Below are 144,179 nucleotides of genomic sequence, written 5' to 3'. Positions count from 1 at the left end.
AGTTTTCTCTAAATAAACCAATAGAAGCATGTGCAGTATTCCCTGTGTATTTTAGCCAGTCTTTGCATTCCCTGCCCGTGTGTTTTGGACACAGCATCGGTCACTAATGATTATAAAGTTCCATAGTCATCAGCCCTGTTGCATTGGATTGAATTAAATACAACCCCAAAAATTGCAACATTTAAAATCAAGTTTAGCACTTGTTTTTAAACAGTTAGTTCATTCAACATTTGATTGGATTTCACAATATACAGTTGTGCTCAAAAGTTCACCAACCCTGGCAGAATTCTTTATTATTTTTTTTACCTTTTTTAAAGAATATGAAAGATAGATTTTTTAATTTTTTCACTCATAGTTATTGGTTGTGTGAAGCAATTTCTATTGAAAATGTGGAGTTTGCTCTTTTTAAATCATTTTGAAAGAGGAATGGGCCACATTACCATTAGATTAGATACAGAAGCTCCTCCACAACTACCACAAAAGACTCCAAGCTGTCATCGATGTTTAGGGGAAGAAAAAACAAAAAAAACTGGGGTATGTAAACTTTGGATCAGGGTCATTTTGGTACTTTCTCTTTCATTATGATTTAAAAAGGGAAAAATGGCTTCACTATGAGTGAAAAATATCTTTCATATTCTTTGAACAATGGTCAAAAATTCTGCCAGGGAATGTAAACTTTTGAGCACAGCTGTATCTAGGCTACAAAGCAGCAAACCCAGGCACTTAATATGATATTAAGCCCTGACCTGGTGGTTGAAATACGTGGGCTTGGCCATCTAAATTGGCCCCAGGTCTTAAACAGAATTGTAGGCCCCCACCCCCCCTCAGCGCAAACCCTAACCCTGCTACACCTACATGTATCCCTCTGGGCCAGGTGGGGCAGGCCGACTCCAGAGCTCAGCACAATCATCGCATACAGTCAGTCATGCCGCAAAGTGAAGTGATTGACATGAAAACGAATCAGCTTTATTTTTTAATTCTTTATTCTGATGGGCCCTTGATAGGCCCCTGGGCTCCAGCCCCTGCTAGCCCATTGGATAAGGTGGCTCTGCCTTTAAGTACTTCCTGGTGCTGGTCGTATTTGTTTGGCGTGCTATGGGTTTGCCGCTTTTGTGCAGTTGAATCCCTTTCGCAAGAGCACCTAGACAAACTTTTCGAATCCATTTGGACGCCTCATACTGCTGTTTCTATTTCAGAGGCTGCTGTTTTACATCCACACAAACACCCCGGGACTCCCACAGTATTGCCTCTTATACCACAATGGGACAGCAAAACATTTTATATTAAGTTTAGAACTTTTAACAATTAATTTGGACATTTGATTGGATTTCACAAATGAGATTTTGGCATTTTGCTTTTAAAGCAATACTAAGTAACGTGTTTACCTTAATACATCCTTTCTGTAGTCTCTCTGGGGGTAATACAAGTGTTGATGGGATGATTGGAGGGTCTTTCATCTCCCCCTGGTGTTTCAAGCCAGAAAACCGCAATTGCAACTTGACTGCCACCGGACCGGAGCCACCAATACACACTAATAGAATCACGAAGAGGAAGCTAACAGGCTAACGGGCAAAGCTAACTGCGGGCTAGCGATACTTTAAACAGTATTTACAGCCAAGTTTGAGTGGACATTTCCATTGTGTAATTGGATCTCCCTTCGCTTTTTTGTCAGCGTACTATTTACTCTCACGGACAATTAACTATTGCAACTTTCTACAACGCCTGCAGTTGCTCTTATGGCCTCTAGGGGCAAGAGTGTCTTAGTACTGCTTTAATGTCAACTTGTATTCACCTTGGGACCCCTGCCCAGGGCCCCCGGAGGGATCCCGTCCCCCCTTTGGGACCCCTTGCCTTATGGGATGGCTCTGTTGTCTGTCCCATCAACATTTTAACGTTTTTTTCCGGACAATGAGCCACATTATCATCTTGTGTGATGATGGATCCGCCAACACCAACAACAAAACTTCTCTCTAGTCAAAGCTCTATAATTAAAGGCATTGTACATTCATGCATCGTTCCGAGGGCATTTGTGTTCTCCTGCCACGGGGAGAGAGTGAGTTTTGTGCCCACACAGTAATGAAGTCCAGCCTCAGACTTGGCCGCGCCCGCTGCCTCTGTACTGTACGTGTCCATGTGTTTATAAACAGGCATGTCTAAGGGCCGCTCAGTGTTAGTGGATGTGACGGGGCCCTCATGGTTTGTTTTAGACTCAACCCCCGATGCCAACGCCGCAAATACTCCGCCTAAACATGTGTGTGTGAGACGGGATATTACGGGCTGCTCCAGCGGATGCCCAGTCTCTGCCAAATGTCAAACTTCGCCCGGCCATTTCTCCGCGACAACTGTTGGAATACTGAAATGTAACGCAAAGTGAGTCGGTCGGTTTGGACGTGAGGAAAGAAAGACCTACACGCAGCTCTTTACGGGGACAACTTGATGCTAATTGTGCACTTTATGAAGTAATTTGTTGCGTTTTTTGAATAGACACTTTTGGAAATGCGTGGCCACCATGTTACTCTGGAAAGGTAATTTGTCTACATTGAGTTGCCTGGTTTCAACATGGGCTTGGGCCAGGATTATTCGGGACCAAACCATAATTTAAACAAGTATTTGTAAGAGCAAGACTGCATGATACATACAAAACGGACCATGAACTGAAAGAAAGAAAGAACTCAAGAACTCAAGAAAGAAAGAAAGAAAGAAAGAACTCAAGAAAGAACTCAAGAAAGAACTCAAGAAAGAAAGAAAGAAAGAAAGAAAGAAAGGTGATCAGGAGAAGGCTCTGCCGAAATGTTATCTTTAATTAATAAATATTGGACATCGGCTTCTTGAGTGAGCCACGATGCCACTCTTTTGAGTTTTGAAGATTTCCTCGACATCTACACCTCCTGACATAGTTTTTGGTGTGCGTTCCTTCTCTTTCTTTATACACACAAAATGGATGCCACATTTGAAGAACTTCTTGATGTGCTCTTGCTTTATTTTGCCTTTAAGCTGCATTATAAGGTTGTTTCCTCATCAAAAAGCTCGCTCATCAACCACACCCATTTGAGACCTACAAATGTCTTCTTCTGAGACAATGAAGAGGCACCAAGAGCCCCCACACCTGCAGCACAGAGGAGGCGTCACAAGAGGAGGTGAAAGACTGTTGTGGAGTGGAGGGAAGGAGGAGGTGGGGAAGCTGACCAGTGCAGGACACCACGCTCTGAAACAGGGACAAACCTTGGAGGGAGTGCACCATTTCAGAGGATCAGAGGAGACAGAGGGCAGTCAGCCAGGTTTCTCCCGAGTGCTACAGTTTCCCCGACCTTCATCCGCAGCAGCTCAGGACTGAAGCCTGAACACTATTTCAGTCATTGAGTCATTGTGCATTATTTCCTCACACAGCATTCTCTTTTTTAAACATCAGCTGTAGGGCCCTAATACTGTAACACACACACTTTGAAATGGTAAACTACCTTCAACACCTGCAACCACTGTCACTCATACTCCAATGTGTGAGTGGACTTAAGTGGACAGTGGACTTCTCAGAATCCAGTGTTATGAATACACGACTAGAGAGTAAGCACTCATCATGGGTCTTCCAGTGTGAACTTTGCATCTTCTCTACGTATAGGTGGTGTGCTCTTGTCAAGGTCAATGGGCAGGTTTAAATGAGTCTAAAAACGTTGGTTAGTTGGTTGTGAAGGTTATTTAATGTTGCTTTGTCAAATGGTAAATGGTCTCCACTTATATAGTGCTTTTCCACTCAAAGGGCTTTACAGTAAGGAACCAGTCACCCATTCACACTCTCATTTATACACCAATGTACGCAGACACTGGAGGCAAGGCAGGTGAAGTGTCTTGCCCAAGGACAAAACGACAGTGTGCACCTGCGGGATTCGAACCACCAACCCTTCTGGTCACACGATGACCCGCTCTACTCTCTGAGCCACCATCGCTCAAAACGTTTTGTTCCCTCTTCATGGACTCATCTGGTTGTTCAGAAAGGCCTCCTCCATGTTTTTAAAGACTTGTCGACAGTGGCGCAGATCGGAGAGTGGGTCGTTTCATGAAGGTTGGGGGTTTGAAACCCAGCATTCTGAAGACACTGTTGTTTAAGTTTAAGTGTAAGTTTAAGTTTAATGGTTTTGTATAGCCCAATATCACAACAGAAGTCGCCTCACAGGGCTGCACCAAACATTAAGGCAATAAAACAGAGCAATAAATATGACAATTTAAAGTTCAGGTGAATCCAGGCAAATATAATGTCCAATAGGAGGTAGCGACGAGCGGCGTGGGCGTCCCCCATCCTTAGGCTCTCCAGTACATCAAGGAAAAACTCAAAAACCCGGCAGGAGAAAAGAGAGACCTTGGGGAGAACCACAGAAGGAGAGATCCACTCCCATGGACGGACAGTAGGGTGCATCAAAAAAAATTTTTTTTGAATTTTGATATGGCTGGGTGCCAAAAGTGTTCCAATGTATGTTTTAACAACACATGCAAAATATTTTTCCAATACATCAAGGTTTAGGGGTGCCAACTCACATGTGTTTCTGTGGATAAAGGGGCAATGGTGCTAACCGGTCACCATACAGCTCTGAGGTAATTTATAAGGTATTTATAAGTTTGTGTTGGGTATGTGTACTCTTATTACATATAATTACCATATCTGCAGTTGTTTCTTTGTATATTAAAATTCTTTTAGTGAAATGTAGTCATATTTAGAGGTATTTCGTGCTCACTACATCTAGGTTAGCTTGCTAGCAACAGTTAGCTGGATAAGTTAAGTTACGCTAAGTTCCCTTTATTAATGTCTGTAGAGAAATTTGTTCTCTTCATTTGACCCATCCTCCACTTTTAGTGGTAGGGAAAAACAGAGTACCCGAAGGAAACCTGTGCAAACATGGGAATAACATGCAACCTCCACACAGTCCCTTGGTGGGAATCGAACCCGGACATAAATATGTAAGCAAAGCTATCACGCTTATCATCAACAGTAATTTAGAGAAAATATCATTTTCAGAGTATTGAAGTCTCAAATTTATTGAGTGTAGCATTGTAGCTGTTCAATTCACATTAATTTATTTGTGAGTGCAGTTACTCTGATAGTGATGTTGTTGTAGGTTCTCATTGTTATGATGAATTTGACTTTGTAGAGCTTAGATTTGAGGCTCATGCATGCATAATACATCATAGTGATATTAGGTATGCTAAGATACCCAATCCTATATTGTCCTTGTATCATTTTCATTCTCAGACACTCTACAACACAACAAACGGGCGGCACGGTAGTACAGCGATTAGTGTTTGTGCTTCACAGCTAGAAGGTCTTGGGTTCGATTCCCACCCGGATGGGGCCTTTCTGTGTGGAGTTTGCATGTTCTCCCTCTCCGTGTCTGCATAGGTTTCCTCCGGTATACCCCGGTTTCCCCTACCACTAAAAACATGTATTGTAGGTGAATCCTTCAGCCAAGTGATTCTGACCATCAGCCTGGCTCCACATGGCGGCACTGCCGTTGCCCACTGCTCCTTACGGGCTGTCCCAAACAAACAAAGCCCCAGGATCCAGCGAAGATGCTGCCCTCACCAAGTGGTCCAAGCCAGACTAGCAGTCACAGCCTGGTCTTTGTTCTGGGCCCGAGCATCACCAGTAAGGACGGCATCATCACTGGCTGTCAGATCTTGTGATGCATGCTTGCCAAGCGGAGGGTGTTCGTTTTGGGAACCTCAAAATCAGGACCTTCAGCGTGCTCTGGGCAGCTGAGTGTGAAGTGGCCGTGATGAGGATCAGCACCTCCAAATCCGAGGCCATGAAAAAGGTACTTCAGCAGTGATGTGGTCGCTGTATCGGACTGTTGTGGTGAAGAGGGAGCTGAGCTCTCCATTTACCGATCGATCTAGGTTCCCACTCTCACCTACGGTCATGAGATCTGGGTAATGACCGAAGGGACAAGATCGCGGATGCAGGCGGCCCAATTGAGTTTCGCAGGGTGGGAGTCATATTGGGAGGAGGCCCAGTACACGCTCGAGGGACTATGTCTCTGAGCTGGCCTGGTGTCACCTTGGGGTCCCCCCAGAAAAGCTGGAAGAGGTCTGTGTGGATCGGGGAGTCTGGGCATCTCTTCTCTGTCTTTTGACTCCACGGCCCGGCTCTGGATAAAGTGGAAGAAAATGGATGGATGGATTTTCCACTAGGGTTTGTCCTTTTAAGTGTCTCACAATTCAATGGGCGAGGAAAGCCCTTCTCTATGGTCCTTATTTATTTATGGTTTATTTGGTAGGGACAGTGCAAGTTAATGAACAAGCCACACTGGATTGTAGCCTTAGGCTAATTTTCATCCGTCGTCCCCCATGCGCACTCTCAAACACACTCTCATACATCCTGGCCTATTGTACATGTTTTTAGTGGTAGGGGAAACCGGAGTGCAAACTCCACACAGAAAGGCCCCGTCCTTGGTGGGAATCGAACCCGGACCTTCTAGCTGTGAAGCACAAGCACTAACCGCTGTGCTACCGTGCCGCTTATGGAGCTGACATTGCTGTAGTACCACCCTCTGGTGACCAGGGGTGGTAAACAGGATTCTGTTTGGGACTTCAGACCTCCCTAGAACAGCTTAAAAGCCTAGCAAAGATTTATATTTTTTCTATAACTCTCTATGACCCATGAGACAACGCTGGGTGACATATTTTAAGGAACAGGCTTCAGAGAAGCATCCATGTAAGCTTCACATATGACTCAGGACCAAAACTATGAGTGGGGCTGAATGAAACACCAGCTATATCCACTTATATCTATGGTAACAATAAAGTCACTTAGATGACAAAGAAAAATGTGAAGCATCATCCATTCCAATATGGCGCCCAAAACATTTTGTTTTGGATCTAACGTGTCTGTCCGTGATTTCCATTAGGTGTTTGGACCAGAATTACACAACATATAAAACAGATTTTAAACAAACTTGATACAGGCTAGCCAACCCAGAAACACTAAAATGTTGGTGTGGATCCAACCCACAAGGAAGGCTCACAGGCCATGCGAGGATGTCCCATTGCCCTCCATTCATTTGTCTATAAGCTGTTGTAAATGAAGAATCTAGAAAAGTCAATTCTAAGAAATTCCCAAAGTTTCCCAAAGGACAGACACACTAATGTTGCTTGAGTTACCCTATAGAACATGTTTCTGTGTAAAATGTAACCTTATTTTACCTTTCTGGGTCAACTTTTTGGAAAATAGACTAAAAATTGCCCATTTTTCGATATTTTACAGAAGTTCACGTGCTAGTTGGTACCCCTAAATCTCAATGGATTTCCACAAAACTTTGCAAAAGTCATTTGTATATGAATAGGAACAAAATGCAATGCCAGCCAAATTGATATTTTGGAATTAAAATTTCACCATGTAAATTTGATGCACCCTAACGGACAGGCTATAGAGACCCAGGGCCGAAGGATCCCTCAGCAGACGTGCCAAGATTGCAGACCGTCCAGTCCTCAGATTCCAGAATGCAGGGTTCCTCCGTTCACCCAGGTTCCTCCGTTTACCTTGGGCAAAACACTTCACCCGCCTTGCCTTCAGTGTCTTCATACATTGGTGTATGAATGAGAGTGTGAATGGGTTCCTTGCTGTAAAGCGCTTTGAGTGCCTAATGTAGGTGGAAAAGTGCTATATAAGTTGAGACCATTTGACAAAGTCTCTGGACCTGTTCTAGTTATTCAAGCATTAAATGACCTTCACAACCAACGAACCATCGTTTTTAGACTCATTTAAACCTGCCCATTGACCTTGACCAGAGGCCACCCATGTTGAGTGCTTAGTCTAGTCGTGTATTCATAACACTGGGTTATGAGAAGCCCACTGAGACCCACATTTCTAAAACTAACAAGGCACGGCAATTTTATTTGTAGAGCACAATTTATAAACAAGGCAATTCAAAGTGCCTCACGGTGGCATAAAATTACAATCAACATAAAAGTTAATTAATCACAGTAACAAACGTGCAGTTAGGAAGACGAACAGCGATAATTTGTTTGAGCGGAATTCTGGTATTAAAAAGCTCTTATGTGCAGTATTCACTCGGGTTTTAGATCATAAAATCACCAACTGGAATAAACCGTGATGATCTGGGGTCGCTGCAGTTGGTCCGGTCCAGGTTCAGCAACACTATGAGCTCAAAGAATGAGATCAGCTGAATGACCAGGTTATTCCATCAATGGATTTGTTCTTCCCTGATGGACTGCACATAGAGTCCAAATCTTAACCCCATTGAGAATCGTTGTGCTGGAGAAGGCTTTGCACAGTGGTCAAACTCTCCCATCATCAATACAAGATGTTGGTGAAAAATGAATGCAACACTGGATCGTCTGACATTGCAGAAGCGTATTCAGCAGTGTAAATTTTGACAACATATTTTATTTTAGTTTTAGTCCATCCATCCATCCATCCATTTTCTTCCGCTTTATCCGGGGCCGGGTCGCGGGGGCAGCAGTCTCAGCAGAGATGCCCAAACTTCCCGATCCACACACACCTCCTCCAGCTGTTCTGGGGGGACCCCGAGGCGACACCAGGCCAGCTCGGAGACATAGTCCCACCACCGTGTCCTGGGCCTTCCACGAGGCCTTGTCCCACTAGGACATGCCTGGAACACCTCCCGCGGGAGGCGACCAGGAGGCATCCGGAACAGATGCCCGAGCCACCTCAGCTGGCTCCTTTCGACGTGAAGGAGCAGCGACTCTACTCCGAGCTCCTCCCGGGTAACTGAGCTCCTCACCCGATCTCGGAGGGTGCGCCCAGCCACCCTGCGAAGGAAACTCATTTCGGCCGCTTGTATTCGCGATCTTGTCCTTTCGGTCATGACCCAAATCTCATGACCATAGGTGAGGGTGGGAACGTAGATCGATCGGTAAATCGAGAGCTTTGCCCTCCGACTCAGCTCCCTCTTCACCACGACAGACCGATACAGCGACCGCATCACTGCTGACGCCGCACCGATCCGTCTATCGATCTCACGCTCCATCCGTCCCTCACTCGTGAACAAGACCCCGAGATACTTGAACTCCTCCACTTGAGGCAAGGACTCCCCACCGACCTGAAGAGGGGAAGCCACCTTTTTCCGGTGGAGAACCATGGCCTCGGATTTGGAGGTGCTGATCCTCATCCCGGCCGCTACACACTCGGCTGCAAACCGCCCCAGTGCGTGCTGAAGGTCCTGGTTCGTTGAAGCCATCAGAACAACATCGTCCGCAAACAGCAGAGATGAGACTCTGAGGCTCCCAAACCGGACGCCCTCCGGCCCCTGGCTGCGCCGAGAAATTCTGTCCATAAAAGTAATGAACAGAACCGGTGACAAAGGGCAGCCCTGGCGGAGACCAACACGCACCGGGAACAGGTCTGACTTACTGCCGGCAATGCGAACCAAGCTCCTGCTGCTCATACAGGGAACGGACAGCCCTTAGCAGAGGGCCCCGGACCCCATACTCCCGGAGAACCCCCCACAGGGCACCACGAGGGACGCGGTCGAACGCTTTCTCCAGATCCACAAAACACATGTGGACTGGTTGGGCGAACTCCCACGAACCCTCGAGTACCCGATGAAGGGTATAGAGCTGGTCCAGTGTGCCACGACCAGGACGAAAACCGCATTGTTCCTCCTGGATCCGAGGTTCAACTATCGGCCGGATCCTCCTCTCCAGCACCCCGGAATAGACCTTACCGGGGAGGCTAAGGAGGGTGATTCCTCTGTAATTGGAACACACCCTCCGATCCCCCTTTTTAAAGAGAGGGACCACCACCCCGGTCTGCCAATCCAGGGGCACTGTCCCCGACCGCCACGCGATGTTGCAGAGATGTGTCAGCCAAGACAGTCCTACAACATCCAGAGACTTAAGGTACTCAGGGCGAATCTCATCCACCCCCGGAGCCTTGCCACCAAGGAGCTTTCTCACCACCTTGGTGACTTCAGCCCCGGTGATGGGCGAGCCCACCTCCGAGTCCCCAGCCTCTGCTTCCTCATTGGAAGACGTGACGGTGGGATTGAGGAGGTCCTCGAAGTACTCCTTCCACCGCCCGACGACATCCCCAGTCGAGGTCAGCAGCCCCCCACCCGCACTGTAAACAGTGTTGGTGAAGCACTGCTTCCCCCTCCTGAGGCGCCGGATGGTTTGCCAGAATCTCTTCGAGGCCGACCGATAGTCTTCCTCCATGGCCTCCCCGAACTCCTCCCAGACACGAGTTTTTGCCTCTGCGACCGCACGAGCCGCAGCACGCTTGGCCTGCCGGTACCTCTCAGCTGCCTCAGGAGTCCCACAAGCCAACAAGGCCAGGTAGGACTCCTTCTTCAGCTTGACGGCATCCCTTACTTCCGGGCGCCACCACCGGGTTCGGGGATTGCCGCCGCGACAGGCACCAGAGACCTTACGGCCACAACTACGAGCAGCCGCATCGACAATGGAGGAGGAGAACAGAGTCCACTCTGACTCCATGTCCCCCGCCTCCCCCGGAATCTGGGTGAAGCTCTTCCGGAGGTGGGAGTTGAAGACCCCACTGACAGAGGGATCCACCAGACGTTCCCAGCAGACCCTCACAACACGTTTGGGCCTGCCAGGTCTGACCGGCTTCCTCCCCTGCCAGCGGATCCAGCTCACCACCAGGTGAGTTAGTTTTAGTCTAAAATGTAATTTAATTTTAGTCGAGATTTAGTCCAAAAAATCTTTTCAATTTTAGTCTACCTTTAGTCGACTAAAATTGCATGTCAATTTAGTCGACTAAATTTAAGACGAATTTAGTCGACTTTGCATTTGTAATATTCATTATAATCATATTTATTCAAGGTCCTCGACTTCATGGAGCTGCTCCACATGAACAAAGCTCAGACCTGTTCATTTGGCAGTGAATTTAAATGATTTGGGGCTCTTTCAGACGGTCAATAGAAGTTTGGATGATTTTAGTCTCTCCTTTTCATTTTTATTTAGTCTTATTTTAGTTGACTACAATATCTGGACATTTTAGTCATAGTTTTAGTCTCATGAGAAACTTTTAATTTAGTTTTAGTCCAATTTTAGTCGTCAAAAATATCACTTTGACTAAAATTAAGACTAAACTAAATATTTTAGTCGACGAAATTAACACTGGTATTCAGTCAATCAATCACTGGTTTTGTACAGCCCAATATCACAGCAGTCGCCTCACAGGGCTGCACCGAACATTCAGGCAATAAAACAGAGCAGTAAATAAGACAATGTAAAGTTCCGGTGAATTAAGTATCTAAGCAAACAAAATGTCCAAATAAGCATCGGCCCCTGTGCTTAGATTCTCCAGCCCAGGGGGAGAAAAGAGAAACCTCGGGGAGAACCACAGAAGGAAAGATCCACTCCCATGGACAGACAGGCTATAGACCCAGGGCCGATGGGAGTCCCTGAGCAGACGGGCCAGGATCGCAGAACCTCCAGTCCTTGTTGTCCTATTAGGCAGGGTTCCTCCATTCAGCCGGGTTCCTCCGTTCGATCTAGACAGGCACTCCCGACGGGGAGTGGGACAGGAGTCACCATGTGATATTATAGAAATATTGTATCATAATAAGAGAAAGTGTGCAGTAAGAAGAACAAGAGGATAGCACTCATGTACTGTACTTCCCACAGCAGTGTTCCTCCTAAGGCAGTTTTACTCCAGGCTGTGGGTTTGAGCTTTACCTAACTGTCCTGATCATGATCTAATTCTCAGAGGTACGTTTTGAGCCTAGCCTTAAATGTAGGGACTGTTTCTGCTTCTTTAACATGAGCTGGGAGTTTATTCCATAAAACTGGAGCTTGGTAGCTGAACGCTTTACCTCCTACAGTGATTTTGGAGACTCAAGGAATGTGGCCCTGAGTTTTGAGAGTGCTCTGGTTGGCTGATATGGAACGATAGCGTCTTGGCGATATTGATTATAGTCGTAATGATACCGTAATCTGTGTACAGTGTATGTGTGCAGTGGCAACTTTTTTACTTTTTCAGGAAGAGCGTCGTAAGCCACACATACAATGATTTGGACAACCCCTTTGCTCATTAGTAGAAATGAGTAGAAGAAGTCGCCAATGAACATCTTATACTTATTGTGTTTGTCCTTTTCTCACGTACCAATGATGAAGATTTAATGGCTCACGTGGCACCGTGTCCAAGCGTCAAACTGGTTCTTCCCCGACGAGCGGTGCCAGCGCAGCTCTGCTCCGCTCACTCCCACTGTCCAAACTTCTCCCACTTGTCGTCATTAAACTCCTATACGTCTCCTGCTCGTTTCCTGGGGCCACGCTAATCCCACGCTACATTCATCTCGTCCTAATTCTTTTGATGAAAATAGCCTTCGCTTTGCGGTCTTCTGCCAGTAACGGTGCGGTTAATGCTTGTGGTGAAGAGAAACAAAAACAGGCCTAATTGATAATGAGAGGCAGATTGTCCCGGGCCGGTCTGCTCCCCGCACCTCTGTCTTTGAGCCTCGGTTCATTTGAGAACTGTTGCCAAGTTGTGAGCGAGGCACACAGGTCTGCAGGATTTATTGGAGATTGAAAAGATGTAAAAGTCTTAATCTGATGGTTCTAATAACTTAACGACTTAATGTGAGGCCTGGAAATGAGGATGGACTGCGTCGAAGTGAACAGAAATCCAACAAAAACAGACTCGGGGATTTGGCTCAAAACAACGCTGGACATTGTTACCTTTGAATAATAGCTTCAAAATCATAGTGAGGTCAAGCAAAGGATCTGCAAATGCGCCACAAAGGATTTGAGGTTTGTGCTCGAGGTAATGCGATGTGAACTTGCCATAATGTTACTGTTCTGTAGGTTTCTGCTGACAGTGGCAGCACTACAAGAGCGGGCCTTTGTAAATCCTAAAGTCTTGTTCCATCATGCCAAGTCCTACCAGTGTTGGTATATGTCCTATATTATTGATTACAGCTTTAAAAATGGTATATGTTTGTATTACATATCACTGTTTCAGAATGTGGCTGAGTTACACTACTTTGAGTTACTTTTAAGTTACTTTTGGCAAAATATAAACTGTATAGTAATAAAGCTATTGAGCAAAAGTGCAGTCAGAGATTTCCTTTCCCCCATTCTCTCATGTTTTGCTTTGACAACATGACTACAGACTGCAGATCTTATACACCAACCTCCAGCATTTTATTTGGAGGGAGTTTGGTGGGGGTTTTTTTTCCGTTCATACATTTAAATGCACTTGTAACGTAATGTAATGACTAATATATTCCCGTATTTTGTTTAAGTAATATGTTATATTCCTTAGTTACTGAAACAAAGTAATATATTTTTGTAACACTGGGTCCTACTGACTGAAGGACCGCTTCATCCACTCTTATGAAGCTGAACTCTCACTCTCCCTCCCTATACTGCCCCCTATTGTGTATATTTTTTGACATGGCTCTGCACATGAGGAGTCCATTTGCAAAAACAGATTACAGGTGCTCGTCATATAATTAGAATATCATGAAAAAGAGGAGGAGCTCAGGGCTGCAGAGAACGTTCATGTTTTTAAGAGCAGCTCAAGACCCACCTTTTTAGCTTAGCCTTTAACTGACTTATCTATGCATTTAATCCTAATATGTAAAATGTATATATATATGGGAGGTTGTCCCAGGCGCATTGTTTTAAATGTTGTAATCTGTAAAGCACTTTGTGATACCTTTCGGTATGAAAAGTGCTTTATAAATAAAGTTTGATTGATTGATTGAAAAAGTTTCTGTTATTCAACTTAAAGGCAAGGCAAGGCACACTTTATTTATGCCGCGCATTTCGTACACAAGGCAACTCAATGCGCCTTATACAGGGAATATACAGGGAATATACCGAGTTTAAAAATGTTAAAATTATGAATTTTCCTCCCCCGTGTTCCAGCAATGTCCTAATGTGTAGAATGAGCTCTGACCTGTTCACCACAACTGCCTCTAAAATCCTGCACTGTCACTGAAAAAGTTGTTAATTCGGTCCGAACTGCCGTCATGCACGAGCTTAATATAGATCCTGCTGTTACACGTATGACCTGAGGTGGCAGTAGTGAGTTGTAAATGGCTAACTTGCATAGCCCCTTTAAATTGTGAAACTAATATATGATAGACTCATGACATGCAAAGTGACATATGTCAAGCCTTTATTTGATATAATTTTGATGATTATGACTTTTCATAATTAAAAAAAAGAAAATCTAATTTTATGAGATTTTTAAGTTGGGTTTTTTACAAGCTGAGCCATAATAATCAAAATCATAACAAATAAACGCTATACATATGTCACTTTGCATGTAGTGAGTCTATATCATATTAGTTTCACAGTTTAAGTTGAATAACAGAAGTAAATGCACTTTGTCATGATATTATATGACGAGCACCTGTGTATATATTCATATTTTTTTGGGTCAAAAACAAGTGACTTTATATTTTGATGACCCTGCAAAAGATCTGGCAATGAAACACACATATTTCAAAGCACACAAGTTTTTTCAATGGCACTTGGTTTTGACCTCTTCATATGTTGTTTACTCTTGCTTGTTTGCACCAAAAGTTTATAGTAAATAAAGCATTTTCTATTCTGTGTGTGTGCATAAGAAGTAATGGGAAGTGGATCCAGATTACAATCATTATCATAAAAAGGTTAAAGGGGCTAGATGCAAGTTTGTGATTTTATACTCACTACTGCCACCTCAGGTCATACGTGTAACTGCAGCTTCTATATTAAGCTCGTGCATGACGGCAATTCGGACCCGAAGTAACACCGAGTGACAGTGCAGGATTTTAGAGGCAGTTGTGGTGAACAGGTCTGAGCTCATTCTACACATTAGGACAAGGCTGGAACATGTAGGGGGAGGAAAATACTTAACTTTAACATTTTTAAACTCCGCATAGTCCCTTTAAAGGTTCAAAGAGTTTTATTTATTTTTTCTCTTGAACTAAAAACGATAAAAGTTAAAGTCTTGGTAATGTGACTTTTTGATTGCATTGCATTGGTCACACGGTGCAGCCAATCAGGATCAAATACAGCAGAAATATTCACTCATTCCACTTCAGATTGGATAATAATCTTAATAGAATAATGTGAATACAAACATTGAATTGTTTTCTTTAAAATTCAATCATGTTTTCGTAATACATTTTACGCCGAGTGAACTCTCTGTGACATGACCAAACTGTAGCATTGTTTGAAAAGTGAACAACAGTGAGATTGTTTGTGATTTTTCTTGAGGTTGAGAAGTGCTGACACATAAATTGCTGTTGTTTACATGGTCGGGGGAAGCAGCAATTATCCAAAGGGATCTCGGTGTTTTTCGGAGACTTTGCAGCGGGACTCACAAACGTCCACGCGCATTTTCTCTATTTTGACCTTGATCGTTTTGAACACAATTTTTTTTCATTTTTTTTTCATCAAAGCTTGGCTGCAGTTTGGGGGAGATTATTTTTAGATTGCCCCGATAAATGATGGGTTTCGTGTATCTGGATGTGGTCTGGGGGAAGGAGACTGACGGAGATTGAGGAGATGAAAAAAATTGGCAGGACTTTTGAAACAACTGTTGAGCGCTAACAGTTAGCTTGTCAATTTTATTTGCCTCTTCACGTGACGGCCGCGCGAGCCTTTTTAGCCCATGCCAACTCTGGATAGAAGCAGCAGCCTGGCCCGCTTAGCACTCTTATTATCATCGCCCCACGCTGTAATTCACATGTCAATCAAACCGCTGATGGGGGCGGGACAAACGCTGAACGCTTGCAGCAGCTCTGTTTATCTCTGTGGTGGGACGGGAGAGGGATATGATGGGTTATGCAGGTCTCCGTTCACTGAAGAAGAAGGCAATAGGTCAGTCTGCTGGCTTGGCTTTGGATCGACTTCTCATATCTCGGAGGACAATGGAAGTAGAGCGTGAAAAATAAGGAAACTATAGGGTTTGAAGACACTTTTTCTTACTTTTCCTCCCATACACCACTGACCGAACAACAAAGCAAACATGAAACTTAGGTACCGGCAGTCATGTTGATCTGAGCAAGAAGAAGGCTTTGACCAGATACGGGACCAAAAGAAGTTGGTGAAGATGCCCAAACTCTAAAACTCAAGAGGAACATCATGGAAAACTGCAACATATACTACAATGTTTGCACTTTTTAATGTGTTATTTTTCCTTTTATTTAAAGACTATTTATATTCCCCCTCAAGGCATTAAAGCCGTACTAAGTAACTCATGTCCCTAGAGGCCATAAGCGCAACTGCAGGTGTCGTAGCAAGTTGCTAGGGAGAGAGGGATATTGTACATCCAATTACACAATGGAGATCATTTTTTTCACTTAAACTTGGCTGTAAATACTGTTTAAGTGGCGCTAGCCCGCAATTAGCTTTGCCCGTTAGCCTGTTAGCTTCTTCTTCGTGATTCCATTAGTGTGCATTGGTGACACTGACCCGGAGGCAGGAAAGTTGCGAATGTGGTTTTCTGGCCAGAGACACCAGGGGGAGATGAAAGACCCCAATCATCCCATCAACACTTGTATTACCCCCAGAGGGACGAAAAGGATGTATTAAGGTAAACACGCTACTTATTACTAATTTTAATTTATACATGAACACATATGGATTGATGTTATTTAGATTATTTTAAATAGCCGCCTATTGCTTTGATAGCTTCACGATGTCGTCACCTGAAATCAGAGCTTATTTTGATCCCCGTTTGGGGAAACACATTCCTGCCTTTCTCTAATTCAGGGCAAAGGATCCGTGAACTATTTTGGAGGATCCGGAAAGGATTGAAGATGATATAATGACGTTTAATGAGAGTGTTACGTGCGGCACGGAAGGTCCCGGGTTCAGTCCCCGGCCGGAGGGGGCCTTTCTGTGTGCAGTTTGCATGTTCTCCCCATGTCTGTGTGGGTTTCCCCTGCCCCTTAAAGCATCTACAATAGACCAGAATGAAAAAAGCGTGATACAAGTGTAAGCCATTATTATTTATTACAACTGTTTTGGCCTGTTCCCCCGAATCCACCACATCAGTCCAAAAGCTTTCCTGAAACTACTCATTTATAAATTAAGCACTGCCAGAGATGGTTCATTTCACTGGGCTGTTGAAAACCATTTCAGATGACTGCCTTACGAAGCTCAATGAGAAAATACCGAGCATAAATGGCAATTAAATGCAATTTAGAATAATTTAAAGGGGGGGTATTATGCAAAATCGACTTATTCAAGCTTTACATCATGTTATTATGTCATTCCCTCATTTAAAACATGCCTGAAGTGTTGCCTTGGCACATTCACGTATTTTTGAGTAATCTGTAAAAACTCTGATGGCGGCCATTTTAGGGATAGGTTTGCCTGAGTCCTCCTAGGAACGCCCCCACCTCCTGGAGACGCCTCCGAGCTTTCGTCACCAGCCGAGTAACCAACCACTGCTCCTCAGCAGAACCCCCTCCCCACTGATGCCACAGACAGCGTGTGGAGGGGGCGTGTCGGAAAGGCTCAGAGGTTCTTAAAGAGACAGAGGCCTATTTCAAGACATTCACTACAGCCATTTTGAGAGAGCAATTTTATACAAGGCAGTTATTCTAATTTACTGCATTTACAGACCAACAGAAGGTTTGGTCATCATTGTAGTGTGATATAGACTGGTGCTATGTATATATATATAATAATACATAATACCCCCTCTTTAAAATCTAAAACATATTGTGATTTATTTCACACTTTTGTTTGTTTCCTACATCATCCCACATGTTCATTCAGAGCTTAACGCCTTCAATGAGAATCACACAATGCTGAAAAGGAAAAAAGCCAAAACATAAAAGTGTTTCCAAACTTTTCACCTTTAACATATTTCTATACATCTTTAAACATATTCATGCTGTATTTTCTTTTTTACTGTGTGTGTAATTTAAACACTTGCTTGCTATGGGTGACAGGTATATAACACATTAACTGTAGATTGTACGATAAATAATAAATCTTGTCTCCTCAAAGAGTCAGTATTTCATGATTTCAAAGTGTCTGTTTTGGTCCATATGCAAACACAGAAATCTTTGACATATAAGCGGTTTGGACAAAACTGTGAAAATAATAAATCTTGCCTCCGCTGCTGAAACAATCCCCGTTTTTGACATTTCGGGTCATTCGTCTTTTCCTTAATCACATCCGCGCTTCCCTCGCATGGACACTGCCACTTTCTCTGTCCCACCAGCGGCTGAACTGTAATTTAAAGGCTGGCGAAGCGGGAAAGACAACATGCTATTTCAATCAGAGCCTGGTTTTGAGCCTCACGGAGAAAGCTGCCAAAGTCTAGCTCTAAATCCCTCCAGCCAAACTGCGGTCGCATCGGTGAAGAACTAATGCCGTGTGGTTAAAGTTCTATCGGGGCCACGAGAAATGATTTATTAGTGGCTCCTCACTTTATTACAGATAATGAGGATAAGTCTGTGTTAGTATATAAATCCACTGCGGGCCAGCGCCTCTTTAGGACATTAGTTTGTCCGTTAACAATGGATGTGATTATAGATCCACATAAGGGTTTATTGTGTGTGAGGTACTGGTTTAGACGATCATTTGAAGCTTTTGCTGTCTGAGGAGTCATTGTTCCATTTATCTCCGAGACTTTTTCAATAAAACTCAACACGTTTATCTAGATGTTCTGTCTCATACGGTTATGGACTTAAAAGGACTATAGGGAGTTTAAAAATGTTAAAATTATGTATTTTCCTCCCCCTTCATGTTCCAGTAATGTCCTAATGTGTAGAATGAGCCCAGACCTGTTCACCACGACTGCCTCTAAAATCCTGCACTGTCACTGTCGGGTCCGAATTACCGTCATGCACGAGCTTAACCCTCGTGTTGCCTTCGCGGGTCTTTTTGACCCGCTGTCATGTTCCGGGCATTTGGATGCAAGGTGACACAAGGGGGCGCCCTTCCAACCTTCTCAGTGTAAATGTGAGTTGACTTTCTTCAGAGTGAGACTTTAGGTCAGACACCATGAGTGACAGTAACATGACGCTAAATACAGTGAGCTCTTTGTTTCCAGTAAAAGGCTGAGGCCTCATTGCTCTTCAGTCACAGACTGAGAAGTGAAGAAGGAAGTCATGGAGCTTCTGCTTTAGACACAACTTCAGACTTCTGCTGCATGTAAGTGTCATATCGTATTCTGAAACTCAAATATGTAGTAAATATGTATATATGATATGGAAAATTATTATTACAAAAAGAAAAATTAAATTTTTCAAATTATTTGAAATGTATCTAATAATTTTTTATTTTTTTTAATTTACTCTCATTCTAAAAAAAACAAATCCAGGGCATTTGTATCTGCTGTAGGTCATGTTTGTCCCAGTTACTCTGAGTCGTGGTGCAGCAGGACTGATGTGGACAGATGTTACAGAAGAAGCTCATGAGGTTTATTTCTTCAACAGTTACTATAGTAACTATTTTCTCCAAAGTAAAAGTAGATCTACCACAGTCCTGTCCACATCTGTCATGGTCCACCAGGACCCACCATGACTCAGAGGAACTGGGACAAACATGACTATACAGCAGATACAAATGGTTAGGGTTTGTTTGGGTTTTCTTTTTTAGAATGAGAGTAAATAAAATAAAAAACTATTTTTTATATTAGATACAGGATTTTCAAATATTTTTCTTTTTCTAATTAAAAAATATTTTCCATATATTATGTCTCTACTATAGATTTGAGTTTCAGAATATGATCAATAAATCAAACTTTATTTATAAAGCGCTTCGCATACCGAAAGGTATCACAAAGTGCTTTACAGATTACAACATTTGATATGATATAAATCTCACATACAGCAGAAGTCTGAAGTTGTGTCTAAAGCAAAAGCTCCATGACTTCCTTCTTCACTTCTCAGTCTGTGACTGAAGAGCAATGAGGCCTCAGCCTTTTACTGGAAACAAAGAGCTCACTGTATTTAGCGTCATGTTACTGTCACTCATGGTGTCTGACCTAAAGTCTAACTCTGAAGAAAGTCAACTCACATTTACACTGAGAAGGTTGGAAGGGCGCCCCCTTGTGTCACCTTGCATCCAAATGCCCGGAACATGACAGCGGGTCAAAAAGACCCGCGAAGGCGACACGAGGGTTAATATAGAAGGTGTAGTTACACATATGGCCTGAGGTGGCAGTAGTGAGTATAAAATGGCCAACTTGCATCCAGCCCCTTTAAGCCTGCAATCTAATGTCAGTATTGTGACTCACAGATGAAATACAGAGAACATGAGCCTTGAGTCATGGAGATTCTGCTTTAGACAGAACTTAATGTGCTGTAAATTCTAAAACTTAAGTAAGTAGGTGATGAATTAAACATGAAATGGAAATAATTAACACTTAAAAATCAAAATAACAAAATTGATGCAGATAAAGGTTGAAAAAAATGTCCATATATATCATCTGATGTAGGGTCATGTGTGTCCCAGTTCCTCTGAGTCATGGTGGGTCATGGTGGACCATGACAGATGTGGACAGGACTGTGATAGATCTACTTTTACTGTGCAGTCAACAGTTACTAAAGTAACTGGTGTCAAAGAAATGAACCTCATGAGCTTCTGTAACATGGGCCTGTCCACATCTGTTCTGCTGCACCATGACTCAGAGGAAGTCGGACACACATGACCCTACGTCAGATAATATATGGATATTTGTTCAATCTTTATTTGGCTCAATCATCCATCCATCCATTTTCTTCCACTTGTCCGTTTCCGGGTGGTAAATCACATTGCACCAGCCCCTTATGGCTCCTCCTGCAGGTGGTGGGTCCATAGAAGAACGGCCTCATGGTTCTAACCGGGCCTGTTGGTCTCTCATAAGGGGCTTCTGAACCACTCTTTGTTACCTAGGACCTGTTTGCCCTGGGAGACCCTACCAGCGGCACAAAGCCCCCGACAGCAGAGCCCCCAGGATCATTCGGGTGCTCAAACCCCTCCACCACGTTAAGGTGGCGGCTCCAGGAGGGGTGCCTCAGAATTTACAGCACATAAAGTTCTGTCTAAAGCAGAATCTCCATGACTTCCTTCTTCATTAGTCGGTCTGTGACTGACTGAAGCAGTGAGGCCTCAGCCTTTTTACTGAATTTAACGGCCAGAATGTATTTAGCGTCATGTTGCTGTCACTCATGGTTTCTGACAGAAGTCTGACTCTGTAAAAAGCCCGAACCATAAACAGCAGGTCCTATAACGGCTCAGGTATTTTAGGGGCTACTGTTTAGAGTAAAGTGTAAGGTTTCATTGAGCACCTTTAATTGTTCTAATGACGGAACTGTTACTCAATAAAATTTTGTCAATTTGTGTCTGCAATTTTTTTGAGCAACCTTAACCTTAACTTTGTAGTCACATCAGTCAAAATACCTTTTTTTTAATTGGAGAAATAATTTGAATGACACGTTTAAACCTCTTTACCCCCACCTGAACCGAGCACATTTTCTCCAGTTTGGCTTTACCCAAATCTAAGAGCTTCCTGAAAAAAGCATCAAAACAGCAATGAAAACGCAACCAAAAAGTGACAAAACATGACGGAAATGTAATGGAAAAAGCAATGAAAAAGCCACAAAGACGCAACAGAAGAGCGTCCAAAACGTGCCGGGAAAGCAACACTAACACAATAAATAAAGCCACAAAAAAGTACCGAAAATGTGACGAACATGCAGAAAAAGAGTGACAAAAGAGAGACAACAAAGCAGCAAATAAGGACCAAAAACCTACAACAAAAACGCTTCAAAAATGTGACAAAACGTGCCTGGAAAAGCAACTATGACACACACAAAAAAAAGGGCAACATCAATTCAAACCGTTCACATTTCAGATTTATTAATAAGATTACAAATCAAAACGTTTATCCGACCCAAATGCAGTTATTCCCAAAAGGCCTGTTGTCATCACAGTCTCATTTATTCTCAGTTATTTCTGGATAAAAGTCTGTAAAAATGAGTGAATTGCTGACAATGCTTATCCTGTGCAAATGCCCATAAACGCCAACGTCCCCAAATCATTCTAATCCCGTGTGAATAGGGCTTCTGTCTGTGATATGAATGACAACTTGTTACTTGTACTTGAGTAACGTGACTCTTTCTTGAATCATATTTTGGCTCGTCCCGTCTCTGAACACAGTAGTGTGCACGTTGACTACTGCTTGAACTGGACTGAGGTGACGTCGCTGGATCTGGAAGTGATTGACCGTGATGCTATTGGCCATAATCCACCTCAAAACGCTGTGTCTTTAGCTGTCTTTGACTATCTCTGGTGCGTGTGGCTAAACGTGTGTAAGTCTAACCCGGGCCCGTCCCGTAATGATGAGGTAATCCCCCAGAGTCTAACCTTCACGTACTTAACAGACATCCATCCATTAGCGGGACCCTTTCATCATCCGTGCCTCCTCCACCTCTCTCCTCTTTACCTGGGACAGACCTCACCTCCGCCAGCCCCTCATCACATCCAGGTGTGACCCTCGTCTGATGGGACGTCCCGCCGCAGCTCCATAGAGCGGAGTTATTACGGCAGAGTGCAGCCAAGGCTCAGATCTCAGAAACAGCCACATCTCAGATGGACACGTAAATATGGATCGAGATCTGGTAACAATATCAGTCCGTCTTCAATGGGATTATTGCAATTACTCCGTTTTATCTTCAAAGTACAGCACAAAAGATCAACCGACTTCAATTTATCTATTATGTTGCATCAGCTGTTTTAAAGGCTGTTTCCATAGACTAGAGCTTCCTTAATAATGGGACGGCGAAGGCTTATCTGAATGATATTTGAATTACAAGGAGGGGAGAAAAGAGTGTTTGTTCCAATGTAAGACTAAATTCAGAAAGAACTAGTGGTATAACTATAAGGATAATGGCTCTTGTATTGTGCTTTACAAACATGACGAGCTTCTCAAAGCGCTACACTGTTGTCCAGGCGTAGGCAACGTCAGGCCCAGGGCCCAAATCCGGCCCTCCAGCGCAGAAATTCTGGTCCCCAAGATGATTTTGAGAAATATCATTATGCAAATAATCAATCAAATACCTTCTAAAGTACTCAGGAAATACGGTCTGTATTTTTATTTATTTCCTGGCAGAACATCCCACTAGGTGTAGGCTCTCAGTTGTACAGGAGTTGTCCATCTTAGATGCAGATTCTAGGTTGTCGATCTAAGGTTGTTTGTCCACAGGCTTTCTTGTACTCTTATGCAATGGTGAAGCACTTTGAATTGCCTTTTCCTCTACAAATAAACTTGCCTTGCCCGGTTGAGAGTAGTTGTTAGTAGAGGGGAGTGGCTTAGCCAGACTAACCCCGCCCAGTGGTCTTTATCAAAGCCTTTTGGATGAGAGGCGAAACATCCTACACTTCAACTACAGAGTACAGAAGATAACATGACTCAAGAATCTTCATCGAAGATCCCATAATGTAAAACATTGGCATTTGCAGTAAATGGTTCTTTACTTTGGGTTACAATGGTGAGGTCTTGGTATTTTGGGCGGTACTGAAAACCGGCTCTCCATGACGCAAACTCACCTACCCCTGCTGTTGTCATTATTCCTTTACTTCATACTTGCCCTGGGGTAGACTGCGCCATCAGCCCAACTAAACGCTCACTTGCACACTATGTTCATACAGGCAAGGTGGGTGAATTGTTTAGTTTTGTTTAGTGTAGTATAATTATTTATTTGAACAGGGGCAGTGTACAATATACATTAACCTCAAAAGGGAGAGATGCATTGTACCAGGTTATAGCACTTGTGCTAATTTCCACCTGTAGTCCCTGGGCAGACTGATGTCAACAGACAAAGTCATAAAAATATTAATACAGAATAATACATTTCCGTAAAACAGCATTAAATTCAACACATTGTCTTGCACAAGGACACAACAACAGTTTGCACCTATGAGCCATGATTTGAAATGCCATCCTTCATGAGACGACCTGCTCGGCCATCCCAGGACCCAGGACATATTTCCTGTGAGACTTCAGTGCTAACCACCGCCAAAGAATGGGTCAAATGCAAGACGGCAATAACGGTGCAACCTCCTTTCACTTAAAACAGTTTTATTAGAAACAAACCAAGGAACCGTTCTTCTTTGATTGCACAACTTCCCGACTATTTGCAGAGTGTTTCTTCAGAGCTGATGTAATAAGTGACTTTCTCTTGTGAGATCAATACAGTTCTATCTTATCTGAACTATTATTTAACCTCTTAACTCCCGCCCGAACCGAGAGCATTTTCTCCAGTTCAGCTTTACCCAAATCCTGTAGGCCAGTGTAACACCTCATTTGAAAGCTAAGACCTACACAACTAAATTGATCTTTTTCCTCACATTATCAGATTTTTTTTCATCACTTTTTTTGTTGGGCAGTCATCTCACTTTTGTCAAATGTTCGTGACTTTTTTGTCACTTTTTTTTGTCCATTTTTTTGTCACTTTTTCGTCAAATTATTTGCATATTTTTGTCAAATTATTATCACTTTTTTGTCCATTTTTTCTCAATTTTTCGTCAAATTTGTATCACTTTTTTGTCAAATTCTTGTCCATTTTTGTCACTTTTTCACATTTTCATCCCTGTTTTCGTCTCAGTTTTGTTGCTATTTTCACACCTTTTTTCCAGAAGCTTTTAGATTGGGGTAAAGCTGGAGAAAAAGTGCTCAGTTCAGGTGGGAGTTAAGGGGTTAATAGATTTTCAACACACCAACTGATGACTAAAACCATTTTGCTCTGCGTATTTTTTGAAGTACTACTACTGGAGTCCTCAAATTCATCTTGGGGGTTAGAGATTATACAGGGGAGGGCCGGCTAAACGTTGCCCACCTCATGCTCAAAAGGAGGGGGCATGTCGCTGCTGTTCTTCAGGTCTATTGTCTTTTCACCAAGTCTCCTGACGGACAGCCAGCCCCGGTGTCAGCTCATTCCTCTCCTGTGTGGTCACATGAACTCACATCACGTGTTATTTTACCCTCGACGTATAAATGAACCAAAGTGTGATCACATTCAGCGTGTTTTTTGAAGAAAGGGATTTGTTTCAGAAACAGCTTTAATCAGGACGGCTTTTTGGTAAGTTTGGCGTAATGCGATATTTCTGTCTTACACGGGCCTCCGAACACATCTGCTTCTCCGTGAAATTATAACGTTGAGCCAAGATGAGACGGGGAGACATGCGGAAGGACAGTGTGGGCCGGTCCTGACAGGAAGCCTCACCCGTCACTCTCGTCTCTGCTCCGTGTGATCAGCAGTGGATGGGTGGGCAGTGGATCCGGACAGTGACGAGTTCTGGTGATGTGTGTGAAATCGCTTTGATGCAACTTCGCTCTCCACATATGACACACTCGCTCGTTTTTTTTTTCTCTTCCTTCTGGATCCCTGGCTGAAACCACTAAGTGTTCTCTCACTCACACAGTGATTATGGTGGGTCCGCTCCAGCACATGTCAGTGACGTTATGATGAAGCGCGGCACTCGGGCTAAACTTTTCTGGGTCAGAGCAAATCTGCGGTCAGCGTGCAAAGCGCTGTGTGCAAACATGGGCCTGGAGGTGGGCAACGCTGGATATCATCTGCAAGATAATACGTAAATAAAGACCAACAACGTTACATAAACAAGTCAATAAAAAGCTGCAGAAACACTAATACATAACGTAATACACAGTGAGATTGTTGCACTTGTATTTGAATGTCGTGTCCCCACATATTTCAACATTATTATCATAAATGCTCTAATATAGGCCGGGGCCTTTATTTACTCAAGGGCATCTAGGACCAGGCCTTTATTGGAACCAGGCCACAATTAGAGACAGGCCTTTATTTCTATTTGAGCAAAACGGACGATCAGGAAAATGAAGAAAAAACAGATTTGTGTCCATTTTCACCTAAAATATTAGGTTAATTTATTAATAAACATTGCAAACCCTCTCCCAGCGGCTGGAACATTGACGCCTTTTATTTTGAATCGACAACAGGAAGTGTTTCGTTGCTGTTAACGGAGCATTGACATCAATGTCACTGCAGGTTTCTGTTTCGTTTTTACCGCGGACCGGATTATTTGTTGTTATCTTGTGTAAAAGGCGAGTTTAGACGGAGCGTTTGTGTTTGTGATCGATCATGAGACTGACCCGAGAGAAGACGAGACGCTCGCGCTGATGGGAGGAGTTATTTTGAGGCGTGGGATTGACCTGCACACGGAGCAGCTGGACGTGCTTTGAAGACGCGATGGTGACTTTATTAAAACCCTGGAGGGTCACACAACTCTCCCCCTGTTTCTACAAATAGTCACAGGAGGTCTGAAAAGTGGCTAAATCTGTGTCACAGTTACGCTCGGATCAGCTCCTCCGCAGCGTTCCCCATCGGCCCGGGTTCCCGTTTGTTACTTCCTGCACGTGAGTTTTCGTTTACACGAGTATGAGACAAATTCCTAATATAGGGAATATTTCTACCGCTATAGTTTCTACTAAAAGCCCCGGCCTGTTTTAGAGACCGGCTTTAATTTGCCTCCGCCAGCCGCGAACCCGAGACCCGGCCGCTAATGGAATAGAGGCCAGTATTAGAGAATTTACGGTATTTTGGTATATTTTACCAAACAATGTAATTAATATGTTGTGTTTTTTTGTCTTTTGCGGTGCTTTTACGAACAATTTTGAAATAATTAATAACTAATAGAATGGCTTTAAAACTTTTGCAGCAGTTTATTGTACACAATGCTCTTTTTTTATTTTATTTTAGTCGCGACTGTTCATGTTAAAGGGACTAGATCAGGGGTGTCAAACATACGGCCCGATGATTTAATCCGGCCCCTGCCCCGTAGAGCATAAATTCCAGAGTATGTAAAAAAAAAAGTAAGTCTCTAGCCCATGTGCGGAGTTATGGATTTTTAAAGAATAACCAGAATGCTCAGTCTAGATACTTGGAGGGGCATAAAAAAAAAGGAAAGAGTTCCACACGTGTCCATTAGGGGGCACTGACATAATAGGAGCTCAGGATAGGAACAACACATTAAAGCCACATGGTGGGACAGTCTGCCCCAGGGCACCTGTGGCTTCAATAACAGCTTACCACCACCGAGTGTGGAGTGAATGAATAATGACTATTTGTAGTACTTTGAGGAACTTGTGACACAGGCTTGTAAAGTGCAATACAAGTATAAGCCGTTGTTATTAATGAAGCTTAATGAATTCTCTATTATATGTGGCCCGCCACCCGAATGAGTTTGACACCCCTGGACTAGATGCAAGTTGGCCAGTTTTATACTCACTACTGCCACCTTAGGTCTTACGCGTAACTGCAGCTTCTATATTAAGCTGCACCTTTTTGAGTGACAGTGCAGGATTTTAGAGGCAGTTGTGGTGAACAGGTCTGGGCTCATTCTACACATTAGGACATGGCTGGAACATGTAGGGGGAGGAAAATAATACATTTTAACATTATTAAACTCAGTATAGTCTCTTTTATTCATGATACACATGCATGCAAACACGCCACGTCAGATTGTAGCCAGGGGCTAATTTGCATCCCCAAGTCACACCCTCAAACACACTCTCATTCATCCTGGTTTATTGATTTTTAGTGATGGTGCCTGGAGGAAGACACAGACAGAACATGCAGACTCAGACCCCTAATGGGACCATTCAAGTTATCAATAGAGCTTAGTTTATAAGTTAAGGGAAAATGTTAAGGCTTGAGTACAATCATCAAAATATTTACAATTAATGAGAAAATATCATTTAAATTTGTAGATTTGTCTCAAATAATAATGTAATCTTATAAAATAACCTACAGAAGTGGTTCTGATACGTGACCCGGTGTTGCTTCTCTGCAGGGCTGTAGACTTCACTTCACATTTTGAGTCCTTGTTTAGACTCTGCTGTCAGCTCCAAATCTAGTTTCGCCCTTGTTTACACCCTCCAGTCAAAAGTTTGTACCACTGTCCAATTGCATTATCATGTAAAATGTAATTTTACTCTTTATACACTGTAGGAAAGATGAGGAAAGTGTTGTCTAATACTTATGATAAATGCACACAGTTTCTGCCAAATTAGTTGCACAGACTTTGAAAAGCATGTCCCCGGATGGCCACAGAAAAGCAGCTCTATGTCTCTATGTGTTCGTGAGCGTCTGAATTTCTTGCGGCATGGGGACTGGGTCATTTGTCACTTGCGGTTTCGAAGCCTGTTTTTTAAATCGGTGACAAATGCATGAGGTGAGGAGAGCTGTTGGCAGGCGAACGGGTGAAGTCATGCTGATTTCCGCACACTTCTCCGTGCCCCCCCTCCCTCTCTCTGGAGCAGTTTATAGCTCCTGTTGTTGGGACGTTTGTTCAGAAACCACAGAAAAACTCCAGTGTTCGAGTTTGATTACAGACGGAGCTCAATGGTGGTTTGTTTGCTGTTTAGATGCTTCACTGCACCACAGGGCGAGACACACACGAGGATGACAAAGTGAAATCAGTTTACATTATTGCAATACACATCGTCCCGCATTTTCCACATGGGGAAATGGGTCAAGAGCAGTGACCACAGTGACCCGCCATGGCACATATCTCAGCTGCAAGTTTCATTATCAGGAGCGCCAAGCTGGAGGACCAATATATTGTGCATGTTTTGATTTCACAGGGGAAACCGGAGCACCCAAAAGGAAACCCACCCACCCAGACACTGAGAAAGTTCACACAGCCTCGGTGCCACTTTTCTAAATCTTGTTGAAATCATGTTTCACAGTGGGTACCAAAGTGGGCTCCTGGGGGTCCTCAGAGGCTTTGCATCATAAGTTTAAGTTTAAGTTTAATGGTTTTGTATAGCCCAATATCGCAACAGAAGTCGCCTCACAGCTGCACCAAACATTAAGGCAATAAAACAGAGCAATAAATATGACAATTAAAAGTTCAGGTGAATCCAGGCAAATATAATGTCCAATAGGAGGCAGCGACGAGCGGCGTGGGCGTCCCCCGTCCTTAGACTCTCCAGCGCGGCAAGGAAAAACTCATAAAACCTGGCAGGAGAAAATAGAAACCTTGGGGAGAACCACAGAAGGAGAGATCCACTCCCATGGACGGACAGGCTATAGAGACCCAGGGCCGAAGGATCCCTCAGCAGACGGGCCAAGATCACAGACCGTCCAGTCCTCAGATTCCAGAATGTAGGGTTCCTCCGTTCAGCCAGGTTCCATCATACAGGGGGCCCTCATCTTTTTTATTGCTTATTTATTTATATGTTTGTTTGATGGGGACAGAACAAGCATTGTTACAAATAACCGATGCCATATCAATAGGCCGTATAGCTAACAGCTAATTCACAGTCCTGGTCCCTAAGACATAAAAAGACATAATACATTTACATAGATCAATTCCAATAATACAAATTACAAAAGGTTTGCAATAAAATATTATAAACTTAGGGTCCGACCGATATGGATTTTTGGAGGGGGTTGGCATGGCCGATAGCCGATATATAAGCCGATACTTTAAGTAATTTAATTTGTATTTATTATATTCAAATTCATATCTTTTATTTGTCAAACCATATGAATTATTTTAAATTATATTTCTCTCATCCTTGATTGTGGGGCAGGGGGAGGGGAAAAGGGGTGGGAGGGTGGGTTGGGAGTTCAGCTTCCCGATGGCCTTGTGTATGAAACTGTTCTTCAGTCAACTGGAACTGGCCCGTAGATTCCTCAGTCTCCTCCCTGAAGGCATTACCTTGAAGAGACTGTGTGACGGGTGTGAAGGGTCCCTGGCGATTTTGACGGCTTTGCGGATGAGACGGGTCGAATACATGTCCTTAATAGAGGGGAGGAGGGGGTCCACAGATCTTCTTCACTGCTGCGCTGAGAGGCTCCTTCGGCAGTGATGGAGCTGGTCAGGATGCTCTCTATAGTCCCTCTGTAGAAGTTGCACAAAACGGAGGCTGGGACACTGGCTCTTCTCAGCTTGCGGAGAAAGTAGAGACGCTGATTACTTTTCTTGACCAGTGATGTAGTGTGCACGGTCCAGGAGAGCTTCTCTGTGATGTGCACACCCAGGAACTTCCCACTGCAGCACTGTTGATTGTTAGAGGAGCATGCTGGACCCGCGCTCTTCGAAACTCCACAACAACCTCTTCTGGCTTCTCCACATTTAGAGAGAGATTGTTCTGTGTGCACCACACGGCCAGTCTGTTCACCTCACTCCTGTAGTTTGACTCGTCTCTGTTGCTGATGAAGCCCACCACTGTGTCATCTGCAAACTTGATGAAGAGGTTTGAGTCCTACTTTGGAGTGCAGTCATGGGTCAGCAGAGTGAACAGGAGGGGGCTCAGCACACAGCCTTGGGGAGGCCCCGTGTTCAGTGTGATGGTTCTGGAGGACTTGCCGCCGCCCCATACAGCCTGTGTTAACAATTAACGGTTTAAATCATAAAAATATAGCTAATAGAGGTTGACTGGTGTGGTTTTTTCTGTGGCTTAAGCCGATTTTTTTGGCTAATATTGTATTGTATTGATGTGACATATGCATTTACAAAAATAAGATGAGTTTTGGCATTTATTTTTGTTTTGTTTTACTTTGAATCAGTGTTAATCCAACTGTAATTGTTCTTTTAATGATTTTAATGTGACAAAAACATGGCATATTCTCATCAATGGCGGTAATACATACTGTTGCTGGAGAATATTTGGAGAATGCGTAACTGGTGTATCGTATTGAATCGTGAGGTCTCTGGTTGATACTGTAGCCTTGATTAGCCCACGCCTGATGAGAGACAACAAAGTTACTCAAGTTTTCAAATACCGTGTCATTTTCCTCCCAACAGTGGTGGCCAATTGCTTGTATCCTTTCCCAGTCAGAAACCCAGCGAACGGTGCATTGAGTTTCAGACTTTGAGCCGTAAACTGTGCGGACGTACAGTTTAATCTGCCGTTAATCAGCTCCTCGGAAAACTCACTCAAGCGTCGGGCACCTCAGATTGCTTTCCCTAGTCATCACCGACCAAACCACCCCCCACCTGCCTCCGTACACATGCCCCTCTAAGCTCCCCTTTGGGCCAAACACGGGGTCCCCCTTTCCCCACTGTTGTGTGAGAAGCCCCCCGGATTAAATCGACGTTTTTTGTTTATGATTTTGGCTATTACGGCTCGCGCTAACGTGTGTGCGTGTGTGGGCAGCCCCTCGGATCAAACGCAGCGTAAGACGAGCTCATAAACAGCCTTTCAGGACCACTTAGGGTTTGGGGGGGGAGACGTGGAGGAGCGGGCCGCGCTGTGAGGGAGAGAGTGCAGAAATCAGCTGCTCTGTTTATGTACCTTTCAGTGGTGATTACCGGCCCAATCTGTCTGTTTAACCGAGTACAGTACGGCGCGCTGTGACTCACTGTGATGTATGCAACTGTATGAAGGAGCTCTCTGGCTCTGAAAGAGATGTGCCATTTTGTGCTCATGGCCTTTGCGAACACCACAGATCGCAGACATGCCAACACATCATATAGGTAAGATGGATGAAGTATCTTGCCCAGGGGCACAATAACAGAAGGCTGTATCTTCTCTGTCACAAAGTACGGCAGTTAAAAAAGGATAGCATTCACACACTGCCTGAACCAAAGATCTAGTGTATATTTTCACCAATATCTTGCGTTGATGATGAGAGAGAGTGACCACTGTGCAAAGCTTTCTCCAGCACATCCCAAAGATACTCATTGGGGTAAAGGACTGGACTCTGTGGCGGCCAATCCATGTTTGAAAGTGATGACTAGACCTAGACCAACTACAGCAACCCAGTAAGTGGCCTTATTTTAATCCTAGTCCTTTTAGTTTGGACTTGTTTTATTGTGAGCTTGATCAACTTTTTCCTAATCTTACTCACTATTGTGTTGGACCATTTGGCCATATCGCCTGTGCTCTGCCCGATCCCGTCAGATCTCGGAAGCTATGCAGGAAGGGCCTGGTATATATAAAAAGCATCTTTGAGTGTCCAAAGTGCTATACAAATCCAATGCATCATTATCACAACCAGAAAAATGTTGATTCTGTGCCATTTTATGTACAATAGGAAATAAGATGGCTGACACGTCTCTGCAACATCGCGTGGCGGTCGGGGACAGTGCCCCTGGATTGGCAGACCGGGGTGGTGGTCCCTCTCTTTAAGAAGGGGGATTGGTGGGTGTGCTCCAATTACAGAGGGATCACAGTCATCAGCCTCCCCGGTAAGGTCTACTCCAGGGTGCTGGAGAGGAGGATCTGGCCGATGAGGATCAGCACCTCCAAATCCGAGGCCATGGTTCTCCACCGGAAAAAGGTGGCATCCCCTTTTCAGGTCGGTGGGGAGTCCTTGCTTCAAGTGGAGGCGTTCAAGTATCTCGGGGTCTTGTTCACGAGTGAGGGACGGATGGAGCGTGAGATCGACAGACGGATCGGTCGGTCGCTGTATTGGACTGTTGTGGTGAAGAGGGAGCTGAGTCGGGGCAAAGCTCTCGATTTACCGATCGATCTACGTTCCCACCCTCACCTATGGTCATGAGATTTGGGTAATGACCGAAAGAACAAGATCGCGAATACAAGCGGCCGAAATGAGCTTCCTTTGCAGGGTGGAGGTGTAGAGTCACTGCTCCTTCACGTGGAAAGGAGCAGCTGAGGTGGCTCGGGAATCTATTTCGGATGCCTCCTGGTCGCCTCCCTCAGGAGGTGTTCCAGGCATGTCCTATTGGGACAAGGCCTCGTGGAAGGCCCAGGACACGGTGGTGGGACTATGTCTCCGAGCTGGCCTGGTGGCACCTCGGGGTCCCTCCAGAACAGCTGGAGGAGGTGTGTGTGGATCGGGAAGTCTGGGCATCTCTGCTGCCCCCGCAACCCGGCCCCGGATAAAGCGGAAGAAAGTGGATGGATGGAGGAAATAATAAGAAGGATAAGATGAGAAACACTTGATACCCCTTTGTTGAAACGTGCTATAGGGCTACAAACATAATGTAATTGATTATTTATACATCTTCTGATCAGAAAGGTAAAAGTTCATATTTGTACTATTTAGATTTGTACATACTAATATAGTATAAATAAGATACCACTTATCCCAAACATAGGCCTACTGTATAGTTTTCTGAATGCAGGTTAAGTGTGCGCTACATGGTTTTGCTGTTACAGTTTGCAGTGAACAAATTCAATCTGCACAGCAAGTCTTTATTCCGGAGAGTGGAGGAGGCAGGGACCACCGCAGACCCGTGTGTCACTTTGGCACCGCTCTGTGTCTCCGCTTTGTCCCGCGCGTGTGCGTGAGCGCGCGGGCAGACACTGGCGGCCTCCACCGGGCCCTGTGCGAGAGCGGAGCGTATTTACACTGTGTTTTATTATGAATAGACCACATTATACAGTGGAAAGATGTTAAATGCATTACAGCCGTCTCCTGATTCAGTCGTTTTAATGCCACGCAGCATAAATATGAAGCTTGTAAAGACAGGAAAGTCTAAGTGAACGTGTAAACAGTTCTTGTCGTTGCGCATTTGGCTCAATCTGATAAAAATCAATGCGGAGTGTTCCCACTTTAGAAGCTGCAGTGTCTCCCGGTGACCACCAGAGAGCGCCAGAACCGAGCAACAGGAAAACGTCGAAACAACACCATCTTTTGAAATTGTCAAAGAAAGACTCACGTTTTGCAGTCAAATTGTAAGAGTGAAGTTAAAGCAAAGCGCTTGTTTGATTTATTTATTTCTGTATATGTAGTAGTGACGCAGAGGAGACTCAAAGCTGCTGCATCACATTTGTGCGCCGAGTTAATCCTTCCACCGGTGTTGTGCGTAATTGTGCTTCCACGTCCAGCAGTGCATCCACTAAACTTGGCTATGGCACAGATAGGCCTCTACATGCATGGGCTAAGGTGGCACTTCTGAATAGGGTACTTTAAATAGGCCAATATGGTATGTAAAAAGCAACCTAAAGTGTTTTTTTAGCTTAAAGGTGCATATGTAACTTTTTATGTGGAAAAAAAAATCTTAATATTTGTGCATATTTGACCTTTAAGCAGGGGCGGACTGGGACTGAAAAACAGCCCTGGACTCTGACCAGCCTGGCCCAAATTAGCGTGAATGCGACACTTCCACAAATACATATTTTAACCTCTTACCGCCCGCCTAAACCAAATGCATTCTGTCCTCTTTTGAAAGCTAAGACCCACAAAACTGACCTTTTTCCTCGCGCTGTTGCTGTGTTGTGTCACCTTTTGTATGTTTTTTTTTTCTTTGTTTTTTTTCATTTTTGTTGAATTTTTGTCACACTTTTGTTGCATTTTTGTTGAATTTTTAATTATTTTTTCTATCATTTTTTGTTGTGTTTTTTTTGTCCGTGTTTTTCTCTTTTTCTCGCTATTTTGATGCTTTTCTTTTTAGCTTTTAGATTTGGGTAAAGCTCGGTTGAGGCGGGACCGGTGGCCCTAGAGCCAGTGGCCCTTCTGTGCTCTTCCAGAATGGACATATGGCCAGTCCGCCCCTGCCTTTAAGTGACTCAGTGGCTGTACGGGTGCAGCATAGCACATTTGCTTTTCCTCACAGTGGCCTCAATGATGCTCCAGAATCAATTGTTTGTGGGTTTCTGGCCAGTTTCTGGTATGAGCCCGGAAAAAAACATTTGATCTTGGAGCGTCCTAAATGCCACTGTGAGGAAAAGCAAATGTGCTATGTTGCACCCGTACAGCCACTGAGTCACTTAAAGGTCAAATATGCACAAATATTACGATGTTTTTTTTTTTTCACTTAAAAAGTTGCATCGTGCACCTTTAAGCCTGAAGACCTACCTTAACAGTAAAAGAAAATAGGTGACATTTTAGTAGGCCGAAGACGATGAGCCTTCAGGTTCATCATAGGTTTGTTGAAATTATGCTGTTACATTGTAGCCTATAGGCAAGGCAAGGCAAGGCAAGGCAAGGCAGTTTATTTGTAGAGCACAATTCATATACAAGGCAATTCAAAGTGCTTCACAGTTGCATAAATACAAGAAAACAAATAGAATCAATAAAAACATCAACATAAAATTAATCAATGAGAGTAAAACATTTGCAGCACTTTCCAAATGTGGAGAATCATTACACGTTTATCCATTACCGTTTAACCCCTTGTTTGAATTACTAATCATTATTTACATGTTTAAAAAAAAAAGGCTCCTCAATGTATTTTGTTGGATTACAAGAGAAACGCGTGTCCCAGAGCCTGCAGAAGACGCATTACTCCGCAGAGCGAAGGGGGTGCCAAACTCGCCCATACACCGGAAGCGCTAGATAAAGCCGAGGTTGCAGAAGTGCGTCACACAGAGACCAGCGGCTCAGAATAGACGGGAGACTGCGGCTCCAGCTCCAAAACAATCACCGACACCGGCGCGTGAAGACCAGACGAAGCGCGTGCCCTGAAGAAGCGCGTCCGCAGACATGGTGAAGATCGCTTTTAACGCTGCCCTGGCGCAGAAGGGGCTGGGGAAAGAGGTCCCAGCAGCCGCGCTGAAGGTAAGCTAACGAGGGGGTCTCTGCTCGGCTGCTATAGGCCTCTACTGACGCCGATGCCCCCGCGCACACTTTGCACAATTCTCACGACGTTTTTGCGGGCATTGGGGGGTTTCTGCGCCTTTCTGCTGTGCGAGCTGCGCATTTGTTTTTATTTGCATCATGTCGCGTGTCGTTGCACCTGCTGATGCGGCAGACAGCACAGCACAGTGAGGGACCGCCCATTTTAACAGCTGTCAGGCCAAACATCCATCTGGATTAGAGTCAGACGCTGAGTCAAATCCGAGGATGGCAAACGTGCATGGACATAAGGCTCATGTCTATCTGGCATTATCATTACTACCCATGCACAAAGCTTTTTTTTTGTATTTGATCCACCATCTTGGCTAAAACGTCAACATTAACTATAGTTTTATTGGTCAAAAATACTAATAAGCATTAAGGCTGGGCGATATGGGCCTACGTGTTGCTGAGTCAAGAACTTGGACACCACTTTTATACAGGGGCGGACTGGCCATATGTCCATTCTGGAAGAGCACAGAAGGGCCACTGGCTCTAGGGCCACCGGTCCCGCCTCAACCGAGCTTTACCCAAATTTAAAAGCGAAAAAGAAAAGCATCAAAATAGCGAGAAAAAGAGGATGAAAAGTCAACAAAAACATGACAAAAACACGGACAAAAAAAACAACAACGACAAAAACGTGAGAAAAACACAACAAAAAATGATAGAAAAAAATCACTAAAAAAACAACAAAAATGTGGCGACGCGACGTAAAGTTTCCATCACTTTTGTAGGTCTTAGCTTTCAAATGAGGCGCTACATTGTTGCTCTCCAGTCAAGCTTTTAGATTTGGGTAAAGCCCAGTATAAAAAAATGTGAATCTAAAAGGAATTCCGTGGAGTATGGTGTACCACAAGGTTCAATTTTGGGACCATTATTATTTATTATTTATATTAATGATTTTGCTTCTGTTTCTACGACCACCTTTCCCGTTCTTTTTGCTGATGATACCAATAAAAAAATAATTTAAAAAAGCCGAACTGGGGAAAATGCACTGGTTAAGGCGGGTGGTAAGAGGTTAAAATATGTATTTGTGGAAGTGCACAATTACGCTAATTTGGGCCAGGCTGGTCAGAGTCCAGGGCTGTTTTTCGCCCCTGGTTTTATTGGTCAAAAATACTAATAGCATTAAGGCTGGGCGATATGGGCCTACGTGTTGCTGAGTCAAGAACTTGGACACCACTTTTATACAAACCTCAGCACAAACAATAACAAATGCTTTCCTCCATTTTCATTTAACACACACAAATCTTCCATTTTCTCGTCCAAACCTCTAAAGCTAGGTTCTGTTTCTGCCAAAGAAATGTCTGTAAACCTGACGATTATAAAGTCCCATGATCATTATTGAGATTGCGAGTTTGTCCATCCGTAATAACCGATGCATCTTTACTGAAGGGGGGGCTGGGCTCGCCTCACCTCAGACCTGACTCTTAAGTTTTCTGGAAGCGGGACATGGTCTACTGCAGTGGCTCCCAAAGTGGCGGTCGGGACCCCTCAGGGCAGGGGCGGACTGGCCATATGTCCATTCTGGAAGAGCACAGAAGGGCCACCAGTCCCGCCTCAACCGAGCTTTACCCAAATCTAAAAGCTAAAAAGAAAAGCATCAAAATAGCGAGAATAAGAGGACAAAAATGTGCTGGCAAAGCAACAAAAATGTGATGAAAACACAACATAAAATGATAGAAAAAATCATTTAAAAAAACACAAATATATGACAAAAATGACGTGACAAAAAGTTACCATCACTTTTGTAGGTCTTAGCATTGTTGATCTCCAGTCGAGAAGCTTTTAGATTTGGGTAAAGCCCAGTATAAAAAATGTGAATCTAAAAGGAATTCCGTGGAGTATGGTGCACCACAAGGTTCAATTTTGGGACCATTATTATTCATTATTTATATTAATGATTTTGCTTCTGTTTCTACGACCACCTTTCCCGTTCTTTTTGCTGATGATACCAATGAAAAAAAAGTCGACTTGGGGAAAATGCACTCGGTTAAGGCGGGAGGTTAGAGGTTAAAATATGTATTTGTGGAAGTGCACATTTACGCTAACTTGGGCCAGGCGGGTCAGAGTCCAGGGCTGTTTTTCAGTCCCAGTCCGCCCCTGCCTCAGGGCGTCGCAAGGCCTTGGAGTGGGGTCCCCAGATTACTTCAAGATGAAACGAAAATAAAAATGCTACTGTTTTTAGCATATGTTTGAGTGTAAAACAGCCTTAAATGAGTGAAATCCATTCAATTATTCAAAATAAACAGTTTAAATACATATAAACTTGATGTTTTTCTGGCCATTAAGTAGCATAAGAGGCAATATCTTAGTACAATGGGGGTTCTGAGATGTTCACCTGTCACTTTTTGGGGGCCCATGGTCTACTGTACATCACCAGCTCGTCTCCATTGGGGTTTTGTTTTGCTTTGACATTAGGTAATCAAATGTGAGGTAAAACAATAGCCTGTGTTCAGCTGGCAATGAGACGGGACGTATTTCCTTTTACGGAACGACATGAAAATCAATTTAAAAGTGCAAACCGATATATTATGTAAACATTAGTGGGTAACTTTTAATGAGTATATTGGCTGCAGCTCAAAGTATATAGCCACAATATTCATCTACTCGGGGCCCAAAAATCTTGTGGCATTTTATCTTGCAAGATCTTGCGGTACGAGATCTTGGCTTATTTGCTGTATTAGTATCGCTGCAGCATCAAAGCGAGGGTTTTTCGTTCTAACCACAGGTGTTACTGGAGTTCAACCTTTTGAATTACAAAATAACAACAACAAAGTGTGTGCATAGCAACTCAAATGGTTTGTCAAGGTCACAGTAGCAGAAAAAAAAAACCTTTACAACCTGAAGAAGCATTTCCCACAGTATTTGTTCATGATGTTATTTTTTTAAAGCATAGATATATGTTTTCAGTTGTGCAAATATCTGGGCTTTGCTGTCTGTTTGCTGTACTTTAATCTTAATAAAATCCACAGTTCATATTTTGAATGAATAATGTGAACCATGTCAATGCATAGTTGCGCTGCATTGACATAAGCACTTGCAATTTAGAGATATATTACCGGAAATATTATGAACGGATGTGGCTATAACTGTTATCAGCGACTAAACCACATGTGCAATAATAAGACACATTTGCGTGTTCATTTTTTAGATGTAAATACTAGATATAGATGTGTTGTGTTGAGCAATGTAACTAAAATAAAAGGAATTGGATGTTTCAGTGTACACTCATCAAGGCAAAAAGATGGTTTCGATTTGGAGTTTGGAAAAAAAAGTTGCATTAATTTATTACTCTGAAACATAAGTGGCCTGGGAAAGAGAGTGGCTCATGGCTCATTGGTCCAGTACAGTGGCAACACAAAATGATGCTTCTTTGTTTGTCACAACCTGTACACAAGCTGTGTGTAGTTATGTAGTTAAATTCTTTTTAGGTAGGACTTAGTTGTGGATCGGGGCAGCTGCTCATAGTTACATGTACAGTACAGCGTCACCGCACAACACCATCGTTCCAAGTGCGCAGAAACACAAGTCATCTCCTCCTCTGCCTTTCCTCCTACTCCCTATTCATAAGTTTCACAGAGTCCTTATACCTGTTGTGCTCGCTCAGAAATGTCCTGTAGCTTCTTCCGGAATGAAACTCCAAGTGTGGGATGTGCGTAGAGCCCGATATGATCCTGCGGGCCCGGCTGGTGTCTAATAAGGAAGTGAAATATGAAACATCACCAATAGCGAGCACACTAAGTATATTTTTATGTTGAACTAACTGCAGCTTTGTTCAAACATAAGTATCCTGTGTGTTCCAGGATGACCCGGAGCTGGCTGGGGCTGCGATGCTCAGAGAGGGCTCCACCGGCCGCTGTCTGCTCACTCTGCTGGGCATCGCCTTCATCCTGAGCGGCCTCATTGTGGGAGGGGCCTGTCTCTACCGCTACTTCACCCCCAAGGTCAGTGTCACCCACGTGCAGCACATGTGTGATCCTAATCTGGCCATTTTTATATATATATGAAAACGAAAGGGACACTGGAAGAGGGAAAGCTCCATAGCTACAGATTGGTTACAGCACTTCTTCGTAAACCACATCCAAGAAAGTGAAATGGTAAACATCACAAAAATGTTCACCGCAGCTGCCTCCGAAATCCTGCACTGTCACTCAAAAGGTTTTTACTTCGAGTCCGAATTGCCATCATGCACGGGCTTAAAGGGATATTTCAGGATTTTTGACATAGGGCCTCATTTCCTAGTTATCCAGAGTGTTGCTGATTTCTGGAGATATTGTACAGTTTGAAGAGTTTCGTGACGCTAAGCTAATGCTAGGCTAGTGCATTTCTACGGTATCAGCTAGCCTGCATTAAAAACAGTGTGACCCGCTCCACAGAGCACCTGAGGCAAATCACTTCTAACACCAGACTAACCATATAAATGTCTGTGTTGGTAGAATATTTTTTGTAATATAACTGACCTGCATTACATGAATGATCGCATTTTGAGGGACTATTTTCTAGCAGATCACTCCGCCGCTGCGCAGCTTATACAACCACGAAGCTGATGCTGCTCAAATATAAGTTATTTTAAATGCAAAATGGTCAAAATTACTCTATGGACACTCTGAGGAGCGGGTCAGACTGTTTTTAATGCAGGCTAGCTGATACCATAGAAATGCACTAGCCTTACATTAGCCTAGCTCTACAAAACTCTTCAAATATAAGAACTCTACAATATCTCCAGAAATCAGCAACACTCTGGATAACTATAGGAAATGAGGCCCTATGTCAAAAATCCTGAAATATCCCTTTAATATAGAAGGTGCAGTTACACATATGGCCTGAGGTGGCAGCAGTGAGTATAAAATGGCCAACTGGCATCTAGCCCATTTAAACAGGAGAAAATGCATCAGGGAAATCTGAAGAGTGATTGTGTTTGGGAAGCAGTTTTAGTTCGACAGGCCTTTATTGTCTATATACAGTTAATAATGACGCTTGAAGAGGCTGCTACACACATAACCCTGCTCTGTCCTCAGAGTCGTGAGCGCTTCAACGATCCGCAGAATGTCTCTCCCTCTTTCTTTCACCCTGAACTGTTCTGTCTGATAAAGCCCACAGACCTAAGAATCTGTTTTTAATAAACCTAAATGGCACAGTCTGAATCTTCAGGCCTCAGCAGATATTTTTACATTTATTTTTAGCTGTTTCACTTTCCTTCTGGTATGTTCAAGCGTTGGTGGGAAGTGGAACTTTGCTGACAGTGGTTTTCGCCTCTGTGGAAGAGCAAAGCGCTTGTTTGGATTGTGCTGGCTAAGCACATAAAGCCTGGGATTATTGTCCACTCTGTACAATAAAGAATCAAAGTCTTGAATCCGAAAAATGTTGCATTCTTGTGGACAAGCACAAACTCTGCTCCGTTTATTCTTGGTTAAGGGCAACAGAAAACGATTTACAACGTCCTTATCACCTTACTATGTCCACCCATTTGTATTGTAATATTTCAGTGTGAGGACATTTTATCAAGAAGGCTCATTTGCAATATCAAGCTTTTTTTAAATGTATTATAATAAGAAATGCACATTATTTGATGTCACCCTTGCTGTTAAAGTCCAAAGCTATTCTCCCGATATGCTAAACATAGATGAGTCAGTAAGCCACTCGACTTCTTCTAATTTAAGGCATTTGTGGATTAAACCAGAGCTAAAATAGTCTCTGCTCAGACACTGCCATTTTTAGTTGATTCTGTTTCCCCGGAACTTGACTTCCTTTTAATATGTAGTTACTTTTATTTTAGGCCTAATAAATGAATACAGTAACTTATTTTTTCCAAGCTTAGTTGGCTCCAGTGAATTACAGTATGTGCTTGTGCATGTATGTTCATGATAGCACCCTCTGGTGGACAGTATGGCCAATTTCATGTACAAAAAGTGAATGATCCGTGCATCTCCTGACATAATATACATTTCCCTGACTGCAACGTCAACAACCAAGTGAGAAAAAGCATAAACATGGATTAAAAAAAATATATATATAAAGTGGTTGTTTTACATTTTAGGAACTACTTAACCCACAAAGTTTTACTTCCTTTTTGTGAGTGTATATTTGATGCAAATGTAAAAATGGACGTGTGAACATAGTTTTCCATGACTTGCATATCCCGTCCACTTGCTATTTCAAAGAGCAACACAATGTAAGAGCACTTGACAAAAACACATGGCACAAACAAACCTACTGGTAGTTATTTTAATAATTATTTCCTCGTCTTGATCCATGTTCTGTCTGGCGTCGTCCACAGCGTCTGTATCACGGCTCGATGCAGTTCAACGATGGCTCATTCGGGGGCGAAGCGCAGCCGTACTACCTGCCTCAGGTGGAGGAGAAAATGGAGATCTCAGACAACATGGCCGTCATCAGTGTCCCTCCTCCGCGCTTCAGACCCGGAGACCCCGCCTACATCCTGCACGACTTCAACAGGGTCAGGCTCACCACAGACCAATGTCCAGGGATTGTTTTGTCAGCGTGGATTTAGGCTAATGAATGATACTTTATGTAATGGAGATAAAAGGATAAACTTGTTGGGTGCCTGCTGGACCAACATTTCATTAGCCTCATAGCTCACTTGCATGAGTCATATTTTAATATCTCTGGAAAAACATAGAAAATGCTTCTGATACCTTTTTATGAAGACAATTTAGACGGAAGGGGTGCTCCTGATAATCTGAGGACGTAAACTCAACCTCTCCGTTATCAGGCCCTGCTACTTTATGACCTCAGATTTAAAAAGGAGGGGAAAGAGATAGTAAGAAAAGTTAGTTTCAATTATGATTTTGAGTAAAAGGCTTGACTTTGAGAGTATTATTGCTGTATTTTGAATATTACACCATACTAAATACTGAATAATCCATGTTAAATTGCTTAGTTTGTTAAGATTTTGGCAGGATCTTTGAGGTAGGGGGTACTCGGAGTATAAATTAATGCCTCAAGCGGGACATGGGACAAAAAAGGTTGGGAACCATTGACCTAAAGCAGTGGTGTCCAAACTATGGTCCGGGGGCCAATTTTGATCCTCAGACTTTAGTGTTTGGAGAAAAAAAAGGGAAAAAAATCTGGCCCCAAAAATATTTTCACATTACTCTCACCGTTATTGTTATGTTTCCAAAGTGTTGTTCTATTATAATCTCATAGTGTGACCTCAATCATTTGGATGTTAAGTTTAAAAATATACAATTGTTGTCGGCCCCTGCACAGATCACCGGGAACGACAGGTGAACCCCGTGGACTGTGGGCTGTAAAACTCTCTGATATTATGCCTCACATTTACACCTCATTATCTCTCTGATTGTGTGCGAGCAGAAGCTGACCGCGTACCTGGACCTGACCCTGCGCACCTGTTTCGTGATCCCCCTGAACACGTCTGTGGTGCTGCCTCCCCACGACCTCATCGACCTCTTCTCCCAGCTCATGGTGAGACGTCTCTCCACAGCTCATAGCCCCCACACATGAACATGCGCTCACAGAATAGAATAGAATAGAATAGAATAGAATAGAATAGAATAGAATAGAATAGAAAGAGTGGCATTTATCTGTTACCATTAAAGTGATCTGTTGGCTCTCCATGATTCACTCTAAGTCATCAAATGCAATGTAGGCCATTCATTACAGGGGTAGGCAACGTCAGCATAGAAGCTCTGGCCCTCAGGATTTTGTTAATGATTCTGAAGATGATATCATTACACAAATCAGACGTCAAGTGCCTGTTTGAATACTCTAAAAATGTGTAAAATCTTTCAAAATTTCTCAGCAAAACACCCAATTATGTCCATGTATAGGGCTGGGTACCGTTCAATATCTGAACGATGCTTTATCCGATATCTATGCTAAAATATGTGTCGTCTAGAACCAGAAAACAGAACAATAATGTGTGGAAGATCTGCACATTTACAATTGCTGGGTTGCAGGTTCTAGAAATTGATGATGTCAATGGACCCAAGGGGGGCAGGAGACAGTTTTTCCTATTCACAGCACTGCACTTTCACAAGTCATAGCTAAAAAGAAAATATATGAATTTAAAAAATGATCATGAACCAAAAGTTTCCTCAAAAACGAAATCCTTTTTCCTCTATAGAACAGTATAGGACTTTAGAACGCTGTGATGTCACCTGGTCGGGTTCATCTCCAATGACGGGAAATGTGTGAAACTCGGGAAATAATTTTGGGGGAAATGTGGCTAAAAATAAGGAAAAAATTGTGTTAAAATTGTTTTGAGGGAGAAAAAAAAAGGGGGGCAAAAATAGGGAATCAATTGGGGGAAAATTAGTAAGAAGGAAAAAGCAATTGTGAAAACAAGAAAAAAAAAAAATAAGATTGAAAAAAAGATTGGGTGAAATGGGGCAAACATTGGGCAAGAAATTGAAAAAATAGAAACAAAAATGCTGAAGTAACAAAGTGTCTTCCTTAATGTTGTCCCTGGACTAACGGTATCAAAGCCTGTTATTTTGTTTTATTTTTTTCTTGCTTGCTTTAGATATCAGTAGAACCTAATCTTTTTTTCCGATGCCAGACTGGTGTCGGTTTTTTTGTAGAAAATGGTGCTTTACTTTGGGCTAAAATTGGCAGGTCCGGCCCTTGGTCTTTTTACAATGAAGAAAATCGTCCCTCCGCCAAGTAAACCTGCCTACCCCTGGTGTACAATAAGTAAATGCTGTTTAACTGTAACTGTAAGTGACAGGAAGTTTTGCTCTTTTTCCCACCGCTGTCGCCTGCGTTAATGGGCGGAGGTGCAGCTTTCACTTGAATTTAAACGGTGTGAAAATGAGAAGGCGCTAAACTGAACCGAAGCAATGTCAGGAAATGATTCATAAAAATCCCCCACACCGACTTGTAACTGTGTAACCAGGGCGGCTGCTGTTATCTGTAGATGCAGTGTTTACATGTGTTTAATTTCCGTTTCAGTCCGGTTCATACCGCAGTTACCTGGTGCAGGAGGACCTGGTGGTGACCGAGCGCATCGATGACATTAAGCCTTTGGGTTTCTACATCCGCCGCCTCTGTGACGGCAAAGAGACGTACAGGATGCAGCGCCGCGACGCCCTCACAGGTCTGTGCACGGGCAGCGCTTGTCACCGTTAGATTTTTAGATTTGCACAGAGTAATGGCTCCTTTATTTGGTCAGGCGGAGGAAAACTTATCAAACAGTCAAAAGCATTTTCAGAAATGGTGACACACATGTTGTAAAACTCAGTCCCATCGCAGGTTTAGTTTTCTGGCTGGTGGCATGAAATACAAAAACAATATAACGAGCCAGTGCTATCTCTTCAGAACTGCATTGTGGCTCCATCTAGTGGTGACATCTAGAATACAGCCAGATCAACATTTCGTCACTATAAATGAGAATACTGTTTCCCTGCTATTATATAATCTAAAGCAGGGGATGTGCAAACTATTGTAAGTAAGTAATCTTTATTTATATAGTGCTTTTCACAGACAGAGGTCACAAAGTGCTTTACAGTGGACAGCAACTAAAACAAACAGTAAAAGACAGTAAAAAATATGTATTCAAAGAGGCAGCTCTATTTGCTCTCGAAAGCCTTTTTAAACAGATGAGTCTTCAGTTGCTTTTTAAAAGTCTCCACAGAATCGAGGGAACGCAATGACAGAGGAAGTTCATTCCAGAGACGGGGCGTAATGGCATTGAAGGACCTGTCTCCTGTACAACCCAAAAAAATCAAACAAACTGAGGCACTCCAAAAGTAGAGATAATAAAAAGCCTTTATTAAAACATGGCTAGATGAGATAAAATTGCCAACGCGTTTCGGCTCTAGGCCTTCCTCAGGGCAAGCTCGAGATGGCTGCCTCTGTACAGCACTGGTCACGTGTCAAACCCAATTTGACCAGTTTTTTTTTTTTTTTCATAACTTCAAAAACTTGGCTTGTTATTAAACTGTTTTGTTGTGTTTTGTTCTTCTATGGCAAAAGCAGATATTTGTTAGGTAAAAAAAAATGTAATTTTGTAAGTTTTTTTCCCCGCTTTATATATTGATCAATTTCAATTTTCGATTTGATTATAAAAACAAATATATGTAGCTTATTTATGAACCTAGACAAAACTTTTATACAGACCTCAGCTCAAATAAAAACAAATGCTTATTTAACAAACTCAATTGTCTCATCTAAACTCTATGCTGTTTTTGCCAAAGAAATGGCTGTAAACCTGACTATAAAGTCTTATGACGATTATTGAGACAACGATTATTGAGCAAATTTAGGATTTTGATTTTGTTTATATTTCGATAAATTGCCCAGCCCCAACTGACAGTATTGCTCTCTGGAAGTTGAGAAACAAGTTTATAAACGTATCCCTGTGAACATGTTAACATGGATGTTAACCTCTTAACCCCCACCTGAGTACATTTTCTCCAGTTTGGATTTACCTAAATCTAAAAGCTTAAAAACAAAATATCATTGAAAGAAGGATGAAAACGCAACAGAAAAGCGATGAAAAAAGGCAATGAAAACGCTTCAAAAATGTGACAAAATCACGGCGACAATGTGACAAAAAAGTTCCGTACACTTTTGTAGGTCTTAGCTTTCAAATGAGGCATTACACTGTTGCTCTCCAGTTGAGAAACCTTTAGATTTAGAGCCAAACTGGTGAAAATGCGCTCGGTTCAGTAAGACGTTATGAATGCATTTGGAAAGTTAGTTTGAACCACAACTGAGTCCCCTCTTTCATTCAACGGAGCTGTCACATGTTTCTTAATCTTTAAACATGGACTGATTCACACTTCATCGCTTCAGATATTTGTCGATATGTCGCCATCAGCCCCTGACCAAACAAAAGACGCCGACGCGCAGCACATTTCTGTCACTCCTGTTCCCATGACGGTGTTGTATCCGCAGGCGGGGGCATCGTGAAGCGCTCCGCCGAGGACTGCTTCACCATCAGCCACTTCGAGAACAAGTTCGTCACGGAGACCAGGATCTGCAAGGATAATCCCGCCAAATAGATCAGACCCATGAGCTCAGAGCGCAGGAGCCGGTATGTGTGTGTGCAGGCGAACGAGGTAAACAATTTCAGATGGGAAAACTTAACTTTTGTACAAAAACTCATTGCTGCTGCTTTTAGCCCTCGGTGAAGTTGTGTTTCTTTGTTACAGTATTTTAGGACTCGGTCTCCTCCTTTCTCTACTGCTTTCTTACACCATCGAGCACACAGGTCATTTAACGCTTTACGAGTATTTTCCAGTAGTCGTCAGTGCATACGCCGGATCATTGGTAGAAGTGACTAGGTTTTCTTTTGTTTTGTTTTTTTTATTTCCGTGCTTCTCAATGAGCTTGTTGTTTTGACCGTATCGCTACTTCCTATTCACTCTATAGACGAGATTTGACATACTGAGAAGTTGTTATTGATATTTCCCTCCATGTCGGCCTGCTCTTCTTGCACTAACGCGATGTAACCTGAAGGGGGAGTAAGTGATCTATTCTCGGCCGAAGAAATAAATGCACTGAAATAAAACTTGCACTGTGAAGGAGTGTTTTCCGGTGTTGCCAAATTATCCGCGCAGTCATTTACAAATTGCATTACACCCTCCTGAAGCAAATCCTCTCCATTTATCTGGGCCTGGGAGTGGCACAAAATCTACGCAGGCAAATTTTGGACTCATTTGAAGGGGATTCCTAATGCCAAACTTTAGCGAAGTGCAATACCAGCTTTTACTCTTTCGATTTATTTGAAAAACAACGGTTTATCAATAAAACTGTGTCCAACACCAGCCTTTTCAACCGCAACCTTTTCTCTTATTTCTGTTAATTCACTTTTATATGGCGTCTGTAATTAATGATGAAAGCTTTATGCAGAAATGTTTAGAAACTATGGCTATTTTCGGCCTCTGGATCAACAGAATGGAGAAAATTGGGCAGGACAGAGCAGTGTCTCATTGAGCCCTTTTTCTTTCTTTCTTTTTTTCTGTATTGCGACCAGGTTTCAGCACATTCAGTTAAGTATAGATTCTGAAAAGTCATCCCAGGTAAAGTTTAGCTATCAGATTTTGCTATTTAAAAACTGTCAGGACTTGGAGGAAGAGGCCATACTGAAAACCCATTTGGAGCCATTGGAATCTACTGGGTGAGGCCAAATGCTAACAACATCGTTGGTCTTTTTGCATGACTGAGGGCACACAGTTCTTCAATAGTGTGATATGTTCTTACCTGAGCCTAGACGAGTTGTACCTGTCTGGTCTTTGTGCCCGTGGAAGAGCGTGGTAGCTTCCAACTTCACCCCCGTTTGGAGCTATAGGAATACATTGGGAGAGGCCAAGTTCTAACATCTTGGTCTGAGGGCACGCATAAAGACCAGACAGGTACGCATCAACTCATCTAAGCTCAGGTAAGAACAGATCTCAGTCTGGAAAAACGGTGGCCTGTTCCTTTAACTGGGGGTAGCCACACATTTCCTCTATTTCCCCATCTTGAACAATAAAGAAATGTTTGCAAACGTCTCCACTTGATTTGGTTTACGCTTTATAATCGACTCAAAGACATCGATTGGTTCAAGAAAGTGCGGTTTTGGGCATCGCATTGAAAAACAAACTGGGACAGTCTATGGGGACAAGGGGCTCAAAACTGGGGCTGTCCTGGATGGATTTAGGGCTTCTGGTCGTCCTAATCAAAGTTATGCTTGACTAACTTTCTCCTTTCTGCTGTGAACAGACTGAAATGATTTTTTGGCTCCTGGGGTGACACTGTGTTGCTAAAGAATTGCGGCAAAGTTGCAGAATCACTTACTTCCCCCATTTAAACATGTGTCCACACTGATTACTGTATGTTACCGATAAAGGGTTAATCCCAGTGCACTTTTTGGATGTATAAACACAATCCGCTCTCTTGTCACTTTGTAGATATTCCCCAGAGTGCTTTGCTGCACCTCTGACGTCCTGCTGTTTTATGTAAATGACGGTGGCCACTGTCCGTGTTCAATGTAAAAACTTTATTTGTGAGAAGTATTCGACCAATGGCTGTAGGAGCGCATAAGGGCAATGTTTATTCCTTTTAAAATCTCTTTATTTGAATGTGTAGTTTATATGAAGTTTTTGTTGTGAGAAATGAATCCACTCTTTTCAACATTTTGCTTAATCCTTCATATTTGGAAATGTATGTTGTGGGAAAAACATGCAATAAATTTGCATTAAACCTGAAAACAGTGTTGTGGTTTTTTCCGGTGACACTTGATCACTTCTCTGTGTCTGTGCTGCGCTAGTGTCTCAGGTCACCAGCTGTTTGTTCATTAAAGGAACTGTCTTGATATGAGACCTCTCTGGATATAGTTATTTGACGCCACAGCTCATATAAATCATGTGTCACCCCGCCTGAAGTTAACTGCCTCAACTGCCATTATCGACTTCCTTAAATGAACTGTGCAAAAAACAAGGCCTTACATATCATTAAAAAAGCTTTACATTTGATTCCAACAGGCAGTGAAATTGGATTTTTTTTTCTCTAAAGTTTCCCGTTGTGTCCAATCTGCTTTCTATTGTCAGATTTTCCCTCATTCCACTGTTTGTTTACCAGTGTTAAATCAACAGTATGTGCACTCATTTAATGCATTTGTGGCATTGAAAATATAGTATTTGGGCATTAACCCCTTAACCCTCATCTAAACCACCACCTAAAGCACTTTTTATTGAAAAAAAGAGTCAAAACGGCAACGAAAACGAGGATGAAAATACAATAAAAAAGACAAAAATGCGACAAAAACACGGCTAAAAAGTGATTAAAAACCCAACAAAAGAGCAACAACAACAACATGACAAAAAAGTGTCAAAAAGTGATGAAGAAAGCGACGAAAAATGACAAAAACGAGACACAAAAACCTATGAAAAACCAGACAAAAACATGACATAAATGCAGCGACAAGGCAACAAAAAAAATCACAAGCATTTTTGTAGGTCTTTCAAATGAGGCGTTACACTGGACTAAAGACTGGAAACACACTCGAGTGAAGGAAACACAGGCCAGCAGGCTGGGGCCCCCATGAACTAACCCGTTATTCAGAAGCCTGCAGTAAACGCTTGATGTACACAGTCTTCCTAATGATTTTGGTGATGCAGTTACATCATCTCTCCACCAATGCTTTGTGGCGCTGTTTATCCACATCCTGCTGCTGCTTTAGTGAGTCATGGTTCCCTAATGTTCACTTATAATGAGCAGTGGACTTTTTTTTACTCATAGCTCCACCAGATTATATTTCTAATAGTGAAACCAGTTTATTGTAAAACTCTTCATGCCAGAGAAGACGACCTCTGAGGAAAAACGTATGCAGAGAATTGTACTATGGGAGTTGCAGTGCGCAGTACACCAAGCGGCCACCAGAGGGCCCCCTAGCGACATTCTTGCTTGGGGCCCCTCAGCACCCTTGCTACGCCACTGGGTCGAGCGTTGAGGAGCTTGTTATTCTGAAGTGCAGTAAAGTCTAATCCATTCCCTATTATTATAAACTGTCATAGGAGACATTTTCACTCATGCGCCCGTGGAAAGTCTCTCGACATCCGCCTGACATTGTTCTGAAGAGGGCGCCTGCAGTATATTACTAGTCATAACAGAGGAAAACATTTTCTCAAAGCAATGATTTAATATACAGTTTGTACATTTCTCAGTAACATGGATATTGGCTCATTCCTGAACAGCTCAATATGCAGGGAGTGCAGTCAAATTGATGCGTATAATAAATATAACAAACATAACACACACCGATCAGGAATCACATTCAGACCACTGACGGGAAGAGAAGACGAGCCCTCTCATCTTCATGGTTACAAACATTCTGTCATCCAAGTTCATATCATAGATGAAAAAATACTAATAAAGAGACTGGATTGCACTTAACTTAACAGCACTGTAATGACATGGTGATTGGAAATAGCATGGCATGTATCCTGGCCTGATACTGGGATAAAGTTGAGGTTAATTCACATTATTCAGATAATTGTCTAGGTAATTATAAGTAGAAACCATGTTCACGTTTGCATGCTATTTCCATCCTTTGTTATTTCTGTGCTTTTAAGAAAAGTGCGACCAGGAACTACTCTGAGCTCTTGTGAATAATAGAAAGGTCCAGGCCGGAGACGAAGCAGACGATTAAGTTGATTTGCCGTGATAATAATGAATTGTTTTTTATATAGCGGTTTTCTGTTGTTCAAAGTTTTGTTTATCAATCAAAGTGTCTAGTTACACTTTCCAAATTTGTTCATAGAAAAAGATTCAATAACTCGCGTGCGTTAAAGCAGTACTAAGTAACTCTTGCCCCTAGAGGCCATAAGAGCGACTGCAGGTGTTGTGGCACGTTGCGATTTTTAAACTCATTAATTGTCCGTGAGAGTAAATACTACGCTGACAGAAAAGGGACAGAGGGATATTGTACATCTAATTACACAATGGATATAATTTTTTTCACTAAAACCTGGCTGTTAATACTGTTTAAAGTGGCGCTAGCGAACAGTTAGCTTTGCCCATTAGCTTGTTAGCTTCTTCATCATGATTCCATTAGTGTGTATTGGTTGCTCCGGTCCGGTGGCAGTCAAGTTGCAATTGTGGTTTTCTGGCCAGAGACACTGGGGGAGATGAAAGATCCTCCAATTATCCCATTAACACTTGTATTACCCCCAGAGGAGCCACGGAGCAAATTTATTAAGGTAAATAAGTTACTTAGTATTGCTTTAAGTAGAGCAGCATTAAGTAGACCAGGGTTGCCAGACGTTCGGTAACTATCGTATTTGTACGAACATTTTTACCCTTGTACGATGTACGATCAATAATTAAAAAAAGCCCTAAATGTGCGATAATTTCAGAGCCCCAGATAAAGTCTGGTTAAATGCACTGTCCCCTCTCAGCTGCGCTTTGCTTTGGCTCTGATCTGGAGTCAGACTTAGCCTCCGTATTCATGTAGGTGTAACATCTGCTGCCAGAAGGAGAGACTGTCCCTGGATCAGTTTTTCAGTTCCACTATCGCATTATCCTCCTGCCTGGGCTGCAGCCGTGGCATTTCACTGGTCTGCAAGACATAACCCCGTCTCACCTCTCGCGAGTTGGTAATTTGCCCACTTCTTTATTACAGCTTGGCTCATGTGAGTGTGTGTGTTCTCTAAAGTAAATCTGATAAAACCATATCCAGCACTGCAACCCTTACAGAGTTTATCTGAGCATCAGTGTCTAAAGATCAAATTCAAACCTACTAAAGCTCTGTTGTTGCGCTCAATAACTTTAGCAAACTTGTGCAAGAGCGTCTACATCAGAAATGCTGCAGAAGGGAATGACTCCGACGAGGAGGTGGAGCTCATCTCTTAGGTGAGTGCCTATGGTGTCATGTGTGTGTCTTGTAGTTAAGGGTGGTGATGATATGAACCATATTTTGAGCAGGTGCTACAGCGCTATTGACATACATATAGTGTACGATAGTTTGTGCTGAAATATGATTGTTGTGGAAGCTTGGTACGATATATTGGTTTTGGCAACCCTGGATCGGACACTCTCACGGTGGATCTGCTTTGCCTCCGGGTCTGAATCTTTCTCACTCTTGTGGACTATCAGGCTAAATTGGTCCAAATCCCTTAAATTCCTGGTTCTAGAGAGACATCAGTGCAATATTGTGTTGTGTATAGAGCTGTTTTAGGGCTGGTTTGATCAGTGCAATCACAAGTCTTAGTGGCGTTTATCCAAGGTTCGCTCCTTTCGAAACCTCACTGGCTCGTCTCTGTCGTGGAGTTGCCATTGTGCACCTCCTCAACCGTTGTACACGACAGCCTCCTGGTCAAAATCATGCCATCTGGGAGTTCATGCTTACTCAGCCTCCTCCAAAACTCATCCGTCATGAAGTAGTACATGAGCGGGTCCAGGCTGCAGTTCAGACTCGCCAGGCACAGCGTGATGGGATGGCAGCGCATGACAAAGTCTCTGAGCGCGCAGTTTTTCAGCCAGTTCGTTTTCACCAAGAAATCGAGCGGCATGGTGATGTGGTACGGGACGAAACAGACCAGAAACACCCCCGCGCAGCTTAGGACCATCTTGAGGGATCTGCGTTTCTCTCCTCGGTCCAGGATGGGCCCTGACGCCGGGTGCCGGAGACTCCGCGCGGTCAGAAAGGTGCAAGCGACCACCACAATCGCAGGTATTACAAGTCCCATCAGCTCTGCGAGTATCATTAGCGTCCATGCAGCGGAGGCGCCGATGTTCCGAATCGGCAGCTCCGCAAAGCAAACCAAACTGTGCCCGTTGTTGACATTCGACTCGTTGCCGATCGTGTCTTGGTTGTCCCGTGCACTCGGCGTCCGGAGCAAAGGGAAGAGCAGACAGGCCAGGCAGACGAAGCACCATCCCAGCACGCAGATGAGCACGTCCCACTTGCGTCGGAACGAGTTGTAGCGAAGGGGGCGCATGATGAGCTCGCACCGGCGCACGCTCACGCACGCCAGGAAGAAGATGGAGGCGTACATGTTGACGTATTTGAGGTAGAAGCAGATCATGCAGACGGTGTGTCCGAAGGGCCAGCTGTTGTTCAGGTAATAGTAGATCCGCAGCGGGAGGGACAGCACCTGAGGACAAAGCACAGACGAATGAGCAGCCGATTCAACTCAGTGAAACAATGCGAGCTTTTGTTGTGAGGAAACATTCTGGAACTGTTCTGATCTGGGGTCGAGATTCAGCAACACTGTGAGCCCAAAGAATGCGATCAGTGGACGACCTGAACGTCCTGAATGACCAGGTTGTTCCATCAGTGGATTTCTTCTTTCCTGATTGCAGGGGTATAATTCCAAGATGATAATGCACAGGTGTCAAGGTCAAGGCGGCCGACGAGATGATTTTTATGTGGCCCTGAGGAGCATGAGTTCCTGAGTATGTCAAAAAAAAAAAAGGAAGTGTCAAGCCCATTCCTGTGCGGAGTTATGGATTTTTAACGAAATAACCAGTTTGCTCACTCCAGCCACTAGGGGGCAGCTTAAATTTTTAAAAAAGGAAAGAATTTCACATGTGTCCAGCAGAGGATGCTGACATAATAAGAGATCAGGATATAAATAGCATAATATAGCCATGTGAATAATGACTTCATGATGCTCTTTGACAAACGTGTGACACAGGCTGATAAAGCGCAATAAATGTAAGAGCCATCCATCCATTTTCTTCCACTTGTCCGATGCCGGGTCGTGGGGGCAGCTGTTGGAGCTGCTCACATCACATTGCACCAGCCCCCTATTTCTCCTCCTGCAGGTGTTGGGTCCACAGAAGGACGGCCTCACGATTAACCGGGCCTGTTAGTCTCTCATAAGGGGCTTCTGAACCGCTCTTTGTCTGACCCGTCACTTAGGACCTGTTTGCCATTGGGGGACCGTACCAGGGGCACGAGGCCCCCGACAACAGAGGATCATTCAGGTGCTCAAACCCCTCCACCAGGTTATGGTGGCGGTTCCAGGAGGGAATAAGTGTAAGATGTTGTTATTTATGAGGCCAGAGTCCTTTACAGTATATGCGGCCCGCGCCCGGCCATGGGGGCTGAATTTCAGCCCTCGACCCAAACGAGTTCGCCACCCCTGTGATAATGCAAGGATCCATCGGGCTCACATTGTGAAAGAGCGGTTCAGGGAAATGATACTAGGGCTGTCACAATAATTACTATATCGACTTATCATTTATTCACAAAATTTCCCCATTTTTGTAATACATATGTTATTACCCACAGTAAGTTTTGTCTCAATTTCATGTTGTGGGATATTTTAAGGTTTTTTCAGCAGAGCTGTCATTTGTAAGCTTTACAGTTAGCTTCTGTGGCATTATAAAGTCTTCAACAATGTCCTTTATCGCAATAGTTTCCTGTCTCAATACTGTATATCAAACTTTAGATTTTAGATTTTTCGTTATTGTAACACGAGACATCATGTAGGACTGACCTCCAGGTCCAGATCTGAACCCCACTGAGAGTCATTGGGATATGCTGGAGAAGGCTTTGCGCTGTGCTCACACTCTCCCATCATCTATACAAGATCTTGGTGAAAAATGAATGGAACATTTCATAGGAAAAGATGAAAAAAAAATGACATTGCAGAAGTTTATTGAAACAATACTGCAGCGAATTCCTGCTGTAATCGAAGCTGGAGGCGGTTCAACTAAATATGAGTGTTTGACCTTTTCTATGGCAACCTTTTTATAGTCAGGCTCTGTATTGTGTGATTTGAATCTTGTGAAAACGCTATAAAACATCATGTCAACTCAATACGTTTGCTCAGTGTGACATCACTCACAATAATGAGCTGCTTCCGAGTCCAAACTGTTGAGATTTCCAAAGACAACACAGCAAAAACCACAACTTTATCTCAATCTCCTGCTGAAATAACAGCAGATAAAATTGCCCAAAACTGCTTTACACCATTAAAATTATATATGGTAACTCATCATTTCTTCATGCAAAATGAAGATATTTTCATATTTAAAGAGCCTAGATGCAAGTTGGTCATTTTATGCTCACTACTGCCACCTCAGGTCTTACGTGTAACTGCAGTCTCTAAGCTCGTGCATGACGGCACTTCAGAACCGAAGAAACAACATTTTGAGTGACAGTGCAGGATTTTAGAGGCAGTTGTGGTGAACAGGTCTGAGCTCATTGTACACGACATTAGGACATACAGAAAGCAAAATTGGGGCGATTTTCTCCGTATATTTTTATTAAAAGTTCTGCAGAAAATCCATCTGGACCCGGTCCCTTACCATTAATAACCGTATAATATTGATGGCATGAGAAATTTCTGCTAGTTGGAGAGGGGCATCGAGCTGTGTAGCCATAGTTGGATTGACTGTGGGTACGGAAAGGTCTTCAAGAAAAGATGCCAAGTCAAAAGCATTGGCCGTAGATTCAGACTTGTACAAAGTTGAATACTCTTTGAAGACCTCATTTATTGCTTTTGAATCAGAAACTAAGTTTCCTGATGGATTCTTTACTTGTGGTATTAATCTAGACGCTACTTGCTGTGTAAGTTGATGAGCCAAAAGCCTACTAGGTTAATCACCATGCTCTTAATGAGTTGCATGTGTCCGAAGCAAAAGGCGTTCAGCATCGTGTGTAGAACGTAAGTCAAATCCAGTCTGCAAATCGAGACGTTGTTTGTGGAGAGTAGAATTACTTATAATCTGCCAGTCTATGTCAGTTATTTTGCACATTAAATCTTGAAGCCTAGCTCTACGTTCTTTATTAGATAGATCTGGTTTAGACCTGGTCTAGATCTGGTTTAGATCTGGTTTAGACCTGGTTTAGATCTGGTTTAGTTCCTATTTTTGACCTGGTTTAATTCCTGTCTTTGACCTGGGTTAGTGGTTTACTCGTTTAGACCTGGTTTAGACCTGGTTTAGTTCCTGTTTTTGCCTCTGGCTAAACAAAAATCTAAATCCGGGGATGGTCCCGGCACAGCACTGCAATCGCCCTCGACACTTGTGGTCACAATAAAAAAAACACTTGCATCAAAATCAATCATGTATTTGTTATTTAGACGGTTTCCCTGTGTTTGGTTAAAATGGCTTTAAGTGGACACATATTCATAACAGCATGATTTAGTGTCTCCATTTCCTGTGTACTTTCTCATGCATAGACTTAACAGCAGAAATGTTGGACAGCTCTTAATTTAAAACCAGTGAAATTTAAACAAGAGGCTAATAAAACAGATGGATGATTTAATTAATGTCCCAAAGGAAATTGCAGCAGCCATAAAATGAAAGATGGTTCAGGCCGGGTTCAAAAGGGGCATCTCTTAACCAGAAACATCCATGTTATATTTTTAGTTGTTGTTTTTTATTTTAAAAAGGAGAAGAAAAATGGCATGAAGAGTTATTTTATTTGCCTTTCAGCTTCCTGTTCAGGGTGTAAACAATAAACAGTATGGCTATGTCAAATAAAGAGGATGTAGTGGCCGCATGGAGTGTTTTCGCAACTCTGCAGGAAGTTTGACTGTGAGCACTCAGGTTTATGACACTACCAGCTCAAACACAATATTTTAAAGTGGGATTCGGAGCAATTTTAGACGTTGGCCAAGTGAATCAAGCTTCCCAATTTGGTAAAAGGCGTTGCTCAAAATTCTAGTAAGCTCAGTGGGAGGAAAATATATGAAAATTAATGAATAAACAGTGTCTGCTTAAACTAATACCACCCAAACAATTACTTGTTATTATATTTTTAAAGGCCCTAACATGTAAACATTCACGGGACAGGGAGGAAAAAGTAAGTGAACCCAGGAATCTCGCTGAACTGCAACAGTTTTGTAAAGAGGAAATGTCCAAGATTTATCCTGATCGTTGTGAGCGTCTAATCTGCAACTACAGGAAGTAATAGAAGGGTCAAGGGTTCACTTACTTATTAAAATATCTTGATAAACTTGTGAATTTATTCTTCCATTGATGATAGAAAATTGTCCAGGCCCTTCGGCAACACCACCATGATGCTCCTGCACTACACATCTCAGTGGGGAGAGGGGGTTTGATGTTGGTGCTGTTCCATTTTTCCTCCATACATGACATTGTGTGTTCTGCCCAAACTATTCAACTTTGGTTTGGATGATCCACAGCACTACAGGCAAAATACTCTCTGGACAGGAAATAACGTAGCCTCCACAGGACAAACAATGGCCGCTGGCTGCTCTGCTTTGTTGCTGTAATACCTCCATATAGCCGCTATTTCCCATTAGAAAGCATTGGACTGTATTGGTGCCTAATTTTCTTAAACTTTCTACAGCTAGATATGTCTCCTGTGATTACACTGGGTTAGTTACAATTAAAGGGACCAGGCTGGTTTACATAAGAAAAAAAATCGAAATCTTGTGCTAATGAGGGCCGGACTATTAGCATTGGAGCCGCACGAACTACACGTCACGAAAGGGCCGAGTCTACAGTGAAGATCCCGCCCCTTATGCCCTTTTTAGGAACATGCTTCGTCAGAACTGGGGAGGAGAAGTCTGTAAATCCACCATGAATTTCCCCCTCGAACGTAGTTATTTTGTCAAACGGGGAGGAGTGCGTAGTGACGGTCTATTAATAATATGTCTATGAGGTCAAAGCTAGCTTAAAGATAATCCAAAGTAACCCTAAACCAGCGGTGTCCAAACTTTTTTCACTGTGGGCCACAGACAGAAAAATATACAAACAACTGGGCCACACTCAGTAGAGGTCCGATATATAACTTCACCTCTATTGAATTAAAGTTAGCAAATTCAACACAATGTTAACTCTGCTTTTTAATTGAACTATGAAACATTTTAAGTAAATTTAAAAAAAAAAACTTGATATTTGTATGTATTTGACTCAGTGGCATTATGGGTGAGGCCTGGCACCTTTTCTTTCCCTCACAGTGCCCTTTATGACGCTACAGGATTAATTGTTTTTCGGGGTTCATACCAGAAACTGGCCAGAAACTGGCCAGAAACCCCAAAACAATTGATTCTAGAGCATCACAGAGCCACTGTGAGGGAAAGTAAAGGTGCCAGGCCTCACCCATAATGCCACTGAGTCACGATGTTATGCACATTATGCACAAATATTAAGATTTTTTTTCACTTCAAAAGTTGCATATTGCATCTTTAAAGTAACAAAAAACAGCCTTCATCACAGCTTTCTATTAATGGATTTTCATTGATGTTATATATATTCAATTAAAGCAAAAATAATAATAATTCAATATTACATTTTTAGAATTTGCAACGGGCCAATTAAAAATGGGCCGCAGTTGGCCCGTGGGCCATCTTTTAGACACCCCTGCCCTAAACATAGCCCTGGTACTAAACTTAAAGATAGTGAAGTTTACCATTAGCATCTTATTGAGATTGAGTTAAATTCATGTAATTTCCTCTGGACATGTGGACTCTCCATCGGCTGCATTCTTGCAATTAACTCATGTAATGAATGAAGTCCAGCGCCAACAGTAAAACATCCTGTCCCCTTGGGGTCTTCGCTAAAATAAGCCAATTCAACAATCCTAGTTCACACCTTTTCAAAGTTGTTCTGAAATGCACGTGCCTCCAAAGGTTGACCATCACCATTTGCATGTAAATAACTACTGTAAATCATTTGAATAGAAGGACAACACTAGAGCCTTTTATTGCTTTGCATCATTCAGTCTTCTCTCAAATTTCAATGCTTCAGTGTATTTGTAACTTTACCTGCAGGAGGTCGGCCACCGCCAGATTCATCATGAACACCACGGCCTTCTTTGTCTCTTTGACGTAGACCCTGAACACCCAGAGCGCCAGCACATTCCCCAGCAGCCCCGGCGCCAGGATCACGCTGTAGACCACCGCGTACAGGTAGTGCTGATAGGTGCGCAAGTCGTCAGTGCTGTTACAGCTTTGGTTCATCTTGAGCTTAAGTCTCTCAATGAATCCCAAAATCAGGACGGTTGTTCCTCAGAGGCGTCCATTTTGGCTCCAGGAAGTTTGCACCATCGTTGGTCATTGTTGATCATCTGCCGGGTCAAAAGGAGAAATTAAAGTCTCACTATTGGCTTTGAGCAAACGATGGCCCTTAAAATCCCTGCTCTGGTGTTTAGATTTGTCCCACAGAGGAGAATTAACCCAACAGCAATGTGCGAGAACAATCTACAGAACAACGAACAGCCATAGCATATTTCTGTCTAACGTCTGACTTACCTTTCACATGTGCCCCCTCATGCTTTCGATTGTGCACAACAATGACATTTGATCGAAACCTTTGCAGACAGTGTGATTTACTGTAACTCAGATCACAGAAAACAGTGCTGCCTGCTCTGTGGTTTTGCCTCTGAATTGTGTATCAGCTCCTTTCACATGGACAAGAGCCGCGTGGTGGTGAAGCCGTTTTTCACACCACGTTAAAACATACGGGAAATGTACTTGCTATTTCATATGGAAACTGCAATGTGTGAATCTATTCTTCAGCTGTAGGAGGCATGCTTCCTTTTTAGAACTGTGGGTGTGCAGGCTGCTTGACGGGGGTTGAAAATGTGCCTATTAATATAGCATCTGTCTGTGTACAAAAACGTACAGCCCTTTTTGCAGAGGGACTCCTATCCGCGCATGACCTGGTTCCTTCAAAGGAGATACATACAGTACATCTCCCCTTCATTGTGATACAATCTTTCTGTTTCTCCTTCTGGGTTTTTGAGTTTTCCCTTGCCATGAAGGAGGGGGACGCCGAGGGCAACTACGCATCTACTTGCTGCTCCATTGGACGTTACACTTGTTCTGTTTCACTGCTTGATGTCAGTGTCATTGCTGTTTTTTTCCAGGCGGTTCCTCTTTGTAAAAACAGCAATATTTGTGCAGCCCTGTGAGATACCAGTTGTGATATTTGGCTATACAAGAACAGAGGGATCAAGAGCGATAGGACCGGGAGCTGCTTCAGCATTGTCTGCCCACAACTTCTGCCGGGCGCAATGTTAATGTCACACTATTTTCTGCACTCTTTTTTCAATGTTATTTAGGAACTATTTTAACATATTCAACCTCATTTGCATTAAACTTTTCTCCCTAAAATGAGAAAAGGGGAACATCTAAACTCGCACTGCATTCGTCGCCATGCTGTTTCGTGCTCCCTATGCTTTTTGTCTCACTGCCAGTCCCCCAACACTTGAGTGCAATGTTCAAAACTGACTCACAAAAACATTGTTAAAGGAATAGGCCACCGTTTTTACATACTGAGATATGTTCTTACTTTAGGTTTGACGAGTTCTTTAGGACCTGTCTGATCTTCACCCGTGCCTTCAGTCACGTAAACACAGCGCAGACGGCGTTAGCATTTAGCCTCTCCCTCTCTCCTCTATAGCTCCAAAACAGGTCAAGATAGAAGCTACCAAGCTCTTCCACGTTTTCCCTATTTAAATATGGTTATGTGAAGTGTTCCACTACAAAGTATAATTACACAAAATTAACCAATCTGGATTTTCTAAGCGGATAAAAGGGGGAACTGTATTGTAAGGCGTAATAATACCAGGAGTAGTTCAAAATCCACGCAGTAATCTTCACTTTACTGCGCAGTAATCTTCACTTTACTGCGCAGTAATCTTCACTTTACTGCGCAGTAATCTTCACTTTACTGCGCAGTAATCTTCACTTTACTGCGCAGTAATCTTCACTTTACTGTGCGGATGCCAAATTACTCCTGGTATTATTACGCCTTACAATATAGTCCCCCCTTTTATCCGCTTAGAAAATCCACATTGTTTAATTTTGTGTAATTATACTTTGTAGTGGAACACTTCACGTAACCATATTTAAATAGGGAAAACGTGGAAGAGCTTGGTAGCTTCTATCTTGACCTGGTTTGGAGCTATAGAGGAGAGAGGGAGAAGCTAAATGCTAACGCTAATGCGCTGTGTTTACGTGACTGAAGGCACGGGTGAAGACCAGACAGGTCCTAAAGAACTCGTCAAAGCTAAGGTAAGAACATTTCTCAGTATGTGAAAATGGTGGCCTATTCCTTTAAAGTCTTTACTTTACTCTATTTCACACTCTTTTTGTAAACTGAACTAATTCCTTGGACCCCGTGCTAAGTGGCAGGCGTTCCCGTAGACACTGCAGACAATAACAATAAAGATTTTTGAGATTTGAGTCATTCTTTGCTGTGTCATGTTTTCTCTCTTTTTTTTCACCATTTTGAGAAGAATGAAACTATGTTGACTCCGTGGGTGTTTTCTATGGGACACTATTTTTGCCCTAAAAAGTTTCAGTCTTTGTCACAAAGAATGTTACACTCAGCAGTTACTTTTTGCTTTGTTTTTTTGGCCCAAATTCAACACTGTCCTCTGCAGCTCTGGCCCTTTTATCCCGTCTCCAAAAACACAGGCAGCTTCCCACAGGGGCTTCCTCTGAACTATCACCCCTGTGTTATTTGTTTCAATGTGATTATTCTCACTAGAGCACGTACTGCACCGAGGTCGCCTGAAACAAAGTTAAACAAATTACTTAAATTGAGTTTGTAGGATCTGTGCTGTACTTAAATAGTCCTTTAAGTAAGAACTCACATTTACTCCACAACCTGTGAAAGATGAATATAAAATACTTTCTTCTACTCTATATTTGTAAAAAGTATATAATGGGGTTTCTCCATAGGTGCCACTGACTCACCACAGGGAAGAGGGTTTGTCCCAGTGTTTTTTTTCCTTACAGGTGGCATCTGCTCCGACCAGCGACATAGAAAGTTAAAGCGGCTAGACGAGGTCTTAAAAAGATAAATTAAAGGGAGAAAATGTCCATGATGCTAGAATAGACAATAATTGCCACAAAATCCAACCTTTTTGGGAGTTGGAGATGGCCTATGGCCTGTCAGTCAAACACAAGCAATGTGTTAGAAGAGAGAGAGTGCAGCACTGGGTCAACAGAGTCAGGGCTGCAGAAGAAATCTTCTTGTGAAAAACAGGTGCTCTTAAGGCTCAGAGGGCATACAATCAGTTCAAGCTGTATCGAAAAAGCTGAGGCACTCTGAATTTGTATGATAAAATTCATAGCTTTTTCAGCTCAGCTTTTTCTATACAGCACAAGCAACTTGTTTTCACATAAAGGTCGAGGAGCCCAAAACCACAGAATGGCCACAAACTGAAAAGGAGATCAGTCTGAAGGGGAAATACTCTATATGTTTATAGATCTTCAAACGAGAGCTGATGTTATTTGCAATGTAAAACACTGCCTGACCAAATAAAAGATCTCACGCCCTTATTTGGTTGGTCGTTCTTTAACTTTGATTACAGCAGCATTCGCTGTGGTGTTTCAATAAACTTCTGCAATGTCAAAAGATCCCCCTGCTGCATTAATTTTCCATCAAGGTCTTGTATTGATGATGGGAGAGTGTGATCACTGCGCAAAGCCTTCTCCAGCACATCCCAAATCTCTCAATGGGGTTAGTTCTGGATTCTGTGGTGGTCAATCCATGTGTGAAAATGATGCTCGTTCACAATGTGAGTCCGATGAATCCTGGCTTTGTCATCTTGTAAAATGCCGGTGCCATCAGGGAAGAAGAAACCCAATGGAATAACCTGGTCAGCTGACCTCATTCTTCAGGCACATCCAGTGATGCTGAACCTTGACCTGACCAACTGCAGCAACACCAGAAAAGTTAGCTTAACCCAGACACCCTTCTTTTTATTATTTATTTTTTTACCTACATTTGGAACAGTTTTCAAAGACACTTGCACAGTGTCAACTATTCTTCAGAAATGTGTCACCTTTCCAGAGAATGCAAGTGGCCTGGGGGGAGAGGGGGGGGTATTCGCCTTGTGTTGACACTTTCAATGCCATGACAGTGCAAGTAAAACAGATATAATGTGCATGTTCCATTTGCTTGACAGCATCTACTTAGCGTTTCAAACAAGATAAACAAGACAAAACAAGCAAGACACAGCTGACACTGACACTCCCCTTTAAACCTCATTAAGAAACATTATTGCGATATGTAAAAGGACCAGCGGCACGAGTGACTCACAGGTTCTGTAAAGTGTGAATTTGGATCATTCTGGTTTACATTGTGGGGGGAAAAAAGTATTTCAGGCAGTTCCCCATAAACTTTCTATTGGATTTCGGCCAAATACTGTTGTCTTTGTACATGAACAAGACCGTTAAGGAAGTAGTAGTGATATCTGATTGAAGTATAGCAGTTTTTATCAATATATTTATGCATATTCTTGTGAGCATAAGAGCAAACTTTTTAAAGAAATTCAATATAACATTTCACGTGCAGGGAGCTTACATTATTTACCTATCGTAGCTGCATAATAGTAGATTCTGCTGTATAGTAATGAATGTGCAATAACCTCTGTTCAAAACCTGCCATTATTATCAATCAGTCTCCTCCCACAGCAAAATATGTATAGTCTTTTTCTCTGTACTGTTTTCTTGCTCTTTTTATGCTAATTTTGATCACTTCCTATTCTAGTTTAATTTATATGTTTGCTTTCTTTCATGCTTAGGGAGTAAAGTATGACTGTGTACTTAGTCACACAGTCATGCTGTAATGAAAAACTATGCGGTAATTTTAGGCATGGTCAGATTCAGAAAGATAAGAAGTATTGATGTCATGTGAAAGTATTTATGTACAGTACACTGTACATAAGTTTTCTTTATGTCTATCCTTAATCTTTGATTGCACCTTTGTTTTTTGATAACTCTTTTCCCCTAACTGTCTCCATCTCACCTAAAAGATACTGTAAGTGAAAACGAAATTGAAAGATGAATGAAGTCTTATCTTATAGCAGTAGTAGTAGTAGTAGTCGTAGTAGTAGTAGTTGTAGTAGTAGTATAGTAGTAGTAGTAGTAGTAAGTGTGCTTAAATACTTTTTCATTTTACTTTCACTCTGAACCTCTAGTTGAGCCAATTTTAAATATACTTTCACATGACTAAAATAGTTTTTCGTTACAGTATGACTGTGTGACTAAGTACACAGAAATCCTTTACTCCCTAAGCACGACCATGCCTTCAAGTCTTCGCTAATACAGCATAACAACTTTATACATCAAAATCTCAGTGTTGCCCATGGAAACAGCATATACCTCTCCTATGAATCATCTCTCTAGAGGACGTCTGGGGTTTTTCCACTCCTGCCTCTTTTTTGAGCCCCTAAACTTCATTCTGCTAGCCTTAGCTGTATCCACGTGTTCCAACAATCCACAATTACCTCTGAAAACCCAAGATAATACCCCCGGTGTACCCCCTGAGCCCGACATAGCATGCATTCCTCATACTGGAGATACATGGATTCCTTGGGAGCGTGACTTTACACCCCTGCTATTCATTTCATCATAACCGCTAACTTTAAAACAACAGCAAACTGCCCTAAAGGAGCCAGCTTCTTACCTTTTTCCTCATTTCTTTGTTGGCCGGTTGAAGCATCAAACACCCACTGGAAATCTCTGTCTTCAACTCTTTCACATTAGTTCTCCTCTCTCAATTATCTTAGGTACAAGTTACACCTTTCCTTCATGTGATTTCCTGTTTTGAGGACACCATCTCTCACGATCTCCTCTGGTGTGTAAAGCAGCAGGTCTATGGCTTGCAGCAGCAGCAGCAGTTGACACATGTGGGCTGGTTTCCTACGAACATGGGGGTGTGGCTTCCATGCATTTTTTGACACGCGACTTGTGGTTTTGAGTTACAGGATGACAAATGTAGCAGTGAGGTCTGGGCACTGTGTGAAATTTTAATAACTAGCAATTTTACTTTACACTTATCAAACAATGTAGGTACATGAGTATTGGGATGTTGCATACTGAACTGATAACTGTGCTGATACAATATGCTGGCCTATTGCTACTTGAACTTAAATTTACATCAAACTTGTAAACATCTTTCCTCTTCATAAAGCATCCCTTAATTCCTGGGGTTCTGAAATTGAGTCCCACACTACAAAAAGTAAATATCAAGCATTGGCTTAAATGACTTGAATTGAGGAAATGTATCTTGTTTTGAGCGGATTTCACTCATTTAGACACTTTTCCTGATCGGACCAAGTTTACTTTGCTTATTTGAGGACATTTCAGACCAGTTCTAGGGTAAATCTCGCTTGAAATAAGAAAGTAAAATTGCCAATGAGACAAGACCAATTTTCTCACCCCATTGGCAAAGAAAATTACCTGAAATAAGGACGAAATGTATTGAAACGAGTCAGAAACATCTCAGAACAAGTGAAATAATCTAGGACAAATGCCCAAGAACTTCTTAACTAGTCAAAACATCTCAAATTGAGATGTTTATACTGATCTAGTTAAATAAAAAATTAAAAAATTAAATAAGTTTTGCAGTGCACTGGCCAAACTTGACCCTCCTAAGGGCTTTGATTATGTTGTGCACTGAATCAATACTAACTATAAACACATGCATGTCCTCATAAATCCCTCAAAAAAGACTCTAAGACTTACGTTTTTGGTTTTGGCCCTCAAAGAAAACAGTCTGGGCACCCCATGTAAAGCCTCGCAAAATAGTAAACACTCTTTCATCTGTGACCCCTTAATAATAATAATGATGTGTTACATTTGTAATGCACTTTACATGCCTGCATCACCAAGTTTCTCAAAGCGCTACACTGTTGTCATTATTCATGCGACCAGACTCAGAGGTGGTAAGTTACTATTGTAGCCACAGCTGCCCTGGGGTAGACTGACGGAAGCGAGGCGACCAGTCTGTGCCATCGGCCCCTCCGACCATCACCAACCACTCACTCACATACGTTCATTCATGTTTTAATAGGAGAAACCGGAGTACCTGAAGGAAACCTGTGCAGACGCGGGGAGAACATGCAAACTCCACACAGAAAGGCCCCGTTCAGAGATTTGTGTCTGTGATGTTCCTGGAAGAAACAGCGTTAAACGTAGTAAAACATTTTTTGTGAAAATTGTGAAAAAATGTTCTCACATTTGAGTCTGAGGAGCTTTGGTTACCACGGTAATTGTGACAGAGTAGTACCGTTGGGCTCAAATGAAACATGACAATGTCTTCTATACAATGATGCCAAATACAATGGTGTAAATCATTATCTGATGGGCTGGAAATGGCCTCAACCAAAATATGGACCAGTGTCAAAAGTGACTTTTGACAGTTCTGAGGTTCTGAGTCTGTTAATCGCCAATTGGTCTTTGAATCATCACAGATCCAATGATTTTGGTTGGATTTTGATCAATTTTTCTGTGGAATGTGTCTACAGTCTGTCGAAAATAATGGCAAATTGACTGATGCCATAACTGGGTCGAATAGTCGATTGCCAATGAAGTAAAGATAAAAATATTGGAAAAAGTGAGAAAAAGCCAAACATTTTTTGCATTAAATTGAAGCAAAAATGTGTAGAAATGTGTTTTAAGAGCTATTTTTTCAGTGGATGTTATCAGCACGTGTGTTCTGTGTATCTGGAATGCATTTATTGAGAGCCTACCCAACCCACTGAGGATTTGAGGGGAAAAAAATCGTTTTTTAGATTTTTCTGATAAAAATACAGGGTGCATGCACTAAAATGGACATCATTTTTTTTCGCGATATTTCCAGCAGGGCAGACCCTCCAATTATTGGTCCTTTGGGTCAAAGTTAAAAGATAAAACACAAATAAAAAGTATAGCAGACCATGTCAGGTTCAACCCAACTTTGGGTCCCTGACTAGTTCTGACTGTGAAGCACGAGCGCACTGCCCCGCCCAGCCCTTGTGGTTGAGGTTTGCAACTTGTTGTTTATTGCTGTTTATGACTTAATCTGATAATATCTTGGCATTTGCTGAAACAATAGCTTTAATCTACATTTAAATCATCCATCCATCCATTTTCTTCCACTTTTCCGTTTCCGGGGTCGTGGGGGCAGCTGTTGGATCTGCCCAAATCCCATTGTCCCAGCCCCTATGGCTCCTCCTGCAGGTGGTGGGTCCACGGAAGGACGCCCTTACGACTCAAACCGGGCCTGTTGGTCTCTCATAAGGGGCTTCTGATCCGCTCTTTGTCTGACCCGTCCCCTAGGACCTGTTTGCCATGGGAGACCCTACCAGGGGCACGAAGCCCCCGACAACAGAGCCCCCAGGATCATTCGGGTCCTCAAACCCCTCCACCACGTTAAGGTGGGGGTTCCAGGAGGGGACATCAATATATAAGAAAAACATGTTTTTGGTCCCCCCTCCAGAAGCCCCTTGTGAGAGACCAACAGGCCCAGCTAGAATCATGACACTGTCCGTCCATGGACCCGCCACCTGCAGGAGGAGCCATGGGGGCTGGTGCAATGTGATTGGGCGGCTCAAACAATTGCCCCCACGACCCGGTAACGGCCAAGTGGAAGACGATAGATGGTTTTTGGTTCCACAATGAGGAAGTTGGATATGGGACATTATGGGCTGTTTGGTGCAACTGTCATCCCATAATAAACCCTAAAGTTTGTCCATAGGTCCTTGACTTTTTATTCTAGGGAAAATGGCAAAACAAAAATATTGTTAAATGATATCTGGAAAATCTGGCAACACTATGCTCATATCAGTACACTACATAAAGCAAATATCAAGCATTGGCTTAAATGACTTGAATTGAGGAAATGTATCTTGTTTTGAGCGGTTTTCACTCATTTAGACACTTTTCCTGATCGGTTTACTTTGCTTGTTTGAGGACATTTCTGACCAGTTCTAGGGTAAATCTCGCTTGAAACAAGAAAGTAAAATTGCCAATGAGATAAGACCAATTTTCTTACCCCATTGGCAAAGAAAATGACCTGAAATAAGGACGAAATGTATCGAAACGAGTCAGAAACATCTCAGAACAAGTGAAATAATCTAGGACAAATGGCCAAGAACTTCTTAACTAGTCAAAACAACTAAAATTTGGATTATTGTGCTCAAATTGAGATGTTTATACTGATCTAGTTAATTACTTTTTGCAGTCTATGGTGAACTGCAGTGCAACCATTAAGAGGGTTTAAATATTTGAAAAAATCCAAACAAATTAGACAATGTTTACTGCTTAAACTTTACAGAGATATGGTAATTGAGCATTCTGCTTGGGCTTCTGGGCTTCCCCTTCTGTGCTTCTGCATATAAGCAGTGTATTAGAGGCTATGTGGGAGTGTGTCGTCTGTGTAGTTGAATTCAGGTCATGACAGTTACAATTACAGTTGCCCTGGTGTTTGAATGTTGTGGGAGGAAGTTTTTGCACACAATGTGCCACCACCTGTTTCCAGCTGCTGCCAAAGAGAAGCTCTAACCACAACATTGACTTCATCTAAATCAGTATAATACATCATTCTGAACTGTATAGGCAGTATTCAAATACAAGTAGGATTTATTATTTACACAGCATTAAAACAAATAAGTGAGGAAAAGATGACATAATACATAATTAATACCAACATTTGTCTTATTTATAGCTTATACTTTCTGTATTTTGAATGCAAGGTTTCCTGGAGTGATTCCCTTGTTGTAAATGATAAATGCGTAAAGCTTAATCCAAGACAATATCATCATTGCACTCTAGGGGGCAGTACATTTGCCTTAGTGACAGAAATGAATGTCATGATTCGGGTTTTATTAAAAGAGTCAAAAATATGTGCAATGCCACTCCTTCTGCATACTTTCTTAAGTAATAATTTAGTGAGTGCATGACCACCGCTGAGCATGCTCATAACTCAGTGTCCTCCTTCACTCCCAATACCATATGTGCTATTTTAAGATGAAGATAAAAGCCAAAATCAACATCCTATGACTCTATCCCGGAATAGTTGGGCCTCTTAGCACACATTTTTGCAGAGTTAACCTATCCTTCTATCTTAAATTGATAAAAGATGAGTTGAATTCTCAGCTGTGACCAGTAAAGCTGTGAGTCTTTGGTCAGTTTACATCCGCTCTCAGCCCAAATGTGATAACTGCAAATACACTGGAGTCTACTATCACCATAATTTTCACACCAGTGCATCACTTCCTCCTTAGATGGCAGGTGAGAATTGCTGCGACTTTATCTGTTTTGTTCTTGTCTGATGTTAATGTTTCTGGGCGAGTCCTTTTAAAAACACAGCATTGAAGGTTTCTATGTCCCTGTACTGTGAACTATGAGATTCAATTACTTTTCAACCATTAAAACTTGTTTGAACCCACATCAGATTGGTTCCCGGTGTTCATTGGAGTCCCCCAAGGCTGTCCATTGTCCCCAGTTCTGTTCGTTTCCTTCACAGACAGAATTTCCTGGCAGAAACTGGATAGAGAGTCCTAAAAAGCCTCAAGGCCTCAGTCAGAGGTTGACAGAGTACTTTCCATGCGTTTAGGCCTGTTGTTATTGGATGGTATATTTGTCGGAGAGTTTAGGGGCGAGGAGAGGAGTGTTCCTGAAAGGGAGGGGCTCCGCATTGTGAAGTGCATCCTAAACTCAGCAGTTAAGAAGTAATACAGGACAGGATTAAGGCAGCAGCTCAGATTAGATATGCACAGGGATATTGAATGGAACTGCTTTACGGCTAAACGGATCCCACAATCAGTCAGTATATTCTGGGAGGCCAGTAGGTAAAGCAGAAAGCTGACGTGATAGGGACCAAAGCAAAGTAAGAAGAGGCAGGAGCAGCTCAGCACCATCCTCAAAGCTCGACGTTTCTCACATTTGGCGTGCGTTTCCCCGTATCTACTTTCGTCACTGGAGGAGAAAGAGAACAGTCTGCTTCTCGTCGAGCTCTGACAAGCTTCACTTTCTTGTTTCTTAGTGAGAGAGCGCGCGATTCGAAACGAGCTGTAAAAATTACAGAGCAAAGGTATCAGGAAGCCAAACAGTTCTCCTAAAGTCATCATCATCACCAAGACAGACAGCGGGACGGGGCGCATCGGCAGGTCCTTGAAGCATCCTCTGGTCTGGTTGGACGGGTCCGCATGAGGTCCGTTTGTGAACATAAACTGGGTCACGTTGGAGACTGCAGATACGTTGGCGTCGAGAGAGCTGGAGGAGGAGCGCATGAAAATGAAAGGAGAGCAGCCCAGTCCGACCACGACCCACACCACGAAACTGATCAGCAAGTCATAGCGTCGCCTCCATCCCCGGGCGGAGAACGGTTTGAGAAGAAAGACGCATCTCTGCACACTGATGCACACCTGCAAGAGACATCAACATACTTACAACCAGAAGAAAAAAACATACAATCGTTTCCAAATTGATTCAACAACATAAAGAAGGTCATCAGATCAGATCGTTGTAATTCTGGCGATGATCCTCCTCGACCAGGAGGATCATCGCCAATATTAATCGGTCAAAGGTCATACTTATTGATCAGCATGGGGCTTTTGACAAGACAGGTCTGCAACTAATCTAGTCACTGCAAAAAATAATTAACTAGATCAGTATAAAGATCTCAATTTGAGCATAATAATCCAAATTTTTGTTGTTTTGACTAGTTAAGAAGTTCTTGGGCGTTTGTCCCAGATTATTTCACTCGTTCTGAGATGTTTCTGACTCGTTTCTATACATTTCGTCCTTATTTCAGGTAATTTTCTTTGCCAATGGAGTAAGACAATTGGTCTTATCTCATTGGCAGTTTTATTTTCTTATTTCAAGCGAGATTTACCTTAGAACTGGTCTGAAATGTCCTCAAACAAGCAAAGTAAACTTGGTCCGATCAGGAAAAGTGTCTAAATGAGTGAAAACAGCTCAAAACAAGATACATTTCCTCAATTCAAGTCATTTAAGCCAAAGCTTGATATTTACTTTTTGTAGTGTATTATTCATGTATTAGTTTATTTTATAGGGACAACACATTGAACATTTCTGTAAATGTGTCTGTATTAGCTACAGGGCTAGTTTTCAACGCCTGTAAATAAAGGAAAAAGAGGATCTGAGGCACTCTGACTAAGTCCTTTATTAAATGGACATGCCGACGCGTTTCAACCTAGAGAGGGTCTTCTGCAGGGCATATGTTTAAAAAAGCGGCACCAGGTGGCCATAAATACTGATTGGGTGATCATGTGACCATCTTCCTTCACATTTTGTCCAGCTTGCGTTTTGACCTTCAGCTGCCATCTTGTGTTTTCTTACTTGTCTAACATATGCTTTGCTTTCTCCGCAAGGTATGTTTGTATATAGTCGTATATAATTGTACTTAAAGAGACTAGATACAAGTTGGCCATTCGGCAATTCGGACCCGAAGTAGCAACTTTTGAGTGACAGTGCAGGATTTTAGAGGCAGTTGAACAGGTCTGGGCTCATTCTATACATTAGGACATGGCTGGAACATGTAGGGGGAGGAAAATACTTAATTTTAACATTTTTAAACTCTGTATAGTCCCTTTAAGACATGTTGTTAATATTTGTAGATAGTCAATCAATCATGTAGCATATGATTTAAAAGTGCTTTACAGATTTGAACAAAACATTCTCTCACACCCACGTCCTCCCACAAGTACAAATACATTGTCGCATTCACATTCTCTCCACCCACACATACAGAGACACCACACATGCACATGACACAAACTCAAGGTAAAACAATGGACGCAATGGACGCAATGGACATAAGGCTGAGATAAGGCTGAGATAAGGCTGAGATAAGGCTGAGATAAGGCTGAGATAAGGCTGAGATAAGGCTGAGATAAGGCTGGGTAGTGTGTGGAGCATTTAAGTATTTTAAGTATTTTTTTTCTGTTTTTCTCTTTAAAGTAAAATTGAAAAATGTTGTGTGTTGAAAAGGTACTGGAATAGAAAGCCTTCACCTAAATTTGTATGTTAAGGTTCATTTAAAAGGTTTGTATTAATTAAAACTAATTTCACATTGAAAATTTACATCAATCAATAAATGATAAGAAAAAGGTAATTCTGTTTCAACTCTCTACCCCAGCCTGAACAGATACCCCCCTCTTCACCATAATATTTCATCACTTGAAGATCAGTAATCACGATGACACTGAAATCATAACAGCTAAGTAACTTGTAGCAGATAAGATCAGATCAGATATCTCCTCCGGAAATAAATAGAATTTTGGGAGTTCAACACAGTCGCACATTTTTGCACACTTTATGTAATTGCAATTTGTTTCATGCCCATATTAACTTCTATTCTTCTTACCAGAAACATGATGGCAGCGTACATGTTGAGGTATTTGAGATAAAAGCAGCCGAGACAGGCCGCCTGCCCGAACGGCCACTTGTGAGTGAGGTAATAGTAGATCCTCAGAGGCAGAGACAGAATGTGAACCAAGTCTGCCAACGCCAGGTTGATCATGAAGATCACTGCTTTGGTCTTCTTACTGCAAAACATCACAGGACACAGGTTTATAAAGTAGGCCCATGGAAAAACTGACCTGCCTGTTACATCTTCATCTGGAGTCAGTCACTCTCATATCAGTAAAAGAATGTTTGAAGCTGCAGGGCCAAAGCTGTATGATATTGACGACTGAGGCTACAGTTTGTTGGTGATGCAGAGAATACAGACAAATAATTCACCATGACGACCTCAGCCAAAGTAAACTCCTTTTTTACATAAGGTACAGTTTTGAGTAAGTGACCTGATGTATCGGCACAGGACCCACAGGGCGGTGGTGTTGAGAACGAGTCCAGGTAGAAACAGCAGCAGGTAGAAGTACATGTACATCCCGTCACTCTGCTTCTCCCAATGGCTGTCGTCATCGCAATGGATGGAGGAGTTCGTGTTCATGACCATTTTTGTTCTCCGGGTGCTTGTTGAAATCTCTTAAGAACTGGATACTACTTTGGCCCTTGAAAAAATAACATTTATAGTCAAAAGTAAAACAACAGAACTGAACAAAATTTGGAATATATTTATGAAAATTATTTTCAAGGCTGCTTCATAAAAGATAAATGTTAATTTCTATTGCAATCTATGGAGCAAAACAATCTGTTTGGTCTATCTATTATAAATTGATTTCTTGGAAACTTTTCTTTTTTTTCAAGGTTTTTATTTTTATTTTCACTTACTTTCATATGCGTATGCGGGTGTGTGCATGTAGGTGTTTACGTATATAGGGTTAGGGTATATATACGTATATATATATGTATGTATGTGTATGTATGTATGTATGTGTATGTGTATATATCAAAATCAAAATGTGAACGTGCACAACTTTTTTCTTCATATAAAGCATCATTTTAACTATGAATAAATGAACACAATCAAGTAATCTTTGATTTGAAGGTGTTTCCTCCACATCTGGATGCACAGGTAGGTCATGTTGAAGATTTATTTGTCAGCTCCAATTAAAGTTAGACACTTGTTTTGGAAAAAATACTCTTACATAGTTCTTAACGCTCTTTTCTCAATTTCACATAATTGTGGGAAAAGCTACACTATAAAGTTTTTTAAACACATTTCCTTTTCTTAATTGTTTTGCTATGTCAGGGTATTAACACATAAGGCATGTATTTTTGGTTGTATAACCAAACCACTCTTTCCACCCCTTTCGGAGGAACAGAAACTTCATTGCTGTAGTTTTAAGCCTGTTTTACTCTAACCTTTCGAGGCACTGGCATTGACAAACTGTATATAATTAATTATTCTGCAAGAGACCAATTTGTTGCATGAAAGTTTGAGCAAGATACACATCTTAAGCATCTAATTGGCTAACTGTCAGACATCCCCACCACGATCTTTTCAAATCACGTAGATAAAATAACATTAAGATAAGGGATGAAGCAAGATCGGTTTATGTGCGTCTAATTTGCAACATCCTTGTAATTCATGTTGATGGCATTATAGTGAAAATGTGCATTTCTTTCTTCATACAAGGGTCTCGCTTTCTCCTGTGTGCATCAACTGTCCCCATGTCACCCCTTCTGACACTGACCGCTGCATACTGTTCAGAGATATGGACTCCAACTTCAGTCAGGCAGTAATCGCATTGCAATCAAGTGCTTCAAAGCTCATATAGGAAATAGTAAGTATCTTTGTTTTTGTTCAGTTATTGTGCAATTTGATGGATGCATACATTTTAAGTTTAATAAACAATGATATTGAATAGATAAATGGTTGTTGGCAACACTGTAGCTGATAAGCAGATTCATATGGCAAATAGATTTTAAAAACTGTCAAAAACAATCACAAATGCATGACGTGGCATCTAAAAATATTAATAAAAAGCAAAAATTGGCACGTTACCTGTATTGTGCTCATCCTATCTCCAAAACAATCAGCATGTTTGAAACACAGCTCCAACCCGTGCAAAGATGAGACTGTATAACTCAGAAACAGTGATAGAAAATGATTTTGTATTGTCGTTTTTGGTCCAGCGCTGCAGAAGCCTGGCACCGTTAGAGACAGGCGGACATGCGTCACCGCGGTTTTGGTTAGAATCGATGCATGAGTCTCTGGCACCCGTTGAGGCTGCAGAGTTAGATATTGGTCACTGCACTGAAGGAAGAGGAAGCTTGATCTCACAACACTACGTTAATGACGTAAAAACGCTGCAGTTCTCCATGTGGCACGTGCACGTCCTCCTGCATGAAGGTGTTTTACTATGACTGATTTTACTCAACAAAACGACGCCCAGTTGTCCCAGTTCAGAGTGGATTTGGATACACATTAGTGCAGCATTCTCCTCCTGTGGCCACGACAGTAAAACGCAGCATTAATGCTTGTCTGTAACTTTATTCCATCTCCACATGAGCTCAAAGAGTCACCCCTGGACACCTGCCTATAACTTTAAGACCTCTGTAGAATAACATGTTTCAGGTTTGTTTCAAGGGTGAATTAAAGGCTCAGAGCCCAGTGAACACATCTCTCTATATTTAATGAGCGAAAGCATTTGTGGCATGTTATACAGTATGTAGGCAATAAATATCAAATATAAAGGTTAGTGGATGGATGCTGTTTATATATCCATACGTATAGAGAGAGAGAGAGAGAGAGAGAGAGAGAGAGAGAGAGAGAGAGAGAGAGAGAGAGAGAGAGAGAGAGAGAGAGAGAGAGAGAGAATCTGCTACGAACCCCACCAAGCTTCATATAAAGTTCTCATTATAGAACCTCAGGAATAAAGCTCCTTAGACACAGAGCACCGCATCATCTAACTGTGTGAACACGTGTATATTGGTCAAAGCTCTTAGAGTGACTTTAGTTGTGTCATACAGTGAAAAGTAAAAAGTAAAAGTTGCTTATGAGACTAAAACTATGCCTGAAATGTCCAGATATTTTTGTCAAAATAATACTAAATAAAAATGAAAAGAAGAGACTAAATTCATCCAAACCTCCACTTACTCTTTGAAAGACATATAATTTAAATTCACAGCCAAAGGAACAGCTCTGAGCTTTGTTCATGTGGGAGAAGCTCCATGAGGCTTTGGATCTTAATTGAATATTATAAATGCAAAGGTGACAGACACCACCTGCAGGAGGAGCCATGTGGCTGGTGCAGTGAACTGCAAAATGTGTTAAGTCGACAAAATCAATTTTAAATTTAATCCACCAAATTTAAATGCAATTTTAGCAAACTAAAACTGGAAAAGAAAATAATTATTTGACTAAATCTTGACAAACATTAAATGTCATTTAAGACTAAAACTACATCAAAATTAAATGAACACTGGTGTGATGTGAAAGATGTTGTACAGATTCCCTTCCCCTTGTGTTAAACACATGTCACTCGTCCAGTAGAAACTCATTGCTTCTTTATTAAAACTCACTTGTTGCTTTGTCCCCATTTAGTTAATTTATTTTGCTTCATTTTCACATTTTAATGTCCCTGGTTGTTTTAAATGTTCAGCACATTCAGCACATTTCCACACATTTGGTGTAAGAGGTTGTGGTTAATTCTTATTCGTGCCCTCCTCCTGTGGAAATGAGAAATCATGCAGGGTGTGTCAAAATAAGACTTCCTGTGTTCTCTTTCACATCTACAAATGTTGTCTTGCTTTCGATACACGTTATTAATATACTACCGCTCGAACGTTTGGGGTCACTTAACCTTAAATTAATCAGAAATACCTTGTAGACACTGTTAATGTTATGAATGCCCATTCTAGCTGGAAACAGGTGATTTTTAATGGAATAGGACCTACATTGGTTTGCAGAGTTGCCATCGCTCCAGTGTTTAATGGTACATCGCGTTAGCTAATCGTGATTGATGATTAGAAAACCCTCGTGCAATTATGCTGATTAGAAAAGCTATAAAACTGGCCTCGGTGACCCCACACTTTTGAGCCGTAGTGTTTGTTTCCATTCATCACATTACTTCAGTAGCCTCACACAGCAGACACACAAATGCATTCCCTATTCCCTCAGATAAGATAATCCTTTATTGATCTCACAACGGAGAAATTCACTTGCTACATTCGGCATAAGATCACTCGGGTTGTGCAAAACAGACAGGAAATTTGCAAACAGATAGATAGTACAAAAAAAGAGATGTCTTATATCAATAAGTTAAAGCAAAAATCTTGAGGAGTTGAATTGCAGTGCAGGTTGTCAATAAGTGACGCTGGTACAGGGAATAGGAGGCGCTGATAAGGGTTATTGCACAATGTTACTTTACAGTGTTGTTGTTCAGTCTAACAGCAGTGGGGATGAAGGACCTCCTTCTTGCACTGAGGGTGTCTCAGTCTTCCACTGAAAGAGCTGCTCAGCTCCTCTCCAGTCCCGCGCACTGGGTGGGAGGTGTTGTCCATGATGGAGGCGAGCTTGGCCATCTAAATTATAATGTACATTTAGGTTATAGTCGTCCATATTTTAATCTACTGTTTATCTAACTCATATCAGCAGACTGAGGAATAAAGTTAGGCCTAAAGACAGATTGAAAAAAAGGGGAAACTGAACATTGTTATGATCGGAAAAGCTATGTTTTGCAGTAAAATGTGTAGTTCTGCGACAATGTTTGCTTTATTCTAAACGCAAGTTGTTTTTATGCTTTATATAACACCGGTTTTAAGTGGTTGCTTTCTGAATAAACTGCAACACCCTTGAGGTAGGGGGTACACGGTCTACCACCAGGGGCGGACGGGCCATGTGTTCATTCTGGAAGAGCACAGAAGGGCCACCGGCTCTATAGGGCCAGTCCGGCCTCTCAAATTTCTCCTCTTATCCCCCGCCTTGACCAAGCTTTACCTAAATCTAAAAGCTTCAAAGAAAAGCATCAAAATAGCGACGAGGATGAAAATGGAACAAAAATGTGCCGGAAAAGCAACGATAAAAAACGTGACAAAAAAAGCAACGATAAAAAGCTATGAATAACCAACAAAAACTCCACAAAAACACGACAAAAATGTGACGAAAACACAACTACAAAGCAACGGAAAAAAGCAATGAAAAGATGACAAAAAAGAGACGAAAACACAACAATGCAATGAAATGAAAAACCAACAAAACATGGCTATTTTGTTGGTTTTTCATTGCTTTTCTTCATTGCTTTGATACGTGACATAATAACATAACAAAAACACAAGACAGTGACGAATACTCAACAAAAAAACACACACAAAAAGTGACCAAAAAAGTTTCAATCACTTTTGTAGGTCTTAGCTTTCAAATCAGGCATTACACTGTTGCTCTTTGGTCAAGAAGTGTCGCATTTACGCTAATTTGGACCAGGCTGGTCAGAGTCCAGGGCCGTTTTTCAGTCCCAGTCCGCCCCTGTCTACCACTAAATCCCACTGGAAACCACTAAGCTACACAACTAGGGCGGGGCTTTGTTATCTTGCCCTTTAAAACATAATCTCCTTCCTTAAACTCCTTTAATCAATTGCATTAAACAGGTATAACAGTAATTGCCTAGAAATAACATCCAGGTACGTTGAGTCCATGCATTATAGATTGTCACCGCTAGAGGTCAGTGCAGCCCAGGGTTTTAAGGCCAACCTTCTTCAGTTACTTTGCATGACAGAAACCCCTGGCCTGAAACTGAAACATTTTAATGGTGTGCTTTGGCGCCTTTTCGTGACATTCCCGTCATGAACCATCGGAGCAGCGGGTCAGCTGTCGGTACATCCCCACCACACTCCCACACAACTATTTTAACTGTGACATAATGTCCACTCACCCCCGTAACTCTGAGATGTTCTCCTGTGGTGAAATGTTACAGAGGCAGGCATGCGCGGGGGGCGACTGTAAATAGACTCTTATAGTGGCCCAGGCTACATTTAATCCTTTCTTTTAAAGCAATACAGTAACTTGTTTAACTTAATAAATCCTTCCCGTAGTCCCTCTGGGGGTAATACAAGTGGGATGATTGGGGGGTGTTTTTATTGCTCCCTAGTGTCTCTGGCCAGAAAACTACAATCGCAACTTCACTGCCATCGGACCGGAGTCACCAATACACACTAATAGAATCACGAAGAAGAACAGGTAACAGGTAAAGCTAACTGTGGGCTAGCACCAGTTAAACAGTATTTACAGAACATTATTTCCATTGTGTAATTGGATGTACAATATCCCTCTCTCCCTTCGCCTTTTCTGTCAGCGTAGTATTTACTCTCACGGACAATTAATAAGTTAAAAAATCGCAACTTGCTACGACACCTGCAGTTGCTCTTATGGCCTCTAGGGGCATGATTTACTTACTACTGCTTTAATGTAATATTACTTATTAAAGGAATAGGCCACCGTTTTACATACTGAGATATGTTCTTACCTAACCTTAGACGAGTTAATATATCCCCGTCTGGTCTTTGTCCGTGCGCTCTGCCACGCAAACGGAGCACATACGCAGCCTCTCCCACATGTCATATAGCTCCAAAAAAGCTCACGATAGAAGCTACCAAGCACGTGTTCCCTATTTAAATAAAGTTACGTGAAGTGTTTTCAAGCGAAGTATATTTACACAGAAATGTAACATTTCGATTTTATAAGCAGATAAAAAGGGGTACTATATTGTGAGGCGTAATGATACAGGAGCACAACGTCCGCGTAGTAACTCCGAAAGGTTATTGACGGAAGTGAGCGGGGGGAAGTCTTTATTATACGGCCATTTGCCAACTGAACACACACAACATAAACTTCGTACACTTTTATGAAGGTCGGAAGGTTTATTTAATGACTTCCGCGACAAATAGTTCCCAAAAGTTTGCGCGTTGCTCGGCAACGTTTTGCTAGGCTAGAAGCAGCAAGTAGCCTAGCTACTTAGTTGAAGGCGCAGTGGTGAATCTCTGGGTAAGTTGAAAGTCAGACTCACGCTAACTTCACGAGCGATTCCCACAACTTCTCTCGTGACGGGGACAGATAGTGTCGCTACTACGTACGCGCGGAGTGATATGAAAGCACGAACTCCGTTGCCATTGGCAGCGTCATAATTTTTTTCAGAGGTCCTTTATCAGAAAATAATGACCGGTAGAACGTTGGGAAATCCCATTCAAATCAACGGAGCTTCTACTTACGTTGTGAAGAGCCGTATAATAATATGAGTTACAAGATGCCACAAGTGTAGGGAAAGCTGTTTATTTCGTGAGATTTGCAAATATTAAATCTGAGGAATGAGGGGAAATTTCACTATTCAAAAGCAAATTCGAATTCGAAACCTTTGAGCAAAAAAGGTGTGTAGCATCAGCCAAAACTGAGCTGAGCTGACCTGAGTAGGTCAGGTTGAATAACAATATGTGCCAAAAGAATGAGATGAGCTGACAACCTGAACATCCTGAATGACCAGGTTATCCCGTCAATGGATTTCTTCTTCCCTGATGATGACAAAGCCAGGATTCATCGGGCTCACACTGTGAAAGAGCGGCGCGCGGGACATGGATTGGCCTCCACAGAGTCCAGATCTTAACCCTGTTGAGAATCTTTGGGATGTGCTGGAGAAGGCTTTGCACAGTGGTCACACTCTCCCATCAATACCAGATCTTGATAAGGAAAAACAAATGCAAATAAAACTTCTTGCATCACAGAAAGTTGTTGAAGCAGCACACTTCATTTGATGCTCTGCGGAAACCCTGTGGTAGTAGTAGTAATTGTAGTTAAAGTATTTGTATTTTATATTTTAAATGTATTCCTAAGAGTAGCAAGTATTAGCAGTCTGCAGGTGTCGTAGCAAGTTGCGATTTTTTAATTATTAATTGTCCGTGAGAGTAAATACTACGCTGACAGAAAAGATAAAGGGAGAGAGGGATATTGTACATCCAATTACACAATGGAAATCATTTTTTCTCTCAAACTTGGCTGTAAATACTGTTTAAGTGGCGCTAGCCCGCTGTTAGCTTCGCTTGTTAGCCTGTTAGCTTCTTCTTCGTGATTCTATGAGTGTGTATTGGTGGCTCCGACCCGGTGACAGTCAAGTTGTAATTGTGGTTTTCTGTTCAGAGACTATAGGGGGAGATGAAAGACCCTCCAGTCATCCCATAAACACTTGTATTACCCCCAGAGGGACTACGAATAAGATTTATTTATATATAGTTTTTTCTTTTCTCTTGTTGAGCGGTAAGTTGTCAATCAAAATCTGCATATTTGTGAATGAAAATCTTGCTTTGACTCTGCCCTACTGCAGTACTCGGTTTGTGGAGGGTCCTACATTCCGAAGGACTCTCTCAGCTCGGTGCGAAAGAATGAATAAACAAACCACAGTAATATTCTCTGCGTCGTCCGGAGGAAATATAGATGTTTGGGCAGATCCTAAAGCGAAGTATGCAGCTCCTACAGTCGCGGGTCTCTGCATTGTCTCTGGTATGTCCCACACACAGCAGGAAGCGGCTCGGCTCACTCCGAACGAGACAATGACTTCGAGTGATTCGAGCGTTTGACCTTGAATTCTCCGTACGCTTATTGCAAATACATGCACATATTATGGGATTTGTGGGACTTTGTTTGCACACACACACACAGCCTAAGCCTATTCTTCCTCATGTGTTGCTCATTATGCTAATCACTACTCATGTAAAAACAAAAAAGAATATTTTCAGAAACCCAGCCATTGATTGTGTGTATTTTGGTAGACTATATAAGGAGGCTGATGCTAAATTAAACTGTTGTTGTATTCCTGAGCAAGACCCTAACCCTAACCCTAACCAGAAGTAAAAGTCTCATCCAAGTTTTCCATAGACTTTTCGAAAGCCCACATCTTATTTGCAATTTTGTCACTATTGACTGAATATCAATATTTTCCATCGATAAACCTTTGTTGTGATTGTAAGTTTTGTGTTTCTGTTTAAAAGTTGTGGGTTTTATGTTGATGAGTTACCACCAGTGTGCAGCAGGAGTGAAGCAGATCACATCCCATGAAACACGGTGCCGATGTTGGAAAAAAGCTGAAATGTAATGATTGAGTATTCCCATGTATTCCAGTGATTTTAGGACTGGAACTGAACTGTATTATAAATAATTAATGAAAAATATTTTATTTGGACCATAAAAAAATACAACTTGCCATGAGTGAGGCAGTTACCAAAATGTGCAGCTCAAAACATATACAACTGAAGACAAACAAAGCATTTTGCACATTTTTATTTTTTCTGAAAAGGAGTGGGGAGAAGTAAAGACTTATTTAATCCCACCCTCTTACGTACTTTTAACTCAATATCTTTCTGTTACTGTTACTTATTCTATCCATCTATCCATCCATCCATCCATCCATCCATCTATCCATCCATCCATCCATCCATCCATCCATCCATCCATCTATCCATCCATCCATCCATCCATCCATCCATCCATCCATCCATCCATCCATCCAGGGGCAGCAGTCTCAGCAGAGATGCCCAGACTTCCCGATCCACACACACCACCTCAAGCTGTTCTGGGGGGACCCCGAGGCGACACCAGGCCAGCTCGGAGACATAGTAAGTACTTATTAAAAGTTAAATTAAAGTATAAAGTAAACAGCTAGCTTAGGAGGAAGAGGAAGGACGAGGTGGAGCTGACCAGTGCAGGACACCACGCTCTGAGACGGGGACAAGCCCAGGAGGCGGTGCACCGTTTCAGATGATCAGAGGAGACAGAGGGCAGCTACAGTTTCTCCATCCTCCAAGGTCATGCGGGTGGAGTGGCTGAAGGACAACGAGATCATCGACCCGCCCGAGGACAGGAACTTCTACATCACCGTGGACCACAACCTGATCATCAAGCAGGCGCGTCTGTCCCACACGGCCAACTACACCTGTGTGGCCAAGAACATCGTGGCCAAGCACAAGAGCTCCACCGCCGTGGTCACCGTCTACGGCTTTCCCATCAACCAGTGCTCCTCCTGTGACCAAAACAGTGAAGATGGCGGCCGCGACACAACGATCTTTCACCAAAAAAAAAAAAAAAAAAAGAGTGGTGCGCACTGAATGGGTGCTGCTGCCGGATGCTCTCTCATCGAATGCAATTTCTCCATCTGTGAGATCAATAAAGTACCATCTTATCTCTTATCTTATCTTATGAGAGACCTACACATTTCTTCTTCTAAAACCCTGAAGAGGCACCAAGAGCCCCCACACCTGCAGCACAGAGGAGGCGTCAGGAGGAGCTAGACTCACAGCTAAGCCTGTGCCGGAGGAAGAGGAAGGACGAGGTGGAGCTGACCAGTGCAGGACACCACGCTCTGAAACAGGGACAAACCCAGGAGGCGCTGCACCGTTTCAGAAGATCAGAGGAGACAGAAGGCAGCCAGGTTTCCTCCGGGTGCTGCACCGACCTCTAATAACACGCTGGTCAGGTTGGCCCACAGAGGTGGTGCGCTCAGTCGCAGCGGCTCAGGACTAACACCTGAACACAATTTCATTGTATAGTTCTACAATGACAAATATAGCACTTAATTATTTATTAGGCTTCCTTTAACCCTCCTGTTATGTTCATTCGTCTGGATTTGTCTCAATGATGTTCCGGGTCGATTCCGGGGGGTGCCTGTGTGTTTGGGGTGAAATATGTCTCACAGTTACAATGACATTTTTGCCTTGTACCCCCAGTTTGATGCTGGATCCAATTAACCCGAACAGTATCTATGTGATATAAACATGCAGGGGTGGCTACAAATATGTGAGATGAACCATTTTCATATTATATGTTGATTACACTAAATAAGGCAAGCAGAAGAAGTTTTATACTGAAAAAATACTTTAAACATTTTTTCCTTGATCTTCAAACTTTAAAACGGGTCAATTTGACCCAGAACAAAACAGGAGGGTTAAATTATCGCTTGAGCACTACACACTAAATCCAAGTCATCCGGGATGCGCCCTGTGAATGATACCAATTAACATCTGGTTTACAACACAACAGCTGAAGTCTGAAGAATCACATATTTACATCAGATAGAGAAAATCGTTCCTTCATACCAATACTTAAACTGTCTGATATTTGGACATCCACAAATAGAGGTATTCAGTTACTACCCAACACTGGTGTATCTGACAAACTCACATCATTCTTTGAAATTTTAAAAAAAAATTGTTTTGTTTTTTTATAGTTTGTCTATTGGAAAAGTGAACAGAAACTTGTTTGGAACTGAAGCAAAACAATCGTCTCCGCGAGCCTGTTTTACTTCACTTGGACCAACATTTGCAGAATCTTATGAGGAAGAACCCATTCACTTTACAAGATCAATATACAGTATATTTAGCCTTCTTTGTTAATAAAAATCGCCTCTGTGTTTTAGCCCTGGGATCAAGTGGAAGAATTCCACACTTAGTAAGGGAAAGGGAGAATGGAGAAGAAATAATACAGTTTTTGTATTAGGTCTCAGATCTGCTGACTTGGCATGACCCTTTTCTCACTGCGATTTTGGATCCGTCTGACTTCATTGTGCGTTGAATTTGTATAACGGACTGTAATTTAAGCGACTTTGTTCAGATCTAAACGCAAAGCCTGATTAAGACAGAGAGGGCTCATTCAGCCCCAAACAATGGAGCATTTCTGCGTTTCATAATCAGCATTTGGCCCATGACACAGCAGCTCCTCCACTGCACCCACTCCACTCTCAAAGACAACACTCAGCTCTGAGGGGAAGGAACGCTGAATGAACTCCCCATTCAAGACCACATTTATTTTGTGGGGAAAAAACTGTGCATCTAAATTTCATGAACTTGCAGGTTTTTGCAAAGACTCGGATGCTAAAAATGTGTTAAGACAAATTTGTACCACAACTAACATTTTAATTTAGTTAGGGCAAAGTGATTGAGTTGAAGCAGCCAATGTCTATCATCAAACAAAAAGGCTGATACTCTATATATTTGATTTCATATTATTTAGAAATAATATATATACTTAAATTACATGTTGTGCACTTCCCCGTATAAGAATATTATAATAAGGGAAACAGCAGTTGTTATAGGTGTTTATCAAATCTCTAACACATTCAAACAGCGCCATGTGAAACAAATTTTGGCAGATTTGTCAGCTAAAAAAAAGGCCCTTACTGGAGGTTTAAGGCTGATGTAAACCATAAAGTTAAAGGTGCACTGTTATATTTGCATTTGACCTCTTAGTGACCCAGCGGCTGTATGGTGGTTAGCTTAGCGCCTTTACTTTCCATCCCTGTGGCTCCTATGACGCTTTAGGATCAATTTTATTTCAGTTTTTTAGGATGTCTGGTAGGTTTTCAGAATGGAATGTGTATGTATTATGTAACCATGGATACGGTTCAATCAGCAGTGAAAACCTGAAAAAAACAATTGATCCAGGAGTGTCTTCAGGGCATCGGGTGGTACGCAAAGGCGCTATGCTAACCACCAAAGCATCCCGGGGGCACTGACAGGTCTAATATATATTAATATCAACTTTTTTTTTACATAAAAAGTTGCATAGTGCACCTTTAAAATATAGTTATGAGTTCAGATTTATGTCTGTGTGCCTTCCAGAGAGAACTGTCTTGACTATTGACTTTTTTCTTTACAATAGTATGTTGCATTAAATTTAAACAAGAATTGCATGAGAAGAGGGTAACTATTTTACACTATCCTTGACACATTGTGCCTGGCAAATTTAGAACAATGTAGTGTGCTCTGCAACAATGTGTAATATCTTGTACTTATGTTGTACATACAAAATGGAGTAATGAGTATCAGTAGTACATACTGTACTAAAAAGACATGAGACCCTAAATCAAACCTTAACCATAAGCCCAAACCCAAAGGTCTTATTACATTATGTACCTCCAAAGCACTAATACACATTATTCCATTGTGTATAGGTACAGGTTATCACAGATTGCTACAAAGCAGATTACATTGTACCTAATTTAGTTTTGTTCAAAACAACTTATAAAACAACGTCTAAATGGAAGAAAATTGAAATAAGGACAAAAACTAAACTTCTACCACTCATTTTAAGTCAAAACACTGCAGAAAAAGAGTGAATTACCAACTGAGCTTTTGTGCGTTCCCGGTGAGGAGTGTGCATGTTTTTAGACAAAAGCCGGTCGACGCCGGCGCAAGAGGAACGAGGCGACTGCAATAATAGTCGTAGCCATGGTAACAATTCCAAACATTTAACGTTTAATGGCCTCAAACTTCAACATGAGACACGTATAACCCAGCAGGTCGGCGCGCTGCTGTTACACAAACAGAGTCTGGACCGAAAAGTGTCAAAGGCACAATATGAAAAAAATGTGCAGAGTTTAAAACAACAGAACTTAAGGGCACAGTGTTCTCCTAAAGAGCTTTCAAATAAACATCACCATATCTTTGATCCGGTGCATCTGGAGTCGTGACTGTCGTACATGCCTTTACCAACTTTAGGAACATTTAGGAAAAATTATTGTTAGTGTTTTTGTGCCAGTCTATGTCTGTGGTGTCTCTGACTATGGTGAGTCTATACTTTGAACCGCACAATATAAGAACATTTTACGAAGTTATTTTTACACAGTTTGCTCCATTAACTCGGAAAAAAAATGTCTACGCAATTCGTATCAAAAACAAGTCTAATTTTAAAGGAAAACAAGGAAAATCAGGACCATGGCTTGTTTTGGTTCTGATTTTGCTTCTTTTTTTTATAAGTCTTGCGGAAAAAAACAAAACAAAAAAAACAGAACTAAAAACATTTTTTAGTTACCATAGTTTTTTTTAAGGCCATGTTGGCAAAAAATGTGGAAATCTCAGTGGAAATCTCATGGAATCAGGGCCGGCCCAGTCGATATCAACTAATGACGGTTTGCTATATTCTTTGTTAAAGCAGAACTAAGTAACTCATGCCCCTACAGGCCATGAGCGCCACTGCAGGTGTTGTAGCATGTTGCGTTTTTTTACTCATTAATTGTCTGTGAGAGTAAATACGACGCTGACAGAAAAGACAAAGGGGGAGAGAGAGATTGTACATCCAATTACACAATGGAGATTTTTTTTTCCACTCAAATTTGTCTGTAAATACTGTTTAAGTGGCGCTAGCCCGCAGTTAGCCTGTTAGCTTCTTCTTCGTGATTACATTAGTGTGTATTGTGCCTCCGACCCGGTGCAAGTGTGGTTTTCTGGCCAGAGACACCAGGGGGAGATGAAAGACCCCCCAATCATCCCATTAACACTTGTATTACCCCCAGAAGGACTACGAAAGGATTTATTAAGGTAAACAAGTTACTTAGTACTTCTTTAACTTATTTTTTACAAATTCAATGAAACGGTTCTTTGAAATAGTGTAAACAAAGCACACACACTTAGCATACAAAATATATGTAGGCAACACGAAACAACTGATTTTTTTAAATTTACTATCAAATTAAACTACTATTAAAGTATATGCAATTTAGGTGCTTTTGGGGGCCCCGATGGCCGTGGGGCTCCAAGTAGCTGCTTAAAGGCCTGCATAAAGGCAGGGCCGGCCCTGGATGGAATATACCATGGCTTCATTATGTGACCTAATAATCCTATAACTGATTGTGCAGTAACTTTGCAGAAGAGACAGTTGACAAATAAACTGGCACAAAAAGAAGAGGAAAAAAACAGTGGTTGCCGGAGATCAAGTTTAAAACCAATAAAAAGGTGTTGAGCTTGATGAATGACTGTGCTGTGAATGAATGTGCTTTATTATTTTAGTATTTTGTGGACGGTGAATCTAAGGAGCAGTTTGTGCACCCAATTTGAAACTTATTATTGTTCTAAAACACTATAGACTCATGTGATTCAGTAATGCCCATTTAGACAGTGTTAGCAATTCTACCAAATTAGATTGCGTGATTTAGTACACTTGAGGGACTTTCAAGGCGATATCGTTCGTTTTTAACCCAAGCCTGTCCTCAGTTGTTACAGAAGTCAGGTGTCTCTCATAACAAACTCACAATCCCAGCGGCCCGGTGTTGGATTAATCCCTAATCCCAGGCCATAGCTCGGGACTTACCTCTCTGGACCGGCCTAATCTGCTGAGCAATGTGTTTTCCACTTTGTGAACAAACAGCTGATTACTTTATTTTGTATTTCAGGGTCAGTCAAATCCGCCCTCACGATTATTCGTCCAACTTTTTTGTCAGTGCAAGCTCAAAACTGGCTCTCGGACACCTTGGCCTCCTTCCCGTTGCTGTGCGTGTCTTTGGGAAGCGTGTTGGTGTCGGTATCGCTGCGCGGGATGCTTTCGGGTCTCGATCCCGACCCTTTAGTTCCCATCGTGAGACTTTTCTTAAAGCTTTCCGAGGTGAAGTAGTACACGACAGGGTCCAGGCAGCAGTTGAGGCTGGCCATGCAGAGGGTGATGGGATACAGAGTCCGTGCAAAGCGCTCCACGCCGCAGTTGGCCAGAGCCTGGGTCCGCACCAGGGCGTAGAGGAACAGGATGGAGTTGTAAGGGACGAAGCAGATGATGAAGATGCTCAAATGGACCACGATCATCCGCAAAACGCGCTGCTTGTTTTCGCTGTGGCCCACGCTGACCGGGCGCCGGAGCGTTCGCAGGACGAGGGAGGAGCAGACCAGGTTGGCCAGCAGCGGACACAGGAAACCCACAATCTGGAAACAAGAACACGAGGAGCACAAATCACTTACATGTGTTTGTTTCAATAGGATTTGTTGTCTAATAAAAAGTTTGTCTAAAAGATTTTTTTTTTTTTCTTTTTCTTTAACTTTTAACGAGGCAACTTAGTCCAAAGGTTTTCTTTGAAACAAGCACCAACAATTGTATGAACCCTCTCTGGTCTTTCAGAAAAGTCTGACACCAAAATATTCAGTATGACCCAAATTTAAAGCGACACGGCGTAACATGTCACTCAATGAATACAATAAAAAACATCCATCCATCCATTTTCTTCCGCTTTATCCGGGGCCGGGTCGCGGGGGCAGCAGTCTCAGCAGAGATGCCCAGACTTCCCGATCCACACACACCTCCTCCAGCTGTTCTGGGGGGACCCCGAGGCGACACCAGGCCAGCTCGGAGACATAGTTCCTCCAGCGTGCCCTGTGTCTTCCACGACGCCTTGTCCGACTAGGACATAGGTGTCAAACTCTGGCCCGCGGACCAAATTTGGCCCGCAATGTAATTATATTTGGCCCGCGAGGCTATACCAAATGACTACTCGAGCTGGCCCACCAGTATTATACAGAGCATTCATTCATCGCTAATACTACAAATCCCATAATGCCTTGCTGTTGTTTTGGCGCATCAATCAGGACAGGTCCCAGAAACGCCCTCTCCTCTGTGACAGTAGTTGTAGCGATCTCAAGCTACAACTGTAAGAAAGGTAGACAACAGTTGGGTCCATATTAAAAGGTTCATTTGTTCAATGCTGGCCCGCGACTTTGGTCAAGTTTTACATTTTGGCCCACTGTGTATTTGAGTTTGACACCCCTGCACTAGGACATGCCTGGAACACCTCCCGCGGGAGGCGGCCAGGAGGCATCCGGAACAGATGCCTGAGCCACCTCAGCTGGCTCCTTTCGACGTGAAGGAGCAGCGACTCTACTCCGAGCTCCTCCCGGGTAACTGAGCTCCTCACCCGATCTCGAAGGGTGCGCCCAGCCACCCTGCGAAGGAAACTCATTTCGGCCGCTTGTATTCGTGATCTTGTCCTTTCGGTCATTACCCAAATCTCATGACCATAGGTGAGGGTGGGAACGTAAATAAAAAACAAGCGTTTATTTTATTATATATATTTTAGACCTGACTTTACTGGGGGCGGGACGTCTCCAGCTCGTCTCCATGGAGATGTTGACAGAATAATGAGATTTAAATAATTAGGTCCTCATCCAAATCAATTATTTAAATATCTACTGCAAAGCACAGCGTTTTGTCCAGCTGGTCATTAGGAGCATGTTTGTATTGCTGGCCAACAGTTCAATCCAAAATGTTACGCAATTTGTCTTTTAGTTTCATCTCTATTGTTTTACACATTTTTGCTGATAGAATGTCAAACATCAAAATGGCTTTCACTCCTCTGCAGCTACTTCCTTCACATGTTCTTATTGAATACATACAATGGCTCAGTACAAGCTAGTCTTTTGACCTTTGATAATTCAAGTCTAAGCAGAAAGAACTCCTCAGGGAATGAAAAACTACAAATGGTTTAACTAAAAAAACTCAATGAAGTCAAGCTCAATTTAAATTAAATGTCCTCCTCATGAAGACAGACTGATAGCCCCAGGAACAGATGAATGGTTTTATTGAGTATAGAGTGCTCCACTGTGACTGTGGTTTGGGACTTTTCCAAACCATCCGTCTTCTTCCGCTTATGCAGGAGCAACAGTTTAACCGACCTCCGCCTTGTTTCAGGATCGGCCTTTCCCAGTTTATATTCACTCTAAAATGTCTTATTATTAATGTATCCTATCAATTGCAAAAATAACATTTTTTAATTTAAAAGGTTGGAATTATAGCAAATCAAAACGACTGTGAGATCATATCACATTTTCTGCAAACAACCAAATCGTAGTTTTCTGTAGACTGACTATAATCAGGAACATCAGCCGGAGTCAATTCTCTAAGCGCAAGTCTCTAAATGTGTGAAGATATATTGTCTGTTTTAGAAGTAGATCCACTGACCTGGGGTTTTGCAAAGCACCAGTATTTTGGGGTCTTATGTAAGTTTAGATGTTTAGTAAATTTCAAAGATTGCGTTTAATTGATTTCCTGGGCCTGCAATTTGACGCAACTTGAGTATTATTAAAGGGGCTAGATGCAAGTTCGCCATTTTATACTCACTACTGCCACCTCAGGTCTTACATGTAACTGCACCTTCTATATTAAGCTCGTGCATGACGGCAATTCGGACCCGAAGAAACACCATTTTGAGTGACAGTGCAGGATTTTAGAGGCAGTTGTAGTGAACAGGTCTGAGCTCATTCTGCACATTAGGACATTGTTGGAACATGTAGGGAAAGGAAAATACCTAATTTTAACATTTTTAAACTCCTTATAGTCCCTTTAAATAATTATATCATTATAAAATAATCAAGTTTGTACACCTCGTATTTATATATTTTATGTTGCAGACCTTTGCTTATAATTTCGGACCCATATGAGATGAAGACATACGGTTCTTCTGGTTTTTGTCTTTCAAACTGATGTACCCACTAAACATGAATGTCCTAAATAAATCAGCCCTATGCCCCTAATAAAGCAGCCCGTCACAGCTCAACATTGACACATTTGAAAGTTTATAGGCACTGGACACTGGATTACAGAGGAAGACTTTTTTTTTTTTAATCGGCCAAAAATATTGGCGGTGCATGTTGGCATCAGCCAATCAAAATCCCCAAAATCTGAATATGCCTCAGAAAAAGGCATCAGTCGACCTGTAGTAAAAACCTTGGACAGTTTTCTTAACATTAGTTACTCAAATCAAGAGCAAATTTCCTTATTTCAAGAAAATGTTTTAACAATGACACAAGCTTTCTTGTGAACCGGCCTGTCCGGTCCAATCAGAAGGGGAGGAGGGGCTTCATCATTTACTTTTGGAATCTTTTTCTCTCTCTCCTCATTTATCAAACTATGAGTGACTTTCAGATGTAATCAGCGATGGAGGAGGGGCTTAATTTCTCTCTCTCAATTTACAATTTTACCGACTATCACTTGAACATGCAGTGTCCTGACCAGATACAAAGATAAGTAATTCGCCCCGTCTCACCTCGATAAAGATGGTGATCTTGGACAGGTAGGTCTTCCAGGTGCTCTTGGAGAACCCCTCGAAGCAGGTGGTGGCTCTGTGTTTGCTGTTGATGGTGGAGAAAAACGTGACGGAAATCCCTCCTCCCACGATGGTGAGCCAGACGGCGGCGCACACCAGCGCCGCGTTACGCCGCGTGCGGATGGACCGGGACCTGAAGGGGTAAACTATGGCCAAAAACCGGTCCACGCTGATGCAGGTGAGGAACAGCATGCTGCCGTAGATGTTGGTGATGAAGGCCGTCCCGGACACTTTGCACAGCCCGTCTCCAAAGGGCCAGTGACGATTGACGTTGTAGAAGACCTTGAAGGGCAGCGTGAAGACGAACACGAGGTCGGACAGCGCCAGGTTAGTCATGAACATCGTGGTCTCGTTGCGCATTTTCATCCGGAAGCAGAAGACGAAGAGCGCGGCGCAGTTAGTGACCAAACCCAGGACGAAAACCACGCTGTAGACCACAGAGTAGAGGTTGTACTTGAAAGAATCGTCGATGCCACAGTCCTCCATGCCGGTCTCGTTCAAAACAAGGCTCGCCATGTTTTTTTACGAGGATCCGAAGAGAAGCAACGAAGGGGAAACAGTAAAGAAGAAAAAAAACAGGATGGATGTGCGGAGGACCGGTCAGAAGGGGGACGGGAGCACTTAGGTCCACCCCAGGACCATTGTGAGGCGGGAGGATGTCAGGACTCAAGGCTGCTGCTCCTACAGAAAACACGGAGAGAGAGAGAGAGCACAGGAAAAACACAGTCACTTCCTCACAATAAAAGTTCACACCGAGGAACAAACAACTTCACGACCACAATGGAGACGGCTCGGACCAGCTGTCAAAACCTGCACTGCCATTGTGCTCGGACGCCTGTACAGTCGCATTGTTCAGTGTCCAACACGGACGCGGCCTTAGAAGGTTCAGTGTTATAGTAAATAATAAGTGGTGGGGGGATTTAGAATTACTATTTTAATATACGTTCAGTATGATTCTATGGGGTTAGAATTTAACAAGAGTAATTACAACAATACAAATTTAACCGTGAACCTTGATATTTCCAGAACATTTTGAAATGACTTTACAATAAGATTTCTACAGGAGCAGCAACATTTTATGCTTTCAAACATCTCAACCTCCCCCCGAGCTGAGCACATTTTGTCCAGTTTGGCTTTACCCAAATCTAAAAGCTTTTTGATAAAAGTGTCAAAATAGCAACAGGAAAATGGCGAAAAAGTGGGGGGGGGAATGTGTGAAGAAAACGACCCAAAAGAGCAACAGAAAAGTGACAAAAAGCGATGAAAAGTGTAGCAAAAATGTGACTGAAAAATGTCAAAAAAGTGATGATAATACAGCAACAACATGAGGGAAAAGATCAATTTAGATGAGTTTTGAAGGTCTCAGCTTTCAAATGAGGTGCAACACTGGCCTATAGGCGGTAGGTAATTAGATTTGGGTAAAGCTGATACGAGGATCCGAGAGAAAATACAATCGGTTAAGACGGGGGTTAAGAGGTTAAAGCCATTTTTAATGCCCAAACACGTAAGGATTAAACAACTCGGAGCCGTGCATTAAACGTTCCTCAGCAAAGTGCATTAAAACTGTGTAATGCGCGGCTCCGAGTTGTTTAATCCGCTTATATAACCACAAACTGAAACAGTGTGCTTGTTTGGTCACATGACCACCCTATTGGTATTTAAGGCCACCTGGTGCCTCTTTATTAAACATATGCCCTGAGGAAGGCCATCTCTAGGTCGAAACGCGTCGGCATGTCCGTTCAATGAAGGACTTTTAAAGGAATAGGCCACCGTTTTTACATACTGAGATATGTTCTTACCTTAGCTTTGACGAGTTCTTTAGGACCTGTCTGATCTTCCCCCGTGCCTTCAGTCACGTAAACACAGCGCTTCGAAATCCGCGCAGTAATCTTCACTTTACTGTGCGGATGCCAAATTACTCCTGGTATTATTATGCCTTACAATATAGTTCCCCCTTTTATCCGCTTAGAAAATCCACATTGTTTAATTTTGTGTAATTATATTTTGTAGTGGAACACTTCACGTAACCATATTTAAATAGGGAAAACGTGGAAGAGCTTGGTAGCTTCTATCTTGACCTGTTTTGGAGCTATAGAGGAGAGAGGGAGAGGCTAAATGCTAACGCCGTCTGTGCTGTGTTTACGTGATTGAAGGCACGGGTGAAGATCAGACAGGTCCTAAAGAACTCGTCAAAGCTAAGGTAAGAACATATCTCAGTACGTAAAAACGGTGGCCTATTCCTTTAATTTGTAAGTCAGAGTGCCTCAGATCCTTTTTTCCCACAGTGTGTTTGTTTGTTTGCTTTTTTTTCAAGTCTCGAGCAGAAGTAATATCACTTTTTCGTCACTTTTTCCCCCCACTTTTTTTTGTTACTTTTCTGTTACTTTGTTGACGCTTTTTTGTCGTGTTTTTGTTGTGTTTTTGTTGCTTTTTCATTCTCATTTACATCTAATTTATCGCTATTCTGAAACTTCATTCAGGAAGCTTTTAGATTTGGGTAATGCCAGGATACAATGATACAATGATATAATGAAAGTTTAATCTAATGCCTTTTAAGACCTTAATTTTGGCACAATTGACTTGATGACTAATAATGCTTTTTAATGCCCCGCAGAAACCCTGTATAAGAAGCTTCTCTTACTGCAGTTTGGCAGGTGTACAGATATAATAGAACTGGGCACAACCTGGCACAATTAGGGACAATTTCGGAAATAGGTCTGGAATGTCAAAATATCAAATACCAAACTTGAAATACAAATCTAATCATAATATCCGTCAGAACATATTTTATGACAATTGTGCAGTCCTGTCCGGAAGTCATTTCACCTGCATTTAATATTACGACTTTGGAGTAATAACTTTTTAATGTGCACAGCGATTTTAGCATAAAACGCTCAGGAGAAACTGCCAGTAAGAGTCCCATCATTTCCGTCTGTACATTGCATTGATCTTAAAGCTTTGATACAGTTTCCTGGTACAGGCTGCCTGTGTGTGGCATGTCCCTGTTGTGTCCCAGTGTTATCTGCCCCTCTTTTACAAACCAGGCTCTGCTCTGCGAGTTCTAAGCCTCAAGTGCCGCTTTGGGGAGCGTCCTGAAGCGAGAGATAAGTCTGGGACATATACTGAAGATTAGGAAGCTGAACATCGCACTGTGCGGGCTGTAATTTAACATGACAGTGAATGCAGCTATGGGTAAATGACGAGGTTTAGGCTGAGGTTGTGTTCAACTTAAAGGGGGGTTATTATGCAAAATCGACTTTTTCAAGCTTTACATCATGTTATTTTGTCATTCCCTCATTAAAAACATGCCTGAAGTGTTGCCTTGGCACATTCACGTATTTTTGAGTAATCTGTATAAACTCTGATGGCGGCCATTTTAGGGATAGGTTTGCCTGAGTCCTCCTAGGAACGCCCCCACCTCCTGGAGACGCCCCCGAGCTTTCGTCACCAGCCGAGTAACCAACCACTGCTCCTCAGCAGAACCCCCTCCCCACTGCACTACAAAAAGTAAATATAATGCATTGGCTTAAATGACTTGAATTGAGGTAATGTATCTTGTTTTGAGCGGTTTTTACTCATTTAGACACTTTTCCTGATCGGACCAAGTTTACTTTGCTTGTTTGAGGACATTTCAGACCAGTTCTAGGGTAAATCTCGCTTGAAATAAGAAAGTAAAATGGCCAATGAGATAAGACCAATTTTCTTACCCCATTGGCAAAGAAAATGACCTGAAATAAGGACGAAATGTATAGAAACGAGTCAGAAACATCTCAGAACAAGTGAAATTATCTGGGACAAATGCCCAAGAACTTCTTAACTAGTCAAAACAACTCAAATTTGGATTATTATGCTCAAATTGAGATGTTTATACTGATCTAGTTAAATACTTTTTGCAGTGTGATGCCACAGACAGCGTGTGGAGGGGGCGTGTCGGAAAGGGTCAGAGGTTCTTAAAGAGACAGAGGCCTATTTCAAGACATTCACTACAGCCATTTTGAGAGAGCAATTTTGTACAAGGCAGTTATTCTAATTTACTGCATTTACAGACCAACAGAAGGTTTCCTCATCATTGTAGTGTGCTATAGACTGGTGCTATGAGATTGAAAAAAACATAATACCCCCTCTTTAAAGAAGCTGGCGGTAATTACTGTGTGTACAAGCGTATACTGTGCATAGAGTTATTATTACAGGGCGATAGATACGTGAGAACAACTGTGAAACATGTGAAATCATAACATTTCCAAGAGCTTGTCGTCTTTCATGCAGGCGGAGGATATTTGGTATGATTTGCCCTCTGTGTGGCATGTTTTATGGTTAGTATCTATGTCATTATTAGGATTATGCACAGGAATCAAAAACTGGCATGAAGTTCAATATCTTTCCTGAATGATATGTACAGTGATCTATCAGTAACTGTAGATACAGGGGCGGACTGGCCATATGTCCATTCTGGAAGAGCACAGAAGGGCCACTGGCTCTTGGGCCACCGGTCTGGCCTTTCCATTTTCTCCTCTTATCCCCCGCCTTAACCGAGCTTTACCTAAATCTAAAAGCTTAAAAGAAAAGAATCAAAATGGCGACGAAAATGAGGATGAAAACGGAACAAAAATGTGCCAGAAAAGCAACAAAAACCTGACAAAAAAGAGACGAAAACACAACAAAACTATGGAAAAAAGCAGTGAAAAAAGCCACAAAAACACAATACGAATGTGACACAAAAGTGACGAAAACACAACGAATACATGACAAAAAAGTGACGAAAAAGCAACAAAAACATGACAAAAATGTGGCGACAGCGTGACAAAAACTTTCAATCACTTATGTAAGTCCTAGCTTTCAAATCAGCCATTACACTGTTGCTCTTCGGTCAAGAAGCTTTTAGATTTGGGTAAAGAAAATGCACTCGGTTAAGGGTTAAATATGTATTTGTGGAAGTGTTGCATTTACGCTAGTTTGGGCCAGGCTGGTCCAGAGTCCAGGGCCGTTTTTCAGTCCCAGTCCGCCCCTGTGTAGATACATTTATAATACACACACATAGCAACACTATGTGCCCAAAACACGAGATCAGCTGATGACCTGAACTTCCTGAATGACCAGGTTATTCCATCATTAGATTTCTTCTAGTGAAAGAGTGGTTCAGGGAGCACGAGACATCACTTTCACACATGGATCGGCTCCACAGAGTCCAGATTTTAACTCCACTGAGAATCGTCGTCAGTACAAGATCTTGGTGAAAGATTAATACAACACTGGATCTTTAGCAGAAACGTATTGAAACGATGCCACAGCTGTAATCAAAGCTAAAGGCAGCGTGTGATATAATGAATGACTGTGAACAACATTTCTATTTTGAGTAACACTTCTAAGAGCACAGGAGTTTGTTGGGCTGATAATGATCAGGGACGTCATAATTCTCCCATATTCCCAGAGCGGGTTTAGTTCAGACAAACAGAACAATCGCTGCGCTGAACATTTTGGGAACAATTGTATTTACACATTTGTTATAAACCGCCACTACCATTTTACCTTTTATGGGTCTGTGAGTCGAAGCAGTTCAGACTCAAAGTGTTCACCTCATGCTGATTTGTTACACAGCGTCACAGCTTTGTCAGAGGTTATAACAGGGTATAAATAAGTTATAAAATCTTATCAGACGGTTAAAATACTGATATTAAAAAAATACAGAAATTGTCAAAAAAGTAGGAATGTTGCTTGTGTGAAATAAGGCAAAGAGAAGTTTAAAATACTTCAGTATCAGTCAGTATCAGAGACACTGCAGGTGAATAGGGAAAAAATTATATTTACTGATATCAATTTGAAATGTGAGAAATACATTGCTAGTTTTCTGTCATTTTATGTTTTCAGGCATTTTTATGCCAAAAAATGCGGATTGAGCCACATTTAAATTTATAATTTTATTGATAAATTAGCTACCAAGACTTTTTTCAGAGGGGATTTTGGATGTCTTGTTTTTTAGTGGAAAAATCAGTAAAAATTAAATTTTCGCCTTATTTTTTGACATTCAAAACTCAATAAATTAGGCGAGGAATTAGATATTAAAAAATCTCTCTGAAAAAAGCTTCAAGATATTGTTCAGTCCAAGGCTGGAAAATCTGAAGTCTCAAGTTGCCACTGACGTGAACTTAGTGTCGCCACAATGAGAGTGGGTGGTTGGGTGGGCGGGAACTTTAATCTGTAAAGTACGTTGTGTTACAACCTTGTATGAAAAGCGCTTTATAAATAAAGTTTTGATTGATTGATTGATGAGAGAAAAATGTGTTTTGAGAAAAAGGCCCTTGAAATTGCGTTGTTCTATATAAATGAGGAAACACTGAATCAGCGCAATATTTATTTATATTTATTTCTATTTATTGACCTTTATTTAACCAGGATTTAAACATGTTTTTGTGAAGATTAGGTATTTTTATTGTTTTCAGGTGAAAGCATGTATGTTCAGAGATCAATTTGGCCCAAAACCTAAAAAAATAAAAACATTTAGTTTTGCCTGTAGTGTCTCCCCTTAGGCACGGTAGTACAGAGGTTAGCGCCCGTGCTTCACAGCTAGAAGGTCCCGGGTTTGATTCCCACCTGGACGGGGCCTTTCTGTGTGGAGTTTGCATGTTCTCCCCGTGTCTGCGTAGGTTTCCTCCGGGTACTCCGGTTTCCCCTACCGCTAAAAACATGTACAATAGGTGAATCCTCCAGCCAGGTGATTCTCACCATCAGCCTGGCTCCACAGGCTCCACATCTGGATTTGGGTACCCAGGCGCTGCACTGTGGTCGCCCACTGCTCCTTACGGGTCGTCCCAGTGGCGTCGAAGGATGGGTCACAGAGGACACATTTTGTTGTACAGTTGTTGCATAATGATAAATAAAGCACCTTAAACCTATTTAAAAACACAACAAAGACTCATTGACCTTTTAAGAAACCAACACTTTTACACAAACCCTAAAACCAAACTAACAAAAACTAACCACCCAGCCATCAGATGATATCACTAATACAGCCTTGTTTGCTCTAATGCTTTTCTCCTTTTACTCGAGGGCATTTATCCACTTGAGTAACATTATTTTAAAGAATAATCCATCTTACTTCAGTAAATATTTTGGCTATTCTAACTCTATCCACCTCTGCCCATAAAACTCACTGAGGAAACCAGACTCTTGTGACTTGATGCTAGAAAACCATTGTCTCAGTGAGATTCGTGACGTTAATCAAGGTATAAACTTCCTTCAAGTCCTTTCCACCGAGTGCTCCGTCTCTGTATGGGCCTAAGTTTAAACCCGGCTATAACTTACGGAGCCGTCCCGAGCAGTTTAATGTGCCTGTTGTGGTGCTGTGGGGGTAATCCGGCCTACGTGGACGGGATACTCCTTGTTTTTCTGCCTCAGTCACAAAGCCCGCGGAGTGAGTGCGGGGCGGTCCATCAGCCCTGTCCTGTGCCAGCTGCGGTGTGACATCTTTACTGCAGTTTCACACGCCCTCCCTCTCCCCAGACGCCTCCCCCTCACCGTGTCCTCCCACCTCGGAGCAGGCACAAAGCCCACACTGTAGCCTCAAAGCAGGACAGTGTTAAATCAAAGGAATAAACAGGGCCGGAGTCAAACGTGGGACTGGGGTCTTGGCACAGATATTATCGCCTCACAGACAGAAGGTTTTAAGTTTGAAGTCTGAGCGTCCTGCGTTTCTTTCTCTCTCTTTCAATATCAACTTTTTTGCTTATTTACATTTGGGTTTATAAGAACGTTTCACAACACTGTCACGGTAATGTAAACAATGATCCCTTTTTCTTTCCTTCTTTTACAATATTCTGGAGTTATTCCACTACTAGAAAGAATATAAGGCAGAGAGCCTCTAATCTTATAGCTACTGTAAAAGAGACGCAGTGCTCACTGCCATTGGTTGATCAAGCAGTCTTGGAAGGGGAGTGTAAGCCCTTTACTGCAGGAGCTGTGAAGTGGGACTGTGGAGTTTTAATCTTCTCCCTAACTGTGTCGGGGCGGGTATACTTTGGGTTTTGTCCTGCAATGGGCGAAAACCCTTCAGCTCCTGACAAAACTATCCCAAGATCTGGATAACAGCCACAAGTTCTGTGTAGGGCTGAAAGATATATCGTTGTCGTATATATCGTATTGAGATATGAACATTGAAGATATTAATATCGAACAAGTAACGATATATCGTATCGTTCTATGAACATTTAAAACATTAAAAATGAAAAAGCAAGATATAAACAATATAGATTTTCCTCAATAAAACTGCACTCTTTATTACTATGTTTTTATTTTTCTGAAAAATGCTTGGTTTTCACCTAACCCATAGTTATATTGTATCATATCGAGATATCTGACATGAACATCGAGATATGAAATTTTGTCCATATCGTTCAGCCCTAGTAAATATTCAAGTAAAGTCAGTAACTCCTGTAGCATTAGCCTCGGTCCCAGGTTCGATCTCCGGCCAGATGGGGCCTTTCTGTGTGGAGTTTACATGTTCGCCCTGTGTCTGCGTAGGTTTCCTCCGGTTTCCCCTACTGCTAAAACATATGCAAGGTTGAGTGAGAGTGTGTTTGACAGTGCGAGTGGGGGACGACGGATGGAAATTAGCCCCATGTGTCATTAACATGCACTGTCCCGACCAAATAAACAATAAATACAAACTAAGAGAGCTGTCGTGGGTTCCAATCCCAACTCTGACAATTTGCTGAATGTCGGCAACTTTTTACCCTGTGCTGTCCAGTCCAGCGGAGCCCTGGAAGTGACATGAGTGAGAAATACAAATGGGTTGATTAAATCGAGGCCCCGTCTTACTAAGTCGGAGGCACGGGTCTACTTCAATTTGAAGCATTTTATCCATGACAACATGACGATTGATGAGACAATCAAGCTGTATTTAATTGAGTCCATGACTTAAAATGAAGCGTTCACTTGCACCGTTATATAATCTCAGAAAGACATTTAAAACGGATACTGAAGTCATGTGGTCTCTTACGATGCAAAGGACCTTGTGCCCCCCCACGTAACTATGGTAACCCGTGCCCCAAGTAAAGTTACTATCTCATACCCTGAATCTCATGCCTCTGACAAAGTCAAGGGCACGATTGAATCACCCCATCTCTATCTTCCCAATCTGTCATCTCTAGGACGCTCCTGTACACAAAACATCGCTAAGTCAAACATCAGGCTGCAGTGATTTGAAGGCAGTGGCAGAAAAAGGTACCGATATCATGTGAAGGTAAACACAAGTAAAGCCAAGGAAGGAAGTGGGAGCCCTGGAAGCAGCGGACTGTGTGTAATTGCAGCTTGAGTTCATATTTGTGTTGTCAATGTTTTTGCCAACTGCAGACACCGGAAATCTCACATGCTGCATTTTACTCGCTGTGTCTTTCAATTCTGCCGCTTGAACTCGACCTGTCTCAAAACACAAGAGGAGCACTGTCCTCCGCCTTGGCCCCCGAAACAGCTGACTTCAGAACCGTCCCGCAACCTCATTTACTTTGGCCGCCGTGCCCTCTCACTCCATTAGCACAAGCGGCACCTTCACGCTCGCTGAAGTGGGGCGGATATTTAAGCACGTTTGAGGATTACTTCAGGGATTTGAGGGAGTCTAACTTTTCATGCGGCGTCCCGGGACAGCTGCTCGGGACCGCGGCTTTACCCCCCTCCGGAGCCGGGTCACGGGACGGGACCCTCGGACCCGCTGCTCGGAAAGGATCGGGTTCGGGATCTGCACACGTCCAGCTGTTGCTTTCTCTCATGAAGGACGCAGGAAGGAGGCGGTGAAGGGAGGAGAGGGGAAACCAGGCATCTTCAAGTCTGTTTACATCCTGTTAAGCCCTGACACGGCTTTGACTTGTGAAAGATAAAGTGTAATAAACAATCTTTACTCAAGTCCAAACGAGACTGTACAGCACCAGTCAGCTAATGTATCTGGGCAATTTTAGAAAAGTATGAAGTAGACAAGTTATATGATTATTCTACTGTGTTTTCAGATCAAGATTCAGTTCACATTTCACGTCATTCAGGAGCATTTACGTTATGGAGAGACATCTTCACGCCTAAAACTAATACAAACATTTCAGATCATGTTTGTAGAGGAATAAACTATAAATGTTTGAAGATGACATACACAACATCACTATAGCTCTACATTTGCTACATTTGCCTTCTGTCCCTATTGTTCTGGCTAATTCACTGCAGAATCAAACAGATGAACTGCTAAGCTCTTCCAATAAGATGGTGAAAGACTGTTGGGGAGCGGAGGGAGCTGCGCAGGGGGAGGAGGTGGAGGAGCTGACCAGTGCAGGACACCACGCTCTGAAACAAGGACTATATAAATGGACAGCTTCTGCTCACTCCTCCCCGTTTACCATAATGACCACGGTCGTGGGGGAAGTCATGGCGGATTTACAGACTCCTCCTCCCCAGCTCTGTCGAAGCATGTTCCTAAAAAGGGCATAAGGGCGGGATCTTCACTGTAGACTCCGCCCTTGCGTGACGTGTAGCTCGCGCTGCTCCAATGCTAACAGTCCGGCCCTCATTAAGTACGAGATTTCTAAAATTCTTCTAACGGAAACCAGCCTGGTTTCTTAAATTGTGACTAACCCAGCGTTATCACAGGAGGAATATCAGCCTAGTCTAGTGTTGAAAAAATAGATACCAGGCGTTAAAGAGGGGGTATTATGCTTTTTTCAATCACATAGCACCAGTCTATAGCACACTACAATGATGACCAAACCTTCTGTTGGTCTGTAAATGCAGTAAATTAGAATAACTGCCTTGTATAAAATTGCTCTCTCAAAATGGCTGCAGTGAATGTCTTGAAATAGGCCTCTGTCTCTTTAAGAACCTCTGAGCCTTTCCGACACGCCCCCTCCACACGCTGTCTGTGGCATCAGTGGGGAGGGGGTTCTGCTGAGGAGCAGTGGTTGGTTACTCGGCTGGTGATGAAAGCTCGGAGGCGTCTCCAGGAGGTGGGGGCGTTCCTAGGAGGACTCAGGCAAACCTATCCCTAAAATGGCCGCCATCAGAGTTTTTACAGATTACTCAAAAATACGTGAATGTGCCAAGGCAACACTTCAGGCATGTTTTTAATGAGGGAATGACATAATGACATGATGTAAAGCTTGAAAAAGTCAATTTTGCATAATACCCCCCCTTTAAAGTTGTTTTTAACGTGTCTAAACTCCAATGCTTTTCAAGCCTCCATATCGCAGCGATATGGAGGGACTACAGCAATGGCGGCCCATAGTGTCGTGGGCATAAAGCAGAGCAGCCAGCGGCCATTGGGACAAACCCAGGAGGCGCTGCACCGTTTCAGAGGATCAAAGGAGACTGAAGGCAGCCAGGTTTCCTCCAGGTGCTACGATTTCTCCAAATTCCAAAACATGCTGGTCAGGTTGGCCCACAGTCATGGTGCAGCTCAGTAGCAGCGGCTCAGGACTAACACCTGAACACTTCAAATACAGCATTTACTTACTTACCACTTGCGACCACACTCCAGTACATGTTTATACCTTTTCAGCTTTGTGTTGTGTACATTTACTCTTTATCCTACAGCTTTTGTACATTGTGCTCTTTAGAAAGCTATATTATAAAATAGATTTTGTGTGTATATTGCATCAAACTGCTTTAGCTCTTGCACTTGACCTTCCCAAACCATCATTGACATACAAACCAAACAACTTTCAACTGGATTTTGGTTATATCTTCGTAATTTTCTGTATGTCTTTATCTATCTTCTTAAATGCCTTTTGCTCCACACTGAGAACAAATCAAAATGTACAAAGCAGCAAAACCTGATAGATGTTAGAATATGCCCAACACATTTCCTGAACCTCAAAAATCCGTGCAAGCCCTACATAAGTCTGCAAGGAAGATCTCACTCCAGCACTTCTGATTTAGTGAAACTTATTATTGTCAGGGTTAAAGTTATGTCGTATCAAACCTGAAGCTGCAAAGACATAGCAACAGTAAGATCATCTCTAAACGTGAGAAAGAGCAGGTGGCAGACATCCCTTCCAAACCACTTCTGTGCGATTTGAAGCGAAAGTAGAACAACTTCAGACACAAAAACAGAGAGAGAAACTTACTGGCAGCCGGTGACAGCGCGCTCTCGGTCACTCGCCGCAGTTTGTCACGAGCCGCGGGCAGCTGTCAAAAGAAACATCCCGTCGTTCTCTGCTTAAAGAAGAAGAAGAAAAAAGCGCAGTGCACGTGCAAAGTTTACGCACGGGATCCAACTTTTACGACCGACAATTATGCGACGCGTCTTGATCTGGAGTCGGTCAGTTTTGGTGCCTACTGCCGTGTGGAGGTTTGGGGCAAGACACGACCACCTCTCTCTCTCTCTCTCTCTCTCTCTCTCTCTCTCTCTCTCTCTCTCTCTCTCTCTCTCTCTCTCTCTCTCTCTCACAGGAAACGGGACAATAGCACCTCGAGCGGCCGGTGGGAGGGAGGGAGGGAGGGGGTCAGGGCGGGTTTGAATAGAGAGGACTGTGGAGAGAAAGGGGGCTGAGGGAGGAAAGACTTGAGACAGGCTCTGGGATTGTTATGACACAAGGACACTCCTATTAGACGAGATTAGGAGGATGTGCGCACTGAACTAGACCAGTGGGTGTCAAGTGGGCTCGTGCACTGAAAAAAAGTCAGAGTTGTGCTCCCTTGGACATATTCAGTTTGTTTACTCGTGTCTCATCGATCACTTTCACTGGTGCAAAACACGAAATGAAAAAAATCCAGGAATCGATTGCCTTGAAAAAGTCGAGCTGTGGCTAATCATTTATAAGTGTTGGTAACTCACCAATCTCCAGTAAAGTCAACTTCCAGACCAGGAGTGTTCACTATACTTGCATATTACAGTTATATTTCAATTACTAAGTTTTCACAACTTAAAGAAGAACTTGTTTACCTTAAAGGTCCTATATCATGCAAAATCAACTTTTTAGAGCTTTTAGCCATGTTGTTATGCTATTTCCTTATCAAAAACACCCCCAGAGTGGTTTGTGGCTTCATTCACGCAGCTCTCAGTAATCCTCCTGAATCCTGCTCTCTGAGGCTCCTCCCTCTCCTGGTGAACGACTGACCTGCTCAGTTGTGTCGTCACAGCGGAACAGAAGTGCTCGGCGTCTGTAATGTAATGTCTTACAGCCTGATTTTAATTTGTAAAACAGCTTTTTTCATTATTTCTGTCGCAAGAAAGAAACAAAGAGAAAAAAAAGGATGTGCCCGAGGTGCTTTCAGGTCCGCTGGGGCCAAAACAAACACACCCCCTGAGCATCTGAACAGACGTCATGTTTGAGCTGCAGCTGAAGATGGAGCTCGTTATAACCTACTCTGGACACACCTGTTCTTTATTCTTACCTAACGATCATGTCACAGAGAAAAAGAAGCGCGTTTGGCTACGAGGACGAGGAGTTTATACAGTCTATGGTTCAACCTTCCTAAAGAAGAGGCCACTCGTCCGAAGTTGTTTTTCTCTCCGGGATTCAGCGACTTTCACCAAAATAGTGTTTTTCTGTGACTGTCTCTGATGAATGTTTGGTGAACCTTCGCCAGAATCAAAGTGGATTAACTTTTGTAACCAACACGAGTCCCATCACATAAACAGCGATGGACCAGAGCGGTGAGTTTATCCAAACGTGTGTTAGCCATTTATCAAACTGTGTTGCAGATACAGAAGTTGCATGTGCGGAGAGAGGGGGCGGAGTTAACTGAATCGAAGCGTTGTGTCTTCCGGGTTTGAAAAATACCTCCAGAAAACACTTATATTTATCACAAAAATGAGTGCTGCGTAGTGGTAGAGGTACAATGTATCATATAAATGCCTATACTTAACTTTGGAATGGCTAAAATAGCATGATATAGATCCTTTAATAAATGTTTTTCGTAGTCCTTCTGGGGGTAATACAAGTGTGAATGCAATGATTGGCGGGTCTTTCATCTCCCCCGATGTCTCTGGCCAGAAAACCACCCTTGCAAATTCCCTGCTTCCGGGTTGGAGGCGCAATACACACTAATGGAATCATGAAGAAGCTAACAGGCTAACAGGCTAACAGGCAAAGCTAACTGCGGGTCAGGGCTACTTAAACAGTATTTACAGCCAAGTGTGAGTGAAAAAAATGATCTCCATCGTGTACAATATTCCTCTGTCCCTTTGTCTTTTCTGTCAGTGTAGTATTTACTCTCACGGACAATTAATGAGTAAAAAACGCAACTTGCTACGACACCTGCAGTGGCGCTTATGGCCTCTAGGGGCATGAGTTAGTTCTGATTTGAGATGAGTCTACAGCCCTCCCTCTTCAGAGTTGACTTTAGGGCCAGACACCATGAGTGACAGTAACATGACACTAAATGCATTTTGTTGTTTGTTTTTTAGAAATGAGTGAGTTACACTTGGCAGTCGGTTTCCTGGATGTTTTCTCAAGTAAAGACCACCTGTGATTTGCTTTAGTGTAAAAACTTGCAGAAGTTTGAAGTCCATTTGATATTTGTATTGTACATTTTGCCTTATAATTGATTGACTGCGGAATTCTTCCGCAGTCAATTATTGGTTTTCATGTTCTTTATTATTATTCCTCTTCCATCTTTTTCCCGATTTTCTAGAGCTTTCAGCACCTTCATGCTTTGTGCAATTTATGCAAGTTATGCATCAAAACGTTCCGCATGTTGAGGAGAAGGGTGCTATTACTTTTGGGACTTCTGCAACTTACGGTTTTTCTGCAATCGGCCAAAATGTCGGAGATTTTTCCCATTGACTTATAATGGGGCTGCCGCAAATCCATGCTTTTCTGCACTTTTTTCTGCATTTTATGCAATTTCTGCACTTTGTGCATGTTCAGCTTATGCAACTTGTGGGTTTTGAGAAAAATTGGCCTTCTGCAGTTTTCCAGTTTTTTTATACGAGAGTTTGAAATTTTTGCATTGGTGTGTATGTGGGAATCCAGCCAATGGGGAGACTCCAGGACTTTCAGCCATTTGTGCTTCTGCCAATCAAGCACTGAGGCCATTTCAACAGTTTGACCAGTTTATGGAATATAAAAGTTTATGCAATATTAATAATTTATGCAAAGTAACCACTTTATGGGATTTAACCAGTTTATGCAACTTAAGAGTTTATGCCATTTAGGATTCATGAATTTTAAAGAGTTTATGCAATTTAGGATTCATGAATTTTAAAGAGTTTATGCAATTTACATAATTTATGCAAATTAACCCATTCATGCATTTTACCACTTTATGCAAAATAGATTATGCAAATTAAGCAATTTATGCAATTTGAACAGTTTATGCAATTTCTGCATTCGCTTCCCGCAATTCCGCAGCCAATCGCAATGGCGCAGCCATTGCATTTCTAGTTTATAATGAAATACTTTTGGATCATTTTCACCTCAATATAGGCTACACACTGCCTGGCTTTAAAGGAATAGGCCACAGTTTTTACATACTGAGATATGTTCTTACCTTAGCTTTGACGAGTTCTTTAGGACCTGTCTGTTTGGCATCCGCACAGTAAAGTGAAGACATTACTTCGCGGATTTCGAACTACTCCTGGTATTTTTACGCCTTACAATATAGTCCCCCCTTTTATCCGCTTAGAAAATCCACATTGTTTAATTTTGTGTAATTATACTTTGTAGTGTAACACTTCACGTAACCATGTTTAAATAGGGAAAACATGGAAGAGCTTGGTAGTTTCTATCTTGACCTGTTTTGGAGCTATAGAGGAGAGAGGGAGAGGCTAAATGCTAACGCCGTCTGCGCTGTGTTTACGTGACTGAAGGCACGGGTGAAGATCAGACAGGTCCTAAAGAACTCGTCAAAGCTAAGGTAAGAACATATCTCAGTATGTAAAAACGGTGGCCTATTCCTTTAAGGGTCATAGGGGTCAAAAGAGCAACTGATAGGAGACACATTAAGTTTCTACAGTCTAAACATAATTTGTGACATTTAGGTCTGTTTGAGATCCTTTCGACCTGCCTTAGTCCTGATATGATCTCACAGGCCTGGTGGCACTAGGAAGGTCCAATATTTCATGAGGTGGAACTTGAACATTTTAAGGAATTATGCCCATCTTTTTGAATTCCATCTCGGAAAAGTCATCCTTATGTCAGAGGCCTATATATCGTCAAATTGTCTATAGAACAAATTAAGTTACACAAATTGTGCATTTAGGATTTCATGGACAAAAATAATATTGCATGAGAGATACAAGAAGACACTGACCTGTCCTTTACAGACAATTGTTGATTGTTTATTAGAATAAAAACTGCTTTGTAGTGGCACGAACACCGTTTATTTAACCCAATGGGATTGCCTAAACAAAGCAATCCCACTATTTTCTCAAGATTCCTCTGAAGGACAGTGCATGGCTATTTTTCGCCCCATCAAAGTCCATTGTTGGGATACAGTGGCTGAGGAGGTTATTTTTAGCAGGTGATGGGGCGGCTTGGATTCGCCTCTATTGTGTTTGGGCTGGCAGCGACGGGGCGGGAGGGGGCGACAGGGATCCTCCGAGGGGCACTTGGACAGGGAGGAAGTGAGTTTGAGGGGGCAGCGTCTGGCAGGCTGACCACTGCACAATGGAGCAGGCAGGACAGGACATCCTGCCTCAGGCACTAAGTACCCCCACACACATGAGAGAGCCATAGGTTTAACCACTGCGGCGCATGTCACGATGCTTCAGTCTGTGTGAGTGATGTCTTTCTTTGGCAGAAGATGTGTGTGTGACGTGTCTGAGAAGGTCTGTTATAAACGGACTCCATGCTGTCATAGATTAGCTTTACTCACTTCTTCTCACTGCTGTGACTTTTGTCTCATGACATTACAAAACTCATTGTTTTTGCAATTTATAGAAACATTCTACTTATGGATACAGTTCATTGTCACGCTATGGAAAAGTGTCTGCACTCATCCAAATATTACTTAGGTAAGCTGCAGTCAGAGACGGTGCATTTAATTTATATATCGCTGTACAATTGCTAAATTTATTGCAATACCAGGTGAAGCAACAGTTGTGCTCAAAAGTTTACATACCCTAGCAGAAAATTTGAGTTTTTTTTTTTTTTTTTTTTAAGTTTTTGTGTTATCTGTCATATTCTTTGAAAAATTGTCAAAACAATTCTGCTAGCTAACAACTCAAAACATTAAAAAAAAAGGTAACTGAAAAATATGTAAAAGCTTAGTTTTGGTTATATTTTTTCCGTTCTATTTTGGCCTCTGTTTGGTCACGTTTTGTATTTTGTGAAAATATGAATCAGATGAAAATCCCACATGTCTTAACAGAAATGGGCAGCGGTTAGCACTCATGCTTCACAGCCAGATGGTCCTCGGCCGGAGGGTACAATAGGCCAGAACGAGAGCGTGTGAGTGAAGGGGTTAGTGGCGCAGATTGGCAGCCTCGCTCCGTCTACCCCAGAGGTGGCTACAGCTACTGTAGTTTGGAGCACGGATCCCCAACCAGTAGCTCGGGAGCTACCAGTAGCTCGCTAGGCCTTTCTAGGTAGCTCGCCAAAGACTTTCTACATCTTTACACGCTTGAAAACTCAAATTTTAGATGCATTTTCTGTTTGTTCTGAACTTGCTGAACACAATCTGCAAACAGTTTGGTCAATTTTGTAAAGTATAAGTTCTAAACTCAAGTCATTTTCTTCTCCAGGGTGAAGTCCACCTAAGTCGCATTTTACACAAGTGTTTTTGAAGCATAAGCAGCTCTCCAACGTTCTTGTTGTGTAAAAGTAGCTCGCCAGGCAAAAACAGTTGGAGACGCCTGGAATATATAATAAGTAGTGTGTGGCGCTTTGAGAATCTTGGTAACATCGACTTGAAAAGCGCAATACAAGTGTGAGGCATCACTATTATTATGATGCGGCATGATTTATCCAAATCCTTTCTTCAGAGCCAAAAGGCACCAGAGGATTCACACCAGGTTGGGAAGTGGGTGGTGACTTTAACAATACACAGGATTGCTCCCAGTCACCATGGCAACACTGCCCAAATTCTGATTCATGACATGAAATCATTCCAGTGAATCACGTACGGTGCTGAATTTGTTTAGTAAAATATTGCCATTATGTTGTTATTGGTCAGGAGCTCCTTACCGGTGGATGGCCGGGCTTCAGCACCAGGGGAATGCCTAAAAAGCTGTGGTTTTAACCCTGATCTTGTCCGTATAGGGCCTAGTGTTGAGTCCTTGGGCAAGACACTTTACTCACCTTTTCTGTGTGGATGCAGTAAGAGTGTGATTGGTCATGGTGGTGCAGATTCGCTGTAGTGGTTTCCTCAGTTTAAACCCCAGGGAATATTTTATAGTTATTTGTGACTTCATTCTGAATGATTGGATTTCAACTCGGTGTTCTTTACTGTGTGGTATTTAGGATGTTTATTTCAAAGTCTTGGTCAACTTTCAGAATGTCTTGCTTTCTCAGCGATGGAATATCCACTCTAAAGACAAACTTTTTTCTTTTTTGTCACTTCATGGATGTGTTTGCAGCTGCGAGTTTGACACTGGCAGCTGATATCTCTTCAAAGAGGCACCGCTCGAAGTGGTGATTGGAAGAGGAACCAACCAGATGGATTCACAGCCATGTGAGCCGCCCCTGACGTCCACAGACACCGACGGACAGTCACTCGGGCGCTGGGCTTAAAATAGCTCCGCAGCAGACGACTGACCGCAGATTAAGGAACTAAAGGGAAGTCCAAAACCCCACAGTGCAGAAATTATCTTTATGGTTTATATTTTAATAAAATCTAGACGGGCTGATGCACATGCATGGAAATGGTTAAAGGCAGTGTATTTATAGCATGTGAACTGTTTTAAAATGGAATGGCAAAAATGAATTCTGTCATGAAATCAGTGTTTGATATGAACTTGTTTTCTTCATATCTGCGTCTAGTTGTTCTGCACAGCCATACGAGCGATCGCGAGGTGCCTGCAGGAATTTTACGTTTTAAACAAATGATAAGTATCCTATGATCGGCAAAAAACAATGTTCATAAACAGGGCATTGCTTCTCTTGCGTTGTAACAGGTCCATTTTATACCATTCGCCAAAACATCCGGTGAAAATTGCGGAAGTAAACAGCGATCGCTTATATTAAGGGGCTAGATGAGATTTATACTCACTACTGCCCCCTCAGCACTTCAGACAGTAAAAACTTTTTGAGTGGCGGTGAACAGGTCTGAGCTCATTCTACACTTTAGGACATGGCTGGAACATGTAGGGGGAGGAAAATACTTAATTTTAACATCTTTAAACTCCATATACCCCTCCTGGAACAGCCACCTTAACGTGGTGGAGGGGTTTGAGCGCCCGAACGATCCTGGGAGCTCTGTTGTCGGGGGCTTCGTGCCCCTGGTAGGGTCTCCCATGGCAAACAGGTCCTATAGGTGACGGGTCAGACAAAGAGCGGTTCAGAAGCCCCTTATGAGAGACCAATAGCCCGGTTAATCGTGAGGCCGTCCTTCTGTGGACCCACCACCTGCAAGAGGAGCCATAAGGGGCTGGTGCAATGTGATTTGGGCAGCTCCAACAGCCGCCCCCACGACCCGGCAACGGAAAAGTGGGAGAAGATGGATGGATGGATGGATGGATGGATGGATGGATGGATGGATGGATAAACTCCATATAGTCTCCTTTAAGGCTTTGTGAAGTGAACTTCTATTTTTAAAGGCACACTGCGTAACATTTTGGATTCTACTGTTGCCATCAGTACAAAACATGCTCCCAATGCCCAGCTCAGCACAGAAAATGTTGCTACTGAAGAATAGATTTGTATGAAGACCTAGCCTGTATAGATCTCAAATTTTATAAACATTAGTCACATCTCCGTGGAGACGAGCTGGAGACGTCCCCACTCCCGGTAAACTTACAGTCATGTCTTAGGAGAGCTGAGCCGCTCACAGCAACAACAACAAAAAAATTCAATTATGAAAACATCTGTCATAAAATAAATGCTTGTATTTCAATTTTATTTATTCTATGTGGTGTGGCTTTAAGTTACATAAAGAAATGAATATCCACATCTGGGCTTTGGTTTTGTGGAACCTGATGCTATTCCTCTGTGTGTTTCGATGGATAAAAGAACAAATGAATGAAATGCTATTTGTTTGTATTTCTCCATGTCCCATTTCTATGTTTTATTTCTATTATTTGTAAGGATTTGTGGCGTAGGCTTTATTTGACGGGTGAAAGAGAGTGAAGAGAGATATTCAGCAAATTGCCACAACAGCCACTACAGGTTACCAGTGCATGAACTGTCCCACTTGTATTACTATTCAAAGTGGTCGCCCAATGATCATCCTGTGTACAATCTTTAAAGCCATTTCTTTGCAGAAATGGGTAATCCTTGTTGTTTTGGACAATAGGCTGAAATAGACCTCTGCACTTGACCTTCAGCACTACTGGGACAATCAGACTGAGGCCGCTCCCACAGGCCCTTCTACTGAAAGTCAAATCATCAAAATGGCCGATGAAAGTTACCCATTTTCCCAATAAAAGCATCAAAATCTGACTCAAAGCGTTTGTTTTTTGGTAACTAAGTGGTCCTGCCCTCTACAAGTCTTTCCCAGTGTCCCACCATCCAGAACAAAGCCCCTATTACAGCCCCCCCGTCCTGTCCTGGGACGCTTTAATGTGATGATGGGTGTATTTCCTCTGCCTCGCTCCCCTCTTCGCTGGACCGTCCTCTCTGCGGTGCATGGACCCACACATACCACTGCCCCTGACAACAGCCCGGGACAAAGGCGGCCGGGCGGGAGGACATGGGGCTTTGAACTGGACGGGCTCCTTTTATATGAGCATTAGTGCAGAGGGCTGGAGTTCAGGATTATACAGCAGGATGACTCCAGCGCTTCAAGTACATCCTAATAATGTGCTTCCACCGCAGCTTTGGGCCTGACGGTGCACGATTAGCAGAGGTGGAAGTAAGAAGCACTTTCTATACATTTTATGAATACGTTTTACTTCCAGGTCAGGTTAGAGCAGGTTTCTTTGCTTGTATTCCACTATATTTGTGCAAACATTCAGTCAAACAGAGGGCTGGAATCGATTTTGATATCCAAAGCAAAATGAATACACCCAGGCAACTTTTGGGCAAAACAATCAATCTTTATTTCAGGCTCAAAAAGGTCCATAGAAACAAGTGTTAATTTTGACGACATATTTTATTTTAGTTTTAGTCTTAGTCTTTTGACTAAAATGTATTGTAATTTTAGTCGAAATTTAGTCGAAAAAATCATTTCAATTTTAGTCTAGTTTTAGTCGACTAAAATTGCAAGTAAATTTAGTCGACTAAATTTAAGAAGAATTTAGTCGACTTTGCATTGATAATATTCATTATAATCATATTTAATCTTGTTCCTCTGCTTCATGGAGCTGCTCCACATGAACAAAGCTCAGAGCTGATCCTTTAACAGAGGATTTACATGATCTGAGGCTCTTTCAGACGCTCAATAGAAGTTTGGATGATTTTGGTCTCTCCTTTTCATTTTTATTTAGTCTTATTTTAGTCGACTAAAATATCTGGACATTTTAGTCATAGTTTTAGTCTCATGAGAAACTTTTAATTTAGTTTTAGTCCAATTTTAGTCATCAAAAATATCACTTTGACTAAAATTAAGACTAAATATTTTAGTCGACAAAATTAACACTGATAGAAACAAGTAAGAGTCAGACAGACGAAACTAAAAGAAAATATCACTATTATAGTTTATCCAGTGCCTCCAGAGCACCGAGCTGTACCTGGTACTGCTCTGGTCAGGCCGTATAAGAACAATTATGGTTTCATTTGTGAGTCCATAAGCCTCATCATAAATTTCTATGCAACATTTCTTATTGCAGCATTATTAAACAGCGAGGGACTTTCAAAAGAATCCCAAGAGCATCGTTGTGTGCTTTCAGCTTATGGACTTTAGCTTTTCATCCCAAATGTATATGTTATACAGAGCTGGTTTTTCCTATAGGCAAACTACACAAGTTGCGTAGGGCCCCCACAGCCACAAAGGCCCCGCATCACAGTCAAACTACGGTGTTGTTTCACTGATTAATCAACGCATTGTTGCGCCTATTTGTCTCAAAGATGAGTTGAATCCACACGGTTTGCGCGCAGTTACTGACAGTAACTCTGGTTCTCTGAATGTGCACAGTGGCGGGGCCACAGTGGCGCAGAGGGTAGAGCGGGTCGTCTCGTGATTGGAACGTCGGGGGTTCGAATCCCACCTCCTGGAAGTGTACACTGTCGTTGTGTCCTTGGGAAAGACACTTCACCCACATTGCCCCCAGTGTCTGTGTATGAATGGGAGAATGAATGGGTGAGTGGATCCTTGCTGTAAAGTGCTTTGAGTGCCTAATGTAGGTGGAAATGCGCTATATAAGTTGAGACCATTTACCATTTACAGTCTAAAACGAATTGGGCGACTCACAGGCTAATTCTCAGTGGTAAGACAGAAATAACCGTCAGGTGCAGGTTTCAGTTAGTTTTAAATCAGTGGTTCCCAAACTGTGGGTCAGGGACCAGAGGTGAGAGAATGTGACCATTTTCCATTTAGCATTTTAAAAAGTTGGGAAATAGACTATAGTCGTCCTAAATCCCAGTCTCACATTTGCTTAGTGATTAGTGGTTCTCACACAGAGGGACGGGGCCTGAATTGAGGTCATTATTTTCCACTTCTGCTCTGCACTCCTGCACCGTGGAACCGTTTTGACCGTAAATGGGTTTGTTCTTCGTTGAATAACTATGAGATGCATCCTCTATAGGGCCCCCGTGTGGATTTTTGCTTAGGGCCCTAGAAGGGCCAGCACCGGCTCTGATGTCATGTTATAATTTGGACAAACCTGCTGTAAAAATACTTTGACATTAATATATTTTCTGTACTTTTTAATGGAGTGAAACCCTGTCCTTACACTCACAGAAACATCTTACCAAAGAGCAATAGAAGTGTTTGCACTAATTACAAAATAACAACAAAAGGGACCGATGATATATGATATTTTATTATTTTTACTTGCTCTTGTTCTCTCCATGACCCTTGTGCCCAAGCCCAGATAGATGACAACTATGTTTTTGCTGCAGGCTATCACTTCTGCAACTACTACAACAACTACTACAACTGGGCTACTACTACAGTTTGTGTTGTTGGGTCATTGAAAACAGCTTCAGTGCATCACACAGACTCCAGGCCTGGATCTCCTCCTCTTCACTGTAGACTCAACAACAAACAGTGGAGAGTCCCGTGCGCTCAGCAGAGTGACTCTGTGTTTATGTGTTTATTACGGGACATGTGCACAGCTGGGGCCAATATCTCGCACGCTGCTTCTTGATCCAATAATAAGACAACAAAGCAGTGGAGCCTGTGAATAAACACGGCTATTGCCAACAATGACAAGTACAAATGTTCAGAAATCCTGCCAGTCAAATGTTGCTCATCCAGGTGACTTTTAGCTTAGATTAAAGAAAGTGAGTAGCCAATGTGTCATGAGCTTTATTGTTTCCTTACCAATGACCAGGGGAGGTCAGGGAAGGAGTAAATTCATGAGCTCAAGGGCTCGAAACTCAGCCCAGGACAGATCAACCGGCAGGTAATTAGCCGTGATCAGCTCAGATTAGGGTCGTTCAGACTGAAATTTATAGAATAGAATTACAAAGACTTAAATTACAAAGATGTTTACTCTGTCACTGAATTGAACCGATCAGTTTGTGGATGCAAAACAACTGTCTCCAGCTAAACGCAGACAAAACTGAGATCATTGTTTTTGGCCCACAGACACAAAGACAAAGTGTTATCAGTCACCTTGAGTCTCTCTCTCTAAAACCAAACAATCAGGTTAGAAATCTAGGAGTGATCATGGACTCAGACCTGAACTTAAACAGCCACATCAGAGCAATAACATCATCAGATTTTTACCATCTGAAAAACATGGCTAAGATCAGAGGAATAGTGTCAAAACCAGACTTAGAGAGACTTATCCATGCGTTTGTCTCCAGCAGGTTAGACGACTGTAACGGCTGCTCACTGGCCTCTCTAAACAAGTTATCAGACAGCTACAGTACATCCAGAATGCTGCTGCTCAAGTCCTGACAAGAACCAGGAAACACGACCATATTAGTCCAGTGCTCCGGTCTCTGCACTGGCTTCCTGTCACTCAGAGAATAGACTTTAAAACAGCTCTGCTTGTTAAAAGTCCATCTCTGACATGTTAGAGCCGTATGAACCATCTCGGGCCCTGAGAACCTCAGTTAAGGGTCTCCTGGTGGTTCCCAGAGTCAGGACCAATGGCCGCTGGCTGCCCTGCTTTTTGACCACAAACGTGGGGGCCGCCATTGCTCCGCCGTTGCTGCAGTACCTCCATATCGCCGCTAGGCCCCCATTGAAAAGCATTGGACTTTAGACACGTTAAAAACTACTTTAAAGCCTGGTTTCAATTGTTTCAACGCTAGACTAGGCTAGATCTTCCTCCTGAGATAACGCTGGGTTAATAACAATATATGAAACCAGGCTGGTTTTCGTAATATGATTTTTTGAAATCTCGTATTTAACGAGGCTCGGACTGTTAGCATTGGAGCAGCGCGAGCTACACGTCACGCAAGGGCCGAGTCTACGGTGAAAATCCCGCCCGTATGTCCTTTTTAGGAACATGCTTCGTCAGAGCTGGGGAGGGGGAGCCTGTAAATCCGCCATGAATTGCCCCACGGCCGTGGTCATTCTGGTAAACGGGGAGGAGTGAGCATAAGACGTCCATTATTTTCTACAGTCTATGGTCAGGACTAAACACGGTGAGGCTGCGTTTCAGTTTCATGCAGCTCAAATCTGGAACAGTCTTCATGAGGATGTGAGACAGGCCTCAACTCTGACAATGTTCAAATCCAGGCTGAAAACAGTTCTTTTTGCCCATGTATACTGTTTGACTGAAAGTATTTTATCTGCACTCTTGCCTGTAATTGATACATTTGATATTGATGTTTTTATTTATTCTATTTGCTTTCTTGTATTTACGCAACTGTGAAGCACTTTGAATTGCCTTGTGTATGAATTGTGCTCTACAAATAAACTTGCCTTGCCTTACCTTCAGGGGAGAATAGCTCTTAATAGAGGGGAGGGACTAAGCCAAGCTGAACTCCCCCCTGTGGTCTTTATCTGGACCGCAGGCTGAGCTGAACCTTAGGGCACTGACGAAGCCTTTTTAGGCGAAACGTTGGACACTTCAACTACAGAGAACAGACGACTACTCAAGAACCTTCATTGATCATGAAAGTACTGCACCTATCTGTTTTTTGTACATTTTGCAGCTAGATTGACTCAGGACGGGCTCTTTGTTTTCTGCATCAAGCAGTTTATCATCAAGTGTGTTTTCTGTACAGTCACTATATTTCAAAGGCTGTAATGGTGAAAAATCTATGCTTAAAGGAATAGTTCACCGTTTTTCCATACTGAGACACTGGTCTTTGTGTGTGCCTGTGGAGGAGCTTGGTAGCTTCCATAGGAATACATTGGGAGAGGGAACTTATCTCAGTATGGAAAAACTGTGACCTATTCCTTTAACCAGGTGAAAGTCCCATCCACAGTCCTTTTTATGAGAGACATATTACTGAAAGAAAGAAAAAGTAGTTTCAAATGTAATACATCTTAACCCCTTCGCCACCACCTGAACAGACCATTTTCTCCAGTTTGGCTTTACCCAAATCTAAAAGCTTCATGAACAAAAACGTCAGAAACGAGACAAAAAAGTGATGAAAAAGTGACAAAAAAAGCATCAATAAAGTGACAGAAGATCAATGAAAAAGCAACAAAAAGTGATGAAAAGGCCAAATGAAAAAGTGATGAGAAAGTGACAAAAAATGCCACAAAAGACCAACAATAAAGTGACAAAAGAAGCAACAAAAGAGTGACAAAAACGCACGCTTCACTGGCCTATAGGCTGTAAACTCCAGTCCAGAAGCTTTTAGATTTGGGTAAAGCTGAACTGGAGAAAATGTGCTCGGGTTAAGAGGTCCGGTATGGAATTCAGAGTATGAAAGTTTGACCCGTCGCAGCCACAGCCGTGAACCACATTTATTCAAATCACAGAAATGTCTCCATGTGTTGAATTTCAATGAGACGTCCTGAGCAGCTGGGCTTCATACTCGCCCCGTAAAACAATATTTTATCAGCAAAACCAGTGCGTAAAAATGCATAATATCATCGCTGGAATGTTTCCCATCGGACATGTGCAAGTTTCGGAGCGGCAAATGCCTCCATTGTAATTAAGACACTGCAACAGTACAGTGTGTGCTCGGGATGGGTGAGGATGTAAAAGTCTGTTTCATGTCAGACAGATCAAACAATGAGAGCGATATACGTCACATCGAAGAGCTCTTTCTTAAGATCCTAACTCCCACTGGAACCGAGCACATTTTCTACAGTTCGACTTTAGCTTCTGAAAAAAGAGAGCCAAAACCCAATAAAACAGGTGATGAAAGTGCAATGAAAAAGCTTAGCTCAGTTTTGTAGGTCTTAGCTTTCAAATGAGGCATGACAGTGGCTGTAAGCTCCAGTCGAGAGGCTTTTAGCCTTGGGTAAAGCCGGTGTAACGTCGAGATGCACTTCTTTGTCAAGCTGCACTGATAGTATGACATGTCTTTGTCTCTCATTAAAAACGAGTTATTAACAGCCGGTAAACTTTGTCTTGCATAATATTACGTAACTAAAGAGCAGACGACTCTTTCCTCAGCAACTTTTATTACATTTAAACGGTCAAGCTTTCTGATTATTGACAAAACTTGTACTTTTTTTTGTTTTTAAAGCCTATATTTTCAACAGACAGATATTTAAAGGCAAATTGCTTCAGCAGCTACGTCATTTACCAATTACATGTAGAATAGACTGCCTAATTCGACGGTAAAATGTATGAAATCATGTTTTTTGCTGAAAAAGCAGAACCCGATGGCTGAATGTAAAATGACTCGATAGTTCTGCACATGCGCAGCAACGAGAAGTAGTGCAACTCGACAAGCCGTCTGTTTCGATTGTACAGTATTTATAAAGTATATTAAAGCAGTACTAAGTAACTCTAAGCAAGTTGCAATTTTTTAACTTATTAATTATCCCTGAGAGTAAATACTACGCTGACAGAAAAGACAAAGGGAGAGAGGGATATTGTACATCCAATTACACAATGGAAATATCTTTTTTTCACTCAAACTTGGCTGTAAATACTGTTAAAGTGGTGCTAGCCCGCAGTTAGCTTTGTCCGTTAGCCTGTTAGCTTCTTCTTCGTGATTCCATTAGTGTGTATTGGTGGCTCTCTATTGATGAAAGACCCTCCAATCATCCCTTTAACACTTGTATTACCCTCAGAGGAATTACGGAAAGGATTTACTGTGGTAAACAAGTTACTAAACAATCGGACAACATTAAACTTTTGTCACAAACAGATTTACTTACAGACTACTTTTACTTACTTACTTACTTACTTACTTACTTAACCACAGGCTTTACACAAGTATAGATACATTTTCTTCAAAATTCATATTAAATAGAGTAAGTAGTTTTGAAAATGTTCTGTATGTGATGAAACTCCTCCAGTTGCAGTTGTGTAGTTGTTTTACCACTGCATTCAGTCACATTGGTCCATAGGGGGCGCTAGAACTCACTGACTCTCACTGACCTCCACATCCTCCTTTTAACCTCTTCACCTGAACCAAGCGCATTTTCTCCAGTTTGGCTTTACCCAAATCTAAAAGCTTCTCGAATAGAGTTCAAAACTTACAGACCAGTGTAACGCCTCATTTGAAAGCTAAGACCTACATAACTGATCGCACCCTTTTTTTGCCCTATTTTTTTGTGGCTTTTTGCATTTTTCTTACTTTTTTGTTGCTGTTTCGCGTCTTTCTTGACGATTTTTCGCTGCCTTTTCATCTCTTTTTAGTCGTGTGTTTTTGAAGCTTTTTTTGTTTTGTTATTGTTGCTTTTCCAGCATGTTTTTGTCGCTCTTTTGCCGTATTTTCATCACATTTTGGAAATGCTTTTGTTGTTTTCTCATCTTTTTTAATCACATTTTTGTTGTGCTTTTGTTGTTTGTTCACAGGGGCGGACTGGCCATATGTCCATTCTGGAAGAGCACAGAAGGGCCACTGGCTCTAGGGCCACCGGTCCCGCCTCAACCGAGCTGTACCCAAATCTAAAAGCTAAAAAAAAAGCATCAAACTAGCGACAAAAAGAGGATGAAAAGAAAACTAAAGTGTGCCGGAAAAGCAACACAAAAAGTGACGAAAAATGTGACGAAAAGGCCACAAAAACACAACAAAAAAATGATAGAAAAAATGTGACAAAAACACAATAAAAACATGACAAAAACACAACAAAAATGTTAAAAAAATGTGACAAAAACACAATAAAATCGTGACAAAAACACAACAAAAATGTTAGAAAAAATGTGACAAAAACACAATAAAAACGTGACAAAAACACAACAAAAATGTTAGAAAAAATGTGACAAAAACACAATAAAAACGTGACAAAAACACAACAAAAAGCCACAAAAAGTAATGAAAAAAACAAACAAAAAAGAGGTTAAAAATTGTGGCGACTTGACAAAAAGTTACAATCAATCTTGCAGGTCTTAGCTTTCAAATGAGGTGTTACATTGTTGCTCTCCAGCCGAGAAGCTTTTAAATTTGGGTAAAGCCAAACTGGAGAAAATGCGCTCCGTTAAGGCGGGTGGTAAGTGTCACATTTACGCTAATTTGGGCCAGGCTGGTCAGAGTCCAGGGCTGTTTTTCAGTCCCAGTCTGCCCCTGTTTGTTCATCTTTTTTTTAATTTTATTTTTTATCTCATTTTTGTCACTTTTTGTTTTTTGTCATCACTCTTTAACTGTGCGTTTCTGTTGCTTTTTTAAATTGTGTTTTTGCCAAACGAGCTCAGTTCATGTGGGGGTTAAGAGGTTAAATCCAACATCATTTGGCAGGTCCATTTCTATTACAGGAAGTGACCAGTGTTGAGTCAAAAGCCTTTACAGACTTTACAAAAAAGAGGCTTTTTTGATGAAACCTTTCAGCCTTTACAAGTTGACAGGGAGCAGCCGTGCCAATAAAAGCGAGAGAACTTCCAAAGAAGCTTCACGGAGGGAAACTGTCACCGATGATGTTCACCATCTTTGTTGTGGCCTGAACGATTCATTCCAGGAAAATAAAGAAAAGCTTCAACTACATGCTGTGCTTCAGTTTTGTTTTATAAAGAAAATGAATGACTGTATCGCCCCCTGGTGGGTTTGTAATAAACTACAGCCTGACACATTCTTGAGTCAAATACTTCACAACATCTTTTATATTTACTGGCACGTGGAGTATCCCTTACTGAAAAGACAAAATCCCAGATAGTGTTTCTGTGAAGAATTTGTCTCCCATAACGAACTTGAAATGAAGCCATCGGTTCACACTCCGGTGCTCTGTTCTGCACCGTGGCAGAGGTCTGTGTTGGGGACACTCCCGTCTGGTCACTGCTCAAAACAGAACAAATCATGCCTTTCTGGTGCTCTGTATTAAACTCTATTAGCACCACACTAAGACATAAAGCCACAGAGATACCATCACTGTCTGATTCTTGGGAAATACAGCATGTTAAACTTTGATCATTTAATTGTGTACGCCAATGTGCGATTCGTTTTTAAAATTTTTAGTAATACTGCACCTCCTCCACCACTGAAAACAGCTCTGTTCTAAACAGATGACTAGGAGCTCCAGGTCCACAATGACTGCAGAGTAAGGCCTAAACGTAGCTCAGCCTTTGTACTGACATTGTTCTCATTCAAAGGCATCAAAGAATGGAACAAACTCCCAGAGTCTGAAACTTTCCTTAGACGTGAAAGATTTCTCTCGCAATACAAGAAAAGTATGGAAAAGCAGTCGTGTCAGCATAGACAACTGTGAATGTAAATATGTATAATTTTAGCATGATTCTATGTGAGGGCTGTATCGGGTGAATGGTTGAATGAATGAATTAATAGTTGTATTTGAGTGGTTATACATTTTATATTGCACATTTCGTACAAGGGTCTGGACCTTCACAATTGAGCTCTGTTTTCAGGTGGGACGGGTGAAATCCTACTTAGATCAACGACATATTTACATATATTCAAAACATCTTTGTACAATAATCTAAAATGTCAATGTCAATGTTACTAGCATTTTTCCTACTGTCCAATTTCTCTTCTATTATCCCTCTTCTTATGTTAATTTAATTTCTCTTTATACCTATTGTTAATAATATTGTTTTGTATTGAAAGTGGGGGCATTGGTGGGGTAGGCGGGGATGGGGAACAAGACATGAGACCACATGATGTTATGTTGTTATGTGTATGTGACTGTTGTATGTATGTGACAATACTTGCTATGTTTTGTTATTTTGTGTTCAGGACCCCCTTGAAAAAGAGATGGTTCATCTCAACGGGGCTATCCTTGAAATAAATGAAATGAAAATGAAAGATTGGATCAGATTTTTGCTAGCATTTGGTTGTGACGTATGTAATGAGCACTCCTTGCGCATTCCAAGGCTTCAATTTTAGTTTCTGGATATGGGAGCCGAGCCAGAACGGAGGGAAGAGCTTCCTTTACTTTCATATCCACCGCCATTGCCAAACTACAACCAGCAAATGCGGTGCAAATGCTTGACGTCACCTACAAGCCCCGCCTCCCCCGCTCGCTGAATGGTATAGGTTGAAATTCAACCGATGTAACGCGGCCACTGAGATCAGACCCAAACGTACATGTTGGGAAATTATAATTGACCGGAGTTTATGGATGGCTAAGGCCAGGCTCGCTCAAGCTAAAACTGGTGCAAATCATCTTTAATAAATGTTTCTTGCACTTTGACCCTGTTGAAATAAACTAAACTCATCTAATAGTCAGGGACCCAAACTCTCAAAACTGGGTTGAACCTGACACGGTCTGATATATGTTTTATTTGTGTTTATTCTGTTAACTTTGACCCTAAGGACCAATAATTGGAGGGTCTGCTCTGCTGGAAATATTGCGAAAAAAAATTGTGGCCATTTTAGTGCATGTACCCTGCATTTTTATCAGAAAAATGTGAAAAACGACTTTTTTCCCTCAAATCCTCAGTGGGTTGAGTAGGCTGTCAATAAATGCATTCCAGATACACAGAACACATGTGCTGATAACATCCACTGAAAAAATTGCTCTTAAAACACATTTCTACACATTTTTGCATCAATTTAGTGCAAAAAAATGTGTTGTTTTCTCACTTTTTTCCTATATTTTTATCTTTACTTCATTGGCAATCAGCTATTCCACCCAGTTATGGCATCAGTCAATATGCCATTATTTTAAACTGACTGTAGACACATTCCACAGAAAAAATGATCAAAATCCAACCAAAATCATTGGATCTGTGATGATTTAAAGACCAATAAGTGATCAACAGACTCAGAACCTCAGAACTGTCAAAAGTCACTTTTGACATTGGTCCATATTTTGATTTAGGCCATTTCCAGCCCATCAGATAATGATTTACACCAATGTATTTGGTATCATTGGAAAGAAGACATTGTCATGTTTCATTTGAGCCCAAAGGTGCTACTCTGTAACAATTGTCGTGGTAACCATAGCTCCTCAGACTCAAATGTGAGAACATTTTTTCACAATTTTCACAAAAAAATGTTTTACTACGTTTAACGCTGTTTCTTCCAGGAACATCACAGACACAAATCTCTGATACTGGGAAGCTCTGTCGACTCTGAGGGTTCAGGAAATGTATAACATGTCAGGACTTTCTCAGCTTAAGGCCTCACTGTGAGCCATGAAGTAAAAGAATGTTCACCTCATATGAGCCTCTCCCATAGAAATAAGCCTATCAACCAGGTTGGAACAGCTGGTGGGACTTTCTGACCAGGACAGGCCCAACGTAACTTGAAATTACATCTATGGAGAACAGCAGTTCTGTATTTTTACATAAAGTTGTTCATCTATTTTTTATATTATGTAACTCTTTATCTATCCTTTACTATGCCATATACACAATATACATCTGTTGATCCGCAAGGTCTCTGGTGCCTGTCGCGGCGGCAATCCCCGAACCCGGTGGTGGCGCCCAGAAGTAAGGGATGCCGTCAAGCTGAAGAAGGAGTCCTACCTGACCTTGTTGGCTTGTGGGACTCCTGAGGCAGCTGAGAGGTACCGGCAGGCCAAGCGTGCTGCGGCTCGTGCGGTCGCAGAGGCAAAAACTCGTGTCTGGGAGGAGTTCGGGGAGGCCATGGAGGAAGACTATCGGTCGGCCTCGAAGAGATTCTGGCAAACCGTCCGGCGCCTCAGGAGGGGGAAGCAGTGCTTCACCAACACTGTTTACAGTGCGGGTGGGGGGCTGCTGACCTCGACTGGGGATGTCGTCGGACGGTGGAAGGAGTACTTCGAGGACCTCCTCAATCCCGTCGTCACGTCTTCCGATGAGGAAGCAGAGGCTGGGGACTCGGAGGTGGGCTCGCCCATCACCGGGGCTGAAGTCACCAAGGTGGTGAGAAAGCTCCTCGGTGGCAAGGCTCCGGGGGTGGATGAGATTCGCCCTGAGTACCTTAAGTCTCTGGATGTTGTAGGACTGTCTTGGCTGACACGTCTCTTGCAACATCGCGTGGCGGTCGGGGACAGTGCCCCTGGATTGGCAGACCGGGGTGGTGGTCCCTCTCTTTAAGAAGGGGGACCGGAGGGTGTGTTCCAATTACAGAGGAATCACCCTCCTTAGCCTCCCCGGTAAGGTCTATTCCGGGGTGCTGGAGAGGAGGATCCGGCCGATGGTTGAACCTCGGATTCAGGAGGAACAATGCGGTTTTCGTCCTGGTCGTGGCACACTGGACCAGCTCTATACCCTCCGTCGGGTGTATCTCTATTTGTGAGAAATATAAGTATTTTCTGGGGCTATATTTCCAACCCGGAAGACAAGAAAATTGTGAAAAAATGTTCTCACATTAGAGTCTGAGGAGCTATGGTTACCACGGCAATTGTTACAGAGTAGCACCTTTGGGCTCAAATGAAACATGACAATGTCTTCTTTCCAATGATACCAAATACAATGGTGTAAATCATTATCTGATGGGCTGGAAATGGCCTAAATCAAAATATGGACCAGTGTCAAAAGTGACTTTTGACAGTTCTGAGGTTCTGAGTCTGCTGATCACTTATTGGTCTTTAAATCATCACAGATCCAATGATTTTGGTTGGATTTTGATCATTTTTTCTGTGGAATGTGTCTACAGTCTGTTTAAAATAATGGCATATTGACTGATGCCATAACTGGGTGGAATAGTTGATTGCCAATGAAGTAAAGATAAAAATATAGGAAAAAAGTGAGAAAACAACACATTTTTTTGCATTAAATTGATGCAAAAATGTGTAGAAATGTGTTTTAAGAGGGATTTTTTCAGTGGATGTTATCAGCACATGTGTTCTGTGTATCTGGAATGCATTTATTGACAGCCTACTCAACCCACTGAGGATTTGAGGGAAAAAAGTCGTTTTTCACATTTTTCTGATAAAAATACAGGGTACATGCACTAAAATGGCCACAATTTGTTTTCGCAATAGTTCCAGCAGAGCAGACCCTCCAATTATTGGTCCTTAGGGTCAAAGTTAACAGAAAAAACACAAATAAAACATATATCAGACCGTCAGGTTCAACCCAATTTAAAGAGCTTTTGAGAGTTTGGGTCCCTGACTATGAACAGATCTTTTTCCTTGTGTTGTTGCCGCATTGTGGCCATGATTTAGACTTTTTTTTCATTGCTTTTTGTCTCTTTTTTGTGGCGTTTTTTTCTTTTTTTCAACGCTTTTTCGTCATGTTTTTGTCACTTTTATCACTTTTCTGTCATGTTTTTGTCGCTCTTTTGTTGCTTTATTGTTGCGTTTTCATCCTCATTTCGGACGCTATTTTCATGAAGCTTATTTTTGGGTAATGACAAACGACAAACGACAAAAATGTGCTCAGGGTGTCTTGTTGCTGCAGCCGCTGTTTTCACACCGCACTGGACACAGGTGGGTCATGTCTTTTCTTTCAAGAGTACTTTTACATATATTTATTTCATTTAACAGAAAACATTTCAAATTTTAGATGGCACATACAGCAGTTATTGAAGGTCAATTTTAACCATCTAACACCTATCACCTTACCATCTAAAAATGAAGATGGATCGTCCTGACCTTTGAGAAACACAAACTGATCTTTGCACCACAGCAGAACAACAATAATGTGTCAACAACTTGATTCGATCATATAATAAAGGCGCTCTTCCGGTTTCAGTCTGATACATCTCGACAGTGGAGGTTTATCTTACTCCCTGCTCCACGCCTCTCCTTAATGTGTTTTGCTCATGCTGTTAAAGCTCGTGTGCGTCTTTGTCATGATTAGAGGCTCCCTGCAGGTCCTCGGAGGCACTGCAGGGTAGGATTAGTGTTTGTCCATAAACCAGTCACTTACCATTTTTATCTTACAAAGTTGGGTTGGTATTAACTTGTGTGTGGATGTGATTTTCTTTGTATATAATCACAGAACCAAACTCCCTGTTCACTTGTATTCTATAGGTACATTCGATATGTGCAATCTTGTAATAAAGCAAAAGTCTTATCACAAAAACATCACAATTCTTATTCCTTGTTCCTTGAGTAAATCAAATATGTTTTTCTAAGTTTTTTCCCCCACAAATTTTTGCTGTATTTGTAAATAGTTTAATTAATTCTATGGGATAACCCCCACCTGACCCGGGCACATGTTCTCCACTTTACCCAAATCTAAAAGCTTAAGCATCAAAATAGTGACAATAACATGACAAAAAAGTGACAAAAAAGTGACACAAAAACGTGGCAAAAAAAGCAATGAAAAAGCAACATAAGAAAACACAAAAATGCTTCAAAAACGTGACAAAAATGCGGTGACAACACGACAAAAAAGTGACACTGTTGCTCTCCAGTAGAGAAGCTTTTAGATTTGGGTAAAGCCGAACTGGAGAAAATGTGCTCAGTTCAGGCGGGTTAAGAATAAGTTTAAAATGATGCAATGTGGTGACGACCCAACAGAGGGCAGTGTCGTACAGACGCTCGTCTTCAAGGCAATTCCTGCACAAACACTTGGACCAGAGGATCTTCACAAATGACTGCATGTCTCCTCTGGTTTGTTGTAACTGCATGTTGTTGAACGTTTATTGTTTTTACTTGCCTACAAAATTAGCCACATATTTACATTGATACTTTCTGCTGACTCGTTGATTCATATGCATTGTCCCATACTTCAAATAAATAAGTGTAACTGACTTAGCCTGCTACGTGTTATGAGCAGGTTCAGGGTGGGACTGGCCATATGTTCATTCTGGAAGAGCACAGAAGGGCCACTGGCTCTAGGGCCACCAGTCCCGCCTCAACCGAGCTTTACCCAAATCTAAAAGCTAAAAAGAAAAGCATCAAAATAGCGAGAAAAAGAGGATGAAAAGTCAACAAACACATGAGAAAAAGACGGGGGAAAAAAACGACAAAAACGTGAGAAAAACACAATAAAAAATGATGGAAAAAATGATTAAAAAAACAACAAAAATGTGACAAAAATGTGGCGACGTGATGAAAACTTTCCATCACTTTTGTAGGTCTTAGCTTTCAAATGAGGCGTTACATTGTTGCTCTCCAGTCGAGAAGCTTTTAGATTTGGGTAAAGCCCAGTATAAAAAAACATGAATCTAAAAGGAATTCCGTGGAGTATGGTGTACCACAAGGTTCAATTTTGGGACCATTATTATTTATTATTTATATTAATGATTTTGCTTCTGTTTCTACGACCACCTTTCCCGTTCTTTTTGCTGATGATACCAATAAAAAAAATAATTAAAAAAAGCCGAACTGGGGAAAATGCACTCGTTAATGTTAAGGCGGGTGGTAAAAGGTTAAAATATGTATTTGTGGAAGTGCACAATTACGCTAATTTGGGCCAGGCTAGTCAGAGTCCAGGGCTGTTTTTCAGTCCCAGTCCACCCCTGAGCAGGTTATGTACATTTTTAAAACACATTGTATTGAAATGTTGATTTTAGTTCTGAAATGTGAATTCAGTTTAGGTCAGCATTTAATATTGTGAACTCTCCTCATCCTGTTTATGATTCATTGTAAACAGGATGTAAAATATGAAGAATTATCCATCCTCGATCAGCCTCTGTATATGCCATGTTTCTTTGGAAAAGTAATTTATTGCTGTGGCCACTCCATCATGTCCGTGATGAGTTTTTGTGAAGGAAATGTGATTTTTGCTGCATCCAATTATTCCATACATCAGCCAATATAACATTAGTGTGTTTTCTGCTGAAGCCTTTTAGCAAAATGGATGATGAGGCGGAGTATGGACAGCTTTCACTTCTCAAACACATGAGCAATTTATGAACAGATCTTATAGTTGATGAGTTGTTTGCAAAGATGAACTTTGTATGTATTAGGATCAAATAACAACATGGACTAATTAAAACATATTAATGAATTATATTTTTAAGGTTTTGCTGCTTGAAATTATCACGCGGAGTGGTCACTTTTTACAGAGTGGTATCCGGCAAAATTGTTTGAGATCCGTTGGCCTAGAGATTCTCAAACTTTTCACATTGCATTTGATTTGATCTCGCAAATCCCACCTCCAAGGGTCTAAACTAAGTCTAAACTGGACTAAATGAAGTCTAAGCTGGGTGTAAATCGTGTCAAAACCAGAAAAACTCTGGGATATTTCAGGATTTTTGACATAGGGCGTCATATCCTAGTTATCCAGAGTGTTGTTGGTTTCTGGAGATATTTTTTTGTAATTCATGCAGTTCTTATATTTGAAGAGTTTCGTGGCGCTAGGCTAGTGCTAGGCGAGCGCATTTCTATGGTATCAGCTAGCCTGCATTAAAAACAGTCTGACCCGCTCCACAGAGCACCTGAGGCAAATCACTTATAACACCAGACTAACCATATAAATGTCTGTGTCCATAGAATAATTTCAACCATTTTGCATCTAAAAGAACTTATACTTGAGCAGCATCAGCTTCGTGGTTGTATAAGCCAGTGGTTCTCAACCTCTTGGAGTCGCGACCCCCATTATAACAGTTATAGGGGTTTGTGACCCCTACTCGGGTCACACCATGAGAAATAGGGACATTACCCTATAATTCTTAAAAAACAAAGAAAAAAATAAAATGGCTAAAATAAAATGAATAAAATAGAATAAAAGAGCAAATAATTGGCTCTCTGGTAAAATAGGACACACACGCTACAGTAAAATATTATATTATATGCTAATAAAATAAATAATTTTTATCTACATGATCTGGCGACCCCCCAAATTTGTCTCGCGACCCCCTTGGGGCCTCAAAATGTGATCATTCATGTGATGCACGGTCAGTTATATTCCAAAAATTACTCTGTCAACACAGACATTTATGTGGTTAGTCTGGTGTTATAAGTGATTTGCCTCAGGTGCTCTGTGGAGCGGGTCAGACTGTTTTTAATGCAGGCTAGCTGATACCATAGACATGCACTAGCCTTGCATTAGTCTAGCGCCACGAAACTCTTCAAATATAAGAACTGCTTGAATTACAAAAAAATATCTCCAGAAATTAGCAACACTCTGGATAACTAGGAAATGAGGCCCTATGTCAAAAATCCTGAAATATTCCTTTAACATAGATGATCAGACCATCAGAGTATGAATAAAACAGTCTATAACAGCAGCTGACTTTGAAGGAGTCCTCTGCTGGGGCAACAGTGGTGCAGTTGGTATAGAGAGCGTGTCGTCTCATCCCGCCTCCTGCCCACTGTCGTTGTGTCCTTGGGCAAGACACTTCACCCACCTTGCCTCCAGTGTCTGCATACACTGGTGTATGAATGAGAGTGTGAATGGGTGACTGGTTTCTTGCTCTAAAGCGTTTTGAGGCCTAATGAAGGTGGAAAAGTGCTACATTAGCTGAGACCATATTCCATGTCTGTTTGTGTAATGAAGTCTGTGCCTTTCCTTTCTCGAACACACCAGAGCACAGTTTTGTAGTCTGTATGAAGACGCTGCAATTACTTTCACTTTCTTGACAAGAATTGTTTATCTCACATCAAAGACAGACATTTACACATCGGCAAAAAAAAACATGTCATTCACACAATTCAAGTATTGCTTACAGTAAATCATGAACAGCGCTTAAATATTAATAGTTTTGATGACGCTACATTAAATACAATGATAAATAAGATGATATTTACTTTTCAATGTCACATAATAAATAAAACAGAACAAGAATGCAGCAGCCTCACATACTCAGGTACTGCACAAGGAATCGGCAGGAGCAGAAGCCATTTCTTATCAAGTTTTAACCGTGTTTGAACAAATGAAACCCCCAGTCACTTCTATTGTGTGTGTTCATCTGGAAAAGAAAATGAACCAGCGCCACTTTGAGCACAAAATGCACTTCCAAAGGAGCCTTTATCTGACCACCAGAGCGTTTCAGAGCATTTCCTCAGCTTCCTCGTCTGCACCAGAAGATGTCTCTGTGTCTGTCATAATTATTGTATGTTTTGATAGGGCTGGGAAAGGCTGGGAGTGATTCTGCCAAAGAGAACACCATGGAAATCACAGAAACGCCTTTAGCTTTCTGAGCCCATCCAAATGAATAGAGAAAACAGGCACAATGCTAACGTGTGAGCAGGTATGTTTTGCCCTTTTCATGGCATTTATGATGATTCCTGTGGTTTCTTTATCATTAACATGTTGTAAGATAAAGTTTAGTGACCACTGGGTGTGTATCCGACCCCGCAAAAAAGCAGAAACTTAACCTCTTAAACACCGCCTGAACCGAGCACATTTTCTCCAGTTTGGCTTTGCAAATCTAAAAGCTTCTCGAAAGAAAAAAAAAAGCATCAAAATAGCGACAGGAAACGATGATGAAAACGCAACAAAGAAGTGACAAAGAAGCAACAAAACAGCAAGAAAAAAAAAGAAAAAACATTGGAAAGTGTCACAGTGCAGCAAAAACACAAGACAAAATGTTACGATCAGTTTTGTAGGTCTTAGCTTTCAAATGAGAAGTTACACTGGGCTACAGGATGTGAGCGGCAGTCGAGAAGCTTGGAGAAAATGCACTCGGGTTAGCCAGGTGGTACGAGGTTAACTGAATATGAGAGGACACTTACATACACTAATTTGTATTTAAAATCTCAAAAGGTCATTAGGTGTACCAATGATTTCTAACTAGTCGATGGGTTGACAGCAGCTGAAAACATCTGGTTCGTTCATAATTTGGGGTGCATACCTATGTTCCCTGGGTCCTATGTTCCACGGGTTCGATTTTTTTAATTCGTAGTTGAGTTGGTAAATCAACCGATTACAAGTCATGAGTAAAACGTCATATATATATCAATCAGCTTAACCCTGACCCTGCCCTAGACACTAACCTTAAGGACAGTGGGCAGGTGACTCATCTTAATCAATAGTAGTGGGGGAACATAGGTACCGGGGAACATAGGTCCCTGGGAACATAGGTACCAGGGAACATAGATACAGGGGAACATAGGTACCAGGCAGTGTTAATTTCGTCGACTATAATATTTAGTCTTAATTTTAGTCAAAGTGATATTTTTGACGACTAAAATTGGACTAAAACTAAATTAAAAGTTTCTCATGAGACTAAAACTATGACTAAAATGTCCAGATATTTTAGTTGACTAAAATAAGACTAAATAAAAATGAAAAGGAGAGACTAAAATCATCCAAACTTCTATTGACCGTCTGAAAGAACCTCATATCATTTAAATTCACTGCCAAAGGATCAGCTCTGAGCTTTGTTCATGTGGGAGAAGCTCCATTAAGTTGAGGACCTTGATTAAATATGATTATAATGAATATTATCAATGCAAAGTCGACTAAATTCTTCGTCTTTGTCTTAAATTTAGTCGACTAAATTGAAATGCAATTAAACTAAAACTAGACTAAAATTGAAACGTTTTTTTTTTTTTACTAAATCTCAACTTACAGTTTAGTCAAAAGACTAAGACTAAAACTAAAATATGTTGTCAAAATTAACACTGGTACCAGGGAACATAAGTCCCGGGGAACATAGGTCCCGGGGAACATAGGTACCAGGGAATATAAGTACTGACCCCATAATGGCCGATGTTTGATGACTAATGCTAACTGCTATAGGAAAAATACATTGAGCAGGCTAACAGAAAAGTCTCCCTGACTAGCCGACTTGCTAACTGTCCGCATACGTTAGTTTAGTTTATTTATTTGACAGGGACATGTACAGGAGCATTAATCAGCATACTGTATGAAAACATCTCTTGGAGCTAGTTTCCATCTGCAGTCCCCAGTTTGGATCACATGTCACTTTTCCTTTCTATTTCTCTGACTACAGAGACAGCGCCTTATTGACTTTCAGTGCTTAGCGCCGGTTAGCTCCCTCTGGAAAGCAGCCAGGCCAATTCACAACCGGTTTTCTAGTCTGACTCCTTTTTCCTGCTCCTCTTTGGGGCTTTTTACGCAGTTTGAAGGTACAAGAAATGCAGCTTCTCCTTAATGTTTACGTACACGGCCTGGCCAAAAGAAAAAGAAGCACCCACATACTCTTAAGTTTTGTTGGACCGACATTAACGGATATTATGGCACAGATTTGTTGTCGCACTACTTCAATAAGATTTTGCAATGCCTCATGATTTATTACAGTCCGTTGTTGCCTTCATTTTTCTAAAAGATGATGGGAGACTTTGATCATTGTGCAAAGCCTTCTCCAGCACATCCCAAAGATTCTCCATGGGGTTAAGTTCTGGACTCTGTGGTGGTCCGTCCGTGTGAGAAAATGAAGTCCCGTGAACCACTCTTTCTCGCACTGAGCCTAATGAAAAGAGCTCTTTCTCCTCCGTGGTTTGTAATAAAGAATATTGTAATGTAGCCATAAGTCGCACAGCCACAACACCTTTCTAAGACAAAAGGAAAGAGCGTCCATAGAGAAGAAAGAGTGGGTACTCGGAGTGCTCTGTGTCTTTGAAAACATCACAAAAATAAGTTCCACCAGGACCAAGATCCAAACGAGGGTGCTCCCCAGCCGCGCGCAGTGGGACGTCCTGATAGAGCGGGTTTGGAGAGGCCAACGGGACACAAAGGTCGCTTCAAGTCCCAGCAGGCCCAGGAAGAGAAAAGAGGCCAAGAGGTGCGCGTTGAGAAGGTGGTTGCAGGTGACAGCGCAAGCCTCTTTGATCCAACACGTCTGGAGATCTTGAGCGAGGACGTTCTCCAAGTCTAAATCAAAATACAGGGCTAGTTTGTGACCGGATTTAAGCGTCCAGTGCGAGAGCAGCAGCCCGTCGGTGAGCGCGAGGTGGTAGAGGAAGACGGTGCACGGTTTTGTGGAGGTGCGAGGAGATCTGAGAAGGAGCAGGGCCTTGATGCTGAAGGGACATCCCAGAATCAGACTCAGGACCGTCCAGTGCGGGAAGAGGAGCACGGTGACCAGTTTGAGGAGGAGGAACCCGCGCAGCCAGGAGCGAGAGGAGGACACGCCCCCCTCTGCAGCGGGACAGGGCCAAAACCAGCAGCACAGGTCCCAGAGAGAGCGCAGCATCTGGTGAGATCTGTGAGAGGCGAAACACAGTGAGGATGAAGATAGTTTGAACATCTTGGCAGGTTTTAAATTAGCTTCAAAACGTTTAACCTCATTACCTTATACTTTTCATGATCTCTGTGGTGGAACTCACACATGCAAAAGTCAAATTAGGCACATTCCCCCCTGTACTTAGACCTCGTGTAACCAGCTCCTTAGAGTTAAATGTGTTTCAGAGGCAATTGGGCAAATCAAAATGACACACCTTTACAGTGAGTGTGGTAAAAACAAGCTGAACCCTCAGGCTCAAAAGTGAAAGGGAACATTCTGTTGTAAATTTGTGGTGTCATTTTGGATTTATTTGGTCACCTGCTCTCCATCCTCCTGACCTATCTCGTGTTCCAGGGCATAGGTTAACTTTTTCTCTTTTACCTGATACCGTTGCCATTTTTGCTTCAGTACCGGGGGCGTGAAAGTGTCTGTCAGCTACAAGTTTACTGTTCTGATTAGGATCTGCGGATGTGGTGATACTTCTTGCCTTTTGCGTCAGGACAAATCATCAGATGATGGACCGGCTGATAGCAGATGTGCAAACCTGTGACCTGGTTTAGTTTCTTCTTTTTAAATGAAGGATTTGACAATGATTTCAGTATTGTTTACTTTTATGAGTTTAAAGGCGCTAGATGCAAGTTCGCCATTTTATACTCACTACTGCCACCTCAGGTCTTATGTGTAACTGCAGCTTCTATATTAAAGGGGGGGTATCAAGCTTTACATCATGTTATTATGTCATTCCCTCATTAAAAACATGCCTGAAGTGTTGCCTTGGCACATTCACGTATTTTTGAGTAATCTGTAAAAACTCTGATGGCGGCCATTTTAGGGATAGGTTTGCCTGAGTCCTCCTAGGAACGCCCCCACCTCCTGGAGACGCCTCCGAGCTTTCGTCACCAGTCGGGTAACCAACCACTGCTCCTCAGCAGAACCCCCTCCCCACTGATGCCACAGACAGCGTGTGGAGGGGGCGTGTCGGAAAGGGTCAGAGGTTCTTAAAGAGACAGAGGCCTATTTCAAGACATTCACTACAGCCATTTTGAGAGAGCAATTTTATACAAGGCAGTTATTCTAATTTACTGCATTTACAGATCAACAGTAGGTTGCGTCATCATTGTAGTGTGATATAGACTGGTGCTATGTGATTGAAAAAAGCATAATACCCCCTCTTTAAGCTCGTGCATGACGGCAATTCGGACCCGAAGTAACACGTTTCTGAGTGACAGTGCAGGATTTTAGAGGCAGTTGTGGTGAACAGGTCTGGGCTCATTCTACACATTAGGACATTGCTGGAACATGTAGGGGGAGGAAAACACATAATTTTAACATTTTTAAACTCTGTATAGTCCCTTTAAGGTAAGTAAGTAAGTGCTTTATTTGTGATTGTACAATTGTATGGTAAATGGTAAATGGTCTCAACTTATATAGCGCTTTTCCACCTACATTAGGCACTCAAAGCGCTTTACAGCAAGGATCCACTCACCCATTCATACACCAATGTACGCAGACACTGTATAATTGTACAACTGAGCGTGCAGCCATTGTGGGCCAGCCTGAGCAGCATGTTTTTGGCGTTAGAGGAAACCAGAGAACTGCCTTCAGGGCTCCTCTTAAACGGTGCACCGCCTCCTCTTGGTGCCTCTTTAGTGTTTCAGAAGAAGAAATGTCAAGGTCTCAAGTGTATTTAGCTCATAAACTAGCTGTTTGTTTACTTTAAAAAAAAAACCTGGGTCCTTCATGGCAAGCACCGACCCTCTGCAGTCAAAAATACACTGAACCTCACAAAAACACTGCAAAGATATACAAAAGTATCCAGTAAAATGACATGGAACACAAAAACTACAAAAGCAGTTCACAGAAAAAGGCAAAGAAGGCAGCTGTGTCAAGAGAGAGGGAGGTTGCTTCTTGTTTACACGTCGCCATGACACCAATTTTATCACATTATTTATATTTTACAGTTGTATGTGTCACTATTGTGTGAAATACAATTCTCAAAATCATCCTGTAGGCTTTAGCATGTGCTCAGGGACCTGAGATTATCTACTCCTAGTCTGGAGTAAACTAGCCTGAACTATCCACCGCAGACAGATTGATGAGATTTATTTCATAAATTGACTTTCACAAGACAAAAGCATTAACAGGGTGCACAGTTCCTCAGTTATAAAGTGAAATCCTTGTCATAATGTGAATAGGATCACGTTAATCAGACCAGATCCACTGATCCATGTTCCAAGAGCCAGAACACAGTGCGTCAAATGTGCTTTTATGAATGAAATCCCATTGACTGAAATGAATGAAATCCCCCTCACCTGTAAAACGGATCCTTGAGGAGATTCATTGTTGCGTGTCTTAAATGAGGACAGCCAGACCTTTGTCCCATCACTCAACAGGACGTCCCAAACTCCGATAGGTGAACTCTGCTGCTCCTCTTCTCAATCACAGCACTGACTGCTCCTCTGCTGTGCGTCTGGACTGGAGCTGAGCCAGGCTTTGACTCACATCGAAGACTTTTGCCTGAAGGGAAGAGGGCAGTAAACCTGTCGGGTGTGTGTTCTGTGAAACACTCCCAAAAAAGGCTCTCTCTTTGTGGGACGGGAGGAGGTGACAAGAGCCAGCTGTGTGTTTGGAGCACTCAGGACAATGTAAAGGGAGTGCTACCTTGAAGGGGTGGGCAACAAAAGTAAATATTGTGAATTTAGCCCAGTTTAGTGGTTTAACATGCGTCAGAATGACATTTTATGACTTGTTTATTTGAATTGGGGCACGTGTTTCATGAGCTCTTGTTATTTACAACTATTTAGTTGATGCTACTTCCCATCATCCCGACTATTTATGTACGTTTACACTTGGAGCAATGTGTCATCGAACTATTTCATGACACAATGAAGATTGTTTACAATTTTATCAAAAAGACTTGTTGGCAGCACTTTGCTACAGCACTGTAAAGATGGGAAAAAGGCTTAAAGTTTAATAAGCAACATGGTATTAATGGTTATTGCATAGAAACAGGACATAACCCCATATAAAGACTTTAAAGCAGTACTAAGTCACGTGTTTACCTTAATAAATCCTTTTTGTAGTTCCTGTGGGGGTAATACAAGTGTTTATGAGATGATTGGAGGGTCTTTCATCTCCCCCTGGTGTCTCCGGCCAGAAAACCATGTTTGCAACTTGACTGCCATCGGTGCGGAGCAACCAATACACACTAATGGAATCACGAAGAAGAAGCTAACATGCTAACGGGCAAAGCTAACTGCGGGCTAACGTCACTTTAAACAGTATTTACAGCCAAGTTTGAGTGAAAAAAAATATTTCCATTGTATAATTGGATGTACAATATCCCTCTCTCCCTTCGCCTTTTCTGTCAGTGTCGTATTTACTCTCCAAGACGATTAATAAGAAAAATCGTAACTTGCTACGACACCTGCAGTTGCACTTATGGCCTCTAGGGGCAAGTGTTACTTAGTACTGCTTTAACTTATCAAGACACATCATTATTATCTTAACACTTATGAAATAGAAATAAAGCTGACAAATACATTACTCAGTGTTATCCTTTGCAACTATCCTTTCTATTGTTGCTTAATGAAAGTGTGTTTCCTTTTTTAATTTCATTTAGTGTTAATAAAACTGTCAAAAGCCCTTTGACTGTTGTTGCACAGTGGCCTTGTCTTTCAACTAAACAGAAAAATACATCTCTGTCACATTAGTTATTGATACACAGTTGTCTTTTGGTGATTTATTAAGAGCGGTAGATAATGATAATTTGTAAAAGCAAATGAATGAAACAATAAAACATATATAACCATATGAGTGAGACTGACAGACAGTGTATGATCACACCAAAATCTCAAGTCAAGTCTGAGGTGTTCTTCTCTTCACTCCAAGTATATAGTCCAGCCATCATATGGAAGAACATCAATGAGATTAGCAACACTCCAAAGGAAACAATAAAGCACTAGAGGTGGCAGTTTTACGGTAGTCTGTTTCTGAAGAGATAACCAGATCGGACAGGTCATGGATCTCTTCACAAGTGTTTATCCTGAGTTTCAAACTGGAGAACTAGTGTGATACATTTTCAATTACACAAGCAAACCATTGTAAAGAATGTGTTCACTTTCTAACTCCAGCAGTGTGTTAGCTTGAATCAACACACTGCTTCTTATTTATTTCCTCGTCACCATGTGTCTGCCTTGTTTTGTTGACCCTGTAACTGATATAAGAGCCGCCTAATCGTGTTGAATTACTACTCTCATGCCATACCAGCACAACCACAGCCATCTCAGATATCTCATGATGAGGGATGAAAATATGCTCCCGGTGTAAAGGTATATTGAGTAATGGGTCTATTTCAGTCATTGACAAGACGGGCATGTCCAAACAGAAGCTGTAACCACAACAAACTGGGCGTGACGCGAAACCGCACCTCTCACTTACACCTGACGAACAGCGGCGCTCAGTCTGTCGTCAGGTCGCAGTCACTTTGTTTTACACCTTAATGAAAACAGGTGGCAGTAGTTTGTCACTCTTTGTCACTACAACGATGATGATGTTGGTTTATCTCACTCAACTCGTGACAGTCTGAGCGCGCTGCCAAAAGAAACTCGTCAGACTGGCTGCAAAGTGTCCGGATGTGAAAGTATGAAGGTGTGGGATTTCACTGTTTGATCACAATAATGTTAAATAGTCACTTGCCTTTTTAGGGTTGTGCTTAGGGCTAGGTATGGCTATGTGTTTAGCTCACACATATCGTACACATACTTTTAGAAACTAGAAGGTCTCGGCTTTCAAATGAGGGACCACACTGTCCTGTCAATACGCTTTGAGATTTGGCGATGCATAATTGGAGAAAATAACTCTAACCCTAAATCGAAGCCTTTTCCCACAATGGCAGATGACAGGTTCACAACCAAAACATCTCACTGAAGAGGAGTTTGTATGAGACACACATATGCAGCTGCAGTGGTTAAATGTCAGGTTTTTCTGGTCCACACCTGGAGCCAAGACGATCAGGGGTATGAAGAGTATGCAGATGATATCAAAGCATCAAAGCAAGCTGGTTATTGAGGGCCGTACTTGGATTGGAAACTATTTTATAGCAGTGATTCTGAACCAGGGGTACTGGGATCTACATAAGCACACATGGCACTGGCATTATTTCAGAGGTGAAACTTAATAGCATTTCAGTGTCATTTTCAATGGAGCGTTAATTTTCTGATTTTTTTTTTTACAGTTTGAAATCTAGTGACTCACTTTATAAATTATAGGCAGGTATGGGGCGTACTCGGAGTGTAAATGAAAGACTCAAGGTGTGTGTGAGACAAAAAAAATTGGGAACCACTGCTCTATCCACCTTATTCCGGAGGCTCGCGTGGGCGCCGCCATGAATTGTGCCCGCCCCTTTTCTCCTATCTGTTAACATGAGACTGGAGGATAAAATCAGCTGAAACGGTGCAGTGTTGATGTGTTGGTGCAAGTGAACATAAGCACAAATTAATCGACTAAACATCAGATTTGAGCGGAGAATATTTTCCCTCGTTCTCCGTTTAAATGAATGGGCTTCGCGCTCGACTGGAAGTGCCGAGAAAAGGCAAAAAGAGGCAAAAGTGGGCAGGGCGGTATAAGGTGAATGGCACGGCGGTTGCGAGATCATTTCAGTGTTTCGCCAGATCATGTGGGAGTCATATTTTAGATGTGGGAGTCACAAACACCACATTGCTACAGAGCTGCGACTAAAACTGCTGAGAACCACTGCTTATGGTGTAATGTGAGCAGTGTTGGGCAAGTTACTTAAAAATTGTACCATATTCTATATTGTGATTACAGCTCTAAAAATGTAATATGTTTGTATTCCATACTACAGTTTCAGAAATGTAGCTGAGTTACTTGTGAGTTACTTTTGGCAAAATATAAACTGAATATAGTAATAAAGCCACCGAGCAAAAGTGCAGTCAGAAATTTCCTTCACTTTCTCTTGTGCTTTGTTTTGAGGACATTAACTACATGCAACTGCAGATCTTATTCACCAGCGTCCAACCTGACTTGGGGCTGCATTTTATTTGGCTTTTTTTTCCGTTCATACATTTAAATGCTCTTGTAACCCGAGTTGCTTGAAATGTAATGATGAATATATTATCACCAGGGACCCTACGCACCCATTACACAGGCTCTTCAAGGAAATGCCTTCAGGGAGGAGACTGTGGAGAACAGTTTATACACCAGGCTATCAGGAAGCTGAACTCCCTCCCTTCCCTGCCTTCCTCCACACCCCCTGCTCCAGGACGAGAGAATGAATTTTCGATTCATTGTGAAAGGAATTGACGAATAAAATCTTTGAATCTTTGAACTCGTTTCTTATGTAATACGTTCCCCCAACACCCCAGCACCAAATATAATACAAACATTGTACAGAATGTGTTTTAGATCATTTATCTTTTACTATTTGATTCCGTAAAGGGTTTATATTTCCCATGCTTCGCCATTACAACAAAACAAAGTCACTGAAAACACTGTATAAGCATTGCCTTGAAGTTTATTCTCTCTGCCTGGATGAAATTTGCTTCCACAGAAAATCTACCTATATGACTTCTTTCCTTACAAAGACATGATGAATGCTGTTGTGCATGTGTCACGCTCTAGTCCTTCACAGTGATTTACACAGCGCAGCAGTAAAGCGTGGATGGATACTTCCTGCTGATTCACGCCTTAATCATGTTAAGTCAAGAGTTGACTTTGGCCCAGCCTCTTAACAGACAAGACCAGGCTTTTCTCATCTGTCAAATGAACAAATCTCCTCAGTGCTGTTGGAATAATGCACAGAGAGGATGTGGTTTCCTCCTCATGTTTTGTGGTTAAGTTATGTAACTGTTTGAAAAGAGGGAAAAGCCCATGCAAATACTTTAAAGGCTTTGTAAACAACCACACGGTCAATCTCAAGCTCTGTCTCATCCATTATTCAGAACGATGTTTGCTCAAGATAGACTTTTCTAAGATTTCTTTTCAGTTTTAGTGGTGCAGTTATTGTTTGTGCACGGTTAGCTCTGCTGGGACGCTGCTTCTAAAAAAGGTATAGATACAGACGGCAACTCGTCATAGAAGGGGGCGTGGCCTCGCCGAGGGGGAAAATAGAATCTTTAGAGAAACACAATTTTTCACTCTTTTTTGCCATTTTCTGGTGGAATATCAACTTATTTATCACACACAAATAAAGTCAAGTGTAAATCGGGCCCATATGGATATTTTCTCAAAGCAGATTGTTCAGTAGAAGTGAAAAAAACAATTTGGAGAAAGATCTAAACTTTCTCTAATTATTCAAAAACTACTTTAACCAAATGCTGAAATATGAATATAGTTTTCTACTAAATAAAAATAGAAAGACATGGGGAGGAGCAAAGTGGTTCAACAGCCCATAAATACATAAATAACGGAGAATGCTAACATGATGCTACATGTTAGCATCAGGCTAATGCGAACGGTTAGCTAGTGCTAGCTACAACTGCCGTTTTTTCACTTCTACTGAACAATCTGCTGTGAGAAAACATCCATATGGGCCCGATTTACACTTGACTTTACTTATATGTGATAAATAAGTTCTTATACCATGGTCTGGGTGAATAGTCGATTCTGATTGGCTGAGAATTTCAACGTTTTTGGCCAAAACAAGACTTGATAAATGTTTGTAGAGGAGAGTGAGCAGCTAGGTTAGCTACTGTTAATAAAATATGAGCTTTACATTTCTATTGAAAACGGTTAAGAGACTATTTATTATTTTCAGGCGTACATAAAATGATCCTGCATTTAAGCATATTTGTCTGGATTAGTAAAGTCAAACATAAAAGTTTCAGTTGGGGGGGCCCAGGTGTGAGCGACTCCACCGCAGCTGTTTCCATAAACAGTTGAGCTCGTTGAGCTAGCTAGCTAGCTTCAGGTTAAACAGCGTAAAAGTGAAATAACTCCTGCCCACGAGTGCCGCATATCTGTGTTTACTTCCACGGAAAAGTGTTTCCAGGTTAGTCCTGTTGTGTTGTGATTCTGTGCTGATGTTGTGTCGTTGAGCCTGACTGAGATCCTCGTAATAGCTGCGGAGAATGACTCGCTCTGAGACCAGCCTTCAGTGACCGGCTAATAACCCACACAAAATAGTCCCGGTGGTCTGGTATATTTAGTGAGTTTAGTCAATGAAAAAAACATTTATTATAAATGTGACGTTTGTGTGTGTTGTTTAATCCTTACATATTCCACCAGAAAATGGCTAAAAAGAGTGGAAAATTGTGTGTCTCTAAAGATTCTATTTTCCCCCTCGGTAAAGCCACGCCCCCTTCTATGAGGGGCCGTCTGTATCTACTGTATTGCTGGGTTGCAGGTTCTAGAATGTGGACCCAGTGGGGGGCAGGAGCCAGTTTTTCCTATTATCAGCATTACACTTTCACAAGTCGTAGCTAAAAAGAAAATGCATGAATTAGAAAAAAATATCACTGGGTCCATGATCTCTCTGTACAAGATCAAAAATGTCTTCAAAAACAGAATAATCTTTCCTCTATATAATAGCATAGGCCTTTAGAATGCTGTGATGTCACGTGGACGCAACCTATTGAGCACATTGACCACTAGTTATCACTGAAGAGTCGACATTGCAGGTTCACAGTTAAGAGTGCAGCAATAACATGGTGATCAGAAGGAAATGGCATGGAAACTACAGATAAGATTGTTAGAGTTTCCGGCTGAAATAAAGTTGCAGAAAAAGTGTGTGACCCATTATCCTTAAATACCAAAATCAAACCAATGTGTACCTTGCTATTTCAAACCAATGCTGTGAACTGAAATGTTATCAACTGCAGAATCAGCAGTGCAGCAAACACTCGTCTGATCTGTTTTCTGCTGTCGAAAACAATTGACTTACTAATGACCACTTCCTCTTTATCTTTTTTTCTGTAATGCCAGATTAAAAAAGGAGAAAAAGAGCTTGTGCAAAGAACATATATATCTGACTTCTAAATCTTCGCTTCGATAAAAGGAAACCACCGAAATGCATCGCTCACGAAACGCTCACTGTTTGTGATTATAGCTCATTTTGTGCTGATGTTTCCAGACAGAGGGGAGATAAGCGGCGACCTACATAAAAGCCTGGGTCTGCAGCATTGGCTCATGACAAACCAAACCTTCCATGAGTTCAATCAGCTCAATGTGTCAGAATTAGTGTTGTACTTATGTGCCCTGCGTTCACTTTAAGTAGAATAGCCTTTGTGTTGGACGAATGCATTATCAAAGGTCAAAAGTCATTATGGAGATTACACTCAACAAAGAATTGTCTTTATATTAAAATACAGAAATCAAGATTATTATTATCTTTATCAGGAGCGCCTAGAGGAACCACGGAGACACAGGGAGAACGTGCAGGACCTTGAAGCTGTGACCGCTGCTTCTGTGCCACACTTATTAAAGGGATATTTCAGGATTTTTGACATAGGGCCTCATTTCCTATAGTTATCCAGAGTGTTGCTGATTTCTAGAGATATTTTTTTTTGTAATTCATGCAGTTCTTATATTTGAAGAGTTTTGTGGCGCTAGGCTAGTGCAAGGCTAGCACATTTCTATGGTATCAGCTAGCCTGCATTAAAAACAGTCTGACCCGCTCCACAGAGCACCTGAGGAAAATCAATTATAACGCCAGACTAACCCTATGTCTGTTTATAGAATAACTTTAACCATTTTGCATTTAAAAGAACTTATATTTGAGCAGCATCAGCTTCGTGGTTGTATAAGCTACGCGGCGGCGGAGTGATCTGCTAGAAAATAGTCCCTCAAAATGTGATCATTCATGTGATGCAAGGTCAGTTAGATTCCAAAAAGTATTCTATGGACACAGACATTTATATGGTTAGTCTGGTGTTATAAGTGATTTGCCTCAGGTGCTCTGCGGAGCGGGTCACACTGTTTTTAATGCAGGCTAGCTGATACCATAGACAAGCACTAGCCTAGCGCCACGAAAATCTTCAAATAATAGAACTGCATGAATTATTTAAAAAAAAAATCTTCAGAAAACAACAACACTCTGGATAACTAGGAAATGAGGCCCTGAAATATCGCTTTAACCTCCTAAAGTGATAGTCTGTAAGTTTGCAAAGTGAGGAGGGATGGAGTGAAATTTGAAAGCAAACAAATTCCTCCCCTCTTTAACCAGAAAGCCCTTCTTAGTTTGCAAAATGAGGAGAGCAGAACACAATTTTCCAAAAAAATGCGTCCCCCTGCCTCCTGATTCCGGTTCACACAGGAAAAGCTTGTCTCATTGGTCAAAGTGGTATCCCGGAGATTCTCATCAGTTGCTAAAATCAGCAAAGGAAAGGACTTTAGAAAAAGTATTCTTATTTAATATTACTTACCTCAAATACCTCAAATTTCAGACACAGGCGATCAATTATACACGATCTATAACATTTGTAAAACATTTAAACTTACAGACTATCACTTTAACCCCTGCCTTAATCAAGTGTATTTTCTCCAGTTCAGCTTTACCCTAATCCAGGGGTCCTCAAACTTTTTTCTCTGGGGGCCACATTATTGTTCCTGACAGTGATGGGGGGCCGGGCCGGGTCGACTATAACATAGAATTGTGTGACCCAAACCAAAAGGCCTCACTGTGAAGTAGAGATTACTCGCCTGGGACAATCATCACTACTACTATATCCACAAGATCAACACTTGATTCCAGGCACATATTTGTTTAGCTGTAGTGCTTTGCAAAAATAGTAATCAAGTCTTCACACTTTGTTTTAAGTTGAAATACCACAGGTATTCCATTTATTTTTATTTTTAAATAAAACATCATTGCATAATGTGACCAGAGTTCCCTTTGGTGCACCCCCTAGCCTGGCCCGTTTCTGTTGGCAGCTACAATACCTCACTATCATGTCACAAAAACTACAATCAAACATATCCTGAAGTAACTCTTTTGAATCAATGTTGTGTGTACGTGAATGATCTGTAGTGTCCCGGATTGCAACAAAAATGGAACAACAGTATTATTTCTTTCTTTCATCTTTACTAATAAAGCGCTTTTCATACAAAGTGCAGCAATGTGCGTTGGATCAGGACCGAGAAGGCAGAGCGGAAGAGCGGTGGGAATCAACGCGCGTCAGCTGTTCAGAGCGGCGTGAGCGCGGTGTGCGGAGGGAGGAGGGAAAACGCACATTCACGAAAAATGTATTGATCATCTGAATTTGGACCAACATAACAACCCCTAGGCTAGTACATCAAAGAGAGACAAGTGAAACGGAAAAGATGAAATCGTTATGTCAAGCAGCCTATGGTTTGAAATGCCTTCCCCGAGCCCAGGCATTCGGATCAGAGGAATTATTATGCTTCAATAAACTTATGAAAACACGGTGCGGGCAAAATAAAGGACCCACTGGAAAACAAATATGTTTTAATGACATGATCGCTGGACAGTCAGGTACTACACTCAAACCCACACGTAGGCTATTGAAATAAAATCCGGGAGAGAGGAAAGAGGTAAGACTTGCCTCAAGTTTCAGAGAAATGTAGGCAAACTATTCCACTGTCAAGCACAAACAGAATCAGGAAACTATTTTCATTCATATCTTAATGCTTAGCAGCAACAGTGCAGAGGTTTTTATTTCCCGACAGAATCGCGCAGCAGTGGCTCCGCCTGAAGTGAACACATGCGCGCGTCTGATTACAAGCCCAGCAACAGCGCAGTCCGTGCGGTTAGGT

At 42.0% G+C, this 144,179-nt stretch overlaps 4 protein-coding genes across 4 annotated transcripts; 1 reads left to right on the top strand and 3 right to left on the bottom strand.

The window, feature by feature from the left end:
• The first annotated feature begins 35,154 nt into the window (after nt 1-35,154).
• On the top strand, nt 35,155-46,524 carry LOC306962905 (integral membrane protein 2A-like). The gene is made up of 6 exons (XM_079556281.1): nt 35,155-35,396; nt 39,260-39,400; nt 41,734-41,913; nt 42,792-42,902; nt 44,391-44,535; nt 46,338-46,524. Exons 1-6 carry the CDS (start codon nt 35,322-35,324, stop codon nt 46,442-46,444), a joined length of 759 nt encoding a protein of 252 aa, XP_079412407.1. The 5' UTR covers nt 35,155-35,321; the 3' UTR covers nt 46,445-46,524.
• Nucleotides 46,525-51,966: 5,442 nt separating this feature from the next.
• On the bottom strand, nt 51,967-64,442 carry gpr174 (G protein-coupled receptor 174). Its single transcript, XM_079556265.1, has 3 exons — nt 64,275-64,442; nt 58,616-58,917; nt 51,967-53,020 (listed from the first exon to the last, which is right to left on the bottom strand). The coding sequence occupies exons 2-3, from the start codon at nt 58,808-58,810 to the stop codon at nt 52,169-52,171; spliced, it is 1,047 nt and encodes a 348-aa protein (XP_079412391.1). The 5' UTR covers nt 58,811-58,917; nt 64,275-64,442; the 3' UTR covers nt 51,967-52,168.
• Nucleotides 64,443-68,823: 4,381 nt separating this feature from the next.
• Nucleotides 68,824-72,537, bottom strand: p2ry10 (P2Y receptor family member 10). The gene is made up of 3 exons (XM_079556260.1): nt 72,403-72,537; nt 71,964-72,144; nt 68,824-69,999 (listed from the first exon to the last, which is right to left on the bottom strand). Exons 1-3 carry the CDS (start codon nt 72,486-72,488, stop codon nt 69,151-69,153), a joined length of 1,116 nt encoding a protein of 371 aa, XP_079412386.1. The 5' UTR covers nt 72,489-72,537; the 3' UTR covers nt 68,824-69,150.
• A 14,150-nt stretch (nt 72,538-86,687) lies between these two features.
• Nucleotides 86,688-103,082, bottom strand: lpar4 (lysophosphatidic acid receptor 4). Its single transcript, XM_079556266.1, has 3 exons — nt 102,930-103,082; nt 90,778-91,518; nt 86,688-87,667 (listed from the first exon to the last, which is right to left on the bottom strand). The coding sequence occupies exons 2-3, from the start codon at nt 91,351-91,353 to the stop codon at nt 87,203-87,205; spliced, it is 1,041 nt and encodes a 346-aa protein (XP_079412392.1). The 5' UTR covers nt 91,354-91,518; nt 102,930-103,082; the 3' UTR covers nt 86,688-87,202.
• Between the last annotated feature and the right edge of the window lie 41,097 nt (nt 103,083-144,179).

Source organism: Gobius niger, assembly GCF_951799975.1.
Source record: "Gobius niger genome assembly, chromosome: 5".
NCBI classification, from domain to species: Eukaryota; Metazoa; Chordata; class Actinopteri; order Gobiiformes; family Gobiidae; genus Gobius; species Gobius niger.
The sequence above is the reverse complement of the archived record's forward strand: the minus strand, read 5'-3'. Positions and strand labels throughout refer to the sequence as shown.

Excerpts from the sequence above, each read along its gene's own strand:
- LOC306962905 (XM_079556281.1), top strand. The coding sequence starts at position 35,322 with ATGGTGAAGATCGCTTTTAACGCTGCCCTGGCGCAGAAGGGGCTGGGG. Across the intron at positions 39,401-41,733 it reads ACCGCTACTTCACCCCCAAG|CGTCTGTATCACGGCTCGAT; the intron begins GTCAGTGTCACC and ends CGTCGTCCACAG. Across the intron at positions 41,914-42,791 it reads TCCTGCACGACTTCAACAGG|AAGCTGACCGCGTACCTGGA; the intron begins GTCAGGCTCACC and ends GTGTGCGAGCAG.
- gpr174 (XM_079556265.1), bottom strand. The coding sequence starts at position 58,810 with ATGAACCAAAGCTGTAACAGCACTGACGACTTGCGCACCTATCAGCAC. Across the intron at positions 53,021-58,615 it reads CGGTGGCCGACCTCCTGCAG|GTGCTGTCCCTCCCGCTGCG; the intron begins GTAAAGTTACAA and ends CTTTGTCCTCAG.
- p2ry10 (XM_079556260.1), bottom strand. The coding sequence starts at position 72,488 with ATGTACATGTACTTCTACCTGCTGCTGTTTCTACCTGGACTCGTTCTC. Across the intron at positions 72,145-72,402 it reads GTCCTGTGCCGATACATCAG|TAAGAAGACCAAAGCAGTGA; the intron begins GTCACTTACTCA and ends GATGTTTTGCAG. Across the intron at positions 70,000-71,963 it reads ACGCTGCCATCATGTTTCTG|GTGTGCATCAGTGTGCAGAG; the intron begins GTAAGAAGAATA and ends TGTCTCTTGCAG.
- lpar4 (XM_079556266.1), bottom strand. The coding sequence starts at position 91,353 with ATGGCGAGCCTTGTTTTGAACGAGACCGGCATGGAGGACTGTGGCATC. Across the intron at positions 87,668-90,777 it reads AGATCACCATCTTTATCGAG|ATTGTGGGTTTCCTGTGTCC; the intron begins GTGAGACGGGGC and ends TCTTGTTTCCAG.